General features: G+C 39.6%; 1 protein-coding gene across 1 annotated transcript; it reads right to left on the bottom strand.

Annotated features, from left to right (window-relative positions):
* Positions 1–26,814: 26,814 nt before the first annotated feature.
* LOC136857290 (zinc finger protein OZF) lies at positions 26,815–140,768 on the bottom strand. Its single transcript, XM_067135827.2, has 5 exons — positions 140,596–140,768; positions 62,438–62,518; positions 50,204–50,290; positions 48,804–48,880; positions 26,815–31,066 (listed from the first exon to the last, which is right to left on the bottom strand). Exons 1-5 carry the CDS (start codon positions 140,623–140,625, stop codon positions 30,088–30,090), a joined length of 1,254 nt encoding a protein of 417 aa, XP_066991928.2. The 5' UTR covers positions 140,626–140,768; the 3' UTR covers positions 26,815–30,087.
* Between the last annotated feature and the right edge of the window lie 3,411 nt (positions 140,769–144,179).

Here is a 144,179-nt window from a genome sequence, read left to right as displayed (position 1 = left end):
ACAAACAATGGTCAATGTAATGTTATTGTTGATCAGTGTTATGAGCTTTCTACATTGTAGGCCTACACATTTAGTTTTCTTTCGACTCTGTGATTTGTAAAATATTTTATACCGTAAACTGTAGTTTCTTATTCTCCGACTTTACATACCGATTTTCATTAAATACTGTTTACCCATTTTCTCGTTACTCGGCGCTGATATGGACTTAGTAACAAAAATTCAAATTCATGAATATCTTGGTGATCATAGCCAGTACGGTAACAATGTATAAGACATGAATAATAGGAAATTTAATACTATATAACCTTAGTTATCTAGCATTCATCGACTATACTTCTAATAAGAAATATTTGAGAATTACATTTTAGGCCTTCCCCTAAACTACCATTTCACTCAGCGTGAATAAAATAATTTACAGCCTAGACAATAGTTACTTATTTCCTGACTTTGCATGCCGATTTTCATCAAGATAGGACTACTAACAACAACAATATTTGAGAATTAAATTTTAGGCCTTACCCTAAACTACCATTTTTCTCAGCGTGAATACAATTATTGACAGCCTAGATTGTATCAATTTATTCCCCAACTTTGCATACCCATTTTCTTTAAAATACGACTACTAATAACATAAATAGTTGAGAATTAAATTTTAGGCCTTCCCCTAAACTACCATTTTACTCAGCATGAGTAAAATGATTTATAGCCTAGATTGTAGCAGCTCATCCTCCGACTTCACATACCGATTTTCATTAGACCACTAATAACATAAATAGTTGAGAATTCAATTTTAGGTCTTCCCCTAAACTACCATTTCACTCAGCGTGAGTAAAATGATTTATAGCCTAGATTGTAGAGGCTCATCCCCCGACTTCACATACCGATTTTCATTAAATTCTCTTCAACCGTTTTCTCGTGATGCGTGTACATACATACAGACAGACAGACAGACAGACAGACAGACAGACAGACAGACAGACAGACAGACAGACAGACAGACAGACAGACAGACAGACAGACAGACAGACAGACAGACAGACAGACAGAAATTACGGAAAAGTAAAAAGTGCATTTTCTTGTTACTATGGACATGACCAATACAGAAATACCATTATTTTCAAATTCTGAGCAATGTACAGACAAAACTCTTATTTTATATATATAGATATGAACATACCATTCGCTGTAAACTGTTGACCTTGATCATATTTTTCTTGTTTTGTATGTTAATGTCATATTTTGTACTGTGCCAGTACTGCAATCTGGATATCAGCATAATTCACTCGTATCAGTGTCCTTATAATGACACTCATGCATGCGCGCATCTCGCACGCACAAGCACCTTCATTATGTTCTATCATAATTTTGTAGCCCCCCCCCCCCCTTGACTATGGCTACGCTACTGTGTTTATGTACAATATTGTTGCTTGAAGTGATGCTACTTTTAAAATTCCTTTCTTTTTCTTTTGTTCAAATTTATAAATTTGACATTTTACTACAGAAGTGATAGAGTAGCGACATAGTATTCGTTATTATTCTGCTTCATAATTGTTCATAGGAGAGTTGAGCATGTAAAGCCCCTAAAAAGTAAATGCCTTTTATTTTGTAATTCATTGCTTATGGCAACCTTTAAAGTAATAATTTATTTTCCCGGTAGGCCCTACGCGGTAATTGCAAAGTATGTTGTTTTGCACATTTTATACACACACCATGTTGAACACGTTATTTATTTATTTACGTCCTTATATGTATTGTACGGATTACCATAGTTACAAAAGTGTAATGTACACCCTCCAGGCTTGCGCTTTCTAATAACGTCCTGGCCTAGCGCTCGTAACAACTGTTTGTCATGCACGCAAAGTTGTCAGTCAGCTCGTGACCTTGACATACCTGGTTTACAAGATTCTCGATATTAGTACTGTCACCCTTCAGCGAGGATTCCCATGCTACTTAATGCACAGCATTAGGGTCCAGGAATTATGCCTCATAATGTGTTCCTGTCTCGTGAAACAGTTGTTGAGAATAGCTGTATTAACGACAGAATGTTCTCCAACGACATATGTTTTGCCTTTGAAATTGTAATGGAGTTGGTGAAATTAAATAGTTATAAATTTGATCAGTTAACACTTATTTCCTAGCACTGAATTTGATGTGTCTAATTGTTAAAAACCTATATAAACTCTTCCAAAGAACTGTGTAAAAGCTGGATAATAGATGGAACTGGGTATTAAACATGATATATATATATATATATTAGAAACAGGTATTTAAAGGAAGTACCTGCAGTTTACTTTATTGCAAATAGGTCTACTATTCAAAATTAAATACTGTTTCTATTTAATTCTACATCTGATACATAATAATTTACTCATGATGAAAAGCTTACATATTAATTGAAGACTAACTTTCTAAAGAAAATCTAGGGGGACAAAAGCATTTTTTTAAAAAATTCTCTATCATATCATCATCACCAGTAGCAGCAGCAGGCAAGTATCCAATTCTGCATCTTCCCATCTGAAGCTGTCAAAACTGATTTGCAGATCATACCATTCAATATGTCCCATGCATTGAAAATATGATTTACTAGCAAGATACCCGTGCTTCGCTACGATTTTACACTGAAAGTTATTACCTACGTATTTTAAGTTTTACCATTTGGAGAGTCAACTGTCAGCTGAGCCTGTAAAATACGCCCACAGTTCGTACGTCAAATCGTTTTCGGGGAATGATTATTTATTTTCTGATCTAACAATCATTTGAACCCCATACGGAAGAATTTGAATGTTTTGAACCCTTATTTAACATCTGGGATGTAAAAGCGACCAACCTGTACAATTTCGATTTTGTACGTCGAACAGTAATGGAGGAGTGAATACTTATTTAAGGGGCGAGTTTATAAATATTTATTAACATCTACAATATAGACCACCACCCTTCATTTAAAAAAATATAGGTTCGTGTCTGAAATGGGTTAGGAAGAATGGATATTGTGTTTTTGAGAGTCAACCATCATGTAAACCCCTTAGGGGAGAAATATTTTGAAGTATACGATAGTTTATACCTAGGATATAGAAGACCCTTCTCGTAAAATTAAAACTTTGTGCATCTAACGGTTTTGGAAGGATGAATAATTTCGTTTATGGAGTTAACCTCATTTAACACTTTAAGGATGGAACGTTAAAAATATTTCCTATTTCACACATAGGATTTAAAATATACATCGCTATTTGGAATTTTGTCTTCGTACGTTAAACCGTTTCGGAGGAAGGAATGAATATATTTGTTTCCGGATCTTAACCCCCATTTAACTCTGAGAGGTTAAATTAATTTCAAACCTTCTGTTATTTAACACCTAGGATATCATTTGGAATTTTAACTTCATAATTCAAACGGTTTTATATAAATGCATATTTTGTCACCATTCCTCACACACACAATCCCCCCCGATCAAAACCCCCTTAGGGGTGTACTGTTTTAAGTCCACTTCTTATTTGTGTCCTCATAAAAAGAATTCAACTCTAAGTTGATTTCACCCCCTCCTCTGCCACAAAATACGTGAGTCTTTATTTTTAATAAAGGTGATTCCAAATACCACTTTTCTCGTCCGTAACATCCTTCGTTTTCGAGATACAAGTATCCTTAAACAAATAATTCAACTAATTTTTCAATTAATTTATCCGAAAACAAAAGAATACGTATTTCTTTTTTAAAGGAGATTCCTAATACAAATTTTCATGTCTGTCACATCTTCAGTTTTTGTGAATATAAGTATCTTCATAAAAATAATTCATCCTATCCTCAGTCCTTCCGTTTTCCGAAACAGAAACGTGTTACTTTATTTTTTAGAGAGATTTTAAAAAATACCAATTTTCATGTCTGTAATATGTTAAGTTTTTGAGATATAGTTAAATATGCTCATTGTAAACATTCACCCCCTTTAACACTTCCACTTAATTGGATTTTCAGAAAACAAATTATGCGTGCACCTTTACTTTTATAGGAGATTCCAAATGCCAATTTTAACGTCTGTAACATGTTATGTTTTTGAGATATATTGTAGATACACTGATTTTAACAATTCACCCCCTTTGTCCCTCCTGTCAACCCCCTCTAGAGTAGATTTTCCAAAACAAAAAATACGTGTTTCTTTTTTAAAGGAGATTCCAAATACCAATTTTCATGACTGTAGCATGTTCAGTTTTTGAGAGATAAGTATCCTGATAAAAGGTGTTCAACCCCCTTTTCACCTTTTTTCATTCCCCTTAAGAGGAATTTCCGAAAACAAAAAACCTTTTTTCGTGTTTTTAAAGGAGATTCCAAATACCAATTTTCACATTGTTACACCATTAAGTTTTTGAGATATAGATACACTCATTTTTAAAGTTCGCCCCCTTAGCGACGGAATATCCGCAAATCCACTCTTAGTAAGCACCTACATTGTTGTAATATAAATGTATCCTCAAAATTTCATTTATTTATGTCTAGTAGTTTTGGCTCGCCGATGATGAGTGAGTGAGTGAGGGATTGAGTGAGTGAGTGAGTGAGTCAGGACATGTTGTTTTATATGTAGGTCGATACAAAGTTGTGGAAGTCATCCAGAAAATGATGAGAATTAATTTTAGCGAAGTCGATATTGATGATGTAGAAAGGATAGGTAAAAACGGGGTGATAGACCGATAAAACTGAAGCTATTCTCCACCTTGATGGCGGAAGTAGTGATAAGAGGTGCAGATAACATACGGAACACAAAAATTTGGGTTAAAGAGGACATTGGTAGAGAAGGGGTAAAGAACATAAACACTTTGAAGAAACATTTGGCCAGGGCTAAATTACAGGGGTTAAGAGCTCATATTAAGGGTCAAAAATGAGTAGTGACCAACGGTATTTGGACTAGAATGTGGACTGCGAAGAAATTACGAGAAATGGAAGATGACAGGAATGACGAAGTGGTAGTGGGAAAGAGAGTAGAGGAAAGACAAGCCGGAGACTGTAAAGTGGGGGATGACGGACATGGAGGCAAAGAAAGTAACAAGGATAATAAGGTAAAGGAACCAAGCTCACAGCATGAAGGAAGTAACTTGATAGATTTGTTAGCCAAAGCGAACAGGGAGGCATTTGCAGAGATGAGGAGTGTGATAAGGAAGGAAACCAGGGAGGCCTGGGCATCAACGGAGGAGTCCAGGACGGAGGCCAGTGGGAGAGAAGAAAGAAGGTTACAGGGGGAGATTGTGGGAGTAGAAACACAGGACGTAACAAGAGCAAGCAAACGAAGTGAAAACAAGACTGGGAAGCAGGAAGAAGAAGCAAGAGGTGCCCTGTGAGAGGGAGAAGTCTGAGCCTAAGAGAGTTATGGGGCAAAAAGAACAGAGTAGACGAAGACATAGTGACAAGAAGCAAAAAGTTAATGTGTAGTGAGAAGTAAATGGCTATATACACGATAATAGTGGAGTGTGTGCGTGTTATCCACAACTATGTTAAGAGTAAATAGTGAATTAATAGAGGTTGAAGAGTGATCAACAAGAAAGAAATGTAAAGTGTAATAAATTGCGCATCGGCACTACAGTGGAGATAACACGTAGTCAGGTTTGCAACATAGGTAGAATATAAGTAAGGTCAGTGTCTAAGAGAGAATGTGCTGAGTGCGAACCCGGCCGGAAGTGGAACATTCTTTGGTCTAAGTGCAAACTCAGCCCGACACAGCACTGTACTCTGCTCAGTTATATGTTGCCAGTTTTAGTTTCACATTGCCATTAATGCCATACTGTCTATAGATGGAATTACCTTGTTGTAGTAGTTAGCAATATTGAGTTTTTGAGGTTTTGTTTCGATCTGAAAAGATATCAGTGACGCATTGACATTTTATTATTATTATTTGCAGTACTATTAGTTTTCGTTTATCCCTGGTCTTAATAGCAATATTGAGATTTTTTGAGGTTTTGTTTTTATCTGAAAAGATAACAGTGACTCATTGACATTTGATCATTATTATTTCCAGCAACTTTGATTTTCCACATTTAGTGTTAGCTATGGTTACTTTACGAGTATTATATGTGTATAGCATCTTAAGCTGTCTAGGTTGGGCATATTATTTTTCTCCCTTAATGGATCAATAAGGCTTCATCGCTGTAGATCTGGAAGAAAAATAAAGGCTTTACTTACTTACTATATGTAGGTCGAGTCATAAGTCATGGCAACTATTTTTTTTTCTCGCGAACAGGAGATAACATGGAAAACGGAAGATATGCATTTGGAAACGTACGGTATGTACTTGCGTATGATGCCACTCGATGGTGTATGTAAACAACAGTGTGGGTCTAAGCATGCCCCCAAGTTCAGTGTGTGAGTGAGAGCATCACAAAATGGAAATCAACAAGCAGGAGCAACGATCATATATTAAAATAGCAGTTCTCCACGGAAGAAATGCATGCCAATGCCATGCAGAGCTGCGGGAAGCATTAGGTGTGCATACCATGCACTTTAGAACTGTGGCGAGGTGGGTGGAGACGTTGAAACGGGGTAGAGTATCAACTGCCGATTTGCATCGCCCAGGCCGTCCAGTGTCCATGGACGAAGATGTACAGATAATGGTGATTTATCAGTGTTTACATGAGAACAGGCACTGGAATCCAATGGAATTGCAAGAACATATAGCAATGCCAGCGGCAACAATACGGCCCATTTTACACAAGGACCTACAGATGCGTAAACTGTGTGCAAAGTGGGTGCTAGGTCACTTAACTGAGGTACAGAAGTGGACTCGTTATGAAACATGTCGCATCAATCTGGAGAGGTTTCAGCAAGAAGGACAAGCCATATTGAATCGCATTATTGCAGTCGATCAAACATGGACACGTGCTTATAAACCTGAACTGAAGAGACAGTCAAGTGAATGGCGTCGTCAGGGGTCACCACGGAGACACAAGGTTCAACAAAATCAGTCGCCCAATAAGGTTATGGTAATCCTGGCATACGATGTTCAAGGTGTTCGTGTGAGTCATCCAGACCATTATTCTCGTCATTATTCCGTATTGAAAAATAGCCGATCACAAAGTTTATACAAGGAGTAATTTTAATACCACCTATTCAATACAAATTTATTCCACTATAGTGTGGTTAAATACACATGGAAATTATCAGAAATTTGAAGTACATGTTTCGCCCACTATTTATTGGGCATCATCAGCTTTAATCAATCTTAAAACACATATGGTCTAAGGAGTCATAATAACTTACGTAAAAAATATTGATGAATATTTGCAAGTGTTAATACTGTGGATGCAAAATGTTTACAGTAAAAAAATTGGTATTAAAACAGTACTTATACTAAAATCACTTTGAAAAAATGATGTGTTCATCTAAAAGTAATAGTCATATATTGTTTTTAAAAAGTAGTCCATGTCTGACACTGAAATGGATCTTCTTGATGAGAAGCTTAAGCAATATATATTACATTAGGAAAACAGAATATCAAAAATAAGGGGTCAACAGGATAAGAACAAGACGGTTAAAAGATGCAGTAAAAGTTCATATTTGAGGCCAATATGTGGACGATACATTTGTAATAATTGATAAAGATGTTACCAATAGCAGCGAAATTTTGGAAAAATTAAACAGTATCGACCTTAACCTGAGTTTTACTAAGGAAGATGAAGACAAGTGTTCCTTGAATTTTCTGGACATAACAGTCACACGAACCAATAACACTTTTGAATTTCAAATATATAGAAAGCCTACACATTCTCCGATAACTATAAATAATTCCTCATTACATCCTGGCTCCCATAAACAGGCATCTTTTCATAGTTTAATTTATAGACCACTAAGAATCCCTCTTTCCCCTACTAACTTAAGGAATGAATTGAACTACATAAGAAACCTAGCCAGACTTAATGGGTTTAAGGTCGAGATGATAAACCGCTTAATTCACAAAATCAAAAATAAGTTATCCACGAATCTCATACCCGAAAAACCAAAAAGAACTAAGTACGCCACTTTCACTTATAGTAGCCCAGTAGTTCACCAAATTGCGAATACTTTCAGTAAGCATAATATGAACGTAGCCTTTCGAACAATCAACACAACTCAAAACATCTTTTTTAATCATAATAAGATTAACTACGACAGAAATAGATATTCAGGTTCAGGAGTTTATAGATTAACATGTTCTCAGTGCGGAAAATCCTATGTTGGACAGACTGGGCGCAGCTTTTATATAAGGTACATGGAACATTTCAATGCCGAAAAACATAATAAATACTCGGCAATGAGCACCCTCATAAAGGAAAGTGGACACCGGTTCACTACAATAGAAAAAGATCTCACAATAATTAGGAATACAGGCAAAGGTAAACTTTTGAATGAATTAGAGAGTATTTACATTTTCTTGGACAGAACATATAATAAAGATTGTAATCTTAATGACGACACGGAAGTCAAAAGTCCGCTACATATTTTAATGCGTGAGTTATTGAATACGGTCAACCCAAACCATAATAAAGTCCCTCAGATATTTAAATACTTAGCATTAAAGACTCCCTCTAATTCGTTAAATACCGACGCCATACTTGCTCCTTCAAGTAACGCCCCTCCTATACTGGCTATAACACGTCATGCTCCGCCTACCGATACCCCCTCTTCCTCTCAGCATTCCCCTACACCTCCACAGCGTCGATACTACACTAGGGTAGGAACTTCAAACAGACTAACGCTGCAGATGCATTCGGACACACATTACATCTTGAGAATAAGTAAGTACACATTATTCAACATATCGTTTTCAGTGATATATTCTCGGCCTAATTTCCCGTCGTCAAGTTAGCCTTCCGTTTCATTCCAGATTGACAACATTATTTACTACGGACATCCACGTCTACAAGAGGCATTTTCTGTTGCACGAATTTGTCGTCCAGCCTACCTTCTTTTATTCGATATTTTAGCAGCGTTTTACGGCAAATTCTTCGATGTTTTTCAGCACTTCACGATTACCACTATTTTAATCCAACTTTCCAAGACGTCATAAACTACACTGCCTTCAATTCAACTACTTCTTTCCATCCTTATTTTAAATATTGGCCTCAAATATGAACTTTTACTGCATCTTTTAACCGTCTTGTTCTTATCCTGTTGACGCCTTATTTTTGATATTCTGTTTTCCTAATGTAATATATATTGCTTAAGCTTCTCATCAAGAAGATCCATTTCAGTGTCAGACATGGACTACTTTTTAAAAACAATATATGACTATTACGTTTAGATGAACACATCATTTTTTCAAAGTGATTTTAGTAAGTTCTGTTTTAATACCATTTTTTTTACTGTAAACATTTTGCATCCACAGTATTAACACTTGTAAATATTCAACAATATTTTTTACGTAAGTTATTATGACTCCTTAGACCATATGTGTTTTAAGATTGATTAAAGCTGATGATGCCCAATAAATAGTGGGCGAAACATATACTTCAAATTTGTGATAATTTCCATGTGTATTTAACCACACTATAGTGGAATAAATTTTGTATTGAATAGGTGGTATTAAAATTACTCCTTGTATAAACTTTGTGATGAGTCATCCAGTGCGTGAGGGGCATACTGCCAATGCAGTTTATTATAATTCATTTTTGTTGTACCAATTGCGCCGTGCAATGTGAACCAAACATCCAGATCTTTTGGACAACGCCATAATCCTACAAGATAATGCAACAGCTCACACAACAGCCATCGTTCAGCGTCGCTTACAACGGTGGGGATGGGAGGTTCTTCCACACCTGCCTTATTCGCCTGATCTGAGCCCATGTGACTATGATCTAATCCACAAGGTCAAGAAGCCATTACGTGGACAATGGTTTGCTAACAAAGAGGACATCATAACAGCATTTTGGAGAGAGGTGTCACACGTTAGCGATACACATGCAATGAATGGTATTCAGCGCCTGCCCCACCGCTGGCAACTCACAGTGGACAACTTGGGTGATTATTTTGAAGGTCTGTAACCAGTGGAGATCTGTCCTTTGTATGTAGTCGTGTGTATTTGCTGTCTATACCATAATAAAACAATGTTTACCAATCACCTGTGTTCTGTCACTTTCCTACGAGAAGCTCCTGCAGTCAGAGTTTGTCTTCAGGCACTATGCATAAGTACATGCCCTATATTTCCAAATTCATATCTTAGATTTTCCGTGTTGCCTCCTGTTCAGGAGAAAAAATATAGTTGCCATGACTTATGACTCGATCCTCGTAAATTTCCTAAACAAATTGTATTTGGCTACATTTTGAACTGATTTAATTTTGTATTCAAATTATTATTGTATTTAAATGACATTTATTTGTACTTGATCAAGTAATTTTGTCCTCTGTACCTCTATAAATTATATTTTTTGTTCTGCCTGTACATTATAAAAATAACATTTTGAACCTTCCATGTTATAAAGACCTTGGAGATCACTGGTTCACCAAGCAAGCTGGATACCCAATTCATGGGTTGTAACTGTCAGCTTTCATTCAGTAGACAGTGGGTTTGAACTTCATTGTCAGCAGCGTTACAATTGTTTTCCGTGGATTCCCATTTTCATATATATTGTACCACTCGTAAGTCTTTTAATATAGTGTGTTTACCTCTAAACTATGGCATCACGAACACAAACAATCCAACTGTAGTATGTAAAGGTTCATGGGAGTTCCAGTGTTTACTACAATGTAGCAAAGTCAACAAGTTTAGGTACAGTGTTACCTAATGGGCATTAACACATCAGTGAATGTTCAAAAGTCTGTTGACAAGAAATGTTTAGACATTTCATTCTCAATCATGAATTTCTGTGCATTGCAGGGTAATTGAAATTCATTAACTAATCCAATGCCACCTTCTAAGCATAGAGTGTACCCCATAGAGTTTAAGGACAGTAATATGTTCCTTGCAGGAGGGGAAACTCAACCATAGGTTGCTTGTATGTTTAACATATCAAGACAATTGTTATATCCCTGAAAAAAAAACTGTGCACAGTACATGGTCATGTGCACAATAAACTACGACAAGGTTAACCCTGATAAACAACCGAGAAAATAGATAGGCTAATTAGAAGGCAATCAGCAGCAGATGCTATAAAGACAGCTCGACGTATCACTGCTGATCTGAGACAAAATTATGTAGTAGATGTCTGTGTATCTACTGTAAAAGAAAGTTAAAAGATCAGTATTTGTTATCTCACCGCCCTTGCAAGAAAACTTTCATAAATGCACACACCAGAAAGAAGAGATTTATCTTTGTAGTAGAGCACCATAACTGTACACAGCAGGAGTGGTCTAAGGTATTATGGAGCGATGAAAGAAAATTTAATATATCATCTGATGGTATTCAATATGTTCGTCGCATTAGAAATAGAAGATACCATCCACGTTACCAGATTTCTATTGTAAAACATGGAGGTGAGAATGTCATAGTCTCAGTATGCTTCTCAACTAAGGGCGTACGTCCATTAGTGCGCATCAATAGTATAATTAAAGGCCCGGTCCAGCTCCGTGGCTAAATGGTTAGCCTTTAGTCACAGGCGTCCCGGATTCGATTCCCGGCAGGGTCGGGAATTTTCACCATCATTGGTTAATTTCCCTGGCACGGGGGCTGGATGTATGTGTTGCCTTCATCATCATTTCAACCTCATCACAATGCGCAGGTCGCCTACGGGAGGCGAATCAAAAGACCTGCACCTGGCGAGCCAAAGCCGTGCTGGGATATCCCGGCACTAAAAGCCATACGCTATTTCATTTTTTTGTTAAATGCCCTGACTACAAGGATATTTTGGACAAGCATATGCTATAAAAAATATGCCTCGACAATGGTATTTTCAACAGGATAATGATCCCAAACATCAATGTAAATGTGTAACAGATTATGTGTAAAAGAAGATAAAAGTTTTGCCATGGCCAGGTCAAAGTCAGATTTAAATCCAACAGAACACATGGGAATTTCTGGACTAGCGTGCAAGTACAGGATCACATACAAATAAAATAAGAGTTCTTTAACAGTTTGAAATTTGAATGGGCAAAAATCCCTAAACATAAAATCAGCTCCCTTGTTACTTGCATGCCTGCAAGAGATATTAGCTGCCACAGTCAAACAATGGACACTAGTCTGATTTATGAGTCCAAAAGGCCTTTTCAAAACATTAATTATGAGCTTTGAATTTCACGAAAAGGTTTGTAGGCAAAACACTGCTGTGAATAAAACTATTGGGATCAACATTGTTATCAAAGCATTTAAAACACTTATGAGCGCTACTGTATGTGAGCGCAAGGAGATAGGAATGTAGAAGCACTGAGTGCTGTCAGACTGCCCCTTCCAAAAATGGGAATAATGAAAAGTTTACTGTACTGTATTTCAAGTATGCACACCCAGCTGAAATAATCACCCACCACCACTGCTGACTATTGTTAACTGATGTGTGCTTTGTGTCTTCTGTTGCTAGTCACCTCTGCTACATAGGATTATTGTTGCAAATGAACAAAAATTAACCTCTCCATAATGTGTACAACAACATTATATTCTGGCTTGATGGCAGGCAGTGATGGCTGCATGTGAAATGATGTTGAAACTACCATAACAATCCTCATTTTATTTGGCATAATATTAAAGATGGGAATACACAAATTTTACCATGTGAAGTTGAGGATTTGCTGATGTTCACTTTTTAAGATGTATAATTTTTTAAGGTCTACGTCAAAAATGTCATTACATAGATTTACACACTCCTACTGAAGGACTGGTACCACTGCCTCCAAATTTTTATCACACATTAAATATACTAACAGCTATATGAAACTCTACAATGTTCACATTTTATAAATATTACTACCATACTTCACTGATTAATTAAAACATGGGTATGAAAAATATACAATTTTTTTGCTATTGGCTCTACGTCACACCAACACAGATAGGTCTTATGGCGATGATGGGACAGGAAAGGACTAGGACTGGGAAGGAAGCGGTCGTGGCCTTAATTAAGGTACAGCCCCAGCATGTGCCTGGTGTGAAAATGGGAAACTATGGAAAACTATTTTCAGGGCTGCTGACAGTGGGGCTCGAACCCACTATCTCCTGAATACTGGATACTGGCCGCACTTAAGCGACTGCAGCTATTGAGCAGGTAATATACATTTTAACAACATATAATGTCTTGGCAATAGCTCTATTTAGAAGTTATATTAAAAGCTGTAGAGTTCTAGTGTCAAATTATAGTCATAAATGAATGTGGAAAACTTCAGATGCCGTTTATATGTAAGAATGAAAAAAAAATAGTTTGCAGTAAAGTGCAGTTAAACATTTACATTACATTCATCCTATCTCGGAACAATGTTTCTATGCATTCTAAATTTATTTGTGATTTTGTATGAAAATGCATATGAATTACAGTATTCTTGTTCAGGAAGGTACGCTTTTCAAAATGAGAGCCACGAAAAGTAATCTTAAAATTTTGGTCATACATAAGGGAATACTTCAAAATTCACAACAGTTCATATTTTGTAACATCAATTTCTTTGTTCATTTACACTGAAGTACACAGCATTGTTCTAATATCTAAACTTGCGTGTGACATACCGTAGTACAGTAGACAAATTTATTTTGGGTTTATGGGAAATGAGACAGACTGTAAGGAAACTTTATAGTAAGTCTCTGCAAAATGTATGCAAAGGTTTATCATCATTTTATAGAGAGTTTTAAAAATGCACCCTGATAAAGGATTCCCTAAACATAAGTTGTAATACACTGACTGACAGAGCAAATGCAACACCAAGAAGGAGTGGTTCGAAAGGGATGAAAGTTGGGGAAAAAAACAGAGACGGCACGGACGAATAATTGATGTTTATTTCAAACCGATATGCAGGTTACACAATGCGCACGGCATCGACTCAGTAGGATGTAGGACCACCGCGAGCGGCGATGCACGCAGAAACACGTCGAGGTACAGAGTCAATAAGAGTGCGGATGGTGTCCTGAGGGATGGTTCTCCATTCTCTGTCAACCATTTGCCACAGTTGGTCGTCCGTACGAGGCTGGGGCAGAGTTTGCAAACGGCGTCCAATGAGATCCCACACGCTTTCGATTGGTGAGAGATCCGGAGAGTACGCTGGCCACGGAAGCATTTGTACACCTCGTAGAGCCTGTTGGGAAATGCGAGCAGTGTGTGGGCGGGCATTATCCTGCAGAAACAGAGCATTGGGCAGCCCCTGCACGTAGCGGTGGGCATTTAACGTGCCTTGAATACGCACTAGAGGTGACGTGGAATCATACGCAATAGCGCCCCAAACCATGATGCCGCGTTGTCTAGCGGTAGGGCGCTCCACAGTTACTGCCGGATTTGACCTTTCTCCACGCCGACGCCACACTCGTCTGCGGTGACTATCACTGACAGAACAGAAGCGTGATTCATCGGAGAATACGACGTTCCGCCATTCCCTCATCCAAGTCGCTCTAGCCCGGCACCATGCCAGGCGTGCACGTCTATGCTGTGGAGTCAATGGTAGTCTTCTGAGCAGACGCCGGGAGTGCAGGCCTCCTTCAACCAATCGACGGGAAATTGTTCTGGTCGATATTGGAACAGCCAGGGTGTCTTGCACATGTTGAAGAATGGCGGTTGACGTGGCGTGCGGGGCTGCCACCGCTTGGCGGCGGATGCGCCGATCCTCGCGTGCTGACGTCACTCGGGCTGCGCCTGGACCCCTCGCACGTGCCACATGTCCCTGCGCCAACCATCTTCGCCACAGGCGCTGCACCGTGGACACATCCCTATGGGTATCGGCTGCGATTTGACGAAGCGACCAACCTGCGCTTCTCAACCCGATCACCATACCCCTCGTAAAGTCGTCTGTCTGCTGGAAATGCCTCCGTTGACGGCGGCCTGGCATTCTTAGCTATACACGTGTCCTGTGGCACACGACAACACGTTCTACAATGACCGTCGGCTGAGAAATCACGGTACGAAGTGGGCCATTCGCCAACGCCGTGTCCCATTTATCGTTCGCTACGTGCGCAGCACAGCGGCGCATTTCACATCATGAGCATACCTCATTGACGTCAGTCTACCCTGCAATTGGCATAAAGTTCTGACCACTCCTTCTTGGTGTTGCATTTGCTCTGTCAGTCAGTGTATATTACATCTACAGGGAGAAATCAAACCCTTCCCCCTAGAAAAGCATTGATATGTACACATGTCTGAATAAAGATAGATTCACTGGTTTTATACACACTTGTGGCTTATTTCCTAAACTAAGCCATTTACCAGCAGAACCAGTGAGTCATAGTAACAACAGTTTGCAATTATACACTATAAATAGAAACTTTCAGGAAATAATGTTTTTTGGAGACCACTGGAAAGTCGGTCCTTGATAAGATCTATTTTCACAAGGAACTTAAGTTACACTTTTAAGGTCTCATGCAGATATGAGTCCAGATATATTAGAATTTATAGTCCTAATTCTCACAAGAATGATGATTAGGCCCTTTAGAAAATCAAGTTTTCAAAACTAGGCAACAAATTTTGACTTTTCTTGTGTCATCTCTAATGATTTTGCCTCTTTTGTGCATTAAGGAAGAAAAAAACAAACAAAAAAGCACCTCATCAGACTGCAAGGAAAGATTGGTCTTATGACAACAACTTGGTATATATTTGCAACATAAAAAAAACAAGTATAACCCTTCATACTTTAAATACATTAATATTTTAAGAATCATCTTTCAACACTTCTGGAATGGAAGAATTAGCTGGTAGATATGTGCACTCTCTACTGTATCCAGGGAGCAATGTCAGTCATAGTCTGTTTAATCATACTTAGCTGCATAATTTATTCTGTGGAGTATGCATGTCCTGTCTGGTTCAGGTCAGCCCATACGAAGCGGATGGTTTCAGCCTTTAATGAAACATGTAGAATAGTAACTGGGTGTCTGAAACATACTCCACTGACAAACTCTACTGCTTGGTTAGTATTTCTCCTCCAGACATTCGACGAGAAGTGTTTGTAAGGCAAGAGAGGTCGAAGGTGGATCTCACAAGCAACCACCTGTTATTCGGACATCGACCTCCACCCAGAAGACTGAAGTCCAGGAAAAGTTTCCTCAATGTCTCCAAGGTTCTGGATAAACAAACAAGAACAGCATATTGTGATATGCGGCGAGCAAAACTGGAGCTTTTTTTCTGATTGGATGGTACCTTCTGAATCTCTACCCCCTGGTCATCATTTGGAATGGACAACCTGGAAGGCACTGAATCATTCGAAGAGTGGAGTAGGTAAATCCAAGGATAACCTAAAAAATGGGGTTATTTGAGAGATCAGTCAGACTTCTGCGATTGTGAGGAGCAACAAACTACCGAACACCTGTATGACTTTCAGTCCTGCCCTGTTCGTTGTACACTTCAAGACTTGATTCAAGCCACTGAAGAGGGAATTTCTGTTGCCCATTTCTGGACAGACATTGTGTGAAACATGTTTTCTGACATAAAATGTACTTTGTTTTGTTTGTTTATAATACCTTATTTATATTTTACGTTTTCTTCAACACTCTGACATGAAATAAATAAATAAATAATACATTAACAGACTATAATAAACAATTAAATAGAGAAAATATATTTTTTCTTAAATGTGAGACCATAAAATGTTTTTTGATATACTTTTCAGTCCATGGGCATTCTAAACCACCCTCCAAAAAAAGCAGATTCTTTATCTTCCAATCAATGCATTCATGATAAAAGAAGATACATTTGTAAGATGGGATTTTCCACTCATAACAGCAATCTTTCCATGAACATTCTGGTGAATTTCTGTTGTCTATAACTCATCTAATCATCAAATTGACACAACACTTGTCTTGCAAGTATTTCTGGCCTAGACAAAAATCTATGATCACTTATCCTAAAAGTGGTATTTTATTACTTTATCATCTATTTAATTCAGTACAATATATTATTGAAACTTTTACTCAATTTAAATGTAAACTAATAATACTTGGTAAACTTTTCTGATATATATTACGCATGAAAGTCACCACTACACTCAGTGCTCACCATCCCAATTTCTGGTACATCCTTACAAACCTAACACTTAACCTATCTAAGAACTAATAATCTTTTTACTTCACCCTTTAAACAAACAATCACCACAATCACCACCTTTATCTTTGACTGCAGCAGAATTTGTGATTATGTCCCTCATGAAGATGACAGAAGCCGTTCACGTATGATGTGTCATAAAACCAACATTTCTTCAATTCTTTTTAGCTTTAAAAAAGTTCTTATTTCATTTGAGGATTCTCTGTAAGTTTATAGGAGAGGAAAAATAAAGAGAAAAAATCATCTTGGTAGATAGTTAAAACAAATATTTTTGTAATGCTGTGCGATGAAGAAACAAAGTAGCTGCCTCTCTGGATCAGTGGTAGTGTCGACCTCCGGATCCCAAGATAGTGGATTCAAACCCGGCAGAGGTAGTCGGATTTTTAAAGGGTGGAAAAAAGTCCATTCAACACTCCATGTTGTAGGCCTACAATGTCGGCATGTAAAAGATCTCTGGTGACACATTTCATGTTTACCAGACAAAATTAATTAAATCTCAGCCACAGACGCCCAAGAGAGATTTGGTTTACTCTGTCTGCCATCTAGTAGGAATGAATTTAATTTTATGGGTCCGAATTTAACTTTGATTAAACCAAATTAAAATAATAAGTGAGTTATTCCACCTTTTTAGTACAAATTAAACATTGTTTATTAAATAAACATTTAATGGGTCTAGTTGTGACCTATTTAAAGGTCATCTTCAACCATATCATGTGTAGAACAGAGTATTTGAAACACAGTGGTTTTAAAGATGGTCTTAAAACATAGAAGTTTGACACCATGAAACATTGTTTTTAGAATTTCCTGAAAAACACTTTTGTTGTATAAAATTAGTTCACTTAGCTGTAGGAATATAGGAGAAGAAGTAGTCTTATAATATTCTTCGTAGTATTCAAGAACGTAGGTACAAATCAAAATTCACAGTCTTGATGAGGTGTGGAAATGGGCATATATGCGGTGTTGTTGTGGTTGAGGGGAATAAGTCTTTTGATATTCTTCTTATCACTGCGAAGCGTAGATACACTTTAAAATCATTCACAATCTTGATGACATGTAGACTTGAGCATATATGCAAAGTATTGCCTTAGTTAAAATGTGAGATGAACAAATACATTATTGCAGTGGAAAGGAAATTCTGTATAGTTGTGTATAAAGAAAACAATGTAAAAAAATATTGAAGGTAATCATGGAGATTAATGACTTTTAAAATAAAGGTGAAAAGGCTCTTGAAGATACGAATTAAGTTAAATATTTTATTCTTTGTATAAAAATGGTAGAATTAATTCTCATCTAATGCTGAATAAAGAAAGGAAAAATAAATTAGAAAAATGTAGGGAATATTGATGAAATTTAAGGAATGTAAAATATGAAATGAAAAGAATGAACGAAAGAAAGAAAAGAAATAAGTCAACATGTGGTTCATCTTATGTAATCAAGTATTGGACATGTTAGTAAACAAACATACAAGGAAGCAAATGACAAGAAAAAGGAAAAATAGAGATTATAAGGAAAAATGGAAGGGAATTCAAGAGGGAAATGAAATAAAATTGTGTAAAAAAAGAATGTGAAAGTAAAAGTATGAGATGGGAAACAAATTAAAGATGAGTAAAACTGTTATGACCATACACGAATGACATTTATAATTAAACACGAACACCTTGCTTACACAAACACTGTATTGAAAAGTGTCTCGTGATACACTGACATAAAGCAACCTCTACAAAGAATAACACAGCTTCCATAGAAATGCTGTGGTCGACATGCGCGCATTCTACTGGGATATAACAGTCTCCAACGCTTAATTTTGAAGAAGAGAATTTGGTGATCATTTAAGTAACATAGTCCTTAAGGTACTGCGGCGGACGGCGTGTCCTATCTGGTCGGCAGGTTAGGTTTGGGGGTGGAGGTCCGTTTTCTTCTGCTTCAAGTCTTCGATTTTGCATGTCTTCTTCTGCCTCGAGTCCTTGATTACTCCCAGGGATTGGCTCATTCATCCAGTCAGTGAAGATGAAAGGTTGTTTATATTCAGGATGTTGTTCTTGTTGACTTGGGCCTAATTGCTGATCAGTGATTGTACCTGTCTTCTTCGGGACCTCCGTTCTAAGTATTTGGTCAATATGTCTTTTGAGACTATAACCATCGTCTAGCTGAATCTGGTAATATAAATGACCGAACTTTCCAATGACTACTCCATACTTCCATGACATTTTATTCCCTTCATAGAATTTCACTTGGACTCTGTCTCCCACGCTTAGATTGCGATGTCCATGAGTCTCCTCTTGATTTCCTTCCTGTTTGATTGGGCGAATAACGTCTAGTTTGATCCGTAATGGTCTGTTCAGGTACAGTTCAGCTGGTGATTTTCCACACTCTAAAGGGGTGGCATGATATTTCAGAAGGATCTCTTGCACTTTTCTGGATATAGACAAAGGCTCATTCGACACAGCTTTTAGTCGACGTTTTAGCGTCTGGATGTTTCGCTCAGCCATTCCATTAGTTGCGGGATGTACAGATGCTGTGTATTTTTGGAATATACCGTGTTCTCTACAGAACGATTTGAACAGGTCACTTACAAATATTGTAGCGTTATCAGAGACTATCGCTGTTGGAAATCCATGAAATGAAAATATTTCTCTTAATAGCTCAATTGTCTTCACAGATGTCGGAGCTTCTCGAATTACTTTGATTTATGCCCACCTGGATTTTGCATCAACAATTAGAAGGAAGTAGAAACCTTGAAATGGACCTGCATAATCCATGTGGACGCGGCTCCAGTTGTCTGTAGGGACGTCCCAATGGTGAATCGGTGCTTTCGCTGGAGAGGATCGAATGTCAGCGCAGGCCTGACAAGATTTTACCATTTTTTCAATGTCTTTATCAATATTCTTCCAGTAGCAATAACGCCTTGCTAATTGTTCCATTTTTGTAATCCCTATGTGTGTACTATGTAATTCCTTCAGGATTAATGGCTGTAGTTTTGACGGAATGACGACTCTTTGACCCTTGAATAAGATTCCATCATCTAGCGTGAATTCATTGTCTATGGATTAAGATGACATGAGTTCTGCTTTGATTTTTGATAACAATTCATCGTTTTCTGTTGAAATTCGAATACTGTCAGGATTTAATTCCGTGGTTGCTATTTCAGCGATGGTTGAATAACAGAGTTTATGAACTTCGTCACTGAACACTATATCTTTGAAGTGTGTGATTGAATGATCGCTGCTCTTGACAAGCAGTCAACGTTGGTATGTTCTGAACCTTTTTTATATACAACTTCATAGTCAAATCCTGAAAGAAATGAAGCATATCTTAATAATCTAGCAGAAATCATAGCTGGTAATCTTGAATTCTGATGGAAGATTCTGGTAAGTGGACTATTGTCTATTATCAACTTAAACTTGCGTCCAAATAGATACATATAAAAATAGTTGACAGCGAACATAATTGCTAGAGCCTCACGATCCAGCTGGCTGTAGTTACGTTCAGCTGAAGACAAGGACCTTGAAGCAAATGCGATAGGCTTTTCAACATCATCAGCAATGTGTGACAGGACTCCAGCAATACCTGTTGGACTGGCGTCACAAGCTAGAACCAGTGGTAGATCTGCATTATAAGGTATCAGCACTCGATCACTTGCGATCTCGTCCTTTAGTTTGGCAAATGCTGATTCACAAGAACTAGTCCAATAAAACTTCTTATTCTTGCGGAGAAGCTGCCTCAAGGGGTAGGTCATAGTTGAAGTATTTGGAATGAATCTTGAATAATATGTTATCATTCCAAGAAATCTTCGAACATCGTCCGTATTGACCGGACGAGGCATTTCAAGTATTGCTTTAACTTTGGCTGGTGACTTCATGATTTTATTATATTCAATGACATGGCCCAGATATTCGATGCTGTTTTCAAAGAAAGCACACTTCCTTTGATTTAGATGTAAGTCGAATTCTTTGAGCCTTTGAAGGCAGGCAAAGAGGTTTTGTTGACATTCTGTTTTTGTAAAACCATGAATAATAATGTCATCAAAATGTGAATGAGTTTTTGATAGTCCAGATAAAACTTGATCTATGATTCTATTAAATTCGAACGGAGCTGTTTTTATACCAAAGGAAATACGATGCATGCGATATGTACCTCGATGTGTTGATATGGTTTGCATCTTGCTCCTCTGATCATCAACCTGGAGATGAAGATATCCTTTATATATGTCCAGGCGGCAAAAGTACCTCAAGTTCTTCAAGCTATTTAGGATGTCATCCACTTTCCGAATTGGGTAGTTTGCTGATACTAATTTGTTATTGACGCCTATCTTGTAATCAACGCGAAGTCGAACTGCGCCATCGGACTTTGGAATCACTACTAGTGGCGAACCCCAATCACTGTAATTGATTTTTGAGATTATCCCACCTGGTCTAATTCTTTTTCTACTTTCTCCCGTAAGGCACATGGAACATCACGTTCTTTATGAAAGACTGGCTTGGCATCCTTTCGGAGCTGAAGAGACACTTTAAAATTTGGCACACACCCTATCTTTTCTTCGAAAATTTCTGGAAATCTCTTGATTATCTCAGTAATACTACCGACTGACTGTATATAGATATGACTAGTATTTGATTCCGCTTCACGGTCAATTTCTTGAAGATTAATACCAAGGTGACGGATCCAGACACGCCCCAGAAGCGGTTCGAAGTCGTCCGGTACTTCATATAACTCTTCAGATGAAGTTCTATTCTGATAAGAAACAATAACATTAACCTTGCCATCAGGTAAAAACACATTCTTAGTATAAGAACGAAATGCAACATCTGCTTTCTGGAGTTGTACACGTAAGTCAAGCGCTTTGAAACTAGAACGTGATAGCAAGGTAAAACCGGCTCCAGAATCTATTTCAAATCTCTGGGGTATTCCTTCTATAAGAACTGTAGCATAAAATTTCTTCGCATGTGGATATTCGTGATATTGAAAGATGTCTATTATATGGCTAACACCGAATGTTTGAGTAATATCTTCTTCCTGAAGAAAATGAGAGTCGATTTTGGAATTCCTTCTCGTTGCTAACAAAGTACGTATACACACTTTCTTAAGGTGACCGAATTTCCCACATGAACTGCACTTCAGATTGTTAAAATCAGTCCTACAGTCTTTCGTAGATGATTGTCTCTACCACAACGTAAACACATATTTTGAATTCCCAATTCCTTGTAGTCAATTTTTGATCTGGCCTTGCTTACAGGTGTTGCTTGGCTTTGATCATCGTGAGATACGTCCTGTCTTGATTTGTGAGTGATTTTTTGAACAGAATCATTATAAGTACCCTTGTATACAGCTGATGGTGATAGTTCCTTGCTGTCTAACTTACATGTTTCAAGAGCGATAGCTTTTGTTACAATTTCATTCAATTCTTGAACATTTGCCTGGAGTAATTATTCACGAATTGAACTGTCATAAATTCCCCTAATGAACTGTGCTCTTAGAAACACATCCGCAATGCTTACCTTACATTCACATGTAGAATTGAAGTTGCAGTCAATTGTAGCACGCCTTAATGTAGCAACATAGTCAGCAATAGGTTGATTTTCAAGTTGGTAAGTGGATAAAAACCTATGTTGGGCTACCAGAACATTCTTCTTAGGACAAAGATGTTTTTCTAGGGGATCAATTAAATCGTCATAATCGAAATCACTAGGTGTTTTTGGTGCCACTAATGCAGATAATATGTTATAACTCGTAGATCCAATTGAATTAAGTAGCATCTGAGCGGCGTATTTCTTGTTGGTGAACACATTTTTCAATTGTAGATAGTTTTCGAAACGTTGCCGGTAATTTCGAAAGTTCTCTGCTCGTGGGTTGAAACATTCGAAGGGTGGAATTAGAAATGTATTGGAATTAATAATAGGTTGAGTAGATTGAACTGGTGCTTGAGTTCTCAGTTGATCTAAGAGTGCCTGTTGATTGGCATGCATTGCTGCCAAAATTTGCTTAAACTGGTCTGCATCCATGGAGAAATGTTTGAGTTATGTTTCCCACAAAAATAATTGAAGGTTAGGAATATGACATTTGCGTAGTTGAGGTTATATACGTAACACGACAGTCGTATTCCCGTTCAGTCACTAATCGCAGAACATATTTGTATTCAGACACAATATTATCATTTTCCTCTGACGTTTTGAAAGTTTTTTTCTCGTCGCCAATTGTCATGACCATACACGAATGACATTTATAATTAAACACGAACACCTTGGTTACACAAACACTGTATTGAAAAGTGTCACTGACATAAACCAACCTCTACAAAGAATAACACAGTTTCTATATAAATGCTATGGTCGACATGCGTGCATTCTACTGGGATATAACAAAAATTAAAAGCAATAATGAAATGAAAGGTGAGATGATGAGAATGGAAAAGAAAGGAATTAGCGAAACGTAAAAATTAAATTATGTTGAAAAACAAAGGATGCTTAATATATCTTCCTTGGGGGAAGCGAGGGGAAGAATGAAAGAGAAAAGAATTAGGATAAGAAATGCAAAAGGAAAAATCGAAGTGATAAAAGACTAAGGTTTAAAAAGTTGAAAAGATATATAGTTATAATGAAAGGTGTTATGAATGGAGGGAAAAAACTTAAGGTGGGGCTGAAGAAATGAGGTAAATGGGGTAGATGCTGAGGAGAGGTGGAATGAATATAATGGAAGATTGAATTTAGATCAGTTAAATTAACATTTTTAAGAATGATGAAAATGTCAAAAAGAATGTTGGTTTTTTCACACATTTCATTTTGGTTGTAATTAGAGTTAAAATATTTATCTAAATGTATGAAAAAATTTTCTGTTATATCAAGTGTTGGGCCTTTGTGTAATGTTTTAAGAATTTTTAGGTCTTGTTCAATATCGGTGAAATTATGGTTATAGTAATGCATATGTTGACCTACAGCCATAAATTTATTGTATTTAATTGCATTCTTGTTTCGAGTATCTAGTGATGAAGTTTCTCCCTGTTTGTCCAATATAAGAAAAATTGCAATCATGACATTTGGATCTATAAACACCTGACAAATGCGTATGAATGAAAATTTCCTTAGATGAAGCCAGAAATGTATAGATGGAAATGGAATACATTTTAAACATCTTCTGTGACAAAGTGAGAAATTATTTTACTTTGATTATGCATTATTATGTGTGCTCGTTATTTATATGCGATTCATAAGAGCAATCTCCTGGCCCCAAGCACAGCGAGTTGCCATGTGCTTGTCTGACCTTCAGCTCGCCCATCTACCCGCTGCACTCGCTGGCCCCACTTTGAGTGAAAGACCCTGTACAATATCACAAATCAGTCAAAGGAAGCAGTTTGTTAGAGTATAATGCACAAATCTTCAATTTTAATGTTTCAACATGTTTGCACATTTCTACTGAGTAGTGTAATGGATTCAGAGATACTGAAACTGATTGTGCAACAAGAATGACTTTGTTTCCAACCCTACATATCTAGGTAAACTAACTTTACACAAATAAGAGAACATTCCACAGCACATTCTGGCTGATTTTATTGGAATTTTATCATGTTATTCTTAGTCTCAGATTAGCCCCATTCATAATCCCCATCTAATTCATCCATCAAACTCTTATCTTGAGATTATAATCAGATGTAACACTCCATGCACTATTAATACATACCATCAAGGTGATGACTGTTGATTTAAGAGGTAATATATTCCACAAGATACGAATCACATGATTTCTGTATTGACAGCTAAGTTCGCTAATATAACAATTTAAAAAAGTTGTCCTCATGTTCAATACATCAACATATTAGCAGTAATATATGAAGTAAAGAAATACGATACTTTCAGAAAGGCAGTCTTAATTTACTGAAGGATAACACAGTACTGACTTGTAAAGTTGGCAACATTCTACACCAGGGACACTTGCTTCTTGCAAGTTCAAGTAGCTGAAGTAGGGGGCAATAGCAACAAGTACAGGACACAGAGAAGGACCCAAATAATAAATGCTCTTGAATTACAAGAACCCCTAGGACAGATTTTTTTTCAACCTGACGTGTCTAAGAAATTTCCGTGGCAGTATTAGCAGATAGGTTAAATTTGGTTATGGAAGATTCAAAACAATTTTTTAGTCTTGACTGGAGACCAAACCCTGATACATTTCTTTCCTCTATGAAAGTACATTATAATTTATCACCCAGCAAGAAAAGTTCATATATTTACATACATTTTCTTGGGAGATGAAAAGTAAAACAAAATTTTGTTCATTTGATCTAAATTACATAATATCAGAAATTACTGAGGATTTCCAGAAATTAATGTTTCACCTCATCTCACTTTACCATAATGGAAACAGGTAAAATAAAAGGAAAGGGATAAATATTTATCACAGGCACTAGCGGCTTAGTAGTCATCAAAAACCTTATGCCATATGCACCAGAAAATAAGAACTGTTGACCAAGGGAGATCAAAAGAAAGTAGAAAAGGCTGAAGCCTGCTGCAAGCAAACAAAGACTAAAATACCAAACACAGTTGGGTCACCACTGATGGCCATGCTAGCTAACAAGATGTGAACCTCATCGGAAATGTAGAGTACAACTTGTTTCTGAATTTGAACCCTTTATTTATTTATTTCTCCACTTTTTGGTGGTTTTGAGTTAAGGGTACATATTCTGTCTTCTAACATAGAGCCTTCATTTTAGACAGAAATGGTACATCTCCGACCCCTCAAAGTTCTCTGTGTGATGACATAAGTTTTAACATTTAATGCAGAAACCGGACCTCTCCAGGAGATGGCCACTTTCTGCCTGTAACGATCAAGTTGATGTGATATATTCTCATTGAAAGAGAGTGCAAGTGTCACTGTTACTACGAGTTAAAATATGAAGTCTAGTGATGTTAGTGTTCCCATTGAAGGAAATAAATGTAAAAATGGTGTAGAGTGGAATACAAGCAGGAAGTAATTAAAAGAAGTAGAATCCGAGGCTCAGGATATGTGAACTATGCGGGAAAACCTGTAAGCCCCAGACAGCTGGAGAAAATTGTGAGTATTGACTATTGTGTGTTCTACAGGTTAGGTCTGTGTTTTCAACATACAAATTTCTGAAACATTTCCTCCTGGTTCATAAAATAGTGGTATTAACAATGAAAATAAATAGTGGTTTAATTAACCAGCTAGTGAAGTGTTCTAGGTTTTGAACTTTATATTGTATAATCATTTGTTGTGCCTAATTCTGCGAATATTACTGAATTTAGAAGAATATCTTTTAATCTTTTCAGTGCCCTAGAAAATGTTTTCAGCGTGTTTCACATGGTGATCAGGAAGAAATTCTTAGGAAATTTTATGACATGGATTGTAAAAACGTCAAGATGCCTATTTGCAATCATTCATAGAAATGTGTGCTATTAAACGAAGGAGGTCTTTAAAGAATCCTGATGATGAAACTAGAAAACCTGGATGCCAGAACTTCAAGTATTCAGTAAATTGTAGCAATGGACGTGTAGAAATTTGCAAAAAAAACTTTTTGAGTATCCACAGTATTTCAAAGCACAGAACTGCCAGGCTAGGAGCACTACTTGCAGCCAGGAAGAGTCCTAAGGACATGCAAGGGAAAGAGCGGTCAGGAAACGCTACGTCTGGTGAAACTGCTGCCATGGTGGAGGGCCACATCAAATCGTACACAACAAAAAAAGGAACACTATACAAGTGATGTTGAATTCTTTAATGCCAAACTTAATGTATTACTAATGCACAAATACTTCAAGGAGAAATATCCAAATGTTGCAGTTACCTACAGTTTCTTTGTGAAAATATTCCACGAGAGGTTCAACCTCTCATTTGGAAGACTACAAGTAAACACATGCTGTAAGTGTCAACAACTCAGTTTAAAACTCAAATCAAAGTTTCTAAATGATGCAGGGAAACGTGTGTCTGCAGCAGAACTAATAACTTACAAACGAAGAAGCTCCAAGTTTTACAAGCCCATTAAAAGAATTCATGAAAAATGTTTATCAAATAAAGAAGTTCTTGGAATTTCAATAGACTACATGCAAAACCTTGAATAACCTGATATCCCTGTGCAACAGGTTTTTGTGGGTCGATGACCTTCGATGTTAGGTCCCTTAAAACAACAAGCATCATCATCAAGCAACAGGTTTTCTACCTCAGGCAGTTGAATGTCAGTGTTTTAAACATTCATAATCTAAAAGACAACAGTGCTTTTTACATGTATCATGTACCATGCAAGGAAGGGTGCTAACGAAGTCTGTTCCTTTCTTCTTGATTATATACAATCAGATATCCCTCCTGAATGCCGTTGCTGGCAGGACCTAGTGTTTAGTGCACTATGTCTTCTGGTATGGGCTATAGCAATTTTGTTACTTTCATTACTTATCCTTTGCTTTGACAATACGAAAGTGACTGAGGTATGAGCGATGCTAGTAATGCCATTCTTTCTGCAGCCAGTCCCTGCTATGAATGGTGTGAAAATGTTGCTCATAGGGTTGGTTGGTGCATGCATCTCAGTGGGCTTGCAGACTGACATGTCATAGCAACTTCTGGCTCAATGAGGAAAGCAACAGGAAACTACCTCACTCATTTCCCTAGTATGCCTCTTCAGTGATGCCTAGGCCATCTATGACAGCTGATGGCAGAGCTGTTGAGGATCCAACCAGCCTTAGGGCTGAAGACTGAACATACATACACATCCCTCCTGAAGTGAAACATCTCTAGATTTTTTTCTGATGGGTGCTGGGGACAAAGCAAGGGCAACACAGTTGTCCAATTTTTAGATTCTTTAGTCTCTCTTCACAAATTTAAGATGGTCATCCATTACTTTCCCATGTGGGGCTTACCTAATGATTGAGATTTCGGATTGGCAAAGCCGAATATTAGAAAGATGGACAGGATATATTGTATTAAATAGAGTACATTGAATGTATTATTAAGTCAAGTAAAACAGACTTTTACATAAAGGTGATGGAAACAGTTGACATTCTTGAAATTGTCTCTCACTGCAGTCGCAAGGTCGCAATATTCCACATGATCAGAAGGTAGCATTTGCTGTACCAAGCTTTATGGAGTTTAATTACAGTGATATTTCCTGATATAAACTCCTTTCCACGTACCCTGCTGGGATGTTGGTGAAAGCTGTCATGTGGTTGCCAAGAACTACGTCGGCAGACTTATTCATCACAAGATCAAGTTAGCATGTACACCGCCATCAGCTCTATCAGATATGAAAGCGTATCCAAATGGAAAAGTTCCTATAAATCCAACAAAACTCAGTGACATAAAGCAGCTCCTTGATTACATCCCAGAGGAACACAAAGATTCCTACAGTGTTTTAAACTGGTCAGCTACTGTAGAGGCAGAAGTAATTAGTGATGACATGAAATTTTCACCAAAATCCATTCCAAATGTCTTTTTTATGCACAAATCAAGTTAACAGTTCTTTAATTTACTTCACTGTAGCAGTTTTCTTGAGAAATAAAGTTGGAATTATGTAAAAATACAAGATTTAATGTACACTTCCATAGAAAAAATCTGGTACCTATATTACAGAAAGTGGACTTCTCCGTCAAAGTTATGAGCATAAATCCAGGGAATCAAAGAGCCTAAGGAAAGACTACAGCAATAAAAGAATGCACTATCACCTAATTAAGAATTGGGGAAAGTATGAATCCATTTCATTTCATTTTGAATCGAACAGATATATTTTGTTGAATATCTCAAAATGCAGTGCTGTGGAGAAGTCCGGTTTCTGAAATAACTGATTCAATTGCCGAAAATACTATGAGGTGTTAGAAGATGGGATTCCTTTCATCTACCCCAGACCTATCCTATACGAAAAAAAAAGAGAAAATGCCACAAACTTAGACATATATTATGTTTCCAACTGCACTTTTCCTTAATGTTAACAAGGGACTGGAGAACACAGCAAAATCAGATTCACCTCCACACTTCCTGATATAATCTCCTTTCCACATGCCCTGCTGGGATGTTGCTGAAAACTGTCAAACATGGACTTAGCCCATATTCACAGCCAGATGCCCTCCCCAACACCAACCCTATGCCAAGGGATGTGGTTACCATTCCCTGTTTCTGTGGTGGTTGGTAGACATACTTCCTGAAACCACTGTGTATAAAAATTGTAAGCTATTTGTCATATATCTTATGAATAACAGATAGGATTCTACATTGCACGTGGTCACTATAGAAAGCTTTGTTTTCATATCTATGAGGAACTCATTAGTTTGTACCAGAAACTGGCAGATGGTAAGCAATATACAGCATGGCCCACCAAAGATTTTGCCTAAAATATCTTCTGGCTAGTTGAGGTTAGGAACAAGATTTCATCTAGGTGAATAAAATAATGTGGAATAAAGTACCACCAAGACAAGGATAAGTTGTTCTTTTAAAGGAAATGAGTCAATGAATACCCATTTCTGTCCCAAAAAAGAGCTGGTTGTAGGCAGTCACGTTTAGTAACACAATTATTTCCAGTCAAACATGTAACACTGGTGAAATGGGGTATTCAAGTGTGCACATTTCCAACGTGGTGATGTCGGCAGCTAGTAGTCCAAAAGTCAAGAAGGGTATGCAAGATTCTTATCTCTTGTTCATGTCAGTGGGGAGAGTTAACATATATCTGATGCTTCACCCTTATCATACAGAATTGAAACTGTGCATACTTCAATACTAATTTGCTGGTACCACCTGTCTGATGGAAATAATTGCATCACTGAATGTGGCTGTCTAAAACAAACTCTTTATGTGAGAAAAATCAGTACAGTTCAATTTGCTTATTAAAGAACAGGACACACATCACGTTCTCTTCACTGTTAATGACCTAGGTAACAACTGTCTAATGTTTTCTACAACTGCTCAAAATATATTATGCATATGCATATGTGGACTACCCTACAGAATTCTTTCAAAACCCAGTTTGAGGTAATTTTCGTTGAGGGATCGGACACAAGTTATGATTCTTCTACGGTTTATCTTCTTCAATAGGATCATTGGAAGGCACATCAGAGTTTCCTTCATGGGTCAATAGGTGATGTTTCAAGAATGATGGTCGTGTGAAAGATTTACCACATGTGGGACATACATGCGCATTGAGTCCAGAGTGAGTCTTGATGTGGGCACGAAGGACACTGCGATGAGTGAATTTCTCATTACATATTGCACATGACAACGTATTCACTCCTATATGAGATAACTTGTGGTACGTAAGTCCTCCACGCTGAGCGAAAGCCTTACCACACACTTTGCATACAAATGGCTTCTCCCCTGTGTGAACAACATAATGTTCGCGAACAGCACTGCGGCGCGAGAATCCCTTACCACATTTATCACAAGTAAAGGGTTTCAGGTCAGAGTGTGACCTCAGATGTTGCTTAACAGCAGATCGAGAAGCAAATGCTCGGGCGCAGATGTTGCAGGTGTACGGCTTGTTTCCACTATGTATATTACTGTGTTCTACCAAATGCGATAATCTGGTGTAAGTTCTTGAACATACTGAGCATGTATATCGCTTGTCATCCTTATGCGTTCGCTGATGTTTAGCTAGAAAGGATCTTTGAGGAAATGTCTTATTACATATAGTGCAAGAGTACGTTTTATCTTCCTTATGGATCACTTTATGGCATTTGAGATTCGCAAGTGTGTCGAATCTCTTCTCACACATGTCGCACTGAAAACATTTCACCTTGGTTCTCGGGCCTGTATCTGCAGTGCGGTAGAAACGCCTAGCAAGACCATTGTGACAAAGATGATACAAGTATGGCTTTGGTTGGTTAGTTTTAACTAAATAAGATTTGTTACAATGTTTGCATGAGAACATATTTCCACCGTCTTTCTCCCCCTCATCTGATTCAAAACCTGTTCGGGGTGCTGAAGAGTCACTGCACTCCGATTGTGGGAGGATTTCAATCAACTGTCCATCAGAAACAGATGACCCGTCCAACCTGAAAATTTAACAACACAAAGCCGTACAATTAAACTACATAATACAGTGTTATATATCAAGTACAAGACAACATAAACAGGAGACCAGGAGAGCAGTATGTTTCAAGATTATTACACTTTCTTGAATTTCCAAATACTCCAGAAAAATTGGTTCTATCTGCATAGTGAGCCAATACGGTCTGTTATTTCTCCTTCGCATTAATCTATACACATAAAACTGTAATTTTCTCTGAACACTTCACATTTTTGCTTCACTGTTCATCTTTACCTCGGATTAAGTATAAAAATGTTAATATAAATGGTCTGTTATTGGACATTATAAATTTTCCAACTAACTCATTCCTGGTTGCCAGCACTTCTACTCAGTGTGCTAAGTTGGGCAAATCAGTTGGCAAAAAGCACACCCAGCAAGGCGCATGGCCAGTGCATACCGTGGAGGCCAGTGCATAGGCTACTTTAAGCCACCAGCAGTACCAATGCACTATGAGAGACCCTGTCTCATTACCAAAAATTGATGCCTGCTTGGCTATCAGATGATAGAGAAGTTGATTCCCATGAGAAACATAAAATATTTGTCCTAATTGAGTAAATTTATAATACCAATATAAATGGTCCGTTATTGGACTATACATTTTCCAGCTAACTCATTCCTGGTTGCCGGTGCTTCACCCCAGTGTGCTAAGTTGGGCTCATTTATAATGCAAAATTGGCAATTGGCAGCATATATACAACTACAGTAAAATATTTTTAGAGTTCCTAGGAAGATAAGTACAAGAAAAGTTTTGATTAATATGCATGACCTTATATAAATGAATATACAGTATAATCACAAACAAACATCACCAGGAAGTTTATAATGGTTATGCAATAACAGGTGCAAAAGACCAAAGATTTATTCACCTTTCCCCTTGCATGTGCTACTTTAAGTAGAGGAAAAAATAAAGATAATTATCTTTACAGTAGGATTGCCAACTCTGAAACACACAATTACCAGCAGCCCCCTCACAAATTTCCTATGAGACATGTGTCCTTAGTTCAGCCCATGAGTAGGTGCATTCACAGAGTTAGAAGTTATGCAAAAAGAGTTTTGTAAATTCACTAATAGCAACAATAGGTAGCCTTACACAATAAGACAAAAAGAAAAGAGAAACTACTCAGCATAGTTATTACTATGCCTACTTTCATTACACATTATATACTCTTTATAAAACATTTTCAAAACTGATAGATAATTGTAATTGAATCCTTGAAATACCATGAAATGTGACTGAAAACAGATTTCAGAAATTAGAGTTACTTTCAACAAGGAAAAAAAAAGCCTTGAGAAGTCATTTTTATTCTCAACTAATCTATTAAATTCCATATATTGATGTTCAGAACCAGGCTGTTCCAAGTCCCATTTATTTCATTTTACAGTAGAAGCGATTTCATTTTAGAGCAGTCAATTTATGCCCTATTTATTATCATAGGCTGACCTTGTGACTTTATTAGGTTCCTATGGAATTATAAGATATATTAATGAACAAACTATTCCAAACATTGGAAATTAATAGGCCACAGGGAGATGGTAGTGATGGGCTTAGAATAAAAAGGCTTACAGAAATAGATTTACTTCAGAGATGAAGACCATAGAACATTCATATCAGATATATTCATTTGAACAAATAATTGCAATATATCATTATTCTCAATTTCTGACATCATTGATACAAGTTTCACTTCAGGAAACAGTTCCATACCTCTTTGTCTTCTAATGAAAAATACTTGTAAAGTGACTTAATGTCCTTCATCATTATGTGGCTCAAGTGGCAGCGCACTGGCCTCTCACTGCTGGGTCCTGTGGTTCAATTCCCGGTCATTCTATGTGAAATTTGTGCTGCACAAAGCGGAGGCGGGTGGGCTTTTTTCCGGGTACTCCGGTTTTCTCTGTCATATTTTGTTCCAGCAAGTCTCCAATATTACTTCATTTCATCTGTCATTCACTAATCATTGCTCCAGAAGAGTGTGACAGGCTTCGGGAGCCGGCACAATTCCTATCCTCGCCGCTAGATGGGGCTTCATTCATTCCATTCCTGACCCGGTCGAATGACTGTAAACAGGCTGTGGATTTTCATTTTCATAATTTTTGCATCGGGGGCGTAATGGGAGTGTGATGCGTCGTTGTAATCCATCTTGCAACAATAACATAAGGACTCGGCAAGTTTGAGTCCTCTAGCCTCTCACACTCCAACTCCAAGCACGTAACCTACAAGAGGTGCCCCCGTTAAGCCGAGCAACCCAGCGGAAGGTTCGGGTAACCAATCCCAGCGGGAAGCTGGGTCGGCGAGCCGATCAGTGCGGGAGGATCACCAATCCGTCAATGAAGCAGGCGTGGTGATTATGCTTCACATCCTTTAAGTCAAAAGACAATGAGTGACATTAAGGTGAAATTCCTACATTCCGGAGGTAAAATAGCCCCACAATCGGATCTCCGGGTGGGTGCTACTTTGATGTCCCGTGAAAGAGAAACAACCACAGGAAAAATCCAAACCTACCAGCTCTGCACGTACAACTGTCGTTCTCTATTAAGCAATGACAGATTAGAAGAGCTCGAAGATGAACTTGGAAAGATCAACTGGAGCGTAATCGGTCTATCTGAAGTACGCCGTAAAGGAGAAGGGTGTTACCTTTTGAATTCTGGTAATTTGTTCTATTACTGTGGTGAACCAGAAGGAGGGCTTAATGGAGTAGGATTCCTAATCAACCGACATCTCGTGAACAAGGTCTCTGTATTAGAAGGTACTTCAAGTAGAATTGCGCGATTAGTTCTAAAACTCTCTAAGAGATACAAAATACACATTGTGCAAGCATATGCGCCCACATCAAGCCACTCTGACGAGGAGTTAGAATTCTTTTATGAGAGTCTACATGAAACCTGTGAGAAGGGGAGTGACTGTCACTTTCAAATAGTAATGGGTGACTTCAATGCGAAGGTTGGAACCTGTAAGACAGGTGAAACTGTTATTGGAAACTATGGGATAGACGAGAGAAATGAGAGAGGGGAGAGATTGGTCCAGTTTGCCGAGTACACCAACATGCGTATAATGAACACATTCTTTAAGAAACACCCAGGGCGTAAATGGACATGGAGAAGTCCCAATTTTGAATTTACCAACGAGATCGATTTTGTTCTCTGTAACATCCCTCAAATTATTAAAGATGTATCAGTCCTCAACAGATTCAATACTGGTAGTGACCACCGACTAGTAAGGGCTAGAGCCGAGTTAAACATTAGGGAACATCGACTTAAACTAGTGCGGGAGAAAAAGAAACAAATAAATCTTAAACATCTAGAAGAAAATAAAGAGAAATTCCATCAAGCCCTTCAACAAAGCCTACATGACACAACTGGTGAAAATCTGGCAAAAATGCTAATGGATACGGCTGAAGTAATTGGAGGGTTGAAAAAGAATAACACTCGTGATAAGAAACTCAGTGACGATACCAAGAACCTGCTAAAGAGGAGGAGAGAAATGAAAATTCAGTCTGACTGTGACAAAATACAGTACTCTGAGCTGTGCAAAACCATAAGAAAGAGAATTAAAGCCGACTTAAAGAAATTCAACGAAGATACTCTGAGAACTTGCTTATCTGAAAAAACAAGTTTGAAGTCTGCTAAAAGGAAGCTACAGATCGGGAAGAAGCAATTAATTGCATTAGATGGGGACAACGGACGAATTACTGATAGGGAAGAACTTCTTGAGTTCATCAGGAACTTTTATAGCAAGTTGTACGAGAAGGCTGATGATAACCTGTCCTTGCCTGACTTATCCAACATTTCCCAAGTCCCGGAAGTTCTCCCATCTGAGATCAGACATGCTATAAACAGTATGAAAAAAGAATCAGTCGCAGGTAGCGATAACCTTTCAGTTAGCGTTCTCAAACTTGCTGGTGATGAAACTCTAAGCCACTTGGCAAAAATATTCACGTCTTGCCTACACAATGCATTCATCCCTCCATCTTGGAACAGAGCAATGATAATTCTCCTGCACAAAAAAGGGAATATACACGACATCAGAAACTATCGTCCTATTAGTTTGCTTTCTGTCCTTTACAAGGTTTTCACCAAGGTACTGACAAATAGAATCAGTTCAACGCTTGATTTTGCCCAGCCAATTGAACAAGCAGGTTTCCGCCGAGGTTTTGGAACAATCGACCATATACTCACCCTTCGTGAAGTTATCAGCAGAAGTAATGAATATCAAATGCCGCTCTGTCTAGCCTTTGTGGACTTTGAAAAGGCTTTTGACTCGGTGAGCCACGCTGCTGTTATGCAAGCCTTAGCTGAACACGGCGTCGATGCTGCCTACATAAGAGTTCTCCAGCATATCTACGAAACCTCTTCAGCCTTCGTGAACATCAATGTGCCAACCACGGATTTTCCCATTCAAAGAGGTGTTAAGCAAGGCGACCCCATATCTCCCAAGCTGTTCTCAGCCGTATTAGAAATGGCCATGTCAAAAATCAACTGGCAAAGCACAGGAATCAAAATCAATGGGAAAAGGCTGAACAATTTAAGGTTTGCAGACGACATTACACTTTTGGCCAACGACATCGATGAACTACAAACTCTAATAAATGATCTTGTCTCAGCCTGTCAAAAAGTGGGACTATCCATGAACCTTTCTAAAACCAAAGTAATGCTTAACAAGTGGGCCCCAGCAGGAAAGCTGCATGTGGGAAACACCACTTTACAACAGGTCAATGAATTTGTCTATCTTGGGCAACTTGTAAACATGAAAGGGGACTTAAGACCGGAAATCTTCCGACGTATCAAACTAGGATGGCAAGCCTACGGAAGAAATTCTTCAGTCTTCAAATCCAACATGCCACCCCACCTAAAGAAGATAGTCTTTGACCAGAGTGTTCTCCCCGTACTGACTTATGGTTGTGAAACCTGGACATTGAGCGAGTTTGTTAAGCAAAAACTCAGAACAACCCAAAGAGCTATGGAACGATTCATGCTAGGCTTGACGAAGAAAGACAGGAAGAGAGCAGATTACATCAGGTCAGTCACGAAGGTCAGTGACATTTTAGAAAGGGTATTTACCCTAAAATGGCAGTGGGCAGGCCATGTTGCTCGGAGAACTGATGGTAGGTGGACAAAGCTTGTGCTTGAGTGGTGTCCGAAAGATCATCTCAGACCAAGGGGAAGACCACCAGACAGATGGGATAAAGACATCCGGAAGATTACTGGGATCAATTGGCAGAACATCGCTCAAGACCGTCCCAGATGGAGAGACCTCATGAAAACCTTCCTTGCTTTGGACTTAAAGAGGCCACATCGTAAAAACGATTGAATATGGCTGATAGTGATAGTGATAGTGAATTTTTGCATCAATTTTACAGCTTGCAGTGCTAATTACTTTCAGTTGTGGTAATGTGGTAAGCTTACAGTAGAATTAGACTTTTTGTTAGTGTGCACTAATATGTTAACTCCATTTAAATCAGTATCTGAAAATGAGATCTGTATTTCACTGAATTACTACCTTTTCATATTGTATATGCTTTAATTTCAAGTATGGCACTTTGTTTAGATTTGATTTTAGAGTGACAGATTTAAACTCAAATTTAAAACCATCTTTTGGTACCACTGACTAACTTTGAATGTCTTAATTGACCTATAGTTCAGAATAACTCTGAACACAGACAATGGAGTTCCATGTTTCTAACATGGCATTCTATAACTGCATGTATTGAATCAACCTCTTAAAACAGCACAACGACCAGATTCTTGGTATATATGTTCTATAATGTTTATGTTATGGTTGTCATTTTCAAAAAAAATAATTAAAGCAATGGTCATGTGTCTGGCGTTATGTTGGTACTGTGATTCTCGGACTAGGAAGAGTATGGTCTGGAAATTTAAAAAAATATATGGATGTAGAACAAAACAGTTCTGTTGATATCGGGTGGTTAAAATGGATCTCCTAGCTTCACAACTAATATTTTAATAAAAATAAAGAATAGCATGCTTATAAACAATCGATATGTCATTTAAAATTTTCTCTTTTACCCACTCTTGCTTTCACAAACGATACAATCAAATGATTTTGTTCTCAACAGTGTTGCTGAAAACCTGCTCAACAACCATATTGAACTATTTCTTTTACTTGAGGACAATTGCCTCAAGTACATTTTTCTTAGAAATATTTGGCAGTAAGTGTATTATCTTAAACAAGAGAAGGTTTTACTTCACACAGTAGATACAATAATTTGTCAATCCGCAGTTCAAAATCACATGCAACTTGTCTTTGCAAATACAGCTTTTCGCTGTGTGTGTGTGTATATATTGCACCCTTCCTGCGTCCAGGTGAGGACGCATGAGATCCAGACTAGCTCTTGCTATAACTATTATTTGACGACTAAGGTTCATGGGCTATGAGTTCCGCAAGAGAAAGTACGCCGGTTGGTTAATGGCAAGCTCTAACCTACGTCAAAGGACGTCTCCTACACATATCTAGTTAGGTACCATACGCATATTAGTCACTAGAGAAATCGCCGGTAACTTAAGATAGCGCAATCTTACAACTAACACTTATCCTAAGAAGACATTGAAAGAATTGTGATGTTTCACTATTCCATATTTATTAGACTATCAACTCACATAATAAAAGGAAAGTTCATTTTAAAACCCAATCAAATGCATAATACTCAAGGTAAATGACCCTGTATTGCTCTTAGAGTTCCTGTTCATTACTTATGTTTCTCGAAATTCAGGTCATCCGACCTCCGCTGATTCATTCATTCAGTGTACAGTGGTATGACATTACTAAATCAAAACAGTAAGAACAGTTGAGCTTGTGAGGTTAATAAAATATAAAAGAATTCTAGACCTCAATCACTTCATCTTATCAGTCCCTTGGCCTCTCAGAATTATTGAATATTAAAAACGAAATATCATATGACATCTAGGAATCATTTGTAAAATTAAAAGTTTCAATTACATGAAATACACCTAATAAGTTTGGAGACATTAGGTTGAGTAACACAAATGAAAATAAAAACATTAGATGGAACGATATTGAAAAGAAATAAACGTTAAATTAAGTAACTTTGAAAATATTGGATGCATCCAGTTGAATGAAAATAAAAGAAAATTATATCAACTACTATTTACAGTAACTCAGATTAGAGCCTCTCAAGAAAATGTTAAACGCACTCAGAAGTATCAAATGAAAATTCAGTTAAGTATGGAATCTATTCTGCTTGGAGATCAATTACTCTTCAAATAAATGCAAAATTCCGTCAGTTAATACCTATCTCTTACACATTTAGTAAAATGCATGTTATTCTAGGCTGCATTAAACGCTTGTGTCCATACCAGTTGAAATTTTCAAGGGAAATCATTTATATTCTTCTCACAACTTCGGCTAGATAGTACGTATTCATATGCTTTGCAGTTCAAATATCATATTTACGTATTCATATGCTTCGCAGTTCCTCATATTTCTTTGTATCATCCACCGTAAGTTAAGCTATGTCCACTACAAGTCGTAATCATTCTTAAAAATAATATTATCGTAAGGCTTAACTCATAAACTCTAGGTAATATCACCTTAATTCATGGTTAAAAATTAACTTAAATGCGCATTTGGTCGCAAGAAACGTCATCACACATATCTTACTAAATTACTACCAAACATACCACAAGTGGAAACTCTAGCTGGATGGAAGACTATCTTCAACTAAAAATCCTTGTATGAATAAATAAGTCACCAGCGATCTGTCAAGTAGCTTGAATATTATCCGAAGTAAGGTTATAAACTGTGAGAGTTCTCAAAATTATCCGAAATAATTCAGTGAAGGCTTAAATATTATTATGACTACCAGCATGACTCTTTAGATGATCCTAAACATAGATAATGACACTACTCTGTCAGTGTTGAGATCGTATCCTAAGCTATGTGGGAATGCATAGGATTAAAAACTATCATTTGGAAGTGGCAAGGATTCAATATCAATCTCAGAAAGTATCACTTGGAAATAACACCTTTTCATATGTGACAACTATGACCAATTTCTCGAAGAAAATAAATAAATATCACCATCATTAGTCCATAATTCTTATTCCATTATTCTAATATACCAATTATCATTTTATACTTCACGTAGAAAAAGCCTTTCACTAATATATATGCACATCAACTCGTTAAACTAAACGCAAATCGTGCCACAATATTCTCAAAATATCACATTACTTCCTACCGTCATAGTGTCAAGTAAAACATTTCAACTCTGAGAAATGCTATGCCATATTTCATCATAAACACTTCCTAAATGCGATCTCTTACCGTGTAATCTCAATTATATAATCACACCCATGCATTAATATCAACTTCACACTTTACGCTTCACTGATAATAGCAATAACACGAACTATTTCCAATCACACATCATTGAAAGTATTTCGATCGAATATCACTGGGTGACTACGCCTACAAATGGATCTGACGTTACACACAGATGAATACCTACTTCCTATAACCTCATCTTGACGTTCACCTATGCACTGGTTTCGCACTGTACTACATATATCAACATTCACCTAATGAAAGAAAAGGTTTCTTACTTACGAAAACGACTTTTAAAGGACTTAGCTTTACTTAGAGTGGTCTCGTTGTCATCTCGTCTCTGGTCATCGGAGGTTTGGCTCTCGTTTCATGGTTCTTTAACGAGTGTTTGGGTTCATCGTAGCTCCTCACAGCTGGTTACCAGTCATCCGGGCTGATCAACATCGAATTGCCTCGCCATGGTCCAAGTAGCGCTGCCCTGAATTTTTTACAACATCATAATGGAGTCTCTCATGTATGGAACAGAACAACAACAAAATAGGTCATTCATTGTGGTCATCCTTCAATTAATACATGTCTTGGGATGCTTATTATATGTAGGTTCTGTTGTGGTACAATTTATTTCGATATGGTAGCTTCAAATGAGCTAGGACAAATGCTAAGTATTTATTCCGCCTGGAAAGCAAGGATGGTTTCTTTATATTTCTTTTAGTGCAAGGGCACTTGACAGCTGATCAGTCTATGTGTTTTTCGCTGTTAAGCGGTATCAGACAAATTTATATATGTTCTGCGTCAAGTCGTGACATATCTCAATTACGATCTTGATAATCTCCTTCTTGTTGGTATTTAATTTCACGCTGCGATTAAATCTCTATAATTGGTGTTAAGCGTGTTGTCGCGAATTATGTTTCCTTTTAAAATCCGTCGTTTGGTCCAGATAAGCAGATTCTTTCAATTGCGGTCAATGGCTTCTTGCTCCTCAAAGGTCTGATTATGGAATGAATGATGAGAAAAATTTTGTTCTAATAATAGGTTTAAATAATGTCCATTTGTCATTCTTTTCCTGCGCCTTCTAGGTATGGTTCTTTCGGTAACCACCTGATGAAAAGATCCACATTTCCGTCCATATTGACGTTAGATGTTTTCACATTGACATTTTGATAGCCAGAACTCCATCTTTGTTCCCACCAGTTCACATAAAGAACTGTGAAATGGCACAATATATATATATATATATATATATATATATATATATATATATATATATATAATACGAGTTTTGTCTGTACATTGCTCAGAATTTTAAAAGAATGGTGTTTCTGTATTGGTCATATCCAAGATAACAACTTTTTAATTTTCCATCATCTCTGTATGAATGAATGAATGTTATGTATGCACATCACAAGAAAATAGCTGAAAATAATTTAATGAAAAGTTATATAGAATTACATTTCCAATCACTTACATCATACATTTTTACCATACAGGCTATGATAACAGAGATATTAATGAATTTTGATTTTTGTTGGTAAGTCCATATCAAAGCCAAACCACAAGAAAATGGGGAACAGAATTTAATGAAAATCAGTATGTAAAGTCAGGGAATAAAGCACTAATCCAGGTTATCAATAATTTGATTAATGCTGGAAGAAATGGTAGTTTAGAGGAAGGTGCCTAAAATGTATTTTTAAATACCTATGTTATTGGTCCTATCAAAAAGTACTACATGAGAACAGTTAATAGAATTAATTTAGACTTTTGTTGCTTAGTTCATGTCAATGCCAAGCATCGCTAACATGGAAATACCTTTCCATCATGTTAACTGGCAATGGTTTTCATCATGTTTGTCTTAAGGTATAAAACTACGTGGTCATCGTTCCATATTAAAAAGGAAAATTGTGAAGATCATTATCAAAAATGAGAAAAAATCATAAAGGAACAATCGCTTGAAGAATAAGACAAGAGAGAGCCATGAAAGAAGGAAGGGCTCCTTTTACATTAGATGCCCTAGTATCACTGAGTCGGAAGAAAACTAAATGTGTAGGCCTACAATATCAAAAGCTCATAAAATGATCAACAATAACATTACATTGACCCTTGTTGTGCTGTTGTGATGTTATATGTCTCTTCTGCTGCCACTTATCTCCGATAGATGGGATTGCTGCTGCGCCCAGAGTAAAACAGCATGCCTGAATACTGGCAGAAAACAGCTGGGGAGTTAGATAACTTTGAACATTCTATAAGCTGTTCTGTCCACGAAGGATACTACAGCTAGTTACGTGGAATCAATTTCCTTCGCTGTTTTATCACTGAATTGAAATTAAAATATTGGTAATATATATGAAAGTTAAGAAGTCATAATGTGACTCATTCATTGCCGTTAGCCTGGGTTTTTTTTAATGAGCTCTGGAGTACTTTCTTCATTTTTTAAATGGTCTGTCCACAAGATGTTTAAGATCCACCAGTGCATCCACATCTTGATAGAAGCAGAAGCAGAAAAAGAAGAAGAAAATGATTATCTCCCTGATGCACATTATTCATATAGTCAAATATTTTCACGTCTTTCATAGCCTTTCTCTTTCTTTTCCAACATCTTCATAATTTAAGCATCAAAACATTAAAAAGAATCAATAAATCAATCAAGTGATCAATCATCAATAATTATAAAGTGCTTGTGTATAAGGTACTATCTCTATAGCATCCAATTATAAATTCTCATGTCACTGAAGTATAGTCTAAATTGAGATTAGTTTGCAAAACTTTCTTTTCTTACTTATTGAATAAATAAAAACCAACTAACTTGGTTCTCAAAGGGGCTAGTGAGGAAATCTTCATACTCAGCTCCCACAGACACAGAAAATACAATACTTTCAACACTTGACAGACGAGTATCAAGATGTCTGATAAGAGCAAGTGACCAAAAAAGGTAAAAAATAAAGTTCTGCATTCCCAGTTTCTGGTCAGTCGAGCAAAGGTAGCCGTGTAGTTAAATCTTCCTCTGCTGTAATATGTGACCTGTCCAACCGCTTGGCGCTAGACTGCCTGAGCGAACACACCACTTTCGGTCATACTGTTTCACATTCACAGTTGCTGGACATATGCTGCAAACATGGAACAGGAGTTGAAAGACTTGGTAAAAACAAAACTTGAGAGGAAGGAATATGAATCTCAAATAAAATAAGGGATGAAAAGTAAAGTGTTGGAAAACTTATTTGTTGAAGTAACAGCTGCGATGGTCAACATGAAGGATGAGTGTCTCATTACCTCACCTTTGAAAACACACGAGTATAAAATGTGGCCTAAAGCATTGTGTCCATCAAATACAGTAACACATATCAATTAGAACACTGCATAGATTATGGGCAAATAGCCATTGCTCATATTTTTCCCCCCCACCCCACACACACACACACACCACTTCCCCAACAACAATTTCACGAAAATCAAAGAGCATGCTGCCAAATGTACAAGCTAAAATGATCCCTGAAATGGTTTGTGCTGCAGAGAATGGTGCTTGTGTATGTACAACAGATATGTGGACAGATCCAAACAAGAAAATACATTACGTTTTTGTATTATCGTTCACCTTATTGATGAAGGCTAGAAGCTTAAATATCATGCCCTCATTACTACCAAATTTATTGCCAAAACAGAAACAGGTGCACACATATGGGAGGATATAGAAGAGAAGCTATCAGAGCAGGGAATATATCACTCATCCCCAGGAAAAACAAGATATGTAAAAAAATTAAAGTTTTTAAACAATATGAAATTGCTGATTCACCATTTTGTATTATATGAAACATCTTTAAATAATGGTTTTGGTTGGATTTTGTTTAATTCAAAAAATGAATGAAGTATCTGCTTTGGGTCGTGACAGAAACTGACTTTTCCTATATTAACCAGGCATTATTGTCTTATGTGGACCAGTAAAAAAAACAAAGTGTGTAAGTCATATTTGTGTGCTGTTAGCTAGAAAGATTTAACAGTTTCTCTTTAACAGAAGAAGCTGTGTAAATTTACTGCAAATAATTCATTTACAAGATGATAATGCCCACATCCACAATAACAAGAATAACAATATTCAGAATATTAACTCAACTTATCTGGTTCTTACAGGGAACTGTTTAGCATTTTTTAATAATCCAGAAGTAAAAGTTAGCTATTTTTCAATATTATGACAAAATTACTTACTTTGTTAGTGTCAAAGGATAGAGAGTATTGACCTTACTAGGTTACAGCAAAAATGAAAAAATAATTTACTTATCTGTCTTTTCCCCTAGATGAGTGATATCTTGAACATAATAACAATTATCTTTGTAACCGATGAAGTGACAAATATTGTTAAAGCTGTCTAAACACAACGCTTAGACATATTTTTCAAGACAAATATATTCATAATGGAAGAATTGCCAGCATATCAGACGACCATCAATGCCGCCAAACACAAAGTCTTTTGTTTCCTTTTTGGAATAGCATGATGGTACAGATGTGAAACTATCTTCAAATATAAAGTTGATATTTAATTATTAAAGGATCACTTCTGTGATGACAATCCCATTGCATTATTAAGAAATAACAGTACAGAATATCCAAGACTTACACTGCTAGCAAAGAAACATTGCCCATTCCAGTCTCCAACACAGCAAGGGAAAGAAATTTCAGTTCAGAAACCTAATTAGTGACAAAGCAAGCTCGCTTAACCCCAAGTAAGTGACATTCCCTTGATTCATCCAACTATACATATTTCATTATAATATTTGCATGTATCTAAAATTTTATAGGTAGCAACTCTCCTTTCCTCGCTCCTTTCAAGCTTGTAACTTCACTGATACTGTTGGTAGGCTCATCAGCAACCTTACCTTTCACTGCATGGGGATAGCCAACCCGCTCAAAGTCGACCGAAATAGGTCAACCGGTGAATGAGCATGAGTGAACAAACTGGATAGTTTGCAGACCTCTAGTAGACAAAAAAATGAACATCTACCAATGGTCACAGCAAGAAGAATAACTTATCACAGTTGGGAACCCTAAGGATAAACATAAGCAAAGACAACAAACTTCTCCAATCTTTATAGCTCCCATTTCTTATTACAAGTTATTAATCTCATTTTTGGTCTGTATTGATGATAATGATTACATACAATTTACAAAATATAAATTTAATGTTAACCTAGTCAATACTTACAATACCACATTTTGTGGTTAAATATTTATAAACGATAGAAAGGTTGTGAACATGTTTCGCCCTTCTTAATGGGCATTATCAGCACAATGGATAACCTTAAAATAAATAATTACAACTAAGAACGTTTACAATTATTGGTCATATAAAATTGGAATGAGATGTTGTGATGTTAAAAGTTATTTTCAATATCATGATTAGAAAGTTTGACGTGAATATTACAAACACATGTTAAAACTATTGTAGTACATTTTTACAATATTGTCTAAAAATATATATATCGGCATTCGTCTGGAATTGAAATGGATCATCTTCTTTTAATTTTTGATGAAAGTCAATGTTATTGTCGTGTTCACCACCAAGCAGATTTGAAGAAAAAGATATGTATAAAACGTATGTTCCTATTGTAAAAATTAGGTCAGGAATGAACAATTGGTGTTATTTCTTGAGTTAAATTGGTTAAAACACTTTCAGGTGAGAATACGTTGAAATGGAATATACGTTGAAAATTTATCTGATGTACAAGTTGGAATAGTTAATGCTATAACAGTAGTCTTCCAGATTGTTGTGTAAATCTCAATGGTTAGAACTGCAAAGAAATATAAAAATGTATTTAATGTGTATGTATAAATAATGTATGTGATTGTACAGTGTTAAGGGTTACGTAAAAATTGATACTTACTCGAATGCCTGGAGTGTCTATCTTGCTCTGTTATTAGCGTTAGTCTGACTGGCGTTCCTGCTATGCGTATTGTATGGGTGTGGCGGAGGGAGGGGAGCGGGTTGAGGGAGGGAAGAATTGGGCGGAGTAATATGTATTGGTATTGGTACGGAAGGGGGATTATTTGGAGGAAGAATTGTACGTTTAGTATTCGGGGGGGATAAGTGGAGTTGTTGAATTGATAACTTTAAATGTATGCAGAATTTTCCCTTGATTTGGAATAACTGTTTTCAATAACTTAGGTATTAATGTGTATAAAGAACTCTTAATCTCCGTGTTGTCATTAAGGTTGCGATCTTTATTAAATGTTTTGTCCAGGTAAATATAAATATTTTCTAATTCATTTAGTAGTTTTCCCTTTTTAGTATTCTTTATTATTGTCAGATCTTTTTCTATTGAGGTAAAATGGTGGCCTGTTTCCTTCATGTGTGTACTCATAGCGGAATATTTGTTATGTTTGTCGGCATTGAAATGTTCATTATATCTTGTAATAAAACTTCGTCCAGTCTGGCCAACGTATGGATAACCACACTGCGAACACGTCAACCTGTATACACCTGAACCTGAATATTTGCTGTTATTATTATTATTATTTATTTTATTATAATTGAAAAATGTGTTCTGTATAGTATTGGTTGTTCTGTAAGCTACGTTTATATTAAACTTGTTGAAGGTATTAGTAATTTGGTGGATAGTTTGGCTATTATATGTGAAAACTTACAATCCCATCATATAATCATCATATAATGTGTGCTTACGATGTAGTTAACATGTTTTCAAATATTCCGATTAAAGACACTATTGATATTATATACAACAATATCAGTAAATACAGTAACCTCAGCAAAATGGAGATCGAAGAATTTATGACTATATTAAAATTTACATTAGATAATAACTATTTCATGTTTAATGGTAGAATTTACAAACAGAATGGCTTGGAGATGGGAGACCCTATTTCGGGTATCCTAGCCGATATCTACTGTATATGGACACGATTGAGCACACAAAAATTAAAACCAACATAAAAGGAATTAGTTTATGGTTATGGTTTGTGGATAACACATTTGTCATAACTGACAAGAATGTCACCAGTAGTAATGAAATATTAGATAAATTAAACAAGATCAACCCCACCGTAAATTTTACAAAAGAAGATGAAGATGGAGGCTCCTTAAATTTTTTGGATATAAAAGTTACCCGATCTAACAACTCCTTTGAATATCAAATTCACAGAAAACCTACACACTCGTCAATTACAATAAATAATTCTTCATTACATCCTGGATCACAAAAACAGGCATCTTTTTACAGCCTGATATATCGAGCCTTAAGAATCCCCTTACCTCCCATAAATTTGAGAACTGAATTAAATTATATAAGAAATCTTGCAGTAACCAATGGATATAAGATTGAAATGATAAACCGTCTGATATATAAAATCAAAAACAAGCTATCCACTAACCTCAAACCAGATAGCCCTAACAGAAATAAATATGCCGTTTTCACATATAATAGCCCAACTATCTACCAAATTACTAATACCTTAAACAAGTATAATATAAACGTAGCTTACAGAACAACCAATACTACACAGAACATATTTTTCAATTATAATAAAATAAATAATAATAATAACAGCAAATATTCAGGTTCAAGGGTATACCGGTTGACGTGTTCGCAGTGTGGTTATTCATACGTTGTCCAGACTGGACGAAGTTTTATTACAAGATATAATGAACATTTCAATGCCGACAAACATAACAAATATTCCGCTATGAGTACACACACGAAGGAAACGGGCCACCATTTTACCTCAACAGGAAAAGATCTGACAATAATAAAGAATACTAAAAAGGGAAAACTACTAAATGAATTAGAAAATATTTATATTTATCTGGACAAAACATTTAATAAAGATCGCAACCTTAATGATGACACGGAGATTAAGAGTTCTTTATACACATTAATACCTAAGTTATTGAAAACAGTTATTCCAAATCAAAAGAAAATTCTGCATACATTAAAAGGTGTCAATTGAACAACTCCACTCATCCCCCCCGAATACTAAACCTACAATTCCCCCTCCAAATAATCCCCCTTCCGTACCAATACCAATACATATTACTCCGCCCAATTCTTCCCTCCCTCAACCCGCTCCCCTCCCTCTGCCACATTCATACAATACGCGCAGCAGGAACACCAGTCAAACTAATGCTAATAACAGAACAAGATAGACACTCCACGGCATTCGAGTAAGTATCCATTTTTACGTAACCCATAACACTGTACAATCACATACATTATTTTATACATACACATTAAATACGTTTTTATATTTCTTTGCAGTTCTAACCATGAGATTTACATAACAATCTGGAAGGCTACTGTTATAGCTTTAACTATTCCAACTTGTACATCGGATAAATTTTCAACGTATATTCCATTTCAACGTATTCTCACCTGAAAGTGTTTTAACCAATTTAACTCAAGAAATAATACCAATTGTTCATTCCTGACCTAATTTTTACAATAGGAACATATGTTTCATACATATCTTTTTCTTCAAATCTGCTTGGTGGTGAACACGACAATAACATTGACTTTCACCAAAAATTAAAAGAAGATGATCCATTTCAATTCCAGATGAATGCTGATATATATATATTTTTAGACAATATTGTAAAAATGTACTACAATAGTTTTAACATGTGTTTGTAACATTCACGTCAAACTTTCTAATCATGATATTGAAAATAACTTTTAACATCACAACATCTCATTCCAATTTTATATGACCAATAATTGTAAACGTTCTTAGTGGTAATTATTTGTTTTAAGGTTAGCCATTGTGCTGATGATGCCCATTAAGAAGGGCAAAACATGTTCATGACCTTTCTATCGTTTATAAATATTTAACCACAAAATGTGGTATTGTCAGTATTGACTAGGTTAACATTAAATGTATATTTTGTAAATTGTAAATCCCATTTCTTATACGAAAATGCTGTCTTGAAAACACGTGTGTATTACAGGTATATTAAATACAGAATTTCATCTTTACTTTTTTTTCTTTGTCTCTGAGGGGTAATTAAGGAGAAAATTTTTACAACCCACAGTTTATATAGTATTTATGCATTCTGCAGCAGAATGTTTGAATGAAATTTCATTCAGGCTGTTGAAATGAAATGAAATGAAATGGCGTACGGCTTTTAGTGCCGAGAGTGTCCGAGGACAAGCTTGCCAGGTGCAAGTCTTTTGATTTGACTCCCGTAGGCGACCTGTGCATCGTGATGAGGATGAAATGATGATGAAGACGACGACACAAACACCCAGCCCCCATGCCAGCGAAATTAACCAATGGTGGTTAAAATTCCCAACCTTGCCAGAAATCGAACCCGGGACCCCTGTGACCAAAGGCCAGCACGCTAACCATTTAGCCATGGAGCCAGACATGAAATGTTAAAGTATAATTATAGAATATAAATTATACTCACCCTGATTGCTCTTTGATAAGAGGATCAGGATCATAACTTGTCTGCTGATCTTCAGAATCGGATTCATCGTTGTCATCCTGTAAACAGATTATTATAGTGAACATGAGCTTTAAAAATGATATAAAATACTGGAATACTCTACTAAGAACAGTGAAATGTCACTACATAATAAGAAAATTAGTAAAAGGTAATATAAATATCAACAGGGCCCATCAATGAAACACAGAGCCCAGGCCACAAACATTATTTTAAAGAATTTTAAAAAAATAAAATGTCTCTAAATCATAAAAATACATGTTACTTACTTACATCTAGTTATCCTTATGCCAACAGGTCTGAACACATACAGCTTATTAAAGAAATAATAATCTTGAAGTGATCAGTAAGTTTTAGTTTCTCTGCAGCTGAATTAAGTGTTTAAATTTTGCTTGCCCATCTTATTCCAATACTAAAATTTGTGAATGAGCACTTTTCCAGTTTGAAAAAGAAGGCTGAGACAGCAAACATTTGAATCTGAAAGAAACACTGCAGTATTGAACTGAATATGTAACTAATAAGTAAAATTATGTTTTCTGTGATTTGAAAGCCTTTCCTTTCAAATTTATGTCACAATTACTGATCTTCATAATATGCTGTATACAATACCTACTAGAGTAAATACAATGAGCAACATACTAGAGTAGGCCTGGCCAAACATAACTCCTCAGGTACACGCACTCCTGCCTTTTGTGCCAAGTGCAAAGGCAATGAGGTATCGAGAGAAAAAGGAGGAGGAAAAGGTTGGCAGTCTGGCCCTGCAACAGCAGTGTTGCCTTACCAGCCTGTCAGCCAATCTTTCTTCGAAGAGGTTTTAGAAATTTGAAGGGTTAAAAATGGATTTAAGTTTACTTATTAGACCTTTCTTGATTTTGGCAGAGAATGTTCCCTCATTACTTCCAGCTTGTGTTGATAGATCTGCAGTTCAATACCCAGCTCAAGGATATATTTCTGCAATCCCAAAATGTGTATAGCAATATCCTCAACTACACAGGCAAATTGCTTAAGTTCTTTCAATGTTTGGTTCCATCTATGTATGCAAGTACAGTAAAACTTCCCAATAGCAGACACATTTGAGGATGAAAAAGTGTCAGTTTTTTTAAAGATGTATTTGTTAAGAAAAATTCAAAAAAAAGTCCTGGGTAGTTGAAAATGTTTCTGGACCTGAATCCATCATCTTAGTCACAATACTCTACTTCTAGTCACATAGCATTCTTTTACAATATCAAATCAGGAATGGGAGGGCAAGCTGACAGCCACTTACTGTATTTACACACATTTATTATAAATGTTCATAACTTACAAAAACAAGGAAGTTTTACTACAACACCAGACCTTCTTCAGCAGTTCAAATATGTACTTACTGACAGTTCAGCTTCTTCTGGTTCATCCTTTGATACTGGTTCACACTTGATGAAATCAAAATTGATTTCTTCAGTATTATTCACATCCTAGAGGAAAAAGAAAAGGAATGATTACACTTCATACATCACAGACAATAAATAAATCAACTAGCATTGTTAACCAAGAAGAAAGGGTATAAGGCAGGAAAATTCCCGACCTATATTGTTAGCAAATTGGATTTAATAACTTATTACAAATCTCTTCATATCAGGATACTTAATTATTTCTGGTTTCACTAATTTCTTACTGCTATTCATGTTAAGTAAAATTGGTGGACGAGATAAAACTCAGAAACTCATTTTTAAAAAATATAATGACTGTACATCATAACTGCTAACATATAGGTAAGTGTATCATATAAATTACTCACATCAATTGAAATTTTCATTGAAGCATTTAAGTAATAACAATGAAGCAACTACTTTTTTTTTTTGCAAGCTGCTTTACATCGCATTGACACAGATAGATCTTATGGCAACGTTAGGATAGGAAAAGGCTAAGATTGGCAAGGAAGCGGCCGTGGCCTTAATTAAGGCAGATCCTAGAACAAGAAACATCATCGTCATCATCACTGCAGTCTACAAATGGGTAATTATTTACTTTATTTTACTTACTTAATCCGGTCCTCTTGTACCATGAGGTGTCGAGGATACGAGAGATCTCCATCTACTACTATCTCTGGTAATGGCAACAGCCTCTCATACAGGGAGTTCCCTCTCCTGCAGTGCTTCTCTAATCCCCTCCTCCCATGCCTTCCATGGTCTTCCTCGAGCCTTCCTTCCTTCCACTCTCACTTCGCTCATTAACCTCAGCAAGCTGCTGTTGACATTCGGTGGACATGGCCAAACCATCTCAATTGATATTCTTGGATGATTTTCTCCAGTGGCTTCATATTCAATACTTTCCAGATGGCTGTATTCCTGATCCTGTCTCTTCTGGTTTTGTCCTCTACTTTCCGGAGGTACCTCATCTCTGCCGCCTGGATTCTGCTCTTGGTTCTTTCTGTTAGCGCCCAGGATTCGCAGCCATAGGTCAATGTGGGATTTGTAAACGGCTAATTTTGTGCCCTTTGAGATCTCCTTGTTGAGGAAGTTTGTTCGGATGGCATTACAAGAAGCCCCCTGCTGTTCCTATTCTTTCTGTTATTTCCTCCTCCATCTTCCCGTCTGAGCTGATGATTGAGCCAAGATACTTGAACTTGATGACTTGTTCTAATGGTTTACTATCGACCATGATACAGTGTTTCTCCTCATTCCTGCTGATAACCATAGTCGTTGTCTTGTCTACATTCACCTCCATACCTTTTTTCTTAAGCTCTTCCACCCATACATTGATGTTGTGTTGCAGGTTTTGTTCACTGGAGGCAACAACAATCAGGTCATCAGCAAATGCCAGGTCAGAAAATCATACTGGCCGCATGAGGTAATTTCCGACTGTCAATTTCTTATCTCATAAAACAGCTTCAGAATTTGGTCGAGGTACACGATGAAAAGAAGAGGGCTAAGACTGCAGCCTTGCCGGACTCCTTGTTTCGTAGTGAACTCTGCTGACCTCACATTTCCTGTCCACACGTAATTCCAACAGTTCTTATACAGACTCATGATTGAACTGCAAAGTGACTTGCTAACTCCGTACTCCTTTAGAACTTTTCAGAGTTTGGACCTCGGGACTCAGTCAAATGCCTGTTTCAGGTCAATAAAGGCAGCATGAAGGGTCTTGTTCTTCTCCAGTAGCTTTGCACTGGCCATCCTAACAGTAAATATGAGATCTTGCGTGCTTCTATTTGGGCGGAAGCCACACTGGGCTTCTTCAAGTTTAGCCTCTACCTCCTTTCTTAATCTAGTCTCCAGGATCTTTGAGAAGACCTTCCCAGGCACTGATAACAAGGATATGCCACAATGATTACTGCACTCTCGATTGTCTCCTTTCTTAAAGATGGGGATGATGACTGCTACCTCCCAATCCCTAGGTACCTTTTTTGTTCTCCAGGCCTCCATCATAATCTTGAATAGAAAGTCTTCTGCTTTCTTTCCCAAGTTCTTAATCATTTCTGGGATGATTCCATCATGTCCTTGGGCCTTCCCATTCTTGAGTTGTTTAATAGCCAACTGCATTTCATTTATCCTTAAGTCCCCTCCTTCTTCTTGTTCTCCTTCTCTCCCCGTCTCCTCTCTTTCCTCATGTGACCATGGGCTGTCTTCATTCTCATTTCCATTCAGTAAATCATTAAAATATTCTTTTCATCTCTCCATTATTTCTTTCTCTTCTGTAAAGATTTTCCCTTCCTTATCTTTTATAAACTTTAGAGGGCATTGTTTCTCCTTTCTCATGTTTTTCAGTGCTCTATAGAACAGCTTCTGGTTCTCTTTATAATTTTTCTCCATTCTTTGTCCGAATTCTTCCCAAGACTGTCTTTTTGCTATTTTCACTAGGTCTTTAACCTTTCTTCTTTGTTCCTTATACATCTCATGATTCTCAGCATCCTTGCTTCTTAAGTATTTCTTCCATATTTCCTTTTTCTTTCTTACTTCTTCCTTGATATCATCATTCCACCAGCTTGTTCTTTTCTTGTACTACCCCACCTTTGTTGTTCCACATACTTTACTTGCCACTTCTAATAGTATCTTCTTGAACATGTTCCACTTTCCCTCCAGGTCCATTTCCTCGATCCTCTCCTCTATCCTCTGACACTCCTCCTCCACTTCCTGTGTGAACTGCTCCTGTACCTCCTTGTTCTCTCTTAACTTGTACACCTTAATCTTTTCTTGCTTCTTGTTCTTAGGTTGTTTCCTATTTACCTTTGCTGTTGTTTCCATTGTTGTTATCAAGAGCAAATGGTCACTTCCTATTTCGTAGCCACGGTATACTCAACAATCTGTCACCCTCTGGAGGTGATCTCTCTTCACTAACACATAATCTATGATGGAGCGCTCATCTCGGCTGGGTTCCTACCTCGTGTACAATTGTATCATGTTATGTGGGAACATGGTGTTCACTGCAACGAGATTATTGGCAACGCAGAAATCAACAATCCTCTCACCATTTTTGTTAACCACGTGTTCACCACCATGCCGGCCAACATCTCCGCCACTTTCCTCTGGCTGGTTTCCGACTCTGCCGTTGAGATCTTCTAATACAATGATTTCCCCTCGAGTGTCATCCACCACATTCTGGAGCTTTTCGTGGAACCTATCCTTCTCCTCCTTTCTTACATCATCGTTCACTCCGTAAACCACAATAAGCGTCATCAGCTCTATATCAGGATCTAATCGTATGCTGACCATTAGAATCCTATCCGTGTGGAATTTCCATTCTTGAATCTTGTTTCTGAAGTTCTTGTGGATCAGTAGTGCTACTCCTGATTTGGCCCTTAGTCTGATGCTAACTCCACTATAAATGGGTACATGATCGTTCACCATTGTATCCACCCCTTGACCTTTCCTTTTTGTCTCTGTCAGTGCCAGCACTACAAGTCTTGCTCTCTCGAATTCTGCCACTAGTTCATTCTCCTTTCCAGCTAATCCTCATATATTCCATGTTCCAAATCTCATAATCCTTTTTCCTCACCATGTTGCCATCGGGTTCAGCAGTCCGGTGTATGTCTCGTTTTGACTTTTCATGGAAGTTATTTCGGGCATGTAAGATATGGGCCCACAGTGCCTATAGGGCATTGAGGGTGCTGCCCTCTTTTGGCCTCTGCCCCTGCCATGCTGCGAGTTCAGGACTGATGGTGTTCTCATTCACTACTCCCTGAGACAAAGATTTTCTTCCTGCAGGACCTACAGCTGAAGGTCTGTCATTTAGTCCGGCCCCTCACCCTCGACCTTACCGGCAAGGGTGACCCTGCCAGGAGCCGAAGCTCCCACCGGCATCGCTCTTGGGATCACTGAGGCACGCAAGCCTCCCCACCATGTCAAGCTACCAGACCATGGGGGAGGGGTTATTATTTACACAACCCATATATAGATCTTCTACATTTCGATCTGAGGATATTTCATCACTCCCCTGTTCCTCAATATACAACTACTCAAATTTTAAACTCATCTCATCTTTTCTACTGAATTTACCTAAAGAATATATTCCCTCCACCAAAATTAATAATCTTTTATTCATTAACCCAGAGTACACATCATTCTACAATAGCAGGCTTCCACTTCTATTTCAGCTGTACGAACAGGCCATTCGTCACAAAAGCTTAGCTTTTATTTGTAAATTGGTATATATTTTTGTGATCTTTCACATTTATCATGTTTCATTAATGGATGCCAAATCCTTCCATGTTCACGAACTTAAGTTCTTCGTACTTTCATAGGCTTTCAAATTGAAGTGAATTTTAGTTTTGCACTGACTGTTGGTAACATGACTATAGCCACTGAACATCCATTTTTATGCGGATTCCAAACCACAGTGAAGTAACTTTTCAATTAAAAAGTCTCACATGCATTGCCCAAGATTCAAACCAATACTGCCTTGGTGAGAAGCCAGTACTATGCCACTCGGTTATCACACACCATTTGTAGATTTCTCGCTGGTGTTGATGTTATTTGAAATCAGTTGTGCCTACCTTGACCATATGTTCATGTTCACCACTTCTCTTCAATTAGCAACAACAAACTGCCCAGTCTTTCACCCAAAGATCCCTGCTCATGATTTAGCTTTCTACACTTTGCTTTATGTTGCACCAACACAGATAAGTCTTATGGCGACGATGGGATAGGAAAGGACTAGGAGTGGGAAGAGAGTGAATGTGGCCTTGATTATGCTACAGCCTCAGAATTTCCCTGGTATGAAAATGGGAAACCGCAGAAAACCACCTTCAAGGCTTCCGACAGTGGGATTCAAACCCCCGAATGTATGTTTGACAGCTATGTGACCCAAACCACACATCCATTTGCTTTGTACATGTTATTGCATTTCACATGAAATGTCAGTACAAGCTGCTTCAATACGTTTCTTGTTTTCCAGTTAAGTTAGTAGGTCATATTAGGCAGCATCTTTTGGCTTTCCCCATGAAAAAACAAGTCAAATGATGCCAAATCAAGGGAACAGGTTGACCAGTTTACAGGTCCCTTCCACCCAGTCTATCAATCATTTGTCATGAGAATCTGCACCATGAGCACGGCACTCATCATGCCGATACCACATGTTCCTTCTTGTCAGAAATGGAATGCCCTCACATCAGTGGATAGCCCCTCTAGCAGCCATGAACGTTAAAGAGTCAAGTCTATATGGTTTGACATTGTGGTTAGTCCGTTAGAGTCCCGATGGTGGAACGTTTTCACCATCAGAATGTTGGCTGGCAGGGTAGTAAAGGTGCTGGTATACAATTTACAATCATAATATTGAATGCCAAAAGCCTGGATTCAATTCTAAGTCTGTCCACAGTGTTCATATGGAGTGAGGGCATATGACACTGTTGATAGTGATTTGTTTGTCGAATGGAGACATTAAGACTTGGACAGACCCCTTGATGTTATTCGATAGGAGTAGCCTATGTACCAACATCGGATTTCACACTCTCCCTACCTCATTATCACCATCTTCCCACATCCCGACGCATATGCCTGCCTGGCCATCAGATATATATTTTTAATGACGATACAGAGTCTCTCATACAGCATTGGCACTGCCGGTGGCTCCAAATAGCCTAAGCAGCAGCCTCCACGGTATGCACTAGCCATGCATCTTGGTAGGTGTGCTATTTACCAAGTGATGATCCCAACTTAGCACACTGGGGCGAAATGCTGGCAACCAAGAATGAGTTAGCTCGAAAATTTATAATGTCCAATAATGGACCAATTATATTGGTATTAAAAAATGTACTCATTCGGGACAAATATTTCAGGCTCCCTATGGGAATCAACATCCATATCATCTGATGGCCACGCAGGCATAATATATATATATATTTTTTTTTAATGATGAGACAGAGTCTCTCATAGTGCATTGGCACTGCTGGTGGCTCCAAGTAGCCTATGCAGTGGCCTCCACAGTACACACTAGCCATGCGTCTTGGAAGGTGTGCTATTTAACAACTGATGAGCCCAACTTAGCACACTGGGGTGAAATGCTGGCAATCAGGAATGAGCTAGCTGGAAAATTTATAATGTCCAATAACAGACCAATTATATTGGTGTTATAAATTGACTCATTCGGGACAAATATTACAAGTTCCCCATGGGAATCAACATCTATATCAACATACCACTTAGTCGAGCAGCTTGTCTCCTTTCTTCCAAATCTTCCCAGCCCCAACTTTGCAATATTTTGTAATGCTACTCTTTTGTTGAAAATCACCCAGAACAAATAGAGCTGCTTTTCTTTGGATTTTCTCAGTTCTTGAATCAAGTAATATTGGTGAGGGTCCCATACACTGGAACCATACTTTACATCCTTACTACAACACCTAAACACCTACCCCAATGAAGATCTTTCCTTATATTAACACCTATGTACTTACAGTAATCCCCATAATGAACTTTCACTCCATCAACACACTAATTAAAACTGAGAGGACTCTTCCTATTTGTGAAACTTACAACATGAATTTTAACCCGTTTATCACCATACCATTGCCTGTTGTCCATCTCATAACATTATCGAGGTAATTTTGCAGTTGCTCACAATCTTGTAAATGATTTATTGCTCTATAGAGAATAACATCATCTGCAGAAAGCCTTATCTCTGATTCCACTTCTTTACTCATATCACTTATATATATATATAAGAAAACATGAAATATCAACACCACTCCAATTCCAACTGACTTACACTTTCAATAACTCACTACCACTATTACTGACTTCAACTAGAATCAACACACATTTTTCTTTAAATTCTAACAATGATAGTAGATAATTCTGTTTTCTTACAACATAGTATTAATACAAGATACTGGAAGCATCTACAATTAACATCAAGAAATTCTTGGTAAGTTCCTGTTCTAGAATTATTTTGAAACAAGTTTGTCATTACTGCATACTACTTAAGGATAGCTAGAAACACCTGGAATACTATAGAGATGTCCTTCAAGTTGTACAGTTTATTTAAGTCAATACACCTACAACTGGTAATTTCCTGAACAACTTGGAACACACGAAAGATTATTTACAAGAGAAAAGCATGGCATAACCTCAATCTAGATTTCTCTTGGGTTAACACACATACAACTAGAAGTTTCCTGAACAACTTGGAACACATGTACGATTACTTTCCAGTGATAAAAGCAACCTAACCTACAATTCACACATTATGTAGGCCTATACACATGATTAAACCTAAATACATAACCTAGCCTATAATATGTATACAATTGTTCAGTTATTCACAACTTGCATCAATATTGATGAGACTGCTGAGCTTCCCAGTGCAGAGTACACCAGTGTTCATATGCTGATCACTGTTGACGGTAGATAAGCAGGATGATAGCTACCATTCAAAGTGTTACTACTACTATATGCGCACTTTATCTTGAGCCCGGATCTCCATAGTAACGAATGGGAACTAGGGCTCAAGAAAAAGTGCGCGTACTATACTCACTGGTTTAGTAGGACTAGAACACACTCCTGGAATGCTGTTCCCAACATTAAAATCCTTAGGGGGTGGTTGTTGTTGTTAGTTTAGCAGTACGGTAACAAAATTGTTTAAAAACTAGCAAGAAACTATTCTGAGGCCTTCTGAATAGGGTAATCGCACTATATATCGAATGCCCTTTAAATATCGAACAGTTCACACATCTCGTTGCAAAATAAGTATATTGAAAAGTTTACATAACATCTGAGATTTCTAAAACCACCCCACCAAACTTAGCTTTATGTCAATCGATAGGTCGAAGTCGTTACCGTTTTGGCGAGTGCGGGAACGTCTCAATACCTTGGAGTTGGCGGGATTTTGATGAGATTGGTGCATTGTTACTAAGGTGCAGTGTCCCTGCGATTATCTGTTTTTGCCAGTAAAATAGTGTCTTCAGAAGTTATCCTTTAAATAATAGGTTGTATTAACATACATATATGTTTATTAATTTCTTGTATTGTGAGTTTTCACCTATCTTCAAATTTATTTCTATATTTTGATATTTGACTCCCATTTTATAATACTCTTTATGATTAATTTGTAGTATTGTTTTCTTTGGCACCAAAGTCCGGATTTCTGTGGTTGTGACTGCTGAGGCGTCTATCTGTAACTTGAGAGGACCTGAATTTGAACCTCATCAGGTATAGTTAGATTTCTTTTACGATGTCTTGTGTCTGATGCCGTATGTTGTGCTAATCACTTTATTTAACAATCCTGTCACTATCCAAGGGTTCTCGACGTCGGCAAATAAAGTGACGTCAACAAGAGGGGGTATGAAGGCGCAGTTACCCCGCACTCTTTGGGAAAAACAATTTTATTACATTTTAGCCATTTAAAACTAGAAAGCAGAAAATAATTCTTTTTGCAGTTCTTGCTTATTTCCTTAACTAGTGCTCAGAGCTTGACAACGGTCAAAATTAAGACACCCAATGGCGGAATTGTCCCCAAAACCAAAGTTAAACCTGTTCAAAAAATGAAACGGTGTCAGTATTCATTATCTGCCTTCACTGAAGCTGTTCAACAGGTTAAGTCCGGTATGATGTCGCAAAGGCAGGCATCTAAAACATACCAGGTCCCTTTAACAACACTGAACAACAAACTATTTGGACATCAGAAGATTCAGACTGCCCTTAGCCAGAAGCCGTTCCTGAGTCAACGAGAAGAAGAGGGCATTAGTGAATGGATAATCAACAAGGCTAGGAGAGGATTTCCATTGAAGAAAAAGAATTTACTTGACAATGTTCAGCAAATTTTGCAGTCATCGGGGAGGAGAACACCGTTTAAGCATGGAACACCTGGTAAAACCCAGTTCACATGTTTTATGGGATGGCATCCTTCCCTGTCCCAGAAGAAGGCTGAAACCATTAGCAAGGGCAGGGCTGCTGTCTTGGAAGAGAGAATACGTGGTTGGTTTGCTGGACTGTCGCACTACCTGGAATCTGAGGATGTAAGATCAATTATGGAAGACCCAAGCAGGATCTTCAATGCAGATGAGACGAATGTTTTGTTCCATAAAGTTTCAGGAAAGTACCTTGGAGTCAGAGGGGAACAGCTTCAAACTACGGCAACCTCTAAAGAGAAAGAAGGCACAACAGTGCTCGGAAATTTCTGTGCCGACGGGCGTTGTGCCCCAACAATGATCGTCTACAGCAACATACGACTTCAGCCACTTATCAAGGATAAGTGCACCTGAACCTTGGATCTACGAGGAAACTGAAAGTGGCTGGATGAAAGCCCCAACATTTCTGAACTACCTTCAACACTTTAGGTCATGGCCAGAGGTAGAGAAAATTACACTTCCTGTTCTTGTATTTCTTGATGGACACAGGAGTCACTTATCCCTTCAAGTCAGTGAATATTGTCACGACCATGGAATAATATTGTACTGCCTTTTCCCTAACGCCACCCATCTTCTGCAACCAGCAGATGTGGGGGTATTTGCACCTCTAAAGAGAGCATGGGAAAATGCTCTTCAAGACGAGGAAATACAAACTCTTGGTGCATGAGTAACCAAGGTAAATTTTATACCCACGTTAAAGAAAGTTTGGGATGATGCTGTTAGGCCAGAAATTGTGAAAAGCGCCTTTCGTAAGTGTGGTCTCTATCCACTAGATCCCAACGCTGTGGACTACACAAAATGTGTTGCAGATATTTTGGAAACCCCAGTGGGAAGGCAACAGCAAGAGAGTGATGAAGGCAGCTATTCATCCCTTTCCACTTCCAATCAGAAGTTAAAGTTAGGCTTGATGACCTGGAAGAATTCTTGCCTCCTCGTATTCTCGATAAGTTCAATGACAAACTAAGACGTGATGGAGAAAAACAGAATGGTGGTGAACCAGATTTGTATGCTTACTGGAAAAGTGTTACAACTCGGTACAATTCAACACATGAAACAATATCAGCTAATCGAATGAAACGATGACAGACAGTTCATCAGAAGATGATGGTGATCAGGGCAGAGATGATTTCACATGGAATGATGAATGTTAGAGGTGTATGTTCCTTCTCCCACGAAGGATCTTCCTGATGCCATCATTTTTAAGAGTGCAATAAAAGTTCACAAGCCGAAATTATTGAATGAGCATGAAATTGCTTCGGAACTTGCTTGCTCACCCACCTCAAAAAGTAGTGAGGATTCTTTCAAAGATTTTCTCAAAGTTCCTCAAGTACCAGAAAAACCTCATCAGTTCAGATTAAGGAAAACATACCCAATATCTTCAAAGGAGTACCAGAAAGATCTGAAGAGAAAGAAAAGAAAAAAGGAAGACTAAAGACATGTTCCATTCTCTGTGGAGGGATAGAGATAAGGAACTGATTTTTATGTTTCTCAGGATATTTTAATATGCATTAATACAGCCTCCTCTAATTTTGTGATTTATATTTAAGAACAGAGAGAGGTGAAAGAAGGTGTGGGCTGGAATCGGTCTATCTACAAGAGTCAAAATTTAATCCAAAGCTTTAAAATAAAGGTTATATTTCTTTTCAGAAAATTAACTATTAACAAAAGATATTTTCAGGTACAGGTAGTCAGGTGCAAAATAGCACTTTAGATACAACAACAGAAAACCCAAGTATTGGTAATTTACAAGGTTTGAGCTTAGAGCTCCAACTTTACAAGTTAACAACGTCTCTAATGTTGCGTTTAGTTAGATAAGGAGAGATATCTCCCAAGACACAATTTTCCAGAGCACTTTGCTTCAACCAGTACAATTTACAGCCTTCCAAAGGCACCACTCAAAGGTACATAGAAATTTATTACAGAATTCCACAAGAGCTTACATGCTCTACAATTTCTACCAAGGAGACTGCACTCCCAAACTCTTACTGCCTACTCAAGGCAACTTTACACAATACCTTTCAATTTATGGCCTCTCTGGACACAACCTACACGTTATAATTTAGATTACACAGGGGTATCGAGTACCCATTCTACTGGGCCTTCATGAAAAAGAAGAACAGGTGAAATTACTGGCCCAAACTCAAAATGTATGGAGGCGTACACTTGCGCTCCTTGAAAACCAAGATTAAAAGCCTACTTAGGCTCACGGCTCGATGATACAGAGTCTAATCCCAAACTACCGAGGTGTCTAGAAGGGCGAGTTAATTAATAATTTACAGGATGAAAGCGGTTACAAAATCATAGTTGCCTCAAGATAAATTGAAGGGGAATTCAAGAGGGTAACGCACTCTCTATCCCTGATTTACAATTTAAGTTTTTATGAGGTTTCACATGAGAAAGATGAAAGTTTACATTTTAGAAAAGATTAGAACCTTCCCCTCGGGTCAGTTTGCGGAGATAGCTAAAGAGATATAAAACTGGTGGCCATTACCTGGACTGATGTTCTGCTTGCCGAAGAATGAGGAATCCCGCCTCCTCTCTAAACACACACACTCAGAAGTTCGATGATCAATAAGACAAGTTAGCTCGAAAAAGCTACCACTTTTATACACGAGGGGAAGCTTCGAGAAGGCTCTGGACTAAATCCGGACACACTCTCTCGTTTTTTTGGCGGATAAAATAAGTACAAGAAACGTTTGATTGGTTGAAAAATAAATACAGAAAATTTATGATTGGTTAAAAACCAACTCTGGCAGGGTGAGAAGGAAGTGTTGCAAACTTTGAAGTATCGAAATGAAAATCAATTCAGTTGAGAAAACCTATAAACACAAAACTTCTTTAAATCACTAATTATTCCACCTTGCATCAGAGTGCACGACCTCAGTTTTTTTTGTAGAGACATCTATGGAGGAAAGTGCAAACTTCTAGTAATACACCAAAACAAAACAACGAAAACCAATCAGTTTAGGAAACTTTAAAATGACATATTACTCTGTTATTTAGTAGCGACATCTTCTGATCAATGTCCCAACTACATGCACTAGCTGTTTCGAGATTTGTTCGATAGACAGCGTTTTTTAAAGTGCTCCTTTTAAATGTACGGGGTTGAGGTGTACCTCCTGGTACAATAATAATAATAATAATAATAATAATAATAATAATAATAATAATAATAATAATAATAATAATAATAATAATAATAATAATAATAATAATAATAATAATAATAATAATAATAATAATAATAATGTAATTACAAAACTGAAACATTTAGGCTACTTACCTCACCCAGTCCTATAGGTAGATCCGGCTCAACTTTGATGTTAACTCCCTGCTCCATGGTATCCCGAAAATCGGGAACATCCTGAAAAATTAAAATCATGCCTGTCCATTAGCACAGAGGGGAACAAGCACACTGTATTAATTTCACACTGTCTTTTGCTACATGAGAGAAGATCCACCTGATATCTGCCCCTATTAGGGAATCAAAATGTTCGATCTCCTAATCAGTTCATATGAAAAATATTTAATTTAATTTAAAGATCTGTTGCTTTAATTAGATGCAAGCGGCGTGCGAGTTATGATTCAGAATTGAAACTGTCAAAACATCAGGTGGACTTTATCTTTCTGATTTTCTCCTTTTTTATACCGAGCAAGTGGCCACGTAGCTGTCAGCTTGCATTCGGGAAGTAGTGGGTTCGAGCACCACTGGCGGCAGCCCTGAAGATGGTTTTACGTGGTTTCCCATGTTCACACCAGGCAAATGCTGGGGCTGTACCATAATTAAATGCCACGGTTGCTTCTTTCCCACTCCTAGGCCTGTCCTACCCCATCATCGCCATAAAAACAACTGTCTATGTCGGTGCACCATAAAACAAATTGTAAAAAAATAATAATAATCTGACATTAGCGGGGAAAAAGATCCAACACATGGTATTTCAGGTCAGGGAGTATAAATAATGGTACCTAACAATCCCCAGCTTATTTTTCAGCAGAGTCCGCTGGATGATGATGTCCGGAATTCTTTTCAATTTTAGGAAGTCCAGCGTCTGCTTAGAAATTATCCTTCTAGCGCCAATCATAAGCTCAAAAGCCTCCCACTTTTTAATTTCATTCTTCTTCCTGATCAGTAAAGGATTCAATGGGGAAATATACATTCTCTCTAAGTGAGTGTGTCACAGTGGAGATTCTGCCTCATGTCAAAGTGGTGGTGGTGATTACTCTTTTAAGAGGAAGACAACTGGGTAACTTAACACTTTTTTTTTTTTACAATTGGCTTTACGCCGCACCGACACAGATTGGTCTTATGGCGACGATGAGACAGGAAGCGGTCGTGGCCTTAATTAAGGTACAGCCCCAGCATTTGCGTGGGGTTAAAATGGGAAACCGCGGAACAGGGCTGCCGACAGTGCGGTTCGAACCCACTATTTCCTGAATGCAAGCTCACAGATGTGCGCCCCTAACCGCACGGGCAACTCGCTCAGACAACGCTAATCAGAGAACAAAAATTAGAACAGGCCCGACACTTCTAAGAATGAAGGGATCAACAAAAGAAAGAAGGATCATGATATGCATGAAAGACTCCCTAAGCCTCTCAAACCTAATACAGTGGGGGTCGGATGATGATGATGATGATGATGATGATGATGATGATGATGATGCTTGTTGTTTAAAAGGAGCCTAACATCTGGGTCATCGGCCCCTAATGGTACGAAATGAGACGAAATGTAATGACAATTTAAAAGTCCAAAATTATCCAATGACCAGAATTCAAAACGCGATGACAAAGAATGAATGCGTGAATATGAATTTAAAACAATCAGTGGATTCAACCCCGCAATGCCCCACATTTCCAGAAACTATCGTAAATCAATAGTATTAATGACCAAGGGACTCCTTCTAAAGCACAATCCTGATGCTTGTTGTCTAAAGGGGTCCAAAATCCAGGTCATCGGCCCCTCATAATGGTAGTTATACACCGAGCTCGATAGCTGCAGTCGCTTAAGTGCGGCCAGTATCGGGGCTGTACCTTAATTAAGGGCACGGGCTCTTCCTTCTCACTCCTAGCCCTTTCCTATCTCATCGTCGCCATAAGACCCATCTGTGTCGGTGCGACGTAAAGGAACTTGCAAAAAAAAAAAAAAAAAAAAAGGTACTTATCGCTAGTAAAGTAGAACCATGGTATTTGTCATGTTGCGTTACTCGTCAAAAGTAGCGTAGGCTCGCGGTATTCCACACATTATGGCAATACTCACAGGTAATGTAATACGCGCATGTAACGCAGACCTATGGTGTTTCTCACATTGCGGCGCCACATACAGGCAACGCAAACCTATGGTGTTCCTCACATAGGTGTACTAATAACAGGGACTCGTACTATCCCGTGGTGTTCCCCACATAGTGGGTACTAACCACAGGCAACGCAGACCCACGGTGTCGCTCATATAGTGGTACTAATCACAGGCAACGCCCAGACCCGTGGTGTTTCTCACATAATGGTACTAATTACAGGCAACGTAAGCCTGTGGTGTGCCGCATGTAGTGGTACTAATCACGGATACTGTAAATCCCACCCTGATTCACACTCTGTTGCTACTAATCACAAACCTACTGTGTACCTAACATAGTGGTACTACTCGCAAGTAAAGGCGATCCATGGTGTTCCCTGCGTGATGGTACTAATTACAAGTAGTCTCGTGGTTCTAATTCGATCATCCCTTGGTCGCCTCTTACGACAGGCAGGGGATACCGTGGGTGTAGTCTTCATCTGTGTCTCCCACCCACAGGGTTAGGACCTCCTATCCGCCACCTGAGACGCGCCACGTGGGAGTATCACCTCTCCCCCTGCTACGCCAGCGTAGTAGGTTCGTGGAGTCGGGTTCGGAAGATAACAAGAGTTGTACAAGGGACGTCAGATAGGAAAGAAAGATGAAAGTGAGGAGCCGTAAGTAGAAGCAATACCAGACTCGGCCAGGGGAACTTGGTCGCCAATACACGCTCCCAAGTCGTATCTTACGACATGCAATGGATACCGTGGGTGTATTCTACAGCCCCAACCCACAGGAGGATTACATCATTGGCCCACACTGTTTACTGTTTTGCTGTGCGGTAGTAGGTAACAAAATCTGTGTGAATTCCTGGGAGTGACATAATACTGCATGATATGTCAACCGATGGCAGTGGTAGTAACCGCTGAAGGTATGGAAAATGACAAGTGGTAAATGGCATTACGTTATAAAAGTAAATATACTTCTCGAGACAGGCTGGTGAGTCTCTGGTATTCATAATGAACAAATCTCCTCTACAAGCAGTATGAGGCAAGATTAACATAATTTAGCTTTCGCTATAATGTTATTAACTTTGCAGGTCTTCAGTGAAGTGAATGGCATTACGTGATTATTGGGAATCTCCTCAACGTACCTGTGTGCCTTGAGGGGGCCGTTCACAATGAGTACAAGATCGGTACGATTATCAGAAGTTACGCTACCCCACACGATCACGGAACCTCCAAACGGTGTAATTTCGGCGAAGGTACATGGGGCATAGCGTTCTCCTGTCCTCCACACCCTAGCCCTTTCATCAGGCGACCTCGGGTTGAATCTTGACGGTCTCTCCGGTGTTGTGGCAGGAGTGCTGGTCCTCCGATTGGTTTTCTAGAGGGTAACTTTGCCTCATGGAGCTTCCCTCCGATTGTGTTCTCACTCATAGATACGTTGTGGGCCTGCATCAGACAACTCCGAGCTTCAACTGCTGTAAGAAGTCGGTTCCTCAACACTTGTAGCCTCAAAACGCGATCTTGCAAGGCAGAAGAGAACCTACGACAGCCTGAAGCAGGTTTCCTGTGGTAGGTATGATGATTTTGAAAAGTTTCACAGCCCGATGAATGCTTGTACGAGATGAATGGGAAACTTCTACTACATAGCAGTAACTACGGCCAGCATTCAGAGACGCCGAGGTGCCGGAATGTTGTCCCGCAGGAGTTCTTTAACGCGCCAGTAAACCTACCGACACGAGGCTGACGTATTTGAGCACCATCAAACACCACCGGACTTTCTTCCGAGCTCACGAGACTTCCACTTCCGGAGGCGCATATAGCCCTGAGGTTCACTCAGCCTACACCAAAAATGAGTACCAGGTTAATTCCTGAGGGCAAAGGCGGCCGGGCGTAGAGCTAACCATTCTACCCCATCACGTGCCGAGGTTAACAATGGTGGAAGCCTTTACCTTCCACTCCTCCAAGGGCCTTCATGGCCTGTACGGCTTTGCTTGCTTAAAAAAGCGTCTCCAAAAACCGTAAAATTAGTTAGTGGGACATAACATCAATAACTTTATCATCATTATTATTATTATTATATTTCGCATCAATTATGCTATTATTTCAGTATTGAAATCGCTCCTGTACCTTTGAAGCTGATTTGCCCGTATATGAGGGGTTTCTGAGCCATAAAGAAATCATTAATACGCCTGTAAGTCTCGTTTCTTAAATTTTACGACTTCCTGACGGGGATTCGAACCCACGTCCTTCCGGGCGAGCCGAGCACGCCTTTACCGCCTCGGCCAGGCAGCCCCTCGAGAAATAATAGGGTATACTTTATAGTTTTAAAACAATAATCACCACTGCCATCAACCATACATCTGCTATGTGCAACAGAAGGACACTATGTTTTCAATTTATTTATTTTTCAAAACAGCGGTAAATGCGGATGGATTTTATTTAATTTCGTGTGGCTATTACGAGCAAGGTGTAGCCCTTGTAAGGCAGACCCTCTGAGGAAGATGGGCGGCATCTGGCGTGTATCGGAACTGCGTTACTGTAGTGGAGGAGAGTGCGATGTGAGAGTTGCAGAGATGTTGAGGACAGTACAAATACCCAGTCCGCGAACCAAGGGAATTAATTAACCATTTACGGTTAAAATTTCCGGCTTCCGGGTTCGATTCCTGGTTGGGTCGTGGATTTTAATTGCAATTGGTTAATTCTTCTTATTCGGGGACTGAGTGTTTGTGTTTGTCCCTATACTCTTCTATTCATCTATACACACAACACATTTCACGCCGAACGACCATAGAAATATCCAACATTCAATACATCTCTCCGTATATGGCTGACATCAGGGAAGGGTATCCGGCCGTAAAACAACGCCAAGTCCACATATACGAGACAACGCCCACGACCTCATCAATGTGTGGAAAAGGCGGCAGAAGAAGAGGAAAACAGGAGGTCTCTATGATGGTTGGAAGTGTGATGTGCTGTGCGTAAAACACCGAATTCTCGAGGCAAAGGAATTAAAACAGGAGCCATTAAAATCACCGAGCCAGCTGAAAGTCGAGCACAGGACCCTCTGAAACAGCGATCGCTAACAATAAAGGCCTTCGAAAGAGCTGGACGTAAGCAGTTAGGCAAAACTACTAAATACTTACACGGGAGCACGAACAGTGTCTATCAACTTCTTGACCAACAGACCAACAGACGTCACCATGTCTGTCAACTTTTGACGCAACCCGAACTGGAAAACAAATTGCTTATTGTACTCTTGTTGGTGTAGTTGATGTAGTTCAGGGGCGTATTCTCCTTGAATGCAAGGCATTCATTGCATGCGTTATGATAACACAAAGAACTGTCTGATGTACGATTTTAGGTTGTTTCAAGTCGAATATTAACGATTTCATCTCTCAGAAGTTCAAAAGGTCCGCGCAACTGTACTGGTTCCGTTGCTTGACTACGTATGGTGCTGGTGTAGCCTCGCCGTCTACACCACTCTAGGAAGAAAGAGACAGCGAATGGAGAAGTTAAGGATGTAAGGCATTCAATCTTAAAATTGCATTCGGTGGCAGACGTAGTTCTGAAACCCTCCGAACGATGTCGCTGCAATAGAAACTTGGTCAGAATTTGTCACCCCATACCTGTGCTACCCTCTGCCATCTGTTAGCAACTTGGAGAAAGTCGGCATCTGTACAGCGAACGGGACCCACAGATTACCCCCCACCCAGCGAGAATCCAACGTGACGAAACTGACCAATGCCACTGGGGTGACTTACCTCCAGTGGCTAACTTGTGTTTTATTATATTTTGCGCACATGTGGTATTAACGATGGATGAGTCTAAAACGGATATAATTATAAATCAGTTTGAAAAGCCATTTACTGGCCGTTCGTTTGATGAAAAGATTCAAATAGTTAAAGCCGGGAGACCTCTACCTTCCCTCGTAAATTTCTTCTTCTTCTTAATCTGCTTACCCTCCAGGGTTGGCTTTTCCCTCGGACTCAGCGAGGGATCCCTCCTCTACCTCCTCAAGGGCAGTGTACTGGAGCTTCAGACTCTGAGTCGGAGGATACAACTGGGGAGGATGACCAGTACCTCGCCTCACCTGCTATGCTGAAAGGGGCCTTGATGGGGGATGGGAAGATTGGAAGGGATAGACAAGGAAGAGGGAAGGAAGCGGCCATGGCCTGAAGTTAGGTACCATCCCGGCATTTGCCTGGAGGAGAAGTGGGAAACCACGGAAAACCACTTCGAGGATGGCTGAGGTGGGAATCGAACCCACCTCTACTCAGTTGACCTCCCGAGGCTGAGTGGACCCCGTTCCAGCCCTCGTACCACTTTTCAAATTTCGTGGCAGAGCCGGGAATCGAACCGGGCCTCCGGGGCTGGCAGCTAATCACACTAACCACTACACCACAGAGGCGGACCCTCGTAAATTTAAAAATAGAAAACAAGAATTGTGTACGCACGTTCAATCCAGAAACTTACAGTAAAACTGTTTGGCTCGAGTTCACCTACATGTAATTAGGGTGAGCAGAATTGAAATTTACTTAATACATTGTGTTAACTGCATGGTTACTAGTTGCATGCCTCAGTGGAGATTCCAGAATACGCCACTGATGTAGTTGTTGTTGGGTAATTATGTTTTAACTTCACTTTATTCTCACTTTTAATGTTAAGCTAGTAGCAAGTTCAACCTATAGTACTGTAAACCGTAGTGTTAAGCTCTGGAAATACTTATGTGTGAATTTGATATGATGATGATGGATTTAGATTGTTAAACTCGTAGTATTTCTTGTAATATTTTCTTTCCATGGAATTGCTTGTTGTACTCTTGTTGTTGTAGTTGTTGTTTTTGTTGGGTAATTATGTTTTAACTTCACCTTATTATCACACTTGTCCGACTCGTTAGCTGAATGGTCAGCGTACTGGCCTTCGCTTCAGAGGGTCCCGGGTTAGATTCCCGGCCGGGTCGGGGATTTTAATCTTCTTTGGTTAATTCCATTGGCTCGGGGGCTGGGTGTTTGTGCTGTCCCCAACATCCCTGCAACTCACACACCACACATAACACTATCTTCCACCACAATAATACGCAGTTACCTACACATGGCAAGTGCCGCCCACCCTCATCGGAGGGTCTGCCTTACAAGGGCTGCACCCGGCTAGAAACAGCCACACGAAATTAAAAATTATCACACTACAGTAAGTGATCATTGCACCGGGATATTTCCCAATTGGGATGTATTTGCTAATAATAATAATAACGCTATTACACGCTGAGAGGAAAAACAATAACTTATCTTGTAACAAAATACCACACAAGGGGCAGTAACCAATAATAATAATAATAATAATAATAATAATAATAATAATAATAATAATAATAATAATAATAATAATAATAATAATAATAATAATAATAATAATAATAATAATAATAATAATAATAATAATAATAATAATAATAATAATAATAATATGGCTTCTGTCACCCATTGCAAGCATTTTAATTTAGCACAATTTAGCCTGCCTGTGTGTCAATTTCGATGTTCCGTTTTACTCTACATCTACAAGATCTCTTATTGGGCGATCTATGGCCGAGTTTGAATTAATTTTTACGAGTAAACACCGAATGTCCGGAATTTGTTTCCGGAGATCTTTCACAGGCCGACATCGTACGACCTGGGGTACTACCTCTGAAGGATTTGAACCCGCGATCTTGGGATCCAGAGGCCGATATTCTACCAATAACCCACTGATGCTGATACAGGATCGCGTTCATCCGGATCCCATTAATCCAGAAGTTGGGACTGATTATGAAGATAATATTACTACATTACAGTAATTTTATAAGGCGCAGAATGTGCATTATAGGGGAAAATAACGATTATTCTCATGTACAAAATGTATCAAAGATTTGTTTCTTGCATATCAGTATACGGTAATGTTCGCAATCATTTACGCACAGTTGATATATGCACAGGAGATTCGGATCATGAAAACTCTCAGTGACACAGAACAGGTAGGCCTATTGTTTGAGGCCTTAGGGTTTGTTGAGATTAAGTCTGAAAAGTTACATCAGGGTTCAATTACTACATTCCCTCGAGCAATATCCATGTCAGCCAATCAAGAATTCGAACGGAATTTTTAAAAATGTTTCTACATGCATTTCACTCTTTAAAATAATTGTTTTAAATCTTACATTATAATTGAAATTTACGGGGTTACCACTGACGAAATGAAAATTCTTTAATTCTAAGACGATTGTTCTGAAATAGTCTGAAATATCCTGAAATGTTCATTTATAATTAAAAATGGATCATTTTAGAATGAAATATTTTTGTTTTGTTAATGTCTTATGTGATACAATCGTTTTAAGAGTGATATTTTATTACAGTTAAACCAAAGCAAACCCCATGGCGCAACAGCCGCGAAGGGCCTTGGCCTACCAAACGACTGCTACTCAGCCCGAAAACTTGCCCATTACGAGATGCCGTATGGTGGTGGTGGTTACTGTTTTAAGAGGAAGCACAACTACGCAACCATCCTCCATATAACACTAATCAGCGGGAAAAAATGGAAAGGATCCACCGGACAATTCGGAAAATGAAGGTACGGGCCAAAGAAAGACATGGGCCACGAAGGACGTGAAAAATGAAAGACTCTGTAGGCATCGACACCTAATGCCATCCGGGTCGGAAAAGAACACGAGTTGACCAAGGAAGGTCCGATAGGTTAGACGAAAAAGAGGGGCCTGGCACAAGTAAGTGGAAGCAATGTCAAGACTCGGCTAACGGACCCATGGTCGCCTCTTAACTTACGACAGGCAGGGGATACCGTGGATGTTATTCTACCGCCCCCATCCACAGGGGGTGAGGTGTCGTATGGTCGCCACGACGAATCCTCTCAGCCGTTAAAAGGAATATGTCTAAAGCAGCCTGTTTCTTCTTTAATTCCAAATTACATAAAAGAGTATCAAGTTTGGTAATGTAGTTCATTCCGATGACATCCATAACAAAACTTGACACATAATGTCGCACTATGTCCATAGCTGCATTGGAACTGTTGTGCAGGTCTCACTGGTTTCATTTACGTCCTCAGGTTACTTATTACTCCCTTTATCAATTATCAGCTGTTCATGAATTTCATTTACCATCTGCACTATGCAGGTTGCAACATTGTCATCACATTCAACATATGTGACAAAATTTGCCTCTTTATCTGTCCCGAGCCAGTTAGATTCTTCATCCATATTAAACAGTGTTTATTTCCACCGAAACATCATCAGTGGCTGAACGAACGAACCCCGCTTTGTGGTAACAGTTCCAAAATGTTTGTTTTCTAGAACGGGGCAGTTATCTCACCGTCGCATAGCTACTCAATTGTAATCACGTAGGCTGAATGGATCTCAGACCACCCTGCAGATCCAGGTAAAAAATCCCTGATCCGACCGGGACTTTGTTATGCTTGCCCATAAAAAAAATAGCTGTGGGTATGTGAACCCGAATTAACTTTGAAAGAAAAGAATATTTCCTGTTGGAAAAACCCCTTTTGATTCAACAGGTATTTGTCAGTACGAATATTTCCTGTTGGGAAAAATACGCCGCTGGTGCAGGGAAGACAGTGGCGGCGCGTGGATAAAACGTCTGGGGGTTCAGAGTTTTGGAAAATAACATTTTCAGATATAAAATAGTGACATTGCTTGATTAGCAACGCGACTTTCATTGTAAGGCACACGGGTCCAGCTCGAAGAAGTTAACAAAACAATGAGGAATGTAAGTGGGAGGATATGAAATGCAGTTAATTTAATTTAAGCCGATCTAATTTCCTCTGATTTTGAAGACTTCCCTTGTGTAGGAATATATGCTTCAAGAACGTGTTAGGCAGACTGCTGTTTTATGTCTTGACATATTTTACTGTTTACTTTTCATAAAACACGTAGATCCTATTACTAATTTAAACTTTCATTAACCACATAAACTTAGGCTATACAAACATTACCAAAATATTGCTTCATTGCGGTTACTTATATCAGAACCGCCAAATTTTTACCGCGCGATCTGAGACAGTGCTTCGGCTAATTTCGGGGCTCCTCGTCTCTATCAGTGGTCCACTCGCCAGCCAACGAGGCTATACAAACCGTGGTTACCAAAATATTCTGCTTCATTGCGGTTAATTATATCAGAACCGCCAAATTTTTACCGCGCGATCTGAGACAGTGCTTCGGCTAATTTCGGGGCTCCTCGTCTCTATCACTGGTCCACTCGCCAGCCAACGAGTGGCTATAGCAGCTCGATTAGCGCTCCGGGCGTTGACAAGTACCACTACGGCCGCCATGATATAAATGTCCCAACTAAGAGCTGTCTGGAGCCGTGTGAGTAATCTCACATTTGTGTCAAGTTAATCGTTGATAACATTATTTAGAATTTGGCTTTATTTATTGACGCGTAAATATGCCTACATTCTGTTTCGCACGCTTTTATTCGAGAAAACAAACGGTGCATCTTATTTCAGGCAAGTTCATTTCTTTTCTATTACAGGAAGGCTACGTATATTAAAAGATCATCTTACTTTTCGCCACTGTAAAGCACAAACTCTCGTCACAGGTTCTCCATAAAATACAAATAGCTGACTAGGCAGTGGGTGAATAACATGAAGAGAGACAAGTGGTATCCCACGCAGCAAAAGTACTCTCTGTTCAGAACATTTTGAACAGGACTATATATACAGAGTGAAGCGAAATTCGCGCATTCGGGCGTCGCAGCGCGACTCCTCACATGCCAGCAATAAAAAAATATATCTCACAAAAGTTCGTCCTACGAGTATATCCGGCAGGGAAAGGACGTTGACGAGTGGCAATCTGGCAACACTGTAGCCACATGTATGGTAACTACCTCTGTCAGCATATATTATAGGTGGGCCGGCACAAGGTTGCACTTGACAGTTGTAAGTCATGTTGGCACCACTACAAAAATGAAATGAAGAACGTCACCGTCAGACAGAATCACCAATCCACTACTTTTTATGTCAGATACAGTTACGCATTTTATTCATGTTAATTCGTATTTAATTCCGTATAGTGTTCATAATCTTTTATTTGCTTACACAAATATGAGCATTTAAAAGATATTATAAGGTTTAAGCGAGCTACAAAATTAATACGAACTATTTTCAGTTGATTGTTGTTGGCAATATAGGTAGTATAGTGGTGTCATCTACAAGTAGCTTGACTACTGTATTGAAATGTTGCCGTTTTGTCTGTCGCCGCGAGCACGTGGTCAGGTGTGATTCGCGCGTTTATGAAAGTTTTGTTTTCACTGTGAGATAATTGTGAAATTTTATTTTAACGAATGCAGTGCGATGTCTCGGAAATGACAACACAGTCATGAAGCGCGAAGTGATAATCCTTTGAACCGCGGAGTGTCCCTTTATATAATTTAGTCAGGCATTAGAATTAGTGCGGAGAACTCGTGAGTTTTACGAGAGGGAGACGAAATTCGTACGCTTGTATAGCCGTCTCTCCGTTCCTGTAGATCATGTTGTGGATCGCATATCTCAAACATTAGGGCTTTCAAGCGTACTGTCATTCAGACAGGTGTTCGCCTCCAAGAAAAGAAGGAAAAAGTGACTGGGGTACATAGCAGTAGCAAAAACGGGGCTGATAGTAGGGACTTGTTTCACAGCACTCCGGGAAAGAAACGAATTAAGCTATCTCCTGTAACAGGAATTAATTCCTTCCAGGCTGATGCAATATGAAGACACGAGTACGATTTTTACAGCTCAAAGTCCCTTCTGTCATTGTTATGGACAATGCACGTTACCACTCCGTAATAATGGACAAGACCCCTTCTTCGAGCGCCCGTAAAGAACTGTAAGTGGAATGGCTGCAGTAAAGAAATATCCCAGCGCATATGTGTATGTCTAAATTAGTCGACACCGGGCGAGTTGGCCGTGCGGTTAGGGGCGCGCAGCTGTGAGCTCGCATCCAGGAGATAGTGGGTTCGAATTCCACTGTCGGCAGCCCTGAAGATGGTTTTCGGTGTTTTCCCATTTTCACTCCAGGCAAATGCTGGGGGGTGTACCTTAATTAAGGCAACGGTCGCCTCCTTCCCATTCCTAGGCCTTTCCTGTCCCATCGTCGCTATAAAACCTATCTGTGTCGGTGCGATGTAAAGTAAATAGAAAAAAAAAAATAGTCGACGAGGTAGCGAAGGAACAAGGGCACGAGGTTATTAGGTCAACCTCATTGAGTTGGTACGGTCTGGGGTGAAGTAAAACATTACGTACGCACGTATAACAAGTCCTTCACAGTTACTGAAGTGGAAGGACTGTTCCGGGAGAGTATTGCTCGAATAGATGTGGCTTTGTGCAGGAAGAAATTTAGCCATGTCGCAGCATTCATTAATTCGGCAATGACAATGCATGGCATCATCAGTGACTCTGATGATCTGCCTAGACGATGAAGACAATGACAACGAAGGCGACGGTAGTGATGGCAGTGAACTGGAGGGTATCGAGCCTCTGCCTTTGTGAATCAGGTATGAAAATAAGGTTTCTGAATTTTATAGATTTTACTTGAAACATTTTGTGTTAGCACCGGTGTATATTATTCTAACATTTATTGGTGTATTTGAAGTGAGATCCTTGTCGGCCGATTTCTTCCGTGTTTTCTAATATCGCGATAATAAGAACTTCGTAGTATATTTATCTCGTATAATTTTGTGTGATGAATAATCGGCGAGTTCAAAGTTCAATTCTTGTCGGCAGATTTCATTTGTATTGTGTATCATCGCGATGACATTAAAAACATTTCTCCCATGTTTTTAAAACCCATGTGACGTGCAATCACCTGTTGTTACGGCGGCAACATCGCTTCGTGCGCCATTGCAATGTGACCAATATTGTGCGCAGCTGTCATGTCCAACCTTACGCCGGCCCACCTATAGTCATGCTGTATAGTTGGTGCAGTGGATAGAGTTTTGTGTTAGCATGCAGGAATTCGAGTTTTCGATCCTGGATTGAGGCGCATTTTTTTTTTCTAATTTCCATTTGACATTGCATACTGTAATGCAGAAGACACTGTTTCTTAGGTCACATGTATCCTACATTTACAACATTTTGTAACGCTGAACACAACAAATACGTGGTTAGACAAATATTGACAGTTGAAACAAATGGCCTGTCATAGGACAGAATAACTACACAAACAATATCACTTTCGAGGTGCTAAAAATGATAGCACAGTACAATAACACAACATCTACTTGTCATTTACATACTGCATGTAATATGAGCGCTCAGATGTAGCACATTAGCAATAATACTGTCCATATTAATGACCGCATGACCTACACAACAGAATACGTTGTCCTCAGAACAGCAGATGCTCAAAGCGACCTCCCTGCACGTCCAAACATTGCGCAACCCGCCGGATCATACAGCTCTGGACCCTTCGCAGCATAGCTGCGTCCACAGTAACAAGAGCAGCATGAACACGCGCTACCAATTCTTCCACATTTGTCGGCGGAGTAGAGTACAATTGCTCTTTCAGGTGTCCCCACAGGAAGAAATCCGGGGGATTTAGGTCAGGTGAACGCGGTGGCCATACAACCGGACCTCCACGTCCAAGCCATTTCCCTGGAAATGTTCTGTCCAAATACTGTCGCACATTAATTCCAGAATGTGCAGGTGCACCATCATGTTGGAACCATATCCTCAGCCGAACATCCTCCAGCGCATCAGGCAGATAGTTTGAGAGGAATGCATGATACCTTCGTGCAGTCAACCGGTGAAGCAACATGGGCCCAAACACCTGTCGCCCAATATTCCGGCCCAGACGTTGATGCCAAAGCGAACTTGATATCCACGATCGCGGGTGACGTGCGGGCTAACCTCACACCAATGGTGGGTATTGTGCATATTGAAGACACACTCACGAGTGAATGCTGGTTCATTCGACCATAGTACGGTGTTCACGAAGTCATCGTTGGCTTCCTGTTGTTGTTAGAACCATTCACAGAATTGCATCCGCTCATGGAGATCCGCAGGATCCAGGTGTTGCGTGAAAGAATAATGATAGAGGTGCAGCCCATGCTCGTGCATCACGTTAACGACCGTGCGTTGCGAGACACGCAGCTGCCTTGCTACACTACGTATACTTCGATGAGGTTCTTGGTGTATGACCTCCAGAATAGCTTCCTCACTAGCTGTAGTACGGCGAATCCGTGGACGACCTCTGTCACGCGATGGTGGAAGAAGAGAACCTGACTCCCGAAGGCGCAACTCCAGACGACGAAACACATTTTTTTTCTGGATGGCGTCGACGAGGATATCTAGCAGCATATTCACGAGCGGCAACATCAGCCCGGTTATCAGATGCACCAAGGACCAGAAGCATATCCACATATTCATCGTTTGTGTATGCCATACGTCTGCCACACTGGTTTAGAAGTTTACAAGAAGGGCATTCGATACGTGTACGCATGTACATTGGAGTCTGTCGCGGGCGCGTTACTCCGCTCACCACTAGTCCCTGTCTGGTGGACAGTGCATACACTATTGTCGCGGCAACCAAATTAGGCGGGTTAGAGAAATTACGCTGTTGCCAAGGTTATGTAGCAACTGGCGAAGAAATGTCTAACTGAACACATCATTTCGGAGCGCGAGGCAAGTTGTTCTCTCTCTCAAGCTCCTGATGTTACTTCAAACAATGTTTCAAAACAAATTATACTACAAGCTTCAGAAAAGACTGCTGATTTCAGTGGTATAACTATTTTCCATATAAACCACTTCAAATAATTATTAAAAATAAAATCTTGAAGGAGTAAATTTAAATCCATAGAATCATGTATTGAAAATTTCAGTAAGCGGCCAAGTTTTTTTTTTCAGCCAATTAAATTTTGTCTGCGGGAAAAATTTAAAAAAATTGCCTGAGTTATATTTTTTATCTGAAACATATTTCCGTGAGTCTTGTATTTTTCCTGGAAAATGGCCCGGAAAGCGATCATGTAAATGTCGCTGGCTGAGGCAGTTCGGGGCGGGCGCACCAGCACAGGCTGCAGGACGCCGTAAATACTGTCGGATTACATATTAATTCGTATCAGTTTTATTACATTATAACTTTAAATATTTGAATACTGTATATTGTGCCTGAGTAATATGGAAAAAGAACTACTTTAAAGAAAAGGTTAACATTAATTTACAATGAATTAAGAATCGGTTTCTATAAAAAATGATTTTTCACGAGAGTTTAATCCTGATGTAAACAAATAGGCGGAGCACCTTGGCTTTGCACGTGGACACAGACGTAGTTGATTGGAGAAGCAACCGTCGCACTCACTCCACTGTATGCGAGCTCGAAGAAAATGAGTACTTCGCATTAATTTTACTTTATCTTAGTTTATTACATTTAGATAGTCCGAAAGAGTACGTAATCAAATTAAAATATGGCTGTCATATATACCGGTATATATCTATGTTTTTTTTAATAAAACATTGATTAAATAACGAGATATGAAGGCAGAAGGCGTGGTGTAATGCAGGAAGTCTTCACATAGTGAGGGAAAGTCCCAAGCTGTACAGCGTGGAGATAAGGTGTTGCATCTTGCAGCAGCTGTCAGTGTCAGTATTCATAGTGAGAGAAATGGAGCAAGAGGTAGGACCATCCCGTGTATTGAAGCACAAAAGAGGAAAACCGCTCAGAAGTGACCATAGGCAGTGCACTGTGAATGTGTTCATTAAACTAAGTGAACAGAATCCAGGTTTAGCCGTAAAAGAGGTAGAGAAACTAAGTGCAGAGTTGTGTGGTGTGTCGGCTAGTTCGGTTCATAACATGCGGACAGAGTTTAGAAAGACAGGGAAATTAACGACGCCGGGAAAGGAACGTAAATGACCTCAAAGAATCGAGAAGTACGACGATATCGTCAAAAGTGGTATTAGAAGGAAAATTCATGATTTTTTTTTTTTTTTTTCGGAATGAACCACCTACTTCACGCAAAGTATTAGACAGTGTGAATAAAGATAAAACTTTACCCACCTTCAGTTTAACTACATTGTACAGACTTTTAAAGGACATAGGGTTCCAGTTTGTTAAAAGAGAACGTAAACCTGTGTTAATGGATAGGGAGGATATTGTATTGTCTTTTTGAGTTGTTTCTTTTCGATAGATGTTGTTACAGAATTATCAACAGTTCCGTCTGACATGTCCAATCATGCTATATGCTGATAGGAACTCTACAAGATAAGAGATATACATTTCAATTCGAAAGTTGGTATTCTATTAGGTTACAGTCTACCGGGCGGACATTTCAAACAGCTGTCCTAAGATAAACCTTCCTACGCGTGTAATTTTGTGTTCTAGCCTACGATAGCTTTCTTTAATATTCAGAAATGAATAAATAAATAAATAAATAACGTAGGCCCTAATCTTCAGCAGTAGATGTCCCTTCAAACCCCTCCGTTTAGTTTCACACAGCTCAAAAACTGTTCCTCGTCTATTTTAGGTCATATGCGCAGCACTGTATGTCCGAACACGAGACATTGACGGGGCGGAGGTCGATACTACACGCTCAGCGAATCACAACTCTTTCTTTGGCTGAGGCGTGGACATGCCTTGTTTACATCAAGATTAAACTCTCGTGAAAAATCATATAGCTTCAAGGCAGTCTAAGATTTCTTAGTCACTGTCATCACACTATCTGTCAAGTCGTCATTTACACTGACGATGCATGGCTCCATTCTTTCGTCCCTTACTATTTCCTTGACCCAATCGTCTGTTTGAAGATTTTCCGCGCGATTGAAGCACTTTTCCCAATCTGCAGCAATCACACGGTCGATGGCTTTTGACGTGAGTTTTTCTACGTCCTTTATTTTGAATGTCTTGGTCATCTCTGCCACTTCTCTCTTGACTTGAGCCCAAAACAATTCACATTCACTATCCATTTTAACTGCACTTACGGTGCGAGCTCAACAGCTGCATGACAGGGAATGACTCGGGTAAGGTGGCCTGGAGCGGATGGGCTTCAACTAGACAGCACTGCATGATCAGCGTTGCCAATCCGTGCTGGAAGGTAAGCGACTCTCGACCATTTGTCGCTTTGCCGTTCCCATATCTGACGACAGCGCAGTTTCTCGCCTAATTTGGTGGCCGCGACAATACTTAATAATAGTGATGGGCTGCGAATGGACTCGCGAAGACTCGAGTCTGGGATCGTAAAACTCGAGGTACTCGAGTCCGGACTCGAGGCCGAGGACGCTGGCAGCGTTATCTGCGAGCCGTGTATGGAAACAACACGATGCTTAATATTGTAGGTAGGCCAAGGAAAAGTATTGGGTCAGTTTCCCAATAATGCACAGTGATATAATGTACAAACTGATGTTGCGATGCGGTACTTAACATCACTTTAAAGAAGTGTGTACAAAGTCACCCTTTGAAACAGTCGTTAATCCCGAAGCATACACACAGTACCTTACCGAAAAAATAAGTACGATATTATACGGCAGAACAAAATACCGGAGTTGGAAACAATATAATCGTTATTCTTGGATACCTCACCAAATGCCCAGAGCATTCCTTCAATAAATTGAACGTTGTGGACGTTTAACTAGGGTATTCGTTGTTCTACTGCACAACAATATATACAGCCGAACATGTACATCATGCCGTATTTACATGAATGTATAGGCCTACACAACAAAACCATATCGTAACGTAAACTAAGGAACGTGTGGACACAGGTGCTTTTGCACCACAGTCCGCCTCCATGGCTAAATGGTTAGCGTACTGGCCTTTGATCACAGGGGTCGCGGGTTCGATACGCGGCAGGGTCGCGAATTTTAACCATCATTGGTTAATTTTGCCGACATGGGGGCTGGTTGTGTGTGTTGTCTTCATCATCATTTCATCCTCATTATGACGCGCAGGTCGCCTACGGGTGTCAAATCGAAAGATATGCATCTGGCGAGCCGAACATGTCCTCGGACACTCCCGACAGTAAAAGCCATACGCCATTTCATTTTACCGGCGCAGTGTGAAATTGTAGAGATCAGGCAGGACAAAAGTACATTTTCGACTAATCTATTTATATTATAAAGGGCATTATTGTACGCTCGTTACTATACAAAGAATACCTGACCACACAGCTTTTAAAGCTGTGTGTGGTATATCTGATCTCTACAATATTGTGTGAACATTGCGCCCCCTACCGAACCTTGCGTCTCGCACTGGCAATTGTCTGCATTGTGTTCAGATGAATCTACGTAACCAGCGACTGTGTTAAGATATTTTTAATGTGAAATAGGGATACAGCTAGATTGTAACCTTTCTTTCTTAATCTGTTTACCCTCCAGAGTTGGTTTCTCCCTCGGACTGACATTCAAAAATTTCTGGCGGCACCGAGAATCGAACCAAGGCTTCCAAGGATGTGAGTTAATAACACTACCCGCTAAGCTACAGAGGCGCTGTAATGAATGAGCCCAACTAAATATAGACGAAGGAGAAAAGGAAGAATGTCATTGTGTGACAAACTGAACGAATGACATTTCGAAACAAATATGTTACGGTCTTACACTCGCGTATTTCACGGCATGGTAATCATTTACGTAGCTGTTGTAATAGTACTTCATGATTGGGGCATTTCTTTCGACTGCTCGGCAACAGGTCGCAGTTACGGATCGTGACGTCACAGTGGAGACTCGAGTACTTCGCACGGGTTACTCGCCAGACTCGATTCTCGCGAGTCCAAGCGTCACTCGCGCACATCACTACCTAATAAACACGCCGTCAGTCCTGCGCGCTGTTCCATCTAACGCGCATTACCCCTCTTACAGATATTGTTCTGCATTATTCATCCCGACACCACTACTTGTGAAATGGTCTGTTTCGAATTATGATGATGCTTGTTGTTTTAAGGGGCCTAACATCTAGGTCATCGGCCCCTGATGGTAGGAAATGAAATGACAAATTAAAAGTTTTAAATCATCCACTGACCAAAATAAAAAATGGCATGAAGAATGAATGGATGGATATAAATTTAAAACAATCAGTGGATCTACCCAAAAACTACCATAAAAATTAGTATTACTGACCAAGAGACCACTTCTAAAGCACAATCCTGAATAGAGGATGCTTATTGTCTAAAGGGGTCCAAAATACAGGTCAACGGCCCCGCATAATGGTACTCACCGCTAGTAAAGGAGAACCATGGTATTTGGCTTGTTGCCGTACTAATCAAAAGTAGCGTAGACTCACGGTGTCGCACACATGGTGGTACTACTCACAAGTATTGGACGTCGTACAGGTAACGCAAGACCTGTGGTGTTTCTCACATAATGGCGCCACACATAGGCAACGCAAACCGATGGTGTTCCTCACCTAGGTGTACTAATCATGGGCACCGGTATTCCCGTGGTGTTTCTCACATAGTAGGTACTAAGCACAGACAACGCAGACCCAAGGTTTCGAATTACACTGTTTCCCTAACAGTAATAGACGTGATGTTTCCACAATCCCATCGATATAATAATAATAATAATAATAATAATAATAATAATAATAATAATAATTGTTCCGTGGTTATCTGTGGAACGCAGAGAGGTGAAAGAAGGTGCGGGCTGAATGGGTTTTGTGCCAACGTCTGGCAAGCGTAGCGAAAGAGAAGGAAGTGGTGGGCCTATGGGGCTGGAGACATAAGCACTCGAAATCAAAGTGCCAAAATTTTATTATATAAATGATTTAAATTTGCCTTGTTTTGATGACAACATTTGCTTCGCACCTTAATCATAAACGCAGTCAGATTCTTTATCCAATACAACATAATATATAATAAGAACACTCTCGTATAATATATAATTTACAAATGCCACAAGGCAACCTAGGGAACCAGACCAGGTAATTTAAAAATACAGTTAATACAAGCTTAAAGAGGAGGGTACTATCCGCACACTTTATCTTGGTGCATTTACACCCTAGTTCTGAATCGGTCGACCTCGGCGATCTTCGAGATTCGTACTGGCAACCTTTGAAACACAAACTATGAATCGCTTAAACATCCTTGTGCGACATCTGGCGTACACTCTACGTACTAGTACTGTTGTTGTTTACACAACAAAGCCAAAGTATAGAATTCATGCTAGGAACACGATTCACATCGAGAAATGTTTTATAATGTTATATAATGTGTATGTGACATAGTTGTTGGCTTAAGATGATAACGGTTTAGAAATTTCATATCGATCGATCATATTCTCGATTCAATTCAGATTTCGTTTTCATTCAGTTGGCAGCACCAGGCAGCACTATCGATACCGGGACAGCTCCCTCCTTACTCCTCACCCCGGTACACAAATGCACCAAGATAAAGTGTGCGGATAGTATGTCACTTCATATAATAGCCAAATACCAACAGGTAATTCTAAAAAAAATAACATGGCTAACAATCTAATAAACTATTCCACTTTAGGTAAGCACGAAATTACAATAACATCTAAACAGCTCTTAGAACTGCGAAGAAACTCTTCTAGTTTCCAACCGATGCGAGTTAATATACCCTTTATTTGGCATTACGCGAAGGTGCGTAAAACCTTGCCATTTCATCATAAGGAACCTCAAATAACATTACCCGTGGCTTTACATTTCATAATCAAGGATTTTACAATTTAAACATCCCCATGCAAGGGTTACGACATGCCTCATCAAACAAACTGCCACGGCAGAAGTGAAAAACAGTACAAGGAATAACGAACATTAGCTCTACATAAACGCACCAACTAGACTTTTACAAACGAATGTTACAAATGAGTTTTGCGCAACCTTGATTTCATTACTTTACTAAAAAGGGGTCCAACCACCTCATACCCTTTCTTACTTGGTAAGACATCGAGGAACTATAGAATTTTCAGCTCCTACCTCCATGTCAGTGGAACCTAGTTCCACACGACACCGGGTCGTATGTGTGTCGCCTTCAAGCACGAGAAGCAGAATTCTCTCTCAGTTCGGTCAACCGTGACCTCACTCTCGTCACGTGACGAGCGAGTCAACAACGATTGGATCCCCGAGAGGGGCAGGGGAAGTAGCCCATAGACATGGAGACATGAGAAGAGGGGAAACGCTTCCAGAGTGGGAGAAATCCACTTCCTGGAGCCATACTTAATAATCAAATGGTAAGGTAAGGGTTACTCTGCCCGAAGGCAGGTCCGAACCTCCGCAGAGGTGTTCCTAAGCCGGAGTTTACGTGCGGTAGGGTGACCAGTTCCTTTCCGCTCCTCCATTCCCTTAAACCCCCCCCCCCCCCAATAGCGCGTGGCAACCCATCCAACTCCTGACCACGCCCAATGTCGCTTAACTTCGGAGATCTCACGGGATCCGGTGTTTCAACACGGCTACGGCCGTTGGCAATAATCAAATAATGACACTTTATTAAGGGAGGGAAGGCAGGCTAGAAAAGAATACATAAACATACATACATATACAAGGAAACAGTTACAAATATAAAGTTCTCATAACATTAGAGCCTGGCCAGGCTGAGTAAAATACAGGAGGCCGAGGAAGACTTCCCACGGCACAGGTCTATCTACGAAAGTCAAAGATTCTTTTAAAACTTTGAAATAAAGGTTATATTTATTTTCAGATCACAAACTTAACAAGATTCTTCACTATGTGAAGGAACAAAATGTCAGATACAAATAGCAATTTAGATACAAAATCAAAAACCCAAGGATAGCTAATTTACAAGGTTTGAGCTTAGAGCCCCAAAATTTACAAGTTTACAACGTCTCTAATGTTGCGTTTAGGAAAGGAGAGATATCTCCAAGACACAATTTTCCAGAGCACTTGGGCTCCCACCGTTACAATTTACGGCCTTCCAAAGGCACCCCTCAAAATTACACAAATACAAGAAAGAGTTTCAATGCTCTCCTAATTCAATCAACGAGACAATCTCTCAATATATTCCAGCCTACTCAAGGCAACCTTACACAAAACCTTACAATCTCGGGCCTCTCTTGGCCCATCCTACAATTTACAATTTAGTTAACACAGGGTATCTAATACCCATACTAGTGGGTCTTCATGAAACATAAGAACAGGTTAAACTACATGCGGGCCCAAACTCAAAAATGTATGAAGGCGTACACTTGCGCTCCTTGACAGCCAAGTTTAAAACCCTACTTGGGCTCGTGGCCCGATGATGCAGAGGCTAATCCCACACTACTGAGGCGACTAGAAAGAAAGGTTAATTAATGCTTTACAGGAAGAGAAAACAGTTACAAAAAGGTAGTCACCTCAAGACAAATTGAAGGGGAACTCGAGAGGGTAACGCACTCTCTATCCCCAAGTTCACAGTTTAAGTCTTTATGAAATTTTACAATGGTAAGAAGTAGTTTATAGTTTTTGGAAACGGAGAGTTGCATACTTAGAAATTAGAACCTTCCCCTCGGGTCAGTCTACGGAGATAGCTACAGAGATAGAAAAATGATGGCCATTACCTGAGCTGATATTCTGCCTGCCGAAGAATGAGGAACCCGGCCTCCTCTCTTAACACACACACTCAAAAGGTCGACGATCAATAAGACAAAGTAGCTTGAAAAAGCTGCAGCTTTTATACCCAAAGGGAGGGTTCGAGAAGGCTCTGGACTAAATCCGGACACACCCTCTTACTTTATTGGATAATTAAAAGTTACAAAGAAGCCTCTGATTGGCTGAAAAATAATTACAGAAAATTCTTGACTGGTTAAAAACCAACGCTGGCAGGATGAATAAGAAGTGTTGCAAACCTTGAAGTACCAAAATACGGAAAGTCAATTCAGTTCAGAAAACCTAAAATCACAAAACTTCTTTAAATTACAAATCATTCCACTGTGCACCAGAGTGCATGACCTCAGTTTTTTATAGAGACATCAATGGAGAAAAGTTCAAACTTCTTGATGTACATCAAAACAAAACAGAGAAATCCAATCAGTCTAGGAAACTTTAGAATAACATATTACTCAGTTATTCAGTAGTGACATCTTTCAGATAAATATCCCAACTTTTTGCATTAGCTGTTTCAAGTTTTGTTCAATAGATGGTGTTCCTTAAGGCGCTTCTTTTAAATGTGCGGGACTGAGGTGTACCTCCCGGTACAATGATAATAATAATAATAATAATAATAATAATAATAATAATAATAATAATAATAATAATAATAATAAAAACAATGCATTGAGATACGTACTAGACCGCTTCTGTGGTGTAGTGGTTAGTGTGATTAGCTGCCACCCTCGGAGGCCCGGGTTCGATTCCCGGCTCTGCCACGAAATTTGAAAAGTGGTACGAGGGCTGGAATGGGGTCCACTCAGCCTCGGGAGGTAATCTGAGTAGAAGTGGGTTCGATTATCACCTTAGCCATCCTGGAAGTGGTTTTCCGTGGTTTCCCACTTCTCCTCCAGGCAAATGCCGGGATGGTACCTAACTTAAGGCCACGACCGCTTCCTTCCCTCTTCCTCGTCTATCCCTTCAAATATTCCCATCCCCCCGCAAGGCCCCTGTTGAGCATAGCAGGTGAGGCCGCCTGGGTGAGGTACTGGTCATCCTCCCCAGTTGTATCCTCCGGCCCAAAGTCTGAAGCTCCAGTACACTGCCCTTGAGGCGGTAGAAGTGGGATCCCTCGCTGAGTCCGAGGAAAACCCAACCCTGGAAGGTAAACAGATTACGAAAGAAAGAAAGAAAGATAATAATAATAATTTCGTGTGGCTATTTCTAGCCGAGTGCAGCCCTTGTAAGGCAGACCCTCCGATGAGGGTGGGCGGCATCTGCCATGTGTAGGTAACTGCGTGTTATTGTGGTGGAGGATAGTGTTATGTGTGGTGTGTGAGTTGCAGGGATGTTGGGGACAGCACAAACACCCAGCCCCCGGGCCAATGGAATTAACCAATGAAGGTTAAAATCCCCGACCCGGCCGGGAATCGAACCCGGGACCCTCTGAACCGAAGGCCAGTACGCTGACCATTCAGCCAACGAATCGGACAGAAAGAAAGAGATACGTACTAAACAACACGCGGTTACCAGACGCAATGTTGCAAGACATCATTAGTGGGACCATGGTGATAACACATATAATTGTAACCGAGTCTGGACATTATTCGCAAAGCACGTTACTAGCCCTACTGTTAAGATAAGGCCCTAACGAAATGTAATGGACCTGAACGAGGCAAGAATAATAGTTGGTACTAATCTATGGGACCACTGGAGGAGGGTACAAAGAAAACAAGTTTCGCATATAGTAGATGGTGGTGCGAATAAGTTCACGCCCACGGCGTGGAAAGGGTGTCTTTCAAAGCTGACCAATGAAAATCGTCCATTTCTTGGATCGTAGTATATAAGTGCAAATGGTTTCTAGAGGATCCGCTGCAATCGCTGTCGACGATTAAGATACCATACCACATGGACTACATTTACGAAATAAAAAACATACGCCTCAACCCAGGGTCGACCCCTCGACCTCCTGCATGCTAACCCAAAACTCTAGCCAGTGCACCAACTGTACAGCACGAATAACATGTGCTGACAGAGGTATAATAGTTACCCTACATGCGGTTAAAGTGTTGCCAGATTGCGACTCTTCAACGTCCTTTTTTCTGCCGGATATACAGTACTCGCAGGACGAAAGTTTGTGAGAGACATTCTTTTATTGCTGGCATGTGAGGAGTCGCTCTGCGACGCCCGAGTGCGCGAATTTTGCTTCATCCTGTATAAATATGTGTGTGTGTCCAACCCTTGTCCAGTTCCTTTACGGGGTCGTCGATCACCGTAAACTGTAAACCATCAGGAAGTGATAATAATAATGGCATGTGGCCTCAGAAGAGGCCAGTGCAGGTCTTTCGAATTGACGCCATATAGGCAACCTGCGCGTCTATGAGGATGGGGCCATAACTGTGATGAATTCTAATGATGAAGACGGCACACACACCCAGCCCCCGAGCCATCGGAATTAACCAATGAAGGATAATATCCCCGACCCGGCCGGGAATCGAACCCCGGACCCTCTGGACCAAAGGCCAGCACGCTAACCATTTAGCCATGGAGCCGGACAGGACGTGATGTGCTTCTCTTATCTATGTACTACAGTTTTCTGAAGACAGCATCTCTACTGATCATTATCACTGCACTATAAATTACGAGTCATTCACCAAGTACTCTGAAAACGTTGTTGAGTACAGACGTGCACATTAATGGTGTCCCGACATAAACAATCAACACTGCCCCACTCCAGTACTGAAAAGAAGAGGAGAGAGTGAAGGGGTAGTGTTGAAGGCCAATCCAGTACAAAACATGGGGGAAGGGAGTGAAGGGGTAGTGTCGATGGCACAATGACTCACCTTCTCGCTTAAAGCATTGCTGCATGGACTGCATGCAGACAGCCCGCCACAAGACTTCTTTGTGATCGAAATGGGCACAGTGGCGGATGTATCGAAGTACAGGATTAGGTTACCTACTCGTCCGGCCCCGCGGTGTACGGGGCAACGCGTCCGGCCACCCCGGGTTCGATTCCCGGTCGGGTCAGGGGTTTTTAATTGTAAATGATTATATCCCTGGCCTGGGGACTGCGTGTTTGTGTTGTCCTTAACATTCAACACTCAGCACTTCCGCAATTCCAATTACATGCAGGTTCATATATTGTGCAAGCAGCGACAAAAGAACTCTACAGGTCGACGCCCCGAACAAATAGCATTTTAACATAAAAAAATTAAAAAGTAACCTACTCTGTTAATTACAGTATTAAGAGGTAAAGGAGGTTTTTAACCGAAAAGTATTTTATACTAGTTAGGAATATTTTCTAGCTGCGTTATATCGGGTCTACCAATCCTTCTTCACCTCGTTCTTGCCATATTTCTATCCATCTCCAAACTGTCTTAAGACTGCATGGTATTGCTTGTGCTATTGCTTGGGACCATGTGAGTCTCCCACATGCCAATAATATGGCCTCGATTCACCTGTGATAGGATAGGAGCCATCTTATTACAATGTTACAGTATAACGCCGGAATACACACACACTGTGTATTCAGCACTACCTGTTCACTCCCTTCCCCTCCTTTTCAGTACTGGAGTGGCCTTCAACACTATCCCTTTACTCTCTCCCCTGCTTTTCAGTACTGGAGTGGGGCAATATTGATTGTTTATGTTGGGGCACCATTAATGTGCGTGCGTGTACATAGCAGTAAATGCCATCCGTGAGGTGGGAAAGAAAATTAAATGCCACGACTGTCTGAAGATTATGTTCGCTCAGCATTCTGAAGAGAAGAAAGAGCGTATTGCCTAGAAAGATATAAAATACGGTCTCTTTATCCAGCACATGATGTTGTGAAATTGGCACATGGCTGAAAAGGTATTCATAAAAAAAGTCACTGTCGCGAAGATAATAAACTGACTGAAGTTCTCTCATCAGTTGCAGGGCAGTTGTTTTATTGTAACGATAATTTATTTACTGCTACCGAGTTCAGTGAGGAATCCCATTACGCCAGCATGACGAAACTTCTCTTAAAGCAGTACCGTATTTTTTAATTCGACTGCACCACAGATACAGAGCTATTACGCAACAACTGAAAAGAGAAACCGTGAGGCAGATGTAGCCTACACAAAATTAATACTTTTCATGGGACAATGAAACCGAGCTAGAAAATACGTATAGTTTCATGTGAATGAAAGAGCTGCTTCGAATCGAGAAATGTGTTTTTACGTAGAAAGGATGCCTTTGAAATATATGATCATTAAAATGTGTTTAATCTTCTTGGCCGTTTACATACGTATACTAGTCCGTAATATTGTGCCGTAGGTCTACACTTTTCTGTATGTTGATAAAAGATTTATGGATATCTCCACATCTTTGAGATTAAACGATAATTGATTTTAGCATTTTCAACAATATATTTCTTCAAGAAATATCAAACTGTTACGTATTTTGTTTCTTCTATTTTGAATAACAGTACACTGCGATTCTGTACGGAACCTTTGCGTAAGGAAAAATTATACACATCAAATAGTTACGCTTTTCATCCGATATTTTCATCATCAAATCAAATAATCTCTGTTATACCATATAAGATCAATGTGAAAAATTCTCATTTTCTCACTCTGTTCCGCAGTCGCTTACACAGCACTCCGCCTAATGACGGACATTTAAGAAATTGCGGTCGCCAGTTCAACTTTGATTCGAGATCTTTCTGCTGAGTTGAGAGGATCTACTGTGTGACTGGTGTGCTTCTGTGAGTGCGATTGATTAAGTAGTGACGTGCGAGTTCGGAATTTCGCGGGTTGCGTGACTGTCAGCCCGTGCTGCTGCTGACTGCCTCGTACGAGCGACCCGATCATGGACACAGCTGCTCCCCCGCCTGGAGGCGGGGATACCAAGAGGAAACGGGCCCCCTGCAATAAGACGACTTCGGCGATGGACATGAACAATGATCGGGTAAAGTTGACGGAGGCAGCTGGTCAATTAGCCGACTCCTCTACGAGTACTTTACTGCCTGATGGCACTACACTAGAAGAACAGGCTAAATTACTGGCTTCCTATGCCGCCGCTAAAGCTGCAGACGATAGCCAATTGTCAACGGCTCGGTGGGTGAAGGGAAAATCCAAGCCCCGTTATATCTTGAAGAAACGATCTCTCACTACTGAAATCACTTATGTTTATAATAAGGATTTAAATTCTTATGCCTTCTTTCGGCTCTACCCATCAGTGGTAGCAAGGGGGCAGAGCTTGACCACCGATAGAGAAGGCCACAGAATACGAGCGTGACGTCATCACAGGTGGGGAGACCATTCTCCCGTTAGCCAACATTAAGTTGCTACATAGCTATTAATAAAAAGCGTTGCACTTGCACACGTTCTTAATTATGTAATGATTTCATTTAGAATTTAGCAGCTAAATAAACCTAACAAAGTATTTCCGAAATATCGTCTGCAAAGAACATAAATAAAACATGATTTCCCGTATATATTCAAATCAAGATTTCTTAAGCAAAATAATGTAGGCTAAACTTAAGCAGTATGTCCACAATAAATAAATACCGTACGTAAATGATAACTAAAAATAAAACATGTTTCCTTGACTCTCTAATACATTCATAATAGTTGTTAGATATTGTCAATCTGCCATTACTGAAGAAAGTATTGAATATGAGATAGTTTGTTGATTAATCAAACAGTATTCAGTTCACATACTAGCAATGTATGGTTTACTTACCACTACAAATCACTTAACTAGAAGGTCCATTGTACGTTCCAAAAATTTGAATACACACAGTATAGTGTGGGAATATTCACCCTGCGAGGAATTTACATACTGTATATAGTTTTATTTCAGAAGAATGTCATCAAAAATAGATATTCTGTACCATTATGATAGTTATAGAATACACTGTGTATCTAGTGTAAATCGAGTGTCCTAAGTACAACACTGGAAACTGGGTACTTCGACAAATTCCTGAAAGACTCCCATCTTCAGGATTACCGGTACTGAATTTGGAGAGATGGATCTTGGAGATGGTCACAGGTAAGTATATTGAATAACACTTTCAGTTTATAATAAATACTGTCACTTTATTACAGGGAAATTCTATAATTATGTCAACTAAATTGTTATATTCTCAAAATATATTTTACATAATGATCGTAAAGAATTCAAATTAAGATTTTCAAGCGTTTGTTTCTTCGTCACACAAACTTGTTTCCTGATAATGTCATGGGATGTGAAATGAAGCTCACAGACCTAAAAGTGGTAAAAAATAAAATGGAGATAATCTACTTACTTCACTCCAATAGGAATAGATACAAATATAACATATATATGTAACCCTTTCTTGACCATTGGAACTTACAAATACAACCCATGTGTAACCCTTTCTTGACCTCTGGGACTTAAAAGTCCCACCATCATGAAACTGCATTCACATTTTGACAGAGTACAGATGGCATTTGAACATTGATACTTGCATTATACTTGTGATTACTGGTCAATAGGTGGCAGTTAAATGGTTATATCTAAGCTGTGGTATATAGTTGACAATGGATAAAGTGTAACCAATTCTAAATTTTTTATTAGCTTCTATGACAGTATGAAGAATCAGATGAAATTATATTTCTATTACTGGACAGGACTTATAATGCATAATATCATAAATATACACATATTTTAAAGTGGGACAAGTCCCAGTGTGCAGCTAGTGACACTAGTGTCAAATTCCATGCATTAATGTTGTTGAAGGGCAATAATAATTATGCAAGTTGTGCTAGTTGCAATTTGTGTGCAATATTGAAAATGTTTAGGCCCAAGACAAGAGGATTAACTGAAGATGAACTTAATTCTGTCTTATGTGAAGCTATCCAAGTAGGTGAATGAAATGTAATGGATTTAGAAGACAGTGACAATGAAGAAATAGCTGATAAATTTACCAAGAGTATTTGATACAGAATTGTAAGCTGCTGACTGTACTATTTTTATTTCTCCGTCAATAGCCTAATATTTTGGCTATAATACAAATACAGTATACAGTAATATTGAAACAGACTTTGCTCGAGTATAGTGTCTCATTATCTTAGAGAACAGCTACTAGTATTTATTTATTTTCCCTATTATTTAGGTTAATAGACAAATACATAGTGATGTCTGAATGGTCATATTCCAGAGTAGGCCTACTCTTCAGTTTTGGTGTTATGCCTAATCATCATAAAATATTGCAACTACTAGAATAGTTTGAATAGTTGAACAGAATATTTGTTTAATTTTTAGGTATTAACCCTGATAATGGTGATGACTAGGCCTAATCATCATAAAATATTGCAGCTACTAGAATAGTTTGAAGGCTATTAAAAACAGTATTTTTAATTATTTTTAGGTGTTAATCCTGATAATGGTGTTGACTATGAACATGATGATTAACTGTGCAATGATTTTGAAACAAATCCTGTAATGACAGGAAAAATTGCTTTGCTCTGTACCATGAAATAGACCTAAGTTAACATGATAAGGCACATATTTTGAGAGGTATTTCAACATTTTGTCCTTTTCAGTTGTAAATGTGCCCTGCAACATGAAGTAGACAAAAGTTAACATGACAGGGCACATATTTTGACAGGTATTTCAACTTTTTGTACTTTTCAGTTGTAAATATGCCCTGTGACGTGAAGTTGACCTAAGTTAGCATGATAGGGAACCTATTTTGACAGGTATTTCAACTTTTTGTACTTTCCAGTTATAAATGTGCCCTGTGACAAGAAGATGACGTAAGTTAGTATTTTTTTTTGCTATTTGTTTTACGTCGCACCGACACAGATAGATCTTATGGCGATGATGGGACAAGAAAGGCCTAGGAATGGGAAGGAAGTGGCCGTGGCCTTAATTAAGGTACAGCCCCAGCATTTGCCTGGCGTGAAAATGGGAAACCACGGAAAACCATCTTCAGGGCTGCCGACAGGGAGGTTCGAACCCACTATCTCCCGGATGCAAGCTCACAGCTGCACACTCCTAACCGCAGGCCAACTCGCCGGGTCCTAAATTAGCATGACAGGGCACATATTTTGACAGGTATTTCAACTTTTTGTACTTTTCAGTTATAAATATGCCCTGTGACATGAAGTAGACCTAAGTTAGCATGACAGGGCACATATTTTGACAGGTATTTCAACTTTTTGTACTTTTCTGTTGTAAATATGCCCTGTGACATGAAGTAGACCTAAGTTAGCATGACAGGGCACATATTTTGACAGGTATTTCAACTTTTTGTACTTTTCAGTTGTAAATATGCCTTGTGACATGAAGTTAGCATGACAGGGCACATATTTTGACAGGTATTTTAACTTTTTGTACTTTTCAGTTGTAAATATGCCCTGTACCATGAAGTAGACATAAGTTAGGGTGACAGGGAACACAGGTATTTCAACTTCTTGTATTTTTCAGTTATAAATGTTAGGTATTTAATTATTTTATAGTTAATTTATAATTCACCACAATGAATACTTGTTTCCTTATTTGAATAATTAATGTACCGGTAAATGACATCTCAACTTGCGCTTCTAAGTTTTGGTCAATACTGGGTTATGAATAGCATTGACTGCTCAATGGGACTCATGTTTTGATATAATATTTTTTTTCTTTCTTATAAATTACTTATACAGTGTATTAACATTAAATTTAACAATGTTCAACATTGGTCAAGAAAGACTTAGTTGAGTTTCCAATATAAATAAAACCACGTTTCTCTTTAAACGAAGGTCCATTGATGAGTTTGTTATGTATCGATATCAATTTTGTACACAGCGTACATGTAAGGGAGTATGGGAAAAATTATATGGATTTGTAATAAGTTAATATCCTGATGAGCAATACTGCAAAATAGTGAACAGTGAAAGGTCTTTCAGAACAAGAAATAAGAGAAAATTGGGTACTTTTCCAACTAAATAAGCCCATGCGACATCAGGAAAAAAATCCATACGGTATTGTCACTTGAAGTTCAATAAAGCACGGTAAACAAAATGTTTGTAGTGGTACTGGTAGATATTATTTTGTTATGAAATCACCAAGTTTTGTACGTCCCACACTGGCTTAATTAACTACAAAGTACATGAACTATTACATCCTTCGAAGGGTCATTGATATTCACACCCAAATTGGTCATTATGTGGAACAGACCTACTATAACCTATCAGAACCCAAGTTAGCAATAAGTTATTAGGTTTGTCTCATAATAGTACAATTGCTGCTAGCCCTATGGCCATGCTTATCTTATGTAACCAGAAACAATGCTAACACATATGGGTAGGCCCTACGTTATATTTATTTTATAATGATAACTTTTCTAACAGGCCTGGTTATGTTTACAGTAAATGTACCGATATGAGGAACTTTATGACAGCTTTAAAGTACTGGTACCGGTACTGTATGTAAACATTTTTTTCAGGAATCTAGAGAATGAAGAAGATTTAGGTAAGAATTCAGAATATTAAACTAAGATGTTCTCTACAGGTAGTTGTTTTAAGTTTGTGGACAGAGAAAGTAATGATTTCCATCGAACATTTCTAACGCATAGAAATGTTCCTCAAGAAGTTAGTCCAATTTGTACAATGTTTCTTCAAACTTACCTTACTGTATGGAGCTGGTGGAAAATCTTGCTTAATTGCACCTATCCACTTCTGTAATAACTCTGGTTCTTTGGGAAGTTGTAGACCGTTACTTTCTGCTCATTCCTGTAACCTCCATTACATCTGGACACCGAGTAGCAGTGTGGCATTTTTGAGCCAATTTATATTATGCAACTTGTTTACAGAATTGACAAAAAAACGCAAATATCACTCATGTAAATGCAATGTAACTCAGCACAACTTTGTCACCACCATCACATTCCGTACATACAGAAAACACAAGATTCCTCACGCTCGGTGGTGATATTGTCACCACTCATTATGACGTCACTCATAGCTCGCCAGGCAATGCGGAGGCCTTCTCTATCGGTGGTCATGGCCAGAGGCAATAGTGCCTGCCCAGTCGCCTACTCCCCGGACAGCGACTGAGGCCGCCCCCTCGACCAGTGCCCCCCGTTCGGCGACACGACCATCTGTGTGTGACGGAAATGGGACTGCCAAGCCAACCGCTCGTGGTGGAGAGGTTGCGCATATGGACACCACGGGCCCCATACAAAAGAAAGAGTCGCTGCCGCCGGTAGTTGCCTTTGATAAGACCCACTACCAGCAGCTTTACTGGTTTTTAAAATCGCGGTGCACTGGTGATCTTCAGATCATCAACACAAGGGAAGCCCTTGACAACCACATTGACAACGAGCAGGTCTACCAACTGTTGACACAATATTTTGATTCCACTAATGCCAACTTCTACAGTCACCAGCTGCCCTCCAAGCGGCTGTTGAAAGTTATTATCTGAAATATCGTGTCAACAGTTGGCACTGATTAGGTTAAGGAAGAACTGATTGCGCTAGGCTATCAACCCCAGGATAACTCAGTATACCAGGAGGGACGCCACCACCCAAAAGGTTATCCCTCTTAGCGCAATCAGTGTTATGCTTCCAAATGAGGAATTTAGTAAGACCATTTACTATGTACAGGGGCTGCCTGGCCGAGGCGGTAAAAGCATACTCTGTTCGCCCGGAAGGACGTGGGTTCGAATCCCCGTCAGGAAGTCGTCAGCTTTAAGAAATGAGATTTCCACTTCCGGAGGTGCGTATGGCCCTGAGGTTCACTCAGCCTACACCAGAAAAGAGTACCAGGTTAATTCCTGGGGGCAAAGGCAGCCGGGCGTAGAGCTAACCACTCTAACCCATCACGTGCCGAGGTTAACAGTGGTGGAAGCCTTTACCTTCCACTCCTCCAAGGGCCTTCATGGCCTGTACGGAGGTGACTATGCTTTTTATTTACTATGTACACTACCTGTGTAGGTCCAGGGTAAAAACTGAGGCATACCGAGACAGGGAAGGACCGTCCCAATGTTTCAAGTGTCAGCGACTGGGACACACCACCAACTATTGTAAGATACCCCTACGATGTGTTAAGTGTGGAGACAACCACTTGGCTGCTGCCTGCCCGCTCACCCCGGAGGCTCCCTCCAAGTGCGTGAATTGTCAGGGGGAACATCCAGCTGCGTGGAGAGGGTGCCACCTATTTAGGGAGGCTATTACTAAACAGAAAACCGCGGTACAACTTAAAACCCAGAAGAAGAGTGCACTGCCACCCTCGAAACCTGTGACCGCAGGGGTCTCGTTCACGAGCCTCTTCTATGGCGCTGCTGCCCCCTCAACAGCTTCCACTTCCTCCCTTAGTAGCACCGGGAACTCCTTCCCCAACCTCGGTGGTTTAGCTGACATCGTTGATTTGCTACGGCAACTTTTCCAGACTCATCCCTCTTCTGAGGGAGACTATGACCAAAGTGAGCACATGCACTAGCACATTCGACAAGATCATGGTGCTGCTGATGCCGCCATGCGGTATTTCTCAGCGACTGATGCCACGGACTATGGACTTAAGGGTTGATGCTTGGAATTGTCAAAGTGTTATCAGTGAGAGGTATAAGCTTGAGGCTTTTATCTCTGACCATAACCTAGACATAATGCTACTGGGTGAGTCGTTTCTAAAAGAGCATATGCCTTTCAAAATAAAAAATATGGTAGTCTACCGGAAAGACAGAGTCGGGATGCAGGGTGGGGGCGTGGCCGTGCTGGTGAAGCCTGGAGTAATAAGAGACAGCATATGTAGAAAATGCAATGAAGCAGAGGAATCAGCTGAGCACGTACTATTCAAATTTGAGGCGCTGGGTAGAATCAGACTCTCCACTCTAGGACTACCAGGTGAACTATTCCGTACTGGAATCCCTCGGATTGAAATTAGACATCGGGACTATCATTACCAAATTTTTCGGCCTATCTCTCATCTAAAGCACCCTTCAATCTTATGGAACTAAATGCTCTTTTAGGAAACCCTGGCCATGTACCCACCATAGTGGCTGGTGACCTCAATTGCAAGCATCAAGACTGGAACTCCAGGGTTGCCAATCCCAAGGGGAGAATATTAAGGGCTTCTTCTTTTCTTCATGGGGCCTCTAACTATTAGTTCCTAATTAGCGTCGACCTCTAAGATCTTTTGCTACCATGTTTTTCCTTCATTCCCACCTAGATATACCTGCTCCCTTCATAAAGCTGCAGGTTGTTCTTATTGGGTCTTCTTGGATTTTTTTCTCTCTCTTCACCTGGTAGTCCTAGAGTGGAGAGTCTGATTCTACCCAGCGCCTCAAATTTGAATAGTACGTGCTCAGCTGATTCCTCTGCTTCATTGCATTTTCTACATATGCTGTCTCTTATTACTCCAATTCTATGTAGGTGTTTTCTCAAATGGCAGTGTCCTGTCAACAGTCCTACCACCCATCTTATATTTTCTCTGCTGAGTTTCAACAGTTCTTTAGTATGATTCTTGTTTGGTCCTGTTACCAGTGCCTTTGCAAGCCTGCATCCTGGAGTATTTTTCCAGTTCTCCATTTGTTTCTTTTGTACCCATTTTCCTATGTAGTGTTGGGCTTGTCCATAGGAAATCCTGCATACAGGTTCTGAGCCTACAAAATATGTTTCTGCCCCTTTCCTGGTCAGTTTATCTGGCTTTCCATTTCCTTCTATACCTGCATGCCCTGGTACCCATATTATTTTGACAATGTTGTACTTTGAGAGCTTCAGGAGAAGTGAATGGCAATACCAGACAATTCTGGATATTATCCGGACTGCTTCTAGTGCCTTAATGGCCACTTGGCTGTCCGTAAAAATGAAAATGTTCTTATTCCTATAGTTCATTTTCAGATTTTCTTCAAGACATGTTGTGACAGCAATCACTTCAGCTTGAAAGACTGTAGTGTGTTTGCCCAGGCTCATCTGGATTGATCGCTCAGGTCTTCCCCCGTTGATCCCTCCTCCTGTGCCATCCACAGTCTTTGATCCATCAGTCCACCACACTATATCTTCTTTTTCAGTATTCCATTTGTTGATATTCTAGTCTTCTTTTTTTTATTATCTGGGGGTCAAACGGTTTTTCAAAGTTGTACTTTGGTATCATATGATCAGAAGGCATGTGTAGAACTTCCTCTGTTAATTTTACAGTGTCCTAAATTGGGTCTTTGTGCATTCCAGCACTCTGATCGTGCCAATCTATATGAACACATTCTAGCCTGTCCTTTTATGAAACTGCATAGTGATGGGAGGTCTAGTGAAGTATTCAAGGCTTCTGTTGGCGTAGTTCTCATAGCCCCAGTTATGGCTATGCATGGCATTCTCTGTAGGCTATCCAATCTACTGCTGACTTTTCCCTGACTTACTTTCTGCCAGAAGATGATTGCCGCATAGGTCATCAACGGTCTAATGATCATTGTGTATATCCACATTACCACTGATGGTCTTAGGCCCCATGTTTTCCCGACGGCTCTTTTACATGCATACAGCAAGTTCTTGGCCCGGGTAATGTTCCTTTCTATATGTGGATTCCAGGTTAGATTTTTATCTAACACTACACCTAGGTGCAGTGCATGTTCTTCCATATATATATTTTGTCCAAATAGCTTCAGTGATCTCTTTCCCTCTAATGTTCTCCTTCTTGTAAAAGGGACCAGAGTTACCTTGTTCGGGTTGACATAGTTGTTCTTCCCGACACCAGTTCTCCACAAGGTTAAGTGATCTTTGTATGAGGTCCTGGATAACACTCACCACCTTACTTCGTACCACAATCACTAGGTCATCTGCGAATCCTTGTGTATGAAAACCCTGTTCGTTGAGCATAGCTATGATTTTGTTCACCACGAGGTGCTCAGCAGGAGCGAAAGAACTCCTCCCTGATCATAGCCTCGGGTGGCCCTAACCATCAGCGCTTCTTCAAACAGGGTTGCTTTTATCTTCCTTCCGTCTAACATGGATTTAATCTATTTGACGAAACTCACCTTGCTCTTTTCCAATGCTTTGATCATAGATTCATGGGTTGTATTACTGAAGGCTCCTTCTATATCTAGAAATGCCGGCAGTGCACTTTCTTTATATTTTAGGCTTTCCTCTAATTTACAAACCAACTGGTGGAGTGCTACTTCAGTGGATCTGCCAGGTCTATACGCAAACTGATTTTCATGTAACGTTGAGTTCAGTTGCACTGTTCTTCTGATATATTTATCCAGAATTTTCTCCATTGCTTTCAGCATATAGGAGTTTAAACATAATGGTCTGTATGCTTTAGCTTGGGCATAATTTGCCCTTCCAGGCTTAGGTATGAATACTGCTTTAGCTTCAGACCATGATCTCGGCACATACCCTAAAGCTCTGGTCTCTGTTCCAACCGTTTCTTCTTCTGTCATCTCCTCAGCCTCAGGAAAGAGACACGCCATTAGCATCTCCAGCGTGTCCTTCCCCGTCTGAGTAAACGACCCATCTGGTTTCTCCAGTGTCCCCACCTGATTTATATGGGTTGCTTTCAGAACCGTCTGGAGCCTTGCTGTTTCAGTGTGTGATTCCACTTTCTTACAGAACAGTCTCCAAGATTTTCTTTTTGCTTTCCGTATCTCTAGGTTATACTCAGTGAGTTTCCTATGATATACGTCCCACATACCATTTCTAGATGATATTATATACAACATCATAACCTCTTTTTTCATTTTGGCTAGTTTGTTGTTCCACCACCTTACTTTTTTGGTGTTTTTCTTTCCTTTGAGAGGACAGTTGTCATGGAATATGTCTATAATGGCCTTCTAATAGTTCCACTGCCTCATCCAATTCTTTCTGTCCTCTCACGTTAGTTGAATTTTTTGTACAGCTTTCCCTAGAACTTCTCTGTATCTATCCCAGTTAGTTCTTTTTGGGCCTCTGTACATCTCAATCCCACATAGTCTTGCATCTATTGCAAATTAGATGTGCTGGTGGTCTGCCAATGATGGTTCCTCCAGTACCTTCCAGTCTTTAATAAAGTTTGCAATATGCATAGTGCTTAGTGTAATGTCTATTACCTCCCTACGATTTTTATTAATAAATGTAGGCTTGTTTCCTAAGTTTAGTATCATCAACTCAGTTCCAATAATAAATTCTGGTAAAGACTCACCTTTTGCATTGCAGTTCGTGCTGCCCCATGCCGTGTGGTGTGAATTTGCATCTGCTCCAAGGACTAGGTGTTCGCCTTTCCTCTTTGCGTTGCAAATTAGGTTCTCACCTTCTTCTGATGGGGGCAGATTAGTTGAGTCATATGGGAGGTATGCAAAGACTATAGTTATTTCTCTGGAACCTTCCCAATTTCCAAGTTTTATCTTGGCCACCACTCAGTCCTTTGAACAATGTTCCTGCAATATTAAATGCTTGCATGAGAGACAGTGACATCAATGTGTGTGCTCCCACGAGCCCATAATATACCCTGCTAATGGGTTACCTGATGTCATAGATGTGACAGTATCTAAATATTATAACAGGACAATCGATTTTGTTGTCCCAAGTGAATTAAATTTCTATCTTAATCCCATTGTTTTCAACCTTGCCTGGAAGCGTCTTGAGGGGCTAACTCGTTCAATCCATCACATCAACTTGGACTACCACTAGTTCAGGAAATATGTGGACAAAAATTTTGAATCTTTTGAAATACGCACCCGGGATGATGTTGACAGAGCCGCTGAGCACCTTACTCGTAAGATGCTCAATGTTAAGAAACACATCCAGGAAGATGCCCAAAATTGTCATTTGGCCTGTGGTCCACAAGTTGAGGAGGGTCTTCCAGATCTCCTCAAGGATTTGATCAAGATGAAAAATCGTTATCGGAAGAGATGGCAACTTTATCGCGACCCAGACGACAAGGCAGAATATCAGGAACTTGCCAGAGTCGTCCACCAACGGTTGCTGGAACACAAGATTGAAAAATGGGAAGAACCTCCGCAGGTGTATTAAGGGACTCGGTGAGAATAAGTCCCCCAGGGCTGATAGTGTAACCGTTAAAGAAATCAAGTCCCTCCCCTACAGGGCTGTGATCTTCCTAGCTGCCCTCTTTAAGGCCTGCCTTTTCCTGGGTTACTACTCAACGGCCTGGAAGACGGCACAGGTCTGCCCAATTCCTAAGCCGGGGAAAGAAAGATTTTTTCCACAGAACTACCGCCCTATCAGCCTTCTCTCCCACTTGTCAAAAATTTTCAAGAGACTTATTCTCAAACGCCTTAATTGCTACCTTGCATCCAGTACGATATTGAGTCCAGAGCAGTTTGGTTTCCGGTCCAAACGCTCAGCTCCATTGGCGGTATTGCACCTGGTTCAATATGCTACAAGATCGTTCGCACTACGGTGCAGCATGCCAGTGGTCTTTTTCGATGTTGACAAAGCTTTCAATACCGTCTAGCACGATAATCTATCGTGAAATTGGGGGAATTATATAAAGTACCCCTATACCTAATCAAAATTATACAGTCGTATCTACGCGATCGACAATTTTTTGTCACCTGCGATGGTGAGAAGTCCACCCCTCAGCACTTAATGGCAGGAGTGCCTCAGGGAGGAGAACTGTCGCCAACCTTGTACGCCCTATATGTGAATGATCTCTCCAAGGTAGCAGGAGTAGAAGTTCAGCAATATACTGATGACATTGCAGTTTATACCGCCCAGCGAAGATATCGTGATGCCACAGCAAAAATGCAAGCCTGGGTAAACCAATTTCTATCCTGGTGTACCAAGAATAAAGTAAAAATTAACCCGGACAAAACCCAGGCGATCCTCTTTTCAAAGTGGAGATCGAGGTTTTGTCATCTTAAAATCCACCGTACCGAGTTACCATGGTTGACTCATGTCAAGTACCTTGGTATGATCCTGGACACTGCATTAAGCTGGAGATGGAATGTGGACCAGGCATTACAGCGAGCCAACGCCAGAACGGTAGCATTGTGCCCTCTGCTACTGAATAGGCACCTGAGCGAATGCACCAAGAGGTCCTTTTACCTTGTGTGCATTTGCCCCATCTTTCTCTACAGCTGTGAGGCCTGGTGCTACATTGCCAAGACGTACATTCGGCGACTCCAGGTGTTCCAGAACAAGGTGTTGAGGCGCATGACCATTTCACCATGGTACACCTCTAATATTAAGATTCACCTAATCTTCGAATTCCTACTGTCCAATAGCAGATTTTCAACCAGGTTAGGATGATGAAATCTCCGATTACCCTGGCCCAATCTAACGATGAAGGTCTTTCCTTGCTAAAACAAGTCATACCGGGCGAGTTGGCCGTGCGCATAGAGGCGCGCGGCTGTGAGCTTGCATCCGGGAGATAGTAGGTTCGAATCCCACTATCGGCAGCCCTGAAGATGGTTTTCCGTGGTTTCCCATTTTCACACCAGGCAAATGCTGGGGCTGTACCTTAATTAAGGCCACGGCCGCTTCCTTCCAACTCCTAGGCCTTCCCTATCCCATCGTCGCCATAAGACCTATCTGTGTCGGTGCGACGTAAAGCCCCTAGCAAAAAAAAAAAAAAAACAAGTCGTCAGGACCAAGAAGCCAACAACACATTACCGAATCCGCGGCCCTTGGCTCCTGTATTCCAAATTGTAAGTTTCAGCCTATTCCAAATTTGACATCACTTCTGGTATTCACTAAAAGGTACAAAATTCTGTTTCTATACGACTGACCCACTTCCTAGTTGAAATCAGGTTACGCCCAGCAATGAGGGGTTTCAATTCCGCCCTACCATCGCCGGTAGGAAAGAGTGATTTTCCCCCCACTAGTGTGGGTAACTCGCGACTTTTTATGACTCATTAGGTAACCATGGAAAGAGATGAGTAAGAGGGCATATTTTTTTGCCCTGGTGCTCCCATATACTTGATCTCACAAGAAAAAATAAACACAGTTCAATTTTCTTCAAAGATGGCAGTGCGCTAGCCACTCTATGTATTATATTCTAACTCGCCGCCAGCAATACCTGTGCTATGCTCTCCTTGCTCCTCATAACTCCTCGCGTTGCGCACCCTCTGTACTTCCTCAGTCCTAAAACTGAACCTCTCTGCTAGTTCCAGAGAGCAACCGAGTGTTGAAGCCAAAATTATCGCTACGTACGCAAATATACAGAACTAATTAATAAAGGAATAGGCTCTTGATAAACCAATGCAGAGTTTGGCTCCATAGCTGTAGCGCATTAAAACGTGTGGCCACTCCACCTGAAAACCCTGTATGGGTAAGGGCAAACCGGAAACGGCGTGGCACGCGAGACGGCGCATCGTCTGCACGGGTATCGCACACACAGGACGAGACATCGTATGAGCGGTAGTCAACAACATAGCGCTGTCTAAAGCTGCATGTATAAGTATCTGCTGTGAAAATAACTTCTTAAATTGACACTTTTGGAATGATGGTGGAGGATCAAGTAGGTGAATGAAGTGTGTTTGGGAAGAGCGGTTTATGGAAAGTATCATCACTTGTTTCCAGTTTTCATAAAGCAAGGGGAACTCTTTGTACGTTACGCAAGAATGTCAGTCTCAATGTCTGATTATGTCCTTAGCAAAGTCAAAATTGACCTGGGAAAACAACCAACCAACTGAAGAAAACCTATCGGTCCAGAGGAGAAACTAGTTGTTTTCTTAGGTAAGTCAGTTTAAAATGGATTATATTAGCATTACTTTTGCATTTGAAAATAAATGAGCTGGTAAAGGTGGTAAATAAAGGTTGGAGTACTTTTTTTTTCTAAGTATACTGTATCATAATGTAAAACAACACAAATTCATGGAGGTATTTTACTTCTCGTTATTTTTACCACTGCTGTTGTAGAATCTCATTGTTATACAGTATACGTCCTTGTTATCATAATTAAATGTTTCAAAAACACCAACATGATCTGATTTAAACATCTTCCAATCAATGAAAAGCTGCATAATTTTATTTCTCAATGTTAATTTTTCAAAAGATGATTTATCTTTAAAATGAGGCAGCAAGCTCATTAAAAACTGATAATCTTCACATTGATCAGTATTTTTTAGGAGCTGGACTTTTTGCTCTTCTCCTGTAACTTCTTTTTCTTTTTCCACAACATCTTGCGCATTTACTTTTCTCTTACGACGAGTTTGAGAATCGAATTTGAGCTAAGGTGAGACATAGTTGGGGGTGTTTCAGAACGTGATGAAACAGTCAAAAACTCGCCTTCTACGTTGTCCAAACTGTCCTGTTATTGTGACTGCGTGCCATCACCGCTATCATCAAGGTAGTCGAAGTTCATGTCGTTGGCAGACGAGGATTAAATTGTAGGGGTCGGGTTCAGGTTTCCAGAAGTTTACTTGGATTCATTTCATCTTTCAAAAAGTAGAGCAACTCAAAAAATGTCCAGGTCGACAGTAGAGTTTTCCCGCCAACATCACCAGATTTGCATTTCATCGTCTTTTAAAATTCCTTTCTGTAATGATCTCTCATGTTCTTCCATTTACTTCGAGCTTCAGCCTCTGAAAAAAAGTAAAAACATTTCTGAAACAAACCTGTTTTCTGAGTTAATAAGCATTGCTGGGTATGAGTGTGATGGGGATTGTATTTGGGATAGGGCGTGTAATATATTAAGGGAAGAATGAAATAATTGGTTAAGCCGTGTTTGAGTTAAAGAGTAACAGAACACAAACAACAGATACTACCCCATTTGTATACTATGCAGAATAGATGTATAAATTCTCCCCTTAGAACTGGTAGCACTGTGGCCCTTATTACTTAATGTTTTATTTAAGAATGTCATAATTTATTTTTAAGGGAAACAACAATTTTTGCTACCCTGTTACTGTCAAATCTATCAAATATTTTTACATACATTTTGATAATAAATTACAACTATTGCTGATAATAAATTAATTAGATTTCGTTTTAGGTATTTTGCCACAGGTGCTTCATTTAATATGCTGGCTTATTCTTTCTGAATGGGATATTCAACCGTGAAGTCCACAGTGATAGAGACATGCAAATTACTGTGACGAAATCTATTAGAAGAGCATATGCCCGTGTCCATTAGTGAACGACTGAAGCAATCAAGAATGGGGTTCTGGGACTTATGGAACTTCCCAAACTGTGTAGGAGCACTTGATGGGAAGCACTACAGAATACAATGTCATATTCTGGATCAAAATTTTATAACTACAAAAAGTCTTTCTCAGTAGTCGTGCAAGGTGTTTCTGATCCCAAATACAAATTCTTAGCCATTGACGTACAGTGGATAAAATAAGTATTCATACACTGCATGTGCGGCTTGTCACCTGTCTTTAATAAAAACACAAATACTTCATGCCCTAATACATGAATTATATTTCTTAATGAAGTGTGAAGAACCATCTACGGATAGAAATCAGATCTTTACAACAAAACAAAACGAATATAATTTTCTGTCCTTAAAATTAATATTCATACATGTTGAAGCACTGTTCTCAAACCCACACAGTTTGACAATCAGTACTTCGTACACATCCCCTTTCCATCCATAACTGCTGAAGCATTTGTGACATGGAGCTTACAAGGTCTGATGTAGTTTTGGCATAAATTTTCGACCATTCCTTCTTCAGATGATTGATGAAGTATTCTTTTGATGAGCATGTCAGTTTCTTCACTCTCCGTTCTAACAATTCTAAAAGTTTTTCTATGGGACTGAGATCTGGGGACTGTGGAAGCGTTGGAAGTTGCTCGTGAACATTACACAGCAGCCATTCTTTTGTTATACGAGCAGCATGCTTAGATCATTGTCTTGTTAAAAAAAAACTTGTCCTCAAGATTTAATTTCACAACACTGGCCAGTAAATGATCACAGAGTATGTTTACATACAATGTGGCAGTCATATTATCCTCAACAAGAACCAGTTCTCCTACCCTAGCGTAACTCATCCATTGTCGCACCATGACATGACCTCCGCCAGGCTTAATAATTTGTACAATGTTCTTAGGGTCAAATTCTTGATTTGGTTTATGCCACACATACCTTCACCCATCAGATCCAAAAATGTTGAACTTGCTCTCATCCCAGAATATAACCTTCTTCCAGTATTCCATGGGTTTGTTGAAATATGTGCGAGCAAACTCAAGTCTTTTCACCTTATTGTGCTGGTTAATGAATGGTTATTTTCTTGCCACTCTGCCTTTTAAGCCAGCTTCGTGAATGTACTTCCTTATGATTTGAGGTGTTACTTATGTTGCCGTTGCGGCGTCTTCAGCAAGCATTCGGGCGTTCACGCCCTAGTTCTTGCGCACTTGTTGTCCAGACCTTCGTACATTTGGCGTAGATCTTGTTCGTTTGTATACGTTCCCAACATACTGGATGGTAGCATGAGAGAAGTTCAGTTTTTCAGCAATGTTTCGGCAAAGAAATCCCCCTTGCCGTAAGGAAACTAATTTTTTCCTTCACAACAGTCTTTGACTCACCCGATCGATGTCCCCATTCCTGTACACCATTAGTTTCAGGCGCTAATACTAACTGTTAAACCAGACACATGATGAATGATTTGTTATCAGCCGTCAGTCGACAACGTTTATGTACCATACATGACTGCGATTTAATTGTACGAACACTTTTTTTGTGTGCCATTAAGCATTACTTTGTTATAAATAAAGGAATATAGTGCATACACCCAATGTACGTCACAATTAATTATGCCTATAGTATTTTTCTACTCTGATGGCGGGCGGCCTACATGCTGTCAGGGGAAGCGGGGAGCATGGGGCCGACCAATCCAGCACGACGTGAGAGGCCGTTATGGGAGAGAGACAGAGGCCACTACTACAACGTTGCCAGGAGCACCCGCGCGCTTTAAAGTTGTGTTGAAATCCACATAACAATAAAATACAGAGCTTCGTATGTTACAGTTCGATTATGGCCCGTGGATGAGTTTTATTATTTTTATTTATTTATGTATTTATTTTTATTATTTTCTTATATCTTCGATGTAGTATGATACGAGTTAGTTAGTAATGCATATAACAAATGCATGGACAACAGACCGAAAAACAATTCGTTTAAAAGTACAGAGTTAGTAATGCATATAACAAGTGCATTGACAACAGACCGAAAAACAATTCGTTCAAAAGTAGAGTTACACAACACATTTTCTTACTTTATCTTACCTTATTCCAGCTAAAGGATCCGTGTTACAGCACCCCGACACTCGCCATCGTCACCAGAGCTGTCACCGGAAGTATCCTCGTCACTCGACTCCTCACTGTGGCTGTCGTCCCGCAGATTTATGATATCATCCATGACTGTGTCCAATACCACGTCCCTTTTGTAATCGTCCTCTTGAAATTTTTCAGCATGTGACACACAAACCTTCCACTTCTGTTCGGTTACTTCATCCAGCTCCTCTTCTATTAAAGATTGGACGTCAGTTAGTTTGAACGTTTTGTTCCTTTTCCCTACAGCAGTTTTAACGTTTCCCCAAACCAGCTCTATGGGGTTATATTGACAGTGATAGGGTGGCAGGCGAACAACGGTATGACCCTTTCTGTCAGCAAGTGTATCAATTTCGTACATTTTTGCCTTTGGCTTGAATTGTTTCACAAGAGACAACAGTTCGAGTCTGGTGTGATTGCTGTCATAAGGAATATTCCTAGCAGATAACCACGATATAATATCAGCTTTTCGTGTGTTCGTTGTAGGAATTCGTTCTAGCTGTACTGAATGGTAGCTGGCACTGTCCATTACAATCACTGCGTCTTTGATGTTCCTTTCGTCAAGAGCGTCTAAAAACTTCAAAAATCAGTCTTTAAAAACCATAGCGTTCATATCAGTGTGGTAGTCATCACTGGTCGATTTCACCTTTGGCCTGAAAACCAATTTACATTCCTGTAGAAAACCAGTGCGACTGGAACCTACGTGACAAACTATAATTCGTCCACCTTTCCCTACAGGAACTTTTAAACCTCCTGTACCCTCTTTATCTTGCCAGATTTTCATTGGAGCGTAATTCTGATTAATGTAAGTCTCATCTAAATAAAATATATGGGGCGATGGGTCCTTATTTCTCAGGAGCATTTTTCTCAAAAACGTTACTCTGGCTGTTACTATATCAGCTCTCTCCATTAAAAATCTTCTCCCGTCGTTGCTTTTTTTATACTTGAACCCCATAGACTTTAGTATCCTCCACAATGAAGTAACTCCCCATTTAAATTTTATATCTCTTTCTAAATCATCACGTAATTTGTTCAGTGTCGGGTATTCACCCTTTACGTAATAACTGAGGAGAGTTCTTCTAATTACATCTTTATGGAATCCGTCGATTGCCTTTGTTATACAGTTCCTTTTGATTCGTTTGCGCGGTGATTGAAATGAGATGGAACCAGATGACTGGGTACTGTCTTTACCTTCCTTTACTATACGCTGAATGGTTCGCGTACTAACTTGACAAGCTTCCGACACTCTCTGCTGCACTTTATACACACTCACTAAAGGGCCATTATTTTCTGCTTCCTTTTGAAAATATTCATGAACATTGCTGATCAGTTTTCTACCCTGGCTCCTTATCTCCTTCCTCTTCGCCATTGTACGATATACGTATAGTGCAATTATTATATAAAAAACAACACAGAGCAACACAAATAGAAACAATAGAAAAAACTAACGTCACATCACATGCCACAAAAACGTTAATCGAAGAATGCAGTAAAGGACGCGGCAAGAATTACTCATAAAACAAACTCGTCAAACAAGCTCTTTGTAATACCCAACGCACACTGTAAGACTACTCGGCAACACAGCAGTTCGTGGAGCGAAGTGAGCGCGGCAAAGTCTCCGGGCGACTGAATAGTTCTCAGCGCCACCGCTAGGCGATCTTTTGTCTGATTGGGCAGTGACATACTGCCCGCACCCCACTTCCCCTGACAGCATGTAGGCCGCCCGCCATCAGAGTAGAAAAATACTAGAAGAGTAGTGCATTTGTAGTGTTACCATAAATCGCTTGCCAATAATTCCTGTTTTTTTACCGTTTGAAACCATACATGTATGAATACTTGTTTTACCCACTGCAGGTGTGAAAGGTAGCCAGAATGATGAAAACGTACCTGCTGAAGCCATAGGCTCAGAAAGATCTGAATCCTGCAAGAACATCCTTCAATCACCGATTGTCACGAGCTTGAAGTGTACTGAATGTGACTTTGATATACTCTACTCAAAATGGTGCATTTTTTAGAAAGACTTGAAATGACAAAGATAAGTGAAAATGACCTCGTATTCAGAGAAGAATGTTTTAATGCACTTCCAGCTACTATTCTACACAAACATATGAGAAATAACAGATACACATCCTGAGCACAGGAAATCCGGGATACATTTGCCAACTTTTTGAAACCACAAAGACTTTTGAAGGGAGACTTTAGTGTCTTAAGAGTGTGGTTAAATGATTATTTCAAAAATTATAGTAGTTAAAATTGAATTGAAAAGAATTTCTATATAAATACTCCAATATAAAGAACCATACCAGTATTCTGTGCTGATTTAAGAAATATACGAAATATACTTACTTCTTGTATTCATTGCTCTTCCTATTTCATCCCACAGCTTTTCAACAACACCTGTTTCGATAATGTTTGTGCTTAGATTGCCGAACTGGCGGTCTAGCAAATTAATAAGTAGTTAACCATCCATGCTACAATCTGCAGCCCACGACTACCCTCCTCAAGAAAACAAACTAGGCTGCTCCAAGTTGACCCGCGCTGCATCGCTGGTTGTGTGTGTGGACCCATTGCTCAGTACGTCCTCGTTCACCCTGCCCCGGCCCGCGCCGCTTCCTGTATGCCCTTACACATAGACTCCGAAAATAAAAGTTCAAATTCTATGAGAACATGAGTAAAGTCCAAACAGACTCGATGAAATGTATCTGGGAAATTAAAAACAGCCTTAAATTGACAGGAATCACAAAGAAAAAAGCCATCCACAACAGCGAGAGCTTTAGATCCAAAATTCAAATGCGGGGGTGCATCAACCTCGGTTACGACTTAACCGTGGTAAAATGGATAGCTTACCAAGGTTAAGTGGAATTTCTGTTGCATCAAGACCGGTTTTGAAATTTGTGACGTTTTAGTGTGGTTAAAAGTTAAACGGTTATGAGCGAGCAGTTAAGCAGCTAACCGAGGCTTTAAGATCTATGAACGTTACATAACCTCAAAAGTAAATTATATATTACGTTCATCAAAAGTGTCTGATCCGATTTAAAAGTTTTCCAGCCGTGAGTGAGTGATATAATCTCACATGATGCTGTGATGTTATCGCTGAAATGGATTTGGCACCACATATCGCATATCTACAATATCTTGCAGATGATGAACAGAGAAAGAGACTGTGGCGTCCTTAATAAGTGACCAACTCGAGTTCCCAACTCACAGATATAATCCTGTTTCACCACGAAGTAATCTAAGTCAGTGAGCATTTCAGTTTCAAATGCACTAAAATTTGGCTTTCTCGTTCGCCCTTCCTTCCATATCGGTTGAAACTGATAACCTAACCTAACGAAACAAAATTAATTCATCCATATAATATATAAAATAGGCTAAGAGTTTTGTCTGCACATTGCTCAGAATTTTAAAAGAATGGCATATCTGTATCGGTCATGTCCACAGTAACAAGGAACTGCACTTTTTACTTTTCTGTAATTTCTGTCTGTCTGTATGTATGTATGTATGTATGTATGTATGTATGTATGTACATACATCACGAGAAAACGACTGAAGAGAAAAAACCCATGGCACTACAGCCCTCGAAGGGCCTTGGTCTACCAAGCGATCGCTGCTCAGCCTGAAGGCCTGCAGATTACGAGGTGTCGTGTCGTCAGCACGACAAATCCTCTTGGCCGTTATTCTTGGCCTTCTAGACCATGACTGAAGAGAATTTAATGAAAATCCGTATATAAAGTCGGGGAAAGAGCCACTACAATCTAGCCTATAAATCATTTTATTCATGCTGAGCGAAATGGTAGTTTAGGGGAAGGCCTAAAAGTTAATTCTCAAATATTTATGTTATTAGTGGTCCTATCGATAAATACTGCATAACTAAAGTTATATAGAATTTAATTTCCGATCATTTATGTCATACATCTTTACTTTACCGGCTAAGATAATACAGATATTCATGAATTTGTATTTTTGTTGCTAAAGTCCATATGAACTCCGAGCCATGAAATAATGAGTAACCAGAATTTAATGAAAATCGATATATAGAGTCTGGGAATAAGAAACTACAGTCTAAGCTGTAAACAATTTTATTCACCCTGGATGAAATGGTACTTTAGGGGACGGCGCATATAATTTAATTCTTAAACACCTGTTGCTGGTCCTATCGAAAAGTACTACATAACAGAATTTACAGAGAATACAATTTCCGATAATTTATGTTTTATACAGTTTTACCATACCGACTATGATAAGAGTGGTATTTGAGAGTAGGAAGAAAACGAAATGTGAAGGCCTACAATAATGAAAGCTCATAAAATTGATCAACAGTTACATTACGCTGACCATTCTTTGTTGTGATGTTCTTTGTCTCTAATGCTGCCACTTATCTCCGAAAGATGGGTTTACCGCTGCGTACCGAGTATAGCAGCCTGCCTGAATATTGGCGGGAATTAGCTGGGGAGTTAGAAAACGTTCTTCTTTAACATGCCATTCCTCAGGTTCATGCATTTTCTGATACTGCTGGTACGTAAAACACACTGCTTCATCATAGTATCCCAGCTATTCAATCCCTACTCTGATGCGTTGATTGGATTGATCAGTGTGCACAATTAACGGAATAAGGGCAGAGGTTCACTTATGACCTGGTCTAGAATTACAATTTCGGCCTATTCCAAATGACAGCACCACAGTTCACTAAATAACTCAAAATTCAACCCTGAAATGAGCCGTTTCTTAAGAAAAGCTTCTTCCTCTTCATTTTTATTAATTTCTACATGCATTTTATTCTGAATTAGCAGCCAAGAGGGGGTTTCTCCTCTGACTTGAAGGAAAAATTTGCCTCCAAGTCACATAGATTTTCCCTCGCCAGTGTAGTGACTTCCTTCCTGAGGATATTTCTCCTTTGGTGCTTCTGTGGGATGGACCTAGTCCTTAATCTGTACCTGGTTTGCTGTTGTAATTTCTGCTTTGTATTGTGCTGTTCTGGGTGGTCTGTGAGCACACGTTGAGGATAGTTATCCTTTATCTCTCTATGAATTACCCGTGCTGCTACCTTGTCATTATTTAGGTAATCGTGTTGTGGATTACGTTGTTTGGCTGTCAAGACACCTTGGTTGGGATGTGATTTGTCCTTTAATTTACCTCTGTGTCGCGGTAGATTTGGTTGTTGGTTTGGTATCCACTACTCCGAGGAAGTACACCTTCGGGTGGGCAATTCTTAGTTATCTGTTGGCTCTGGGATTTTCGACTTGTTCTTCCTCACGCAGAATTAGGTTTGTGGTTACTATTCTGTACCACGTTGCCCCGTGCATTTATTTTTGGTAGTTGTACCTTGATGTGGCCGTTATGGATGATTGACTGATCGCGATTTTTTCCATCTGGTAACCTATAGGAGTCTCCTGATTGCCCATCGATGATACTGTTGCCTGTCTTACCTATCTGTAACTCGTGTGGTTTCTGCGTCCCTTCTCTCTGTTGGTTTTCCGTTGGTTTGTTCAAAATTAGGTTTCTATGCTTGAGTCCTTACCTGTGTTTGTTGGTGAACTAGGATAAGTTGCCATTCCCAGTGTGGTTTGTATTTCGCTCAACCCCTCGTTCTTGACCATTGGACCGATTGACGAGTTCGCCACTCTGTGGTTGTGTGTGTGTCACTCCAATATCTAAAAGTGTAATTTGATAGGTCTTTCATGTGTCCTCTTAGTTTAACTCCTGCTATTCTAAACCATATGTTCCAAGGACGTCTATTCTTTGGAGTGGTCCTGTACCTTTACTTACATATATCTTTTTCTTGTGGGTGATTTGTGCTTGAGTAATATTTCTGCTTTCCCTTCCGTTATGTTCATGATCCTTCGGGATATTTGTCTTAGTCCTAGTTGGTATTATGTGTTGAATCGTGCCCTATGTGTCTATGTGTTCTGGTTAGTTGTTTCTCTTCGTGTCACGGCTAAGTGTCCTTCGTTGGCAGAGTAACATGGTATATTTTACGTAGTTTCCCTTTGATTTCTTAATTGTTGTTGAATGGGCCCTCCTTTTCCTTCTGTACTATATTGGACCAAGTGGAGAGCTCTGGGCTTCAGCTAGTTTGTTGGTAACTAGCTTATGTAAAGTTAATTGGCGGATCTGTGGATCCTGTAACTGAAAACTCACCTACTTTAATTTCCTGGTTTGCTTTTTTTTTTCTTTTTTCCCCCCTCTTCTTGTGGTTTTGCCCCCATTCGGGTTTTCCGGTGCGTTTCATTTCCCCTGTTGTAACCTTTTGCAACACGAGATCATGCATTTCCTTAATATCAAAGGAGACTTGTAAAGGTATTCATGCATTAAAAATTAATTTACCACCGTGCTTGAGGAAATAACCTGGATGCGTGGACTTATAATCATGTGGTTTTTGTTTAATTTTGGTCAGTATATCTGTGATTAGTGTGAGAGTTGCCGAACCTCAAGGTGAACTGCGTCATTTGTCATAAACTATATCATTGTGTGATGCATTGAAACTATGTGTATTGGGTGAAACTGATTATTTGGCGAACTCTGGCCCTTGTGCTCTCTATTTGATGACAAACATTACTCTGGTGATTTTCCGAGTGCTCGGTTAACGTTTCTGGACACTGATGTTGATCGCACCCCGCCAATTATTTCTAAAAACTATGTGATATGGAACTGTGTATTGGACTATTAACCTGGTCATGTGAACTCCTAACTAAAATTAGTTAATCTTGGTGGTCGTTTCCTGTTGGGCTACTTCGCCCAAATTTAGTATATATGTGACCACCACATCATCATCGTGTTATGCTTCAGATTTGTCGTCTTTCGGGGCGGGAGGACTGAGACAGTATTATGTAGTTTGTGACCCCCCCCCCATAACCTTTTCGAACTGGCATGTGTGTTGCCATTTGGAAATTCTATGTCAATCGGCTTTCGCCAATATCTCCTTTGTTATGATATGCCGCGCGCTGTTGAACGGAGTTTTGGTCTGCGCCTACTGCGCGTGCGCGAGTGGTGAGGCGAGTCTACTGTTCACCCCTAGCAACGACTTCCGAGGGAGTCGGCGTGCTGTAGCCGCCATGGATAGACGTGTGTGTGAGTGTTCCGCTATGCGGCGGGTGGTGGTGCTGAAACCCCCATGAAACCAACTTAAGAGGGATTATCCCTTATTCTACTAGTTGCTGGCCTCCTACTGTTTCGTTGGATTATGTTTTTGCTACGATAATCCTCCAGGATCCTTGGTGAACAACTTTAGTTCACGGCCTCGTGGTTGCCGGTCTTCAATAACAATGGCCAAGGTTTGAACTTCTCGATTTTTCTGGACTCAAAGGTATGTAACTGTTTTGGATTAAAGTAATTCTGGGGAAGCAAGAAGATTTATGTGTTTCGGCGTACTTCAAGATAACTGTAATGATAATAATAATAATATTTGGATTAAGACTTCCTCTTCGAAAATTGTGCTGGATATCGTGTGCGTCTGTGAACCTTAGGAAACGGTTTCGGCAATTAATCATTTTAGAATGCAGTTCGCACGGTGGAAAAAATTAGTATGTTTATCGTAAAATTCTGTAAAAGTTTTTTTTGCACTTGATTGTACAATAAGGTGTGAACCAAGGCGCAGTTTCCAAGGTAGCGGGGTTAGCTTTCCTTCGGGTTCCTTGCCTTCTGGGATTTATTTCTCCTTTTTGTTCTTTTTGCATTGTTTCTGGGATCTCTGTTTTATTTTTGATTTAAAACCGTTGGTTTTCTTCTCATTTGTAGACCGTGCTTTGCTTGTCCGTTACTATGGCAACGTGTGTTTGGGTAATTGTTGTGGCTTTTGTTTTTTTACCGCGATTGTTGTTGGTTGGTGTGTTCTTGTGGGATGAATATATTTTTGTTGCCTGGTATCGTTGGCATTTCTTTCATATAAAGTGATTTATTTCGGCCTACCTTTTGTCGTTTCGTCTCGTTCTTTGGCTGGGCGATAAGTGTAACTTCTTCCTTTATTTTCGTGTGCCCTTGGAAATTGCCCTTGGTAGAAATTGGAACGAATTGTGGTAAAGTTAAAAGGCAACCGGCCTGAAGGTCATGGAGCTACGGTTTGTTTACTAAGCATGGTATTTGTTTTTTTTTCTTCTCTTAAACGCGTGATCGATCACATTTAAATCAATATTTAATTATCTTGTTGGACGGTATGGAGGTCACTGTTGTTTTTTTTTCTTGTTGATTTTTACGATTTAGTTCCTTTATTTTTGTTAAATGTAGTCTGCATTTTCTTATTTAAAGCTGCCCCATTGGGTATTTATTTATTAATCATATTAATTTCTTGCAGGTTAATCCAATTATTGTTAATCGAGTATTTACATTCTTTTAAACCATATGGTTCAAAGTATTATCTGAATTAAAAATGAACCTAGGTCCACTCCTGATATTATCTTGAAATGTTACCTCTCATTTAAATGTCTATTAAAGTTTTCTTTCATATCACTTAAAAGTTGGTTTTCATTTGCCACATTTGGTGCAGCGCTGCAACTATTTCTTTGTTTGGTTGTCCACGGACCTTAAGTCGCTTTTCCTCCACGTTTTGGGTAAGTGTCTCTCCTTTCTTCCTTTTGGGTAATTTTAGTATCATGTTGTTGGCTGGTGCCTTTTTTTATCCTTGAATTTTTTTGATGTACTGTGACTTGTTGCTTCATTTTCGCCCTTGTTCTCTCTTGTGTTCGCTTAATCTACCCTTTTGGGGCGGACACAATAGCAACCTTCACACCAGTCTCTCTCTCTCTCTCTCTCTCTCTCTCTCTCTCTCTCTCTCTCTCTTTCTCCCTCTCTCTCACTCTCCTTTTCCTATCTCCTTCTTTTCCCTCTACTGGTGGGTAAGGTTATTAACCTCATCACCGCTAGGATGTTACCGGGGTCCTAGAGGGTGGTGACCGGTTAGAGTGGTAGCAGAGCGGTGGTTGTTTGTTGTTGTTGTTGTTGCTCTGCTGCCCAATCTCTGTTGTTTCTGCCTTGTGCAGCCTAACTTTCCTCCCCTCCTACCCTTGCGCGGTGCAGTGCTGTGGCGAATGTTGGTGGATGGAAATCAAAAATTAAGAAGCTAAAAGTGTTATTGTCAATAACTATTGTAAAAGGGAGTGCAAGGATCTTGTGTAATTTTTCTGATTATTTTGTTCCATGTTTGCTACCATGGCGCGTGCCGTTACGAACCCCTCCTTCCTGCGTCGTGCCGAATTGGAGTACGAGTTATCCATTCGTGGCCTTGAACCTGCCCGTACTGTCGCTGAGTGCGCTGCCTTGCTATCAGCCAACTCCCAGGTCTCCATTAATGTATTTTCTATTGACAGGAGTCGAGTGGGTGAGTACCTTAACCTAATCTGTGACAATCTTAACGAAATTAATATTATTCGTGAAGAATTTATTGAATTGCCTCCGTCCAAAGCCCAAGTAAACCGGCTGAGGGCCAGAGCTGACCACTACTCGGGCCGAATTCAGGATATATTATCTATTAAGCCTGATTCTGTTTTTGTGTCAGAATGTGCTAGATTGTTAACGGTGGTTTCTGGCATCACCTCTGATTTAGATTTGCTGTTGATTAACAGAGATATGGAGAATTGTTCTATTTCTACTGGACTTAACCCTACTGTACCTACCCCGAGTGTCCCTTCCCACCAAATTGTGTCCCCGACCCATGCCCAAGGTCAGTGTTGTGTGACTGCTCCTTTACTGGAAACCTTAGTTTCTAAGCTAAATTCGGCGTCATCGCCTAACTGTTTAAAGGAAGTTTTTCGGGGAGTGAAGTCCTTTTCTGTAAATTCTATCGATGAGTGTATTCGATTCCTACGGTTTCTGGTGGAGTTAACCGAGACTGGTAATGTGTACTCAGTCGATGATTTGGGGATTTTCCGCGCCCTCTTCCCTCATTGTGAAGGGATTCTAAAGAGAGAAATTTCTGAAGCTATCTCTAAAGATTTATCGATTAGCACCTTTCATGAACTTGTCCTTTCCAAATTCATTCCCTCTCTTGCTCTCCAAAGTCTTGTGCCCCAACACTGTTTCCGGACCCAGTTCCTGCATGAGAACTTGCTAACTTATGTGCTGGATCTGCGATTCTTTTGCAAGGTTTTTAGAATTTCTGTGCCAGAATGTGAAATGGTCTCTAGAATTTTAAAAGGAATATCTCCTGCGTACCGCTCCTATCTTTCCTTAACCCGTTGCCCTACTACCTTTCAAGAATTGGAAGAGGCCTGTTCCTTCGCTGAAGATGTCAAACATGGGGATGCCTCCAGACCTGTGAATTTCCCTCCCCCTACTACTACCAATTGTCCCGTCCTTCCGTCAACACCTAAAGTAGTGAATGCCCGTAAAAGTTACAACTGTGGGTCCCGAAATCATCTAAGAAATTCCTGCCCTGATGTTAGACGTGGTCCAGGCGCTTGCTATTCCTGTGGCTCTAGACAGCATGTTAAAAGAAATTGCCCCTTGGTAGACAGAAATGGTACTCAATGACTAGAAAGGGAAAGGGCAAAGTCTGCCAATACTAAGTTTGTAAACTCTGAATCTCGTAAAAGACCGGTGTGTCCCCCAAGGTGCAATAGTATTTCTGCTCATGCCCCCTCCTCTGGCACGTGCACATTTGTCGAAGTCAACAATGAACCCGTAGATGCCCTTCTTGATACTGGAAGCGTAGTATGCTTGATGAATTATGCCTGGTATTGTCAAAAGAGATCCTCGTGTAAACTTCCGGAAATAAAACCCACTAATCTAAGATGCGTTTCGGCTAATTGTCAGTTTTTAAATATTTTGGGGACTGTGAAGGTCAAGTTGAGGATTGGGAATTTCACTTGGAAGATCAAGTGCTTGGTGACATCCAATTTATCATGTAACATTATTCTGGGTACCAATTTTCTATCTTGGGCTGGTGTCGTTTTGGATCCTCAGTGTCGAAATTTCTTTTTTAAATTTTCTCCTGACCTGAAATTTGAATTGATTAACGTTCCCTTGAAAATGCCTAAAGTTTTGTGTGCGGGTTACCCTGAGTCAGATGAGTCTAGTGACATAGAGCGGCTTGACCTGAATCATTTAGGAGATGCCGAAGCACGGCAAGTTCGTGATCTTTGCAGGGAATTTCCAGATGTGTTCACTAGCAAGTTAGGCTTGACCGACGTACTCGAGTATGACATTGAGTTGTCTGACCTGCAGCCTGTTCGATCCCCTCCTTATCGCCTTTCCCCACCCCGTATGTTGGAATTAAAGAAAATCATTGAGCAAATGGAGAGAGATGGGGTGATCAGACCTTCGACTTCCCCGTATGCGTCCCCTGTGTTCTTGGTACCCAAACCTTCTGGTGGTTATCGTGCTGTGATTGACTATAGGGCCCTAAATAGTAAGATTGTACTCCTATCTATTCCTCTACCCGACCTTCATACCTGTTTTGGATGGTTCTCAGGTGCAAAATTTTTCACTGTCCTGGATTTGAACCAGGCTTATTACCAAGTGCCTTTATCGAAGAGATCAATTCCCCTCACTGCCTTCATCACCGACTGGAACTTGTATGAGTTCCTCAGACTTCCGTTCGGACTCAGCTGTGGAGCAGCTGTGTTGTCGAGGTTGTTAAATTCCATTCTCTCTGACATTAAGTTCAGCTATGTCTTTAATTACCTGGACGATTTATTAATTTATTCGAATACCTTCGAGGAACATATGGTGCACGTTAGGGAAGTATTGCTACGGTTAAGGAAAGCCGGCCTTACTGTGAAGTTATCAAAGGTAGCTTTCGCCAGACCCAGCATGTCTTTCTTGCGACATGTAGTTTCTTCTGAAGGCGTTTCCATAGATCATTCCAGAACTCAAGCCATTAGGGATTTTCCACCTCCCAAAGATGTCAAGGGCGTTGCTCGATTCATTGGTATGGTCAATTTCTTTAGAAAATTCATCCCTAACTTTGCTGAAGTGGCTGCCCCGTTGAACGACCTTAGGAAAAAGAATGTAAAATTTACTTGGGGTAAAGCCCAGGAGGAAGCTTTCAATTCATTGAAGGTCGCCCTGATTAATGCACCTTTGTTAGCTATTCCTGATTTTGAGAAACGTTTCATTGTCCAAACTGATGCCTCCGGGCGTGCTATTGCTGGCGTTCTGTTACAAGAACATGAAGATGGGCGTAGGCCCGTGGCCTACGTATCCAGGGTCCTCAATGATCTGGAGTCTAAGTACTCCATTTATGAACTAGAGTGTCTAGCTGTGCTGTTTGCACTGGAGAAATTTCGATCTTTCATTGAACACGTCAACTTTGATCTGGAAACCGATAATCAGGCTCTTTCTTGGGTTTTGAACCGACCAAGAAGGACCGGTAGGATAACTAGATGGGCATTACGGATCTCATCCTTTAATTTCAATGTTCGCCACATTCGTGGATCTGAGAACGTCATTGCCGATGGCTTGAGCAGGATGTTCGAAGGTAATCCTTGTGCGGAAGCCAACCCATGTGTCGATGAGCTTGCTGTCAATACGGTTGGAGTTAGTGCCATCCTCACCGATTCCCCATTGCTGTACCAAGAAATTGGAGATCATCAAAAAACTGATCCGGATCTGAAAAGGATCATTGATACAATAAGTAGCGGGATCGAAGTAAAACCTTACTCCTTATCTAAGGGTGTTCTCTGTTGTAAGGGTCGCAAGGACCATAATTCCAAAATTGTCATTCCTAAAGTTCTGGTACCTGTCATTTTCAAGTATTACCACTGTTCACCCCTTGGCGGTCATCTAGGAAATTTCAAAACTCGTTTGAAAATCAGGCAATTCTTTGTTTGGAAGAAAATGGATAGCGATATCAGGAACATGGTCAAATCTTGTAAATCTTGCGCCATCAGCAAACCTAATTTGAATAACCGGGTGGGATTATTGTCTTCATCACAAGCTTCGCGCCCCATGGAACGACTGTTCATAGATTTCGTAGGACCCCTCCCCCGATCTTCCTTGGGAAACACCCACATTTTTGTCTGTATAGATGCCTTCTCCCGGTTCTGTTGGATCTTTCCCACCAGGTCCACTAATTCACGTACCTCTATCTCCTGTCTAAATTCCATCTTTGCATCATTTGGCCCACCTAAGTTCTTAGTATCTGACAACGCTAGTTCTTTCACCAGTAACTCCTTCAAAAGGTATCTGTTTGAGTTGGGCATTTCACATGTCACCACTATTCCATACTATCCAAATCCTTCTTATGCAGAGAGGTTGAATCGGAACTTAAAATCTGCGTTGATAGCGTATCATCATGACAACCAGTCCAAATGGGACTCCTGTCTGCATTGGTTGGCCCATGCTTTCAATTCCGCTACTCATGAGTCCCATGGTAAGACGCCTATGTCTTTAATGTTTGGCTATACTCCGTACTCCCCTATGTCTAACCTGCTATGTATTGAGGATCTTCTCCCAGACCTATCTAGGCCTAATGATGTTCAAAAGATCTGGAATGAAGCAAAAAGGAATCTAGCTGTGTCATACGAAAAGGTCAAAAGGCAGTACGACAAAGGTAGGAAACCGTCAAAATTCAATGTTGGTGATCTCGTGTATGTTAAGTGCTACCCAATGAGTAAGGCCGTGAATAAGTTTTCGGCAAAACTTGCCCCTAGGTACCAAGGCCCGTGCACTGTGTTGGAGTTCTTGTCTCCCGTTTCTATTTTGGTAAGTGACCCTGTAGCAAAGCGTATTAGGCGCGTTCATGTTTCTCAAATTAAACCCGGTTGATCTGGCAAATTGTACCGCATCTTCCGCTGGATGGATGCACCTTTGGTAGCTGACCTGTATCGTTAGTGAATTTAGCACACATACGGTGGGATGGCGAGCGAGTCAATCTGGTCCTTCTGTGCCTCGTGTTGGTGACTCTAATTTAGTACTCCTTGTATGTTACTGTTTCTAGGTGTGGATCCTTGTAGTTAGAACTTGTCTTTCCTTAATTGTCTTGTGGTGGTGGTATTAATACCTTGGAATAGATATCCTCGTTATCTAACCTTATGCTTATGTGGTGCGCTACCGAAGTTCCATTGGGGAAATCTAATGACATCTAACTTAAATTGTGCTTTGTTGTCCCTCTGTTTTCTCTAGGCTTTTAGTATGTAATTTCAAAGACTTGTTTCTTCTGTGGCTCCGCATCGGATTCCTTCCGCTGAACCCTTCGATCATCTTGTGACTTAATCATTGCTGAGCTATGGTGTGCTTGAGATGGAATGTAAGGGAGTGTGTCTGGTGCCTGAGTGTTTACCATTTTGTCATCCTTTCATTGTGTGCGTGTGTCTGAAGTTGTGTGGTGCTTAGTCATGATTGGGTTGCTATTTGTGCCATTTTAGTATTGTACGATTTCTGATTGTGGTGTGTTTCGATCTATCGGTGTCGGAAAAGTTCCCTGCTTGCCTTCTGCATGGACCGCGTGTCTTAAAGGTGTTCCTTTTCCGGATACTGATGTTTGTATTCATCCATGATCGAGTGATCTGACACTCCTCCTTTTGGGCACCCTTCGCGGCTGTTCTAAAAGTGGTTTTCTATGCGTGAACCCTCTATATTATTTTTCCTGTAATGGGGTTTTGGGCTGAATTTATCTTCCTAACCTTTGATTTTGGGGGTCGTTTTGGGGTTATGTAGAAAATCTGTCTCCGATTTTTCCTGTGGGCGTTCGGTTGGTGCACTCCTGCCAGCATTATGGTTGTATCTCCGGTGTTGTAACTTGGTAATGTTGTTGTGAGCTGTTTGGATCCTTTTGAATTGTGGACGGTTGGTAACGTAGTGTAATTTTCCTTATCTACCGGTTGGCGTGTGGAGTTTCGGTGGTACGGTCGGACTTCCTTCCTGAGGATATTTCTCCTTTGGTGCTTCTGTGGGATGGACCTAGTCCTTAATCTGTACCTGGTTTGCTGTTGTAATTTCTGCTTTGTATTGTGCTGTTCTGGGTGGTCTGTGAGCACACGTTGAGGATAGTTATCCTTTATCTCTCTATGAATTACCCGTGCTGCTACCTTGTCATTATTTAGGTAATCGTGTTGTGGATTACGTTGTTTGGCTGTCAAGACACCTTGGTTGGGATGTGATTTGTCCTTTAATTTACCTCTGTGTCGCGGTAGATTTGGTTGTTGGTTTGGTATCCACTACTCCGAGGAAGTACACCTTCGGGTGGGCAATTCTTAGTTATCTGTTGGCTCTGGGATTTTCGACTTGTTCTTCCTCACGCAGAATTAGGTTTGTGGTTACTATTCTGTACCACGTTGCCCCGTGCATTTATTTTTGGTAGTTGTACCTTGATGTGGCCGTTATGGATGATTGACTGATCGCGATTTTTTCCATCTGGTAACCTATAGGAGTCTCCTGATTGCCCATCGATGATACTGTTGCCTGTCTTACCTATCTGTAACTCGTGTGGTTTCTGCGTCCCTTCTCTCTGTTGGTTTTCCGTTGGTTTGTTCAAAATTAGGTTTCTATGCTTGAGTCCTTACCTGTGTTTGTTGGTGAACTAGGATAAGTTGCCATTCCCAGTGTGATTTGTATTTCGCTCAACCCCTCGTTCTTGACCATTGGACCGATTGACGAGTTCGCCACTCTGTGGTTGTGTGTGTGTCACTCCAATATCTAAAAGTGTAATTTGATAGGTCTTTCATGTGTCCTCTTAGTTTAACTCCTGCTATTCTAAACCATATGTTCCAAGGACGTCTATTCTTTGGAGTGGTCCTGTACCTTTACTTACATATATTTTTTTCTTGTGGGTGATTTGTGCTTGAGTAATATTTCTGCTTTCCCTTCCGTTATGTTCATGATCCTTCGGGATATTTGTCTTAGTCCTAGTTGGTATTATGTGTTGAATCGTGCCCTATGTGTCTATGTGTTCTGGTTAGTTGTTTCTCTTCGTGTCACGGCTAAGTGTCCTTCGTTGGCAGAGTAACATGGTATATTTTACGTAGTTTCCCTTTGATTTCTTAATTGTTGTTGAATGGGCCCTCCTTTTCCTTCTGTACTATATTGGACCAAGTGGAGAGCTCTGGGCTTCAGCTAGTTTGTTGGTAACTAGCTTATGTAAAGTTAATTGGCGGATCTGTGGATCCTGTAACTGAAAACTCACCTACTTTAATTTCCTGGTTTGCTTTTTTTTTCTTTTTTCCCCCCTCTTCTTGTGGTTTTGCCCCCATTCGGGTTTTCCGGTGCGTTTCATTTCCCCTGTTGTAACCTTTTGCAACACGAGATCATGCATTTCCTTAATATCAAAGGAGACTTGTAAAGGTATTCATGCATTAAAAATTAATTTACCACCGTGCTTGAGGAAATAACCTGGATGCGTGGACTTATAATCATGTGGTTTTTGTTTAATTTTGGTCAGTATATCTGTGATTAGTGTGAGAGTTGCCGAACCTCAAGGTGAACTGCGTCATTTGTCATAAACTATATCATTGTGTGATGCATTGAAACTATGTGTATTGGGTGAAACTGATTATTTGGCGAACTCTGGCCCTTGTGCTCTCTATTTGATGACAAACATTACTCTGGTGATTTTCCGAGTGCTCGGTTAACGTTTCTGGACACTGATGTTGATCGCACCCCGCCAATTATTTCTAAAAACTATGTGATATGGAACTGTGTATTGGACTATTAACCTGGTCATGTGAACTCCTAACTAAAATTAGTTAATCTTGGTGGTCGTTTCCTGTTGGGCTACTTCGCCCAAATTTAGTATATATGTGACCACCACATCATCATCGTGTTATGCTTCAGATTTGTCGTCTTTCGGGGCGGGAGGACTGAGACAGTATTATGTAGTTTGTGACCCCCCCCCCATAACCTTTTCGAACTGGCATGTGTGTTGCCATTTGGAAATTCTATGTCAATCGGCTTTCGCCAATATCTCCTTTGTTATGATATGCCGCGCGCTGTTGAACGGAGTTTTGGTCTGCGCCTACTGCGCGTGCGCGAGTGGTGAGGCGAGTCTACTGTTCACCCCTAGCAACGACTTCCGAGGGAGTCGGCGTGCTGTAGCCGCCATGGATAGACGTGTGTGTGAGTGTTCTGCTATGCGGCGGGTGGTGGTGCTGAAACCCCCATGAAACCAACTTAAGAGGGATTATCCCTTATTCTACTAGTTGCTGGCCTCCTACTGTTTCGTTGGATTATGTTTTTGCTACGATAATCCTCCAGGATCCTTGGTGAACAACTTTAGTTCACGGCCTCGTGGTTGCCGGTCTTCAATAACAATGGCCAAGGTTTGAACTTCTCGATTTTTCTGGACTCAAAGGTATGTAACTGTTTTGGATTAAAGTAATTCTGGGGAAGCAAGAAGATTTATGTGTTTCGGCGTACTTCAAGATAACTGTAATGATAATAATAATAATATTTGGATTAAGACTTCCTCTTCGAAAATTGTGCTGGATATCGTGTGCGTCTGTGAACCTTAGGAAACGGTTTCGGCAATTAATCATTTTAGAATGCAGTTCGCACGGTGGAAAAAATTAGTATGTTTATCGTAAAATTCTGTAAAATTTTTTTTGCACTTGATTGTACAATAAGGTGTGAACCAAGGCGCAGTTTCCAAGGTAGCGGGGTTAGCTTTCCTTCGGGTTCCTTGCCTTCTGGGATTTATTTCTCCTTTTTGTTCTTTTTGCATTGTTTCTGGGATCTCTGTTTTATTTTTGATTTAAAACCGTTGGTTTTCTTCTCATTTGTAGACCGTGCTTTGCTTGTCCGTTACTATGGCAACGTGTGTTTGGGTAATTGTTGTGGCTTTTGTTTTTTTACCGCGATTGTTGTTGGTTGGTGTGTTCTTGTGGGATGAATATATTTTTGTTGCCTGGTATCGTTGGCATTTCTTTCATATAAAGTGATTTATTTCGGCCTACCTTTTGTCGTTTCGTCTCGTTCTTTGGCTGGGCGATAAGTGTAACTTCTTCCTTTATTTTCGTGTGCCCTTGGAAATTGCCCTTGGTAGAAATTGGAACGAATTGTGGTAAAGTTAAAAGGCAACCGGCCTGAAGGTCATGGAGCTACGGTTTGTTTACTAAGCATGGTATTTGTTTTTTTTTCTTCTCTTAAACGCGTGATCGATCACATTTAAATCAATATTTAATTATCTTGTTGGACGGTATGGAGGTCACTGTTGTTTTTTTTTCTTGTTGATTTTTACGATTTAGTTCCTTTATTTTTGTTAAATGTAGTCTGCATTTTCTTATTTAAAGCTGCCCCATTGGGTATTTATTTATTAATCATATTAATTTCTTGCAGGTTAATCCAATTATTGTTAATCGAGTATTTACATTCTTTTAAACCATATGGTTCAAAGTATTATCTGAATTAAAAATGAACCTAGGTCCACTCCTGATATTATCTTGAAATGTTACCTCTCATTTAAATGTCTATTAAAGTTTTCTTTCATATCACTTAAAAGTTGGTTTTCATTTGCCACATTTGGTGCAGCGCTGCAACTATTTCTTTGTTTGGTTGTCCACGGACCTTAAGTCGCTTTTCCTCCACGTTTTGGGTAAGTGTCTCTCCTTTCTTCCTTTTGGGTAATTTTAGTATCATGTTGTTGGCTGGTGCCTTTTTTTATCCTTGAATTTTTTTGATGTACTGTGACTTGTTGCTTCATTTTCGCCCTTGTTCTCTCTTGTGTTCGCTTAATCTACCCTTTTGGGGCGGACACAATAGCAACCTTCACACCAGTCTCTCTCTCTCTCTCTCTCTCTTTCTCCCTCTCTCTCACTCTCCTTTTCCTATCTCCTTCTTTTCCCTCTACTGGTGGGTAAGGTTATTAACCTCATCACCGCTAGGATGTTACCGGGGTCCTAGAGGGTGGTGACCGGTCAGAAGAAAAGCTTCTTCCTCTTCATTTTTATTAATTTCTACATGCATTTTATTCTGAATTAGCAGCCAAGAGGGGGTTTCTCCTCTGACTTGAAGGAAAAATTTGCCTCCAAGTCACATAGATTTTCCCTCGCCAGTGTAGTGAATTGAGATTTTCTGACTCATCGGGTAATCCTGGGAAACAGAGAATAAAAGGGCATAGTTTTTGCCCTGGGACTCTCCACTCATCACCCCTCTCTCTCCCTGAATATAAAAGAGTGTTTACGGCTCACGGCTGTCCTACTAGCGTAATTGTAATGACCTATCTTGACTTCAGTTGGGGAAAACACTAAGGCAGTCTTTCCGAGGATGTAAAAACGCAGGCGGAGAGTGAGAGTCTGCCATTATAATGAAAATTCACCAACCTGATTGTGACTGATGGTCGGCAAGAGGGCCTAGAATCAGTCATCACAGTTCCAATAGTAACATCGTGTACTGGTGTTATTCTCTGGCCGCATAAAACCTGCATCATCACAAGTATGGTGAACTACAAAAAGCCACCCTCCTGAGCTCCTGTTACATTGTGAGAAAGTTTCAAGGAACGATTTTTCCTCTGAGCTACACCAAACACAATAAAGATCCAGGCCGCAGTTCCGTTGATACTGAATGACAGATTCCAAACAATGGGAGATAAAAAGGTGTTTAGGGACATATATGCATGTTGTAAATATTTCTGTTGTAAAATAGAAATGTAAATGTAAATAAGAGTTTTGCCTGTACATTGCTCATAATTTGAAAAAAAAATGGTATTTCTGCATCGGTCATGTCTACAGCAACAAGGAAATGCACTTTTTACTTTTCCGTCATTTCTGTCCGTCTGCATGTATGTACACGCATCATGAGAAAACGGCTGAAGAGAATTTAATGAAAATCAGTATGTAAAGTAGGGGGATGAGCTACTACAATCTAGGCTATAAATCATTTTATTCACGCTGAGTGAAATGGTAGATTAGGGGAAGATCTGTAATTTAATTCTGAAATATTTGTATTATCTGTGGTCCTATCGGTAAATAATACACAACAAAAGTTACATAGAATTAAATTTCCAATCGTTTACGTCTTTTACATTTTTATCGTACCGGCTATGATAATACAGATATTCATGAATTTGTATTTTTGTTGCTAAGTCCATATCAACGCCAAGCCACGAGAAAATGGGTTAACAGAATTTAACGAAAATCGGTATATAGATTTGGGGAATAGGAAACTACAGTCTAAGCTATAAAGAATTTTATTCATCCTGAATGAAATGGTAGTTTAGGGGAAGGCGCCTAAAATTTAATTCTTAAATACCTATGTTATTGGTCCTATTGAAAATTACTACATAACAAACGTTATAGAGAATACAATTTCAGATCATTTATGTTTTATTCAGTTTTATCGTACTACCGACTACGATACGAGTGGTATTTCAGAGTCGGAAGAAAACTAAATGTGAAGGCCTACAATATCAAAAGCGCATAACATTGATCAAAAATAACATTACACTGACCATTGTTTTTTTGTGATGTTCTTTGTCTCTTACGCTGCCACTCAACTCCGATACATGGGATTACTGCAGCGTACCGAGTATAACAGCCTGACTGAATACTGGCAGGAATTAGCTGGGGAATGAGGAAACTTCTTTCTTTAACGTGCCATTCCTCAGGTTCATACATTTTCTGATACTACTGGTACGTAACACACTGACCTATCATAGTATTCCAGCTATTTGATCCATACTCTGACGCGTTGTTTTGAATGAGCAATGTGCAAACTTAAGGTAGAGGCTCACTTAGTAGTAGTAGCAGCAGTATGACCTGGTCTAGAATTACAATTCAGGCCTGTTCCAAATTATAGCACCACAATTCACTAAATAACTCAAAATTCAACCCTGAAAAGAGCCGTTTCTTAAGAAAAGCTTCTTGCTATTCACTTTTATTAAAATTCATTTTATTCCAAATTAGCAGTGATGAGGGGGTCTCCTCTGGCTTGGAGGAAAAATATGCCTCTAACTCAGATAGATTTTTCCGCCGCCAGTGTAGTGAATTGAGATTATCCGACTCATCAAGTACTTCTAGGAAAAAGATTGTAAAAGGGCATAGTTTTCGCCCTGGAACTCTCCACTATTCGATCCTTCAACCCTCCTCCCCGGCGAAAAAATATGAAGTGTTCACGAATCACGGCTGTCTGCGGCTTGCTCATTTCAGCTCTGGAACTTTGGACTGTTTAATCAGCAGCGTAGCACTGTTCGTTAAAAGTGAGAAAATGTATGTGTTTTCATTCGATTGAGTATTTCAAATGAAAGCATTGCTTTTAATTGCGCCATTCCTACTTACGTCATTGTATTGACCTATGTTCATTTCAGATTGAGAAACCACTATGACAGTCTTTCTGAAGTGTAAAAAGGCAGGTGGAGAGTGACTGTCTGCCATTACATTGAAAACTCCCCAACCTGATTGTGACTGATGGTAGGCAAGCCGCCCTACCATTACAATGAAAATTCCCTAACCCAGTCTTCATATGAGAAAAGACATTCGATGACTTCCCTGTCGCGGTTTTAGGGTAACGTTAAGAGCTATACAATTTAATACAATCTTGCTCACAACGTGTAGACTACCTAACCTAGAATTCTGTATACAATGTAGAATTCCATAGCAAAGCACGAGTATATCAGCTAGTCTTAGAAATAAAGGGCTGTAATAGATGGTATGACAAAAACGCTGACAAGGAGAAAAATGATTGTAAAACTTTAATTTAAATAATATTAGTTCAAGAAATAAAAAGCTGATGATTCCGGACAAAACGTAAACAACTGGGAACTGGATAAATCAGACACATGACTGTCGAAAATATCACTGTTCTGGATAAATTAAAGACAAGTGACTGTCGAACTCATCACTGCCTTCTGAATACTGGTTAAAATTACTTCCTAGGGGAATAGTAGCAAGAAAAATGAGTGTCAAGGAACCATGGTTTCGAAAACAGGGATGAGCAACAGGTTAATGACAATACCACGGTAATGGCCAAGTGCACCAACCTCATTTAAGATTCGGCTAACCAGTGTGTACGTAAACATGGTTTAAATTTATGGACTGGTTAGAGGGAAGTGTGGAGCACCATTCTTAATCAATGTTTAGTTAAGCATGTTTAGCTGGCAGTAGAATCAAACACTGCCCTGATGTTTAACTTGGTAGCGAAGAATACTGAACGCGCTTCGGTGATTTTGTGTTGCTTTTGTTAGAAGGAGGAATATTAATTTATTCTTTGCTGGAAGCTGGAAGTACTTATTAAAAACATGGATGAACAAAAGAGGAAAAGGTCGTCCAATTTTTCGGATTTTGAAACCAATATCGTGGCTGAATTAGTGATCGGACACAACTATGTCATAGAAAATAAAAAGACAGATGGAGTTACAGTAAAGCAGAAAGATGAAACATGGAAGAAAATCGCAGAAGAATTCAATTCTATTGCAGATAAGCAATTATATTTCTCTGTACTATTGTGATTTAATACAGTATTTCGAGTTAGGTTATGAAAATTGGTCAACAGAATATACAGTATGGCAGGCTATTTCCTGTACAATACTACAACTAAAAGTACTTGGGTTTATTTATTCCCATAAAATTGTATGACAAAACAATATTAATACACCAGAGTATTATAATTCTATTTATCTGTGCTATTGCGGTTTAAAGCCTTCTAAATTCAGATTATTTTCAAAAACAATACTACAAAACTATAATTAAAAGTAGGTGCTCTTTAATTTCATACATAACCCACGGCACTTAACGCCTTTGAAAGGGCCTTGGCCTGCCAAGTGACCGCTGCTCAGCCCGAAGGCCTGCAGATTACAAGGGGTCGTATGGTCAGCACAACGCATCCTCTCGGCCGTTATTCTTGGCTTTCGGGACCAGGGCCACCATCTCACCATCAGATAGCTCCTCAATTCTAATCACGCAGGCTGAGTGGATCTCAAACCAGCACTCAGGTCGAGAGAAAAATCCCTGGCCTGACCAGGAATCGAACCCGGGGCCTCCAGGTGAGAGGCAGGCACGCTACCCCTACACCATGGGGCTGGTGTAATTTCATAAATAGTGAAAGCAAAATAGTGTTATCACACCAGCATGTTATAGTTCTGTTCTTTCTCCAGGTGTCTCTTGCAGGAGTGCAAGAAATCTGAAGACCTGTTATGAGAACTTGAAAAGGAAAACAAGAAAAATATGTGCAGACAATAAAGTGATGATGAACGCAATTGGGGGTGGTAACTTTAAGCCCACATTGTCTAAAACTACTGAAAAGGTTATGGCCCTAATACAACCGACTATCACACCACTCATGTACACTCATGACTCAGATGCTTTATACCAAGGACATGTGAATGAAGGTAAGTGTATGGACACAGAGTATACTAATGCAATTTTTATCAGGCATTTAACATTTAACCTCCAACTAAACATATTAATTACACGTTTTCTTATTTTTTCAGTTTTAGTCCTTCCATTTGATGACGTGGAACTGGAAGAAATATCTACCGAAACTGAAGCACATGAAACAGGAACGCTGCCAGCTGTAGTAGCACCAACTGCTGACGCACCAGAAACTTGTACTCAAAGTCAAGGTCAAGCGGAAGCACTGAATCCCTTACTCAAACCTCCCTTCAATTCAATGATACAACCAGCATGCCTACCATATTCACATACAGCAGTACAACCTTCAACATCAGCTGATACTCTGTTATCAAATAGAGCTAAATCTTGTCGGTGTAGACTGTCAACACCCAGAGACAAAATTAAAGATTTCTCTGAAAGAAGAATTTCAGTGTCGGATTATCAGTTAGAAGTAATGAGAAAAGAACATGGGAAAGAAATGGAAATAAAAGAGTTAAAACTAAACATTATGAAAGAAAAACTAAAATACTGGCAAAATATGAACAAGAACGAAGATAGGCCAAACTAAGTGGGTTTTGTAAAGCAGACTTTTATTTTTATTTTCTACATAAAAGTCAAGTTCATTTGTGTTAGTAGGTTAGAACAATGAGGAGTGTGACCGGTCGATAGAATACGAATTTGCTAAAGTGTATTGTTTTCCTGAAACTTAATAAATTTCACTCACCTGAAATGACCATTAATTAAAGCCTGGCGTACAGCTCTGCCAGCATTGTCATAATTTCTGTACATTTGGTGTACTGGATTGAATTGTTCACCATCTTCGATATAAGGACCTCGGGCTTGCTGGAGCTCTTTGATAATGTGCTGAACCATTAAATCATCCGGAGGGTTTTCTTCTCTTGTTGAAATTGCAATACTGTTCAATACTACTGTAGCAACAATTATATTTAGAGCTTTATGGACTTCACACCTCAAACCCACAGAAGGAGCAGGAAACTCCGCTTCCATACACCATACTGTCTTTCTACGGTATTTCTGGTCCTAATATGTGCCCTGTTGTACATATGTTCTTCTGTGGTTTGTGGGTTCAGCAGAGGTGTTAAGAGAAATGGCTTACATGGATACCCACTATCTCCCAATAAATAACCATGTTGTATTTCACCTCTCTCGAATTGTGCCCTCTTACTGCAGTTCTTAAATATTGTTTTGTTGTGGACAGAACCAGGCCACCTAGCTACAATATCTCTCATGAGTAAATTACTGTCACTTATTGTCTGACAGTTTATGGGAAAATAACCTTTCCTATTCCGAAATATCTCGGCATTTTCTCCACCTGGAGATCTGATGCAAACGTGGGTGCAGTAGATGGTTCCAATTACACCAGGGAATCTAGCAATATTAAAAAAGCTTTCCATTACCTCCCTCTTTTCTGCTTGCGATGTTGGGAAGTAAATATAGCGTTGACTGAAGGAAGCTATAATATTACTCACGTCGTGTATAATCTGAGCTGCTGCTGTTCTGCGCATATTAGTAGTATCACCTACATTTATGTTAAAGGACCCAGTGGCATAATACCTCAATGCAGTGAGCAGTTTGTTGATAGCAGAAACAGGATTATTTCTCTGTGTTGGAAACTGTAGGTTATTTTGCATTGTTTCCATAAGAAATGAAACTGTTTGTTTAGATAAGCGAAACCTTTCTACAAATTTCCTATCACTAAGTTCAAAAGGATCACCTCTCTCCACTATAATACCTTCGCGCTCATTTCCATTCTGCTGCAGATATTCCAAATATAACAGTTCATCTTCAAAATCATCTCCAAATCTGGCAGCCATTTTGCCTTCACTGCTAATTACTGTTTATGTTTGGTAACTGCTCGAATCTGACTGTTTAACTTTAACCGAAAATAATCAGGGATTAAAATATGAATCAGGAATGATGCTCCGCAGTTTCGTTTAAACAAGGTTTAAGAAGAATCTTAAATGCTGATTACGCTGAACAGGGTCTGTGCACTTGGCCAAAAGAGTTCTACCACGGATTCGTAACGCCTGATATTTACCGAGAATGGTGCACCCGGGCAATAAATGGCAAGATAACTAAGATGACAAACCAAACACCAGAACTTGGAACCAAAAAAAAAAAACAAAAAAAAAAAAAAAAAAAAAACCAAAGGCAGCCCTGAAGATGGTTTTCCGTGGTTTCCCATTTTCACACCAGTCAAATGCTGGGGCTGTAGGCCTACCTTAATTAAGGCCACGGCTACTTCCTTCCAACTCCTAGGCCTTTCCTATCCCATCATCACCATAAGACCTATTTGTATCGGTGCGACGTAAAGCCACTAGGGAACAAAAAATTAAAATAATTTCACAGCAATGGGCACAAAGGAAGGCAAACACCTCTAAAGTATTTTGTTTAATCCTGAATGAACTTGCTGTTAAATAATAATAATAATAATAATAATAATAATAATAATAATAATAATAATAATAATAATAATAATAATAATAATAATAATAATAACAATAATAATAATTAAGGCTCATACATTTATGACCTAAAAAAGCATAAAATATGCAAGCAAAAATATGCCATATAAACAAGCTAAATATGACCTAAAGAAAGGTAAAATATCTCAAACATTTTAGGGATAGGTTGCAAGTAATGGAATGGCGTATGGATTTTAGTGCCGGGAGTGTCCGAGGACATGTTCGGCTCGCCAGGTGCAGATCTTGTGATTTGACACCTATAGGCAATCTGCGCGTCAAGATGAGGATGAAATGATGATGAAGACTACATATACACCAGCCTCCCTGCCAGCGAAATTAACCAACGATGGTTAAAATTCCCTACCATGAATCGAACCCGGGACTGCTGTGACCAAAGGCCAGCACACTAACCATTTAGCCATGGAGAGGTTGCAAGTATTAGAGTATTACTATAATCAAATACAGTAGAGACAATACGCGACACTGAGCGAGATATCGAGGGACAGCTATTGGAACTCACTCTAGCGGATAGACCTGAACAGTACTGATTCTCTCATAAGAGCACATGTATTTTTGTGTGAAGTTTTTGGTGTTATTTATGCGTTTTCAGTGAGTTGACATAATTAAATAGTAGCGTGTGTCATTCCTTGATATCTCCTCTCAACATGAGGGGAAAGGTATGAGCTGTGTTTGGCTGCAGTAATTACGAAGTAGAGAAAAATGCGCGGCCGTTCTTCAGGTTCCCTCGTGACAAGAACATGTAAGTAATATTGTGTTTGCATATATATTCTTCCAGTGACAGAGATTTTTATAGTACTTCATAATCTTCTGACCTGCTCGATCCATATTTTAACTGGCATAAAATGTAATATGCACATTTTATTGTATAGTGCAGCAGTTAACCTTCAATACCGATTTGTTGTTGTAGGTGTGATCTGTGGGTTTTGAAATGCCACAGAAGTGATTTGGATAAGGTGTACAAGAAAGAAGGGACGTTACGCTTATATAAGAATTATAAGATCTGTTCAGATCATTTCCAGGCCAGCGACTTTAAAAATCCTCGACTATACCGCCAAGGGTATATTACATTTTTACTCTAATTGTACGTAAATATTCCTCAAAGCATCACTATCGACAACATTTTCATACTTTTCTTTCTTTAATCCCTCTTCTCAGATTAAAGAAGGAATTTTATAGATTTTCTTTCTGTTAGTAGGCTTCATGTTAAGAGGAAAATTGTCCAGCTTTTAAATGTTAATTCATTGCATCATGTGTGCAAGGAATGTGCCAATATTTTTATTGACAAGTGTCTTAATGTGATCATACAATGTTTTTTAAATGAGAAAAAAGACATATCCAACCGTAAAATTTCAGGCAGGAATGCTAAAGCTAAAAATGTAATGCATAAATGAAAGATCAAGCCATCTTGTTTATGTCTCTAATTTCAGTCTTTGAATAATAACCTTTTAAATAATTATTCATTCATTTATCCAGAATTGCTTTAGCAACTTCGAAGTTAATATCTCAATACCACTTTCTTTCTAGAAGTAATTTATTTATTCACTAGCTGATGTACCCGTACTTTGCTGCGGACTTCTAAATTTTATATAGAATTCTAGGTTAGGTAGTGTAAACGTTGTGAACAAGATTGTATTAAGTTGCACAGCTCTTAACGTTGCCCTAGAAGCACAACGGGAAAGTCACCAACGTCTTTTCTCATATCAAGACTGGGTTAGGGAATTTTCATTGTAATGGTAGGCCACCTTGCCTAACGTCAGTCACAATCAGGTTGGGGAGTTTTCATTATAATGGCAGACACTCACTCTCCACCTGCCTTTATAGATTCTCAGAAAGACTCTCTTAGTGGTTTTCCCAACTGAAATGAACATGGGTCATTACAATGACGTCAGTAGGAATGGTGTGATTAAAAGCAATGCCTTCATATGAAATACTCGATCAAATGAAAAACCACACATTTTTTCACTTTTAACGAACAGTGGTTCGAACTAATAGTCCAAAGCTACAGAGCTGGAATGACCAAGACGCAGACATCCGTGATCCATGAACAATCTTCGTCCTTTTTCGGCGGGGGGGGGGGGGGGGTTCAAATAGTGGATAGTCACAGGGCAAAAACTATGCCCGTTTAGTTATCGGCTTCCTGGGAGTACCCGACGAGTCGGAAAATCTCAATTCACTACACTGGCGGGGGAAAGAACTATCTGACGTGGAGGCAATTTTTACTCCAAGCCAGAGAAGAAACCACATCTTCGCTGCTAATTTGGAATAAAATTAATGTAGATTTAATAGTGAAGAGGAAGAAGCTTTTCCTAAGAAACAGCTCTTTTCAAGGTTGAATTTTGAGTTATTTAGTGAATTCTGGTACTATTTGGAATAGGGCTAAATTGTAATTCCAGACCAGACTACTAACTGAGCCTCTGACTTAAGTGCGCACACTGCTCATTCAAAACAGCGCGTCAGAGTAGGTATCGAATAGCTGGCATACTATGATGAACCAGTGTGTTACGTACCAGCAGTATCAGAAAATGTATGAACCAGAGGATTGGCATGCTAAAGAAGAAAGTTATCTAACTCCTCAGCTATTTCCCGCCAATATTCAGTTAGGCTGTTATACTCGGTACGCAGCAATAATCCCATCTATTGGAGTTGAATGACAGCATAAGAGACAAAGAACATTACAACAAACAACGGTCAGTGTAATGTTATTGTTGATCTATGTTACGCGCTTTCGATATTGTAGGCCGTCACATTATTAATTGTCTTCTGGTTCTGAAATACCACTCATCATAGTCAGTACGGTAAAACTGAATAAAACATAAATGATCGGAAATTATATACTCTATAACTTTTGTTATGTAGTACTTTTCCATAGGACCAAGAACATAGGTATTTAAAAATTAAATTTTAGGTGCCTTCCCCTAAACTACCATTTCACCCAGGGTGAATAACACTGTTTATAGCTTAAACTATAGTTTCTTATTCCCCGACTCTATATACGGATTTTCATTAAATTCTGTTTACCCATTTTGTCGGGGCTCGGCGTTGATATGGACTTAGCAACAAAAATCCAAATTCATGAATATCTCTGTTATCATAGTCGGTACGGTAAAAATGCACAAGACGTAAATGATCAGAAATTTAATTCTACATAACTTTAGTTATGCAGTATTTATCGATATGACCACTAATAATATAAATATTTGAGAATTGAATTTTAGGCCTTCCCCTAAACTACCATTTCAATCAGGGTGATTAAAATAATTTATAGCCTAGATTGTAGCGGTTCACACCCCGACTCTACATACCGATTTTTATTAAATTCTCTTCAGCCGTTTTCTCGTGATACGCGTACATACATACAGACAGACAGACAGACAGAAATTACCATTCTTTTCAAATTCTGAGCAATGTACAGACAACTCTCTTATTTTATATATATATATAGATTTCCACTGATATTTGAATTTAGCGCGATTTGTTCAGGTCAAGTCACTAGGAGCGCCACCGTCGAATTGTCTCCCATATTAGCAAGGCGAAATCCGTAAGCGTCGCGTATTGTCTCTACTGTATTTGCTATAATAGCATTATAAACGTGTCAACAAGTGATAAGCTACAATACAGCACACACATTTAATCATGCAGAATGACAGAGCGCCGAGGTTCAGTTCTCGTTCAGTTTTCTTGAAAAAGGAGTCAATAATAGGGATGTATCACGCAAAACTTGTCCGCTAGGCAGCGTAATGGTATTACCCGGTATGCGCTTTCCGCTGCTCGATTGTTTTATATGAGACTTATATGGAGTATTCCTACATTTACCATCATCGAAACGAAACTTTTGCTTTAAATGCATTAAAATGGAGTTACCATATTCTGCTAATGTTTTCAACGAGACGGGAAATGGTATAGGTGCAATGACGATTGCGGATTTGGAAGCAGAATTGAAGAAAAGGGGCGAAAAAATATCCGGAAAAATGCAAGAGTTGATTGAAAGGTAGCAGCGTTTTTGTTAAGATTGAATTCTTAAAGTACAAATAGCATTTTGAAAACATTCCTAATACGGTATGTTTTCTTTTCTTTTCTTTGCGGGTTATAGCCGTACATAAGGCACGACATTGGTGTGACAGCAGTGCCTGGGGTTACATCCAGTACGACTGAACTTCATTTCGGTGTAGCGCACGAGTTTCAGGATATTGTTTCGGATCATAAGACAAATACCGGTATAAAAATTTCAAATTTGGAAGTGATGTTCAGGAAGTCTGAAAATGATGGTGTTCCAGTGTCAAATTATAGGTCACTGTGTGATTCAGAGTACCGTACCGCACACGGTGTTATGGCTGTTTTTCTACTTCTATATCTTCTTGCTCTCGGAGTTATCTCCAAGGTACCGGTGCCATACCATGACAATATTGAAGGTACAGCGTTCTCCTTAAGTCTTCGTCTTTCGCCTAAAATTATTGAAATAGGTCATATTAACTTTTCAGAATGTACTACCTTGTTATAAAATTATTTCTTAAATAGTACTAATTAGCTTACTTACCAGTTTCAGTAATGGCATAATCTTCAACTGTAAAATGTTTCGTGCAGACTTTGATATTAGGAGTCATATTTTTAATTCGTAGGTCCTGCCTACGAATCGCATGCAACCACTTTTTACGGAAAGCATCTTGCTTAGGAAATTGATGGTATGAATACGGTCGACCTTGATTTTGGGACATCGGGACACAGCAATAGTCAGGCATCACAATTTTCTTGTCATCTTTGTTGTCGTAACGATATATTAAATCTTTTAATTTCAGCATTTAACTAGGTAACTTCCATTTAAAACACATACAAACAAATGACGATCGACAAGCGCATACCGGGTACTACACGTGAGACATCTATCGGTAGTGTTTCAGTACATCCCTATTATGAATCCTCATAAAAACAATTCAACTCCTTCAATTATTTTCACCCTTCACATCTTCCTTCTACCAATGTTTACGTCTGCAACATCTTCAGTTTTTGAGATATAAGTATCCTCATAAAAAGGTTTCAAGTGGACTTTCCGAAAACAAAAATACATGTTTCTTTGTTTTTAAAGGAGATTCTAGATACCAATCTTCACGTCTGTAACATCTTCAGTTTTTGAAATATAATATCCTCATTAAAAAGTTCAACTCCTTCACTTATTTTACGCCTCCCCCCCCCCCCTGCCACCGCCACCACCGCTTAATGGATTTTCTGAAAACAAAAAATACATGCTTTTTCATTTTTAAAGGAGATTCCAAATACCGATGTTTACGCCTGTAACATGTTAGGTTTTTGAGATATACTAATTTTAAAAATTCACCCTATTTTCACTTCTTTTAACTGCCCCTTAAGTGGATTTTACAAAAACAAAAACAAAAATGTTTATTTTCAAAGGAGATTCCAGGTACCCATTTTTACGTCTGTAAAACGTTAAGTTTTCGAGATATATTCATTTTTAAAATCCCTTCCTTTTACCTAGAATTAAGTGAATTTTTCGAAAACAAAGAAATCCATGTTTCTTTTTTTATTTTTTAAAAGGATTTTCCTTCTACCAATGTTTACGTCTGTAACATCTTCAGTTTTTGAGATATAAGTATCCTCATAAGAAGGTTTCAATCACTTTCTCACTTATTTTACCCTCCTTAAGTGGATTTTCCAAAAACAAAAAAATACCTATTTCTTTATTTGTAAAGGAAATGAAATGAAATGTCGTATGGCGTTTAGTGCCGGGATATCCCAGGACGGGTTCGGCTCGCCATGTGCAGGTCTTTCTATTTGACACCCGTAGGTGACCTGCGCGTCATGATGAGGATGAAATGATGATGAAGACTACACATACACCCAGCCCCGTGCCATTGGAATTAACCAATTAAGGTTAAAATCCCCAACCCAGCCGGAATCGAACCCGTGACCCTCTAAACCGAAGGCCAGTACGCTGACCGTTCAGCCAACGAGTCGGACATTTTTAAAGGAGATTCCAGATACCAATTTTCATGTCTTTAAACTGTTAATACCAATATATAAATGGTCCGTTATTGGACATTATAAATGTTCCAGCTATGAGTTAGCTGGAAATTTTATAATGTCCAATAACGGACCATTTATATTGGTATTATAAATTTACTCATTCGGGACAAATATTTAAGATTCCCTATGGGAATCAACATCTATATTAAATGTTTTTTAGATATACTCATTTTAAAAATTCATCCCCCTTTTCATCCCCTTAGCAACGGAATATCCAAAAATCCTTCCTCAGTGAGCACGTACACCGTAATATAAATGTATCCCCAAAATTTCATTTCTTAATGTCCAGCAGTTTTGGTCGGCGACGATGAATCTGTCGGTCAGTCGTTCAGTCAGTCACAATATGTTATTTTATATATAATAGATTACAAATGACTTCCATACGTATTGTTTCGTGAAGTCAAACCAGTTACTTCTACACGCTCCTTGATAACATGAACTTTGTCAGTTAGTTATAACAACCTAAAGTACCTATTTTGAAATAACTAGCTTTCTGATCATTGTAAAGACACAGAAATTGTTGCCGTATACTTATATTTGTCGAGCTCAACGAAATTCAGAAATACATTAACAATGTGACACTAAATAACTGCATTTCAAAACACGTGCATAATACTTCTGACAACACGATCCGCGGACTGTCTTTATCAACAGCAGTCTAATTATTTTAACTAAAACTATCTACCATATTACGATATAATAACAATGCCAACCAACAAGAGCAAAACTGAAAAAGAAAATCCACAGCCTGTTTGTCATTTGACCAGGTCAGGAATGGCATGACTGAGGACCCCCATCTAGCGGCGAGGACAGGAACTGTGCCGGCTGCCGAAGCCTGTCGCATTCCTCTGGGGCAATGATTAATGACTGACAGATGAAATGATAATGGAGAGTATTGCTGGAATGAAAGATGTCACGGGAAACCGGAGTACCCGGAGAAAAACCTGTCCCGCCTCCGCTTTGTCCAACAAAAATCTCGCATGGAGTGACCGTGTCTTGAACCACGGAACTCACCGGTGAAAGGCCGAAGTGCTGCCGCCTGAGCCATGCAGGCTTCGAAAAGTCTCATTGACTTCAGATGAAATACGTAGGTATAATAATAATAATAATAATAATAATAATAATAATAATAATAATAATAATAATAATAATAATAATAATTGCTGAACCAACACGCCAACAATTTTCCGGACATCAGCAGTCCACGCAATAATGGAGAATTCTAGATTCAGAACACAGGCGAACACAGATTCGGAAACAAACAGGAAATAACGTAATACATTCAAGAGTGAAATTTAGAAAAAAAAATTAAAATACCATGGACCCATTAAAAGAATGCACCCTGACAGACTCACAAAACAAGCAGTCCAATTATAGGAAAGCAAAAGCAAAACGGACATAATGAAGTTGCCGGTAAATTAACAAAACCCCAAACGTCCACTTCAAACCAGAATCTTAGTCTCGGATATGGTACAGAACCAGCAGAATATGGATCTGAATGATTTACGGATTTCAGGATAATTTATTTACCTGACACTTGCAAATGCACTTAAAGTACCGGTTATTTCACTTAATTCATTCAAAACTACAAAAGAACATCAGCACTGGCGGTATGTTACACAGTATGCATCAATTCTATGCTATCAGGTGTAGCAGTACCGGTAATAACATAGAATACGTCTATAGATGAAACTAATTGGAACATTCCGCGACCGTCAATCAACCCCTTAACAAAAGCAAGGAGTGTTATTGGAAGTTGGGTTATGTACAAACTAAGTCACCATTAAATAGCTCTCGAGTAACATTCAACTTTAGCAATTACTTACCAGTGTAGAAAATCCAACATCTTCATACATAGCGTTTCAGTCAACACGTAGAACACTCACTGTACAGTAAACGAATAAAACTAATAATACTAAAGACCTACTCTGTACGGTACGAGCGGCAGTAATGCCTAGATCAAAGAGGATGGAATAGAACCTAGATTGTCTATTGCCTAGCGTTGGTGATAGTGATGGCTGGTAAATAACGTAACGAGTATTTTTAACAAGTACGCGCTTGTAACGGTTATATGAGATATCCAGTTACTGAAATAACTGCAACTCGACAATACTCGGGTAAACTCGGTTAACACCGGCAGCGCGTGGCCGTACTCCCCAGCAGTAACCGCCTCTATTAACTAGTATTTTACTCTTAATGCGGAATTTACCGACCAGTATTGAGTTGTAACCATGCATTTATATCGTCAACGTTATGAAGAGGGCAATGACGAGCTTTATGTGGTCATATTTTTCCGTAATGGATAGCGAGTTCGCGAAATGCTCTTACAAGTTTTCCATACCGGTATCAAATTAAAATTTTAAAAAAACACGTGGAAAGGATTCATCCAACAATTAATTAAAAAATAGCAATGCCAGCAGTCGAGATAAGTATTTTTTAAGTAAACCAATTTTGTGTTCATACTGTTTAATGTAAGCAGGCAAGGTAAAAGTGGGGCAAGTGCATAAGTGTTCTATAGGTTTTGTATCTCTCCCTCTCTTTGCTCAGTGTTGCGGAATCCAGTTTAAGAGACTCATGCCAGAAAATTAATGAAGAAAAGAACCTCTTTTCAGGATGAAATAGCGCAATCCCGATGTCTCTCAAAAACCTATAACAGTTGAAAAAAGATTAGAACATAGAATTATATTATTATTGTTAATCATTAATTATTATTATTAGTGGACTTGTTTTACGTCGCACCGACACAGGCAGGTCTTATGGCGACAATGGAATAGGGCAGGGCTAGGACTGGGAAGGAAGTGACCGTGGCCTTACTTTGTTTGGTGTGAAAATGGGAAAGCACGTAAAACCATTTTCAGAAATACCGACAGTGGGGTTCGAACTCTCAATCTGCCGACTACGTGCACTATACCAGGCAAATGCTGGGGCTGCACATTAACTAAGGCGACGGCCGCTTCCTTGCCGCTCTTAGCCCTATCCTATCCCTCAGTCGCCGTAAGACCTATCTGTGTCAGTGCGACGTAAAGCAAAAATGTAAAAGAACATACCGGTACCTGGCTCCGCACAGAAACGGGCCAATGATTGGACAAATAGTATAGTTATTTAAGTTTGCATTTCGCATTCATTTATATTATTCTTATAGGTCTATTATGTGGAGTTCAATTAGTTGTATTTTTGTTACTATATTATTATAAATTTAAGTTCCTATTTAGCAGTTGCTTTGGTTTTTCTCTAAATGTATACGGAGCAAGTGACCACGTGGCTTGTTCCACGCAGCTTGTACTCGGGAGATAGTGGGTTCGAACCCCACTGTCGGCAGCCTTGAAGATGGTGTTCCGTGGTTTCTCATTTTCATACCAGACAAATGCTGGGGATGTACCTTAATTAAAGCCACGGCCGCTTCCTTCCCACTCCTAGCTCTTCCCTATCCCATCGTCGCCATACGACCTATCTGTCTCGGTGCGACCTAAAGCAAAATTGTGTTGTTTCTCTGAATATTTAATTAAGCTTGTATTTTGCATTCATTTGCCTCTTATATTATTTAGGGTAATATTTTGTTGTATTTTTTAATTATTGTAATTACCGTATTGTTAAACATATAGTTCCTAATCAACACTTGCCTCAGCTTTTCTCTAAATAGTTGTTTATATGTGCCTTTTACATTCATTTTACAGCACAGTTCTCTGTTATTAATTGGATTCCATTTTTTTTGTAGTTTTGTTCTTTTTTAAAATGGTCGACTTAATATATTTCTCCGTGAATGTCGGTTGTACAATGGAGACGGAGAAAATAGTACTTAAGAGAAAATTATGAAGCTTAACTTACCCTTCTTGCGTCTATCTTGACCGAGCTCGATAGCTGCAGTCGCTTAAGTGCGGCCAGTATTCAGTATTCGGGAGATAGTAGGTTCGAACCCCACTGTCGGCAGCCCTGAAAATGGTTTTCCGTGGTTTCCCATTTTCACACCAGGCAAATGCTGGGGCTGTACCTTAATTAAGGCCACGGCCGCTTCCTTCCCACTCCTAGCCCTTTCCTGTCCCATCGTCGCCATAACACCTATCTGTGTCGGCGCGACGTAAAGCAACTAGCAAAAAAAAATAGCGACTATCTTGCAGGCAGGAAGTGATATTTCCATGAAAATTGTGGCTGGTAAATAACTTAACAAGCATCTTTTACCAGTACGCGATTGGAGTTTGTTAAGTTTACAGGAGATACTCAATTACTGAAATAACAGCGGCTCGGCAATACTCGTGTGTACTCGGTTAACGAGGCCAGTGCGCGGACGAAGTCGTTACCAGTAGCTGCCTCCCGTAACTAGTATTTTTACTAACTAGTTTTGTTTTTGTTTTTTGTTTTTTTAAATCGTGTGGCCTCAGCTACCGTTTGCAGACATTTCAATTTGACGCCAATATCCAGTTACTGAAATAACAGCGGCTCGGCAATACTCGTATGTACTCGGTTAACGAGGGCGCCGCGCGGGCCTGCACGCTACCAGTAGCCGCCCCAAGTAATCCGTACTGACTCCTAAGACGTGTTAAGGCGCGTACACACTTGCGAGCACCTTGCGAGCCGAGCGGCTCACGAGCCGCTCACACTACGATGCTCGCAAGTGTGTACGGGGTAACGAGCGTAAAGCGAGCATGTTTTGAGCCGCTCGCTGCGAGCCGACTGGAATCGGTTTTCTAGGCGAGCACAAAGGGATGCTCGCGCTCAGTGTGGACGGCCAAGGAACGTGCTCGCAAGTGTGTACGGCTACAGTGAGCATCCCGCGAGCATGGCGGCCTGGTCGGATGAAGATGTGCTTACTTTAATAGACATTTATCGGACACATTCTGTTTTGTGGGACCCGAAAAGTGGCGATCACTTTAAAAAGAATGTGAAAGAGGATGCATGGTGGGATATTGACACAACAATTGGACAACCCGCGGATGAATGTAAAAAGAAAATTATTTCTTTCTTGGCATCACTCCGGAGGGAAAGGAGCAAAGAGAAAAACAGTCGCACTACTGGAAAAGGTAAGTTCTCGTGTTTAAATACACTGACTGACAGAGCAAATGCAACACCAAGAAGGAGTGGTCAGAACTTTATGCCAATTGCAGGGTAGACTGACGTCACTGAGGTATGCTCATGATGTGAAATGCGCCGCTGTGCTGCGCACGTAGCGAACGATAAATGGGACACGGCGTTGGCGAATGGCCCACTTCGTACCGTGATTTCTCAGCCGACAGTCATTGTAGAACGTGTTGTGTGCCACAGGACACGTGTATAGCTAAGAATGCCAGGCCGCCGTCAACGGAGGCATTTCCAGCAGACAGACGACTTTACGAGGGGTATGGTGATCGGGCTGAGAAGGGCAGGTTGGTCGCTTCGTCAAATCGCAGCCGATACCCACAGGGATGTGTCCACGGTG

This window comes from Anabrus simplex, chromosome 1 (genome assembly GCF_040414725.1).
Source record: "Anabrus simplex isolate iqAnaSimp1 chromosome 1, ASM4041472v1, whole genome shotgun sequence".
In the NCBI taxonomy this organism is placed as follows: Eukaryota; Metazoa; Arthropoda; class Insecta; order Orthoptera; family Tettigoniidae; genus Anabrus; species Anabrus simplex.
This window is presented reverse-complemented; position numbering and strand designations above follow the sequence as displayed.

Excerpts from the sequence above, each read along its gene's own strand:
- LOC136857290 (XM_067135827.2), bottom strand. The coding sequence starts at position 140,625 with ATGTATGAAGATGTTGGATTTTCTACACTG. Across the intron at positions 50,291-62,437 it reads TACCTATAGGACTGGGTGAG|GATGTGAATAATACTGAAGA; the intron begins GTAAGTAGCCTA and ends TTTTTCCTCTAG. Across the intron at positions 48,881-50,203 it reads CAGAAGAAGCTGAACTGTCA|GATGACAACGATGAATCCGA; the intron begins GTAAGTACATAT and ends ATCTGTTTACAG.